Below are 123,696 nucleotides of genomic sequence, written 5' to 3'. Positions count from 1 at the left end.
ACCTGGGATTTTCCCAGTTCTAATTGTAATAGGTTTACATCAGTTTTAGAATGGCTTATTCTGAAATAACTTTACTGGTTTAAATTACATAAGTCTAGAACTTGTTTGAGAATACTGGCTTTTGGGAAATGTGAGTTCTTTTTAAGCAGGTGCAAACTGAATTCTCTTGGTGCTCTTTCTGGTACAAAGAGCTGGCTGCTCTTTCATTTCTACATTTTCAGAGTAACCAGATGATTATGTTCTGATCAAGAGTGCATTCCACGTTATTTATTTGAACCAGCTCATGGTTCATGAACGTCAGACAGTGACAAACTGCCATTTTCCTGGTTTGTGTTGATCCCTAGTTGAAATGTCAGTTACGGAATCTGGTTTTTTTTCACATCCAAAGCCTTATTATTTTTAGCATCTGATCTTCTGAACCTTTTATCTTACATGAAGGGGTTTGTTGGACTGAAAAGAGGTTCCAAAGTAGATAAAATATATAGTTTTGTGAAAGAACTGTAACTATTACTGAGGAATGTTGCATTCTACACATCAGTAACATATGGATACAGTTTATTATATATTATTTATTTCAGACATCTTGAAGCTGAATTTTCTGCCAAAGTGGCACTCAAAGTAGTGTTACATTAAAAGCAAAAGAAGAACGAGGGGACATATCAAAAACAAAAAGCAAAGCCAACAAGTTGGAGTTGTTGCCAGTTTGGTGTAGTGGTTAAATGTGCAGACTCTTATCTGGGAGAACCAGGTTTGATTCCCCCACTCCTACACTTACAGCTGCTGGAATGGCCTTGGGACAGCCATAGCTCTCGCAGAGCTGTCCTTGAAAGGGCAGCTTCTTTGAGAACTCTCTCAGCCCCACCTACCTCTGTTGTTGGGGAGGAAGGTAAAGGAGATTGTAAGCCACCCAGAGACTGAGATTCAGAGTGAAGGGCGGAGTATAAATCCAGTATATTCTTCTATCTAAACCTTTGGAAATACAGTTTCTCAATACTTGTCTTACTACAGGAATGCATAACATATGGCCCACAGGTCCCTCCAATACCTCTGGTGTTACCTGTAGTGCCCACTACTAATTTGTTTTTTTCAGCAGATACTCCATGCCCCTAACTAGTTATGAGTCTGAGGAGGGGCCAGCTCAGCAGTGTCAGGAATTGAGTGCCAATAAAACAGTGCCACAAGAGGTGGGTGGCAGACCTTAGAAAAACTGCTGATAGCCACCAACACCCAGGATATTTTTTTTCCCTTTAAATTTCTTTTTTTTCTTCCTTAAACGATTTTTTATTTCATCACCAAGTGAAGTTGATAAGTACATAAACGAAACATATTCAGAAATAAATACCTTTATATAACAAAAATAATAAAGTATCATCAAAAATTCGAAATCTCAAAATTGCTCCTAAGGGGAACTGAGTGTAGTATAAAGCAAAAATAAGATCACAGTCATCTAAACAAGCTTATATCCTGACTTTACATCATTACAGTCGGCAATACTTTAAGCTTTCCTGTATAAGTCATTCCTTTTTTAACCATTTATAAAATTTTCCCCATTTTTTAGTTGCTTCAAATTTTGATATCCCTTTCAGCATATTTGATAATATGTCCATTTCAGCGGCTTGAAATATTTTATCTAAGACTTCCTCTAATTCTGGGCATTCCTTTTGTTTCCAGTGCTTGGCGAATACCATTCTTGCCGCTGTGAGGATATAAACTGTCACATGCTCATCCTCTTGGGGAATTTCTTTTTTAACTAAAGATAGTAACATCATCTCGGGTTTGAAATGCAGATTTATGTTTAGTATCGCCTTCGAAGTGTCATAAATTTTTACCCAGAATCTTTTGGCTACTTCGCACGTCCACCATAAATGCTAGACCACGTTTCCAACAATTTGGGGAAATGGCAGGATTGATTTTGTTCAGCTGAAGTGGGGTAATATACCATCTGTGGAATAACTTAAAATTTTTTTCTCTAAAATTAATAGGCTTAATAATCTTATAGTTGGTCTTCCAGAAGAGTGACCACGTTTCTAGATCTATATTCTTCGCCAAATTTTTGGACCACTTTACCATTGATTCTTTCACGGATTCGTCCTCTAGTTTAATTTGAGTCAAATATTTATACACTTTTTAAATTACTTTATCCACTTTGTTTAACAGAATTTTGTCAAAATCAAAATTAACTTTGGTAAACCCGGATAATTTATCTCTATTAAATTTGGCCAATATCTGGGTCATTGTCCACCAATCCAATTTTATACCTCTCTTTTCCAGGTCTTCTTTACTTCTCATTTTGTCATTTTCGTCTAATAGATCCTGATATCTAGTCACTATGGCATAACTCCATAGTTGTGGTTGTATTGAAGCCTCTCTAGGTGATAACCACCTTGGTGCTTTGTTGTATATTTTCCTTTTTATTTTTAACCAAACATCATATATCCCTTTACGGATTAAAAGGTTTACAAAGTACTTTTGAGCCTTTTCTATATACCATAAATTGGCATGCCATCCATTTTGCAAATCAAAACCTTCTAAGGTTAATGTTCTTTTGTTTTCCAATACAATCCAGTCAAGCAACCAAACCACAACACAAGCTATATGATAATTTTCCCAGTCTGGAAGACCTAATCCACTGTTTTCTTTACTGTCTTTTAAGATCTTCCATCTAATCCTGGGTTTCTTATCTTGCCAGGTAAAAGTCCTAATCATATGGTCTATTCTAACAAAGAAAACTTTCCTAGTTGCAAAATTAACCATTTGAAATAAAAATAGTACTTTTGGAAGTATGTGCATTTTTACAACTGCGATTCTACCCATAAAGGAAAGTTGCAAGTTGCGCCATTTTTTTAGAACAGATTCAATTTCTTTTAAAAGAGGCTCATAATTGTTTTCATATATATTGCTACATTTATTAATCAGAATTATCCCCAGATATCTAACTTTCACTACCCTTTGAAATCCTGTTCTTCTCTCCACGGCCTGGATCTCATGTGAGGACATATATTTTGTTAGAATTTTCGATTTCTCTTGATTTACCTTTAACCCGGCCACTTGTCCATATTCATTTAATTCATCTAAAATTTCATCAATTGACTCTAGAGGGTCCTGTGTAATTAGGACCATGTCATCAGCATAAGCCAGTACCTTATATACTCCCTTTAAATTTCTAACAACGAAGAAGGGAGTCAGGTTTTATATAATGAAACAGTGGATGCTGAAGATTTAAACTCCCTGTCCCTGCCCTGAGCAATCCCAAGGCAAACGGAGGCTGGATGAGCCTGTAATTCGCAGTTTCTTTTGGGAAAGAAGTGATGCTTTTTATCTTGTCCATTTGAGCCCTAATAAGTGTTGCTTGAAATTCATAGGGCAGGGCCTGGTGATGTATTTTCACAATACACTCGTCACCAGTCAAGGTTGATTATGTAACTGTTTGCGTTGTTAGATTCAGATGGGTAGCCACAAAGCAAAAGAACAAAGTTTGAGTCCAGTGGCACTTTTACCCACAAAGTTTTATTCATGCACACGAAAGCTTATACCCAAAATAGAACTTTGTTCATCTTAAAGGTGTCACTGGACTAAAACTTTGTTCTGTTAGAGTTGTGTACCTGTTCAAGAAGGAGATGTAGATGTAAAATTATAGAATAAATTTTCTTGCTGAAGAACAGTAAGGCATATCAGGAATTTTTTATTAAATAATCACTGCAGCTTATTGGCTTGCCTTTTGTAATTTTCCCCCACCTTAAAATAAGGTACCACTATCAGAACATTAATTGGCATTAATTTTCATCACTACTGATTAAAATGTATTCTAATCAATGGAACAACTAAAGCTTTAGGCCCAACATTTAGGCCCAAACAGCCATACTTGGCTGTTTGCATTTGCTTATAAAACTGTATTGAACTATTTTTCTGTTTGGGCTATCCTATAGGTTTTCTGAGCTGTTGCTATGAGGAAACCTCGCAGGAGATCCCGGCAGGCTCTAGAAGGAAGACGGTCTCCTTCACCATACAGTTTGAAATGCTCACCTACTCGGGAGACTTTGACATATGCCCAGGCCCAGCGAATAGTGGAGGTTGATATTGATGGACGTCTCCATCGCATCAGCATTTATGATCCACTAAAAATAATCACAGAGGATGAGCTGACTGCCCAGGATATTACAGAATGCAACAGCAATAAAGAGAACAGTGAGCAGCCACTGTTTCCTTCTAAATCCAAGAAAACTCAATCTAAAGGCAAAAAGAAGGAGTCAGGCACCAAACATGCTCCTGGGACATCTTTCCATCTACCCCAGCCCAGTTTTCGGATAATTGATTCCCTCAGCCAGCCAGATGCTCCAGCCCTGCCTACAACATATTATCAGTACACTGAGAGACCACTTGAGGACACAGATGCTGAAGTGGAGTATGATATGGATGAGGAGGATCTGGCTTGGCTTGATATGGTTAATGAGAAAAGGAAGAATGATGGCTATGGTTCAGTTTCTGCTGAGACTTTTGAATTACTGGTAGATCGACTGGAGAAGGAATCATACCTGGAGAGCCGTAACAATGGGCCCCAGCAGACTCTGATAGACGAGGATGCAGTCTGTTGTGTTTGCATGGATGATGAGTGTCATAACAGCAATGTCATTTTGTTTTGTGACATTTGCAACTTGGCTGTCCACCAGGAATGCTATGGAGTGCCCTATATCCCTGAGGGACAGTGGCTTTGCCGCTGCTGTCTACAATCTCCTTCCCGCCCTGTTGATTGTGTTTTGTGCCCAAACAAAGGTGGAGCCTTCAAACAGACCAGTGATGGTCACTGGGCCCATGTTGTTTGTGCCATCTGGATCCCTGAAGTCTGTTTTGCAAACACTGTGTTTTTGGAACCCATTGAGGGAATAGACAATATTCCACCAGCTCGCTGGAAGCTGACTTGCTACATCTGCAAGCAGAAGGGCATGGGAGCTGCTATCCAGTGTCACAAGGTGAATTGCTACACTGCGTTCCATGTTACCTGTGCCCAGAAGGCTGGTCTCTTCATGAAGATTGAGCCCATGAGGGAGACCAGCCTCAATGGCACAACATTCACTGTACGCAAAACTGCTTATTGTGAAGTACATTCCCCTCCTGGCACAGTGAAGAAAGGGCGTACAGCTACTGTTCGTGAAGGGGAGGAGGAGATTGCAAAGAATGAAAAAGAGGATGAGGGCACTCTCAAGAACAAGAGTAAAGTGAAGTTGAAGCAGAAGGTAAAGAAGGAAATCTGTGCTTCTGCACCTTTGCTGATGGTCACACAAATCCCTTCTTACCGGTGAGTGCTGCAATTACTCTAAGGGCAAAATAGCATGATCATAGCGTCTGTGTTGTTCCCTCAACTAGTCCAATATTTGTCTTCTATGTCTATTTAAGTGAAACCTTTTCTGCCCTGTGCCCACTTCAGCAAGTGCGTTGGTTAATTTAAGTCTGCCAGAGCCAGACTTATTAGCTATGTTAATATTGTATTCTTTCATTCATTCAGCTTGATGAATTGCCCTATCCTGGCTAGTGCTTGGCTCCGGGCAATGTACAACAGGAAATAATAAATACATATAATTAAAATCAATAAAACCAGTTAGCTAAAACAGCATTGTAACTACTATCTCTTGAAAGGGTAGGGACATTTAAAAAACGCTCTGTGGAGAAATTATCCTGTAAGGAAGAATCTACCTCAGTGTGACACATAATCTCTTGAATGAGTGAGAAAATGATGTGCAAACACCGTGGTAACTTGCTAATTATGGGCTGAGTTCAGACTCATTCTATTGATTTCAGTAGGCTCTATCACATAAGCAGCATAACTGCTTGCAGAATTGCCTATAGCTGAGTTTTCTCATATTAATGATGAATTTAAATGGCTCTGTGAACATCATCCTGTGAAGTAATTTGGTCAACTGGAATGTAGCTGATTGCTCCCTATCTTGCTGTTGATGCTGCTTAATTGGAGCCATAGAGCTGTTTCTAATGGAATAGCTGAAAAGCCTCTGATGAAATTGTAACACATGTATAGTTCTCAGTATGCTTTCATATTAAATTACAAATCTGGGCATCACATTGTTGAAGTGGGAGGGTACCTGTGTGCCACTGTGTTCTTACAGAATATGAAAATAGGTTTGACATGTGTGATGGTTCTGTTGTCTTTCTTAGGTTGAATAAAATATGCAGTGGACTCTCCTTTCAGAGAAAGAATCAATTTATGCAGAGGCTTCATAACTACTGGCTGTTAAAGCGTCAGTCAAGAAATGGAGTCCCATTGATACGACGGCTGCATTCTCACTTACAGTCCCAGAGAAATGCAGAACAGGTAGGACAACCTCTTTTTTTACTGTATGAAATTCCTACTGCCAGTTAGAGGAAGTAGGTAGATAATTAATTGTAGACATTTGTGATGAGTAGTACAAGTGGAACTTCCACACCCTCCTTTAATAGAGTCTTAATTTGTTTCCTTCTAATCATAATAAAAGATTTTGCAATGCGTATTTTTGTTATGTAATTACAGCAAAGCAGACACATCAGTGGCTTATATGTCTCTCATGAAAAATGTTCATATCTCATAGGACAGCTTTTGCTTTCTTAGTTTAGTTTATTTGATTTATATCTCACCCTCCCCACCGAAGCAGGCTCAGGGTGGCTCACACACAATAAAACAATTAAATTGAACATTAAATTAAAACAGTTAAACAATTTAAACAATTTGGTGCTAATTTCCATTAGTTACAGATGGCATTCAGTGTTCTTAAACATCCATTTAGATCTAATATCTCAGTGGTTTCATTTAAAAGCTAACTAAAATAATATCATCTTGCAGGCCTTGTGGAACTGGGCAAAGTCCCACAAGGTTCTGACCTCAGGCAGCTGGTTCCACCAATGGGGTGCAGCGACTGAGAAGGCTCTTTCTCTGGTTGTTTTCAGTCTTGCCTCCCTCAGCCCGGGGATTGATAGTAAGTTTTGCATTCCAGATCTAAGTACCCTCTGGGAAACATGTGGGGAGAGACGGTCCCTAAGGTAGACAGGTCCTTGGCCATATAGGGCTTTAATAACCAGCAACTTGTAGTGAATCCAGTATACCACCGGCAGCCAGTGCAGTTTCTGTAGCCCTGGCTGTATGTGCTCCTGGTAGCAGCCTGGCTGCCGCATTCTGCACTAGCTGTAGTTTCCAGATTAAGGATGGGGCAACCCTATGTAGAGGGCATTACAGTAGTCCAATCTCGAGGTGATCGTAGCATGGATCGCAGTTGTCAGGTTGCTCGAGGAAGGGAACCAGCTGTCTTACCCGCCTGAGATGGTAGAAGACAGATTTGGCAGTGTCTACTATCTGGGCCTCCATTGTCAAGGAAGACTCCAGTAGCACCCCCAAGCTTCTGACCCTGGGTGCCATTGTAAGTGGCGCACCATCAAAAGCCGGTAGGGGGATTTCCCTGCCAGGACTGCTGTGACTCAGGTAAAGGACCTCTGTCTTCATTGGATTCAGCTTCAGTTGACTCATCCTGAGCCATCCTGCCACAGCTTGCAACACGAGGTGCAGATTTTCTGGGACACAGTCAGACTGACCATCCATCAGTAGAGCTGGGTGTCATCCGCATACCGATGGCAACCCAGCCCATATCTCCAGGCAATCTGGGCAAAGGGGCACATGTAGATGTTAAACAACATCAGGGAAAGCACCACTCCCTGAGGCAACACCGCAGTTAAGTGGGTATCTCTGGGATGATTGTCCCCCAATCACCACCCATTGTCCCTGATCTTGAAGGAAAGAGCAGAGCCATTGTAAGGCCAACCCCTGAATCCCTGCGTCGGCAAGACGGTGAGCCAGTAGCTGATGATCAACTGTGTCAAATGCAGTCGACAGGTCTAACAACATTAACACCGCCAAACCACCTTGGTCCAGATGCCACTGGAGATCATCCACAAGGACGACTAGTACTGTCTCCGTCCCATGACCTGGGCAGAAGCTGGACTGATGGGGATCTAGGATGGAAGCGTCCTCCAGAAAATTCTGCAACCGTAGTGCTATTGCCCTCTCCATGATCTTACCCAGAAAGGGTAAGTTCGACACCAGCCGGTAGTTGGCTGGTGTGTTAGGTGGACGGTACACCAGCCAGATAGCCAAACCCTCCCCAACATCCCACGTCAGACCAGCACATTCAATGCCGTCAATCTCTGGAGATGGGAGAGGCAGGAAGGAGTAAGCCTCCCATATGAATAGGGCCACCCTCCCCGCTGCCTGATAGTCTGTGATTGGTGAAAGACTGAGTACCCTGGGGGAGCTTCTTGGGAGAAGCTACTGTCTCCCTGTCTTGCACCCAAGTCTCAGTCCCGCAGGCCAGGTCCATATCCTGCTCAATCAGGAAGTCCCAAAGGACTGAGGTCTTATTATTTATGGATCTGGCATTGCATAACACCAATGACAGAGGCAAGTAATTGAACCTGTCCCCACTAAGTGCTACCATTGGGATGGGATGCAGGCTGGAAGGGGGCTGAGCACCTTCATGTCTTAGCCGCCTTCCCTTAAATCTTTGTCTGTTCCCACCATCATACCTTCTCCTCCCCAGGAGTACTGGGATCCCCTGGCTGGTCATCACCCTGTTGGTCTCCACAACAGCCTCAGGATGTGCAGCTCACAACCCTGTATTGCTCTGTAGTTCTTCCCTATCTACCCTCGCCAGGCAAAAATTGCCCACCCTACAATATCCCAAAATTGATCCCACTACCAAGCTAATCTATCCTAAATAGCTGATTAATTTTAAAAATCCCACTCGTCCCCTAGTTACTACCTGATTAATTAGCCAGCAATACAATCAATTAAACCAACAGCCAATTCTAAAAAATCTCATCCTCCCCAATTAATACTACCCAATTAATTTGCCAATAATACAATTAATTAAATCAGAATAGCCAATTAATTCAAAACCAGTCAATTAACACCCCAAATTATCCACCCAGTTAATTAACAACCAACAAAAATTTAGCAGCTGAATGGTCTCAATTTCAAAGCAGTGTTACATAGACATAAATTTAAATCTTTATAAAAGTTGGCAATGGAAGACAGTTTTTGTTGGTGGACAGTCACTAAAGTGCAAAGCTGAAAGTGAAAGTGCTGAGGTATTAAGTGCTAAGAATATTAAAGTGCAGTCAAAGTTCAGGAGCCTTCTCTGTCCCAATTCATCCTGGAGATTACCAGCCTCCTTTTTAGCTCTAGTCTCTGGGGTCTTTGAAGGTGGCAAGTTGAATCTTTACTGCAGCCCAGCTTAGTCTTGTTCTCCACTTGCCAGCATCCGCTCCTCCAGGCAAGCTCAGCAGACTTGGAGGGGATAGAGGCCCTCCCCGAGTCTCCTGGCTGTGCCACCGGGATTTTCAAAAGCAGCAAGCTGGTCAGCGGCGCGGGAGGCAGCAGCAACTGACCAGACGACAATCCAAACAACCGCCAAGATAGTATTTGCGGCTGGAGATATTGAGCAGCAAGACCCTCCTCGGGGGCAAAAGCGTCCCGTAGCAGATGTTGTCACTGCCGCTGCTCCTCACTCACAGCTCAGGTCGCTCCGCTTCCCACTCCACAGCCTGTCCTCTGCAGCACAACCAGGCCACCACTGTCGTCGTTGCCGCCACTCTCCATTCACAGTCTGGGCAGCCACACACTCCACCCCACGGTTTCTAGTTTCATTAATCACTAGCTTCTGCTCACATTTCCTGTTTTATATTTGTTTTTATTTCCTGTGTAGAATTTATATTTATATTTATATTAGAAACAATCACCACTTTTCCTTAGTTTTCAAAACTATGAGGCCATACCTAGCAATTTGTTACGTCATAAGTACTGCTACTACAATATTCATGTATCATGAAAAATGAATTAAGCAGAAATAGTATTCAATATCTGTTATTCCCCATAATTTTTTGCAGTTGGATAATTACTGGTGGAAGAATATAACAATGGAGCATTTTTCCTGTTAAATATAGATATGAAACCATGGTGTATCTGGAAAATTACAGAAAGATCAGTGAATACTAATTGAGACTATTTTCCAAAACATACTTACAACTTGTGCTGGATTTCTTTAGATAGTCACTACCAAATATATCCTTAGGCTTCTTGAACTGGATGACAGTCCTTGCAGAGTAGATTTTGTGGTATATCACATGGTGGTGATATTACATATCACAAGACAAGATGAAAGAGCTGAGTTGGGAGAGATGTGAAGTGAGAACATCAATACAAAAAAACTTATCTCCATTTCACAGAAAGAGCAGGATGAAAAGAACAGTGCAGTAAAGGAAGAACTGAAATATTGGCAGAAATTGCGACATGACTTGGAAAGGGCACGGTTACTCATTGAACTGATCCGTAAGCGGGAGAAACTGAAACGTGAGCAGGTAAGTAGAAGCATAATGGTGGACTGTTGGTATTGTTCCTCAAGCCTAGATGTATTACAGTTTGCAGCAAGATAATTTTGCTGCCCAAGCAAATTCACCCACAGCTTTTTGGATGTTGTACTCTTGAACTGCACATCTGAAATGGGGAAGACCTTTCTAGTTCCTGAAAGCTTGCATCCTTAATCACTGGAGCCGATATAAGGGTTTCTGAACTTATTACTGTTGTTTCCCCCTTGTTTCCTGGATTTTTGTTATTGTAGACTTTTCTTTAATTAAAAAGTTACACTAACTATAACACATGGCTTTTGTAAATGGCATTCTTGTCAGGTCAGTTCTTTTCACTTCTGAGCTATTTTTATGACATATAATCAAATAAATGTCTAAAAATGTATATATTTTTTCCATTAGTTTATCTAGTCCATTGTCATTTAGTACATTTTGGTGAAAAGTGCAAAAAAAGGGTCATGGAGAAAGAATAAATAACATTATAGATAATATATTATCACTGGCAGGTGTTGATAATTTCATGGTGATACACATCACTGTTTTGATATTTGCTATGTTGTTGCATATTCTGCTATTATTTTAGAATATATTAGTTGGTTCAACAGATTGCCACCTTAAGTTTCTGCAATTTAAATCTTATCAGTTTTAAATGTGCTATTTTATATTTTGAACAAGGATTCTCAAACATTTACCAGTTCAGTTTGTTTCTTGTCCACCCAAAGCCAGCAGGGGGTTGACCCCTTGGTGGGTTGTTTGTCTGTCCACAAGAGACCTGACTCTTATTTCTTGAATATAGTGCACTGCACTGTACCATGCTATATGTAAGAAGAACAAGATCAGGTTCATCAGCAGACTCCTTTTACCTCTTCCTCCCCTTCACACTGTGGGGAAAAGGGGAGGAGCAGAGGAGCCTACTCAGCTGCAGTGACAAAGAGGTGTGAGGTCGTCTTCTGAACAGAGGAGACAGGAGATACTTGGCAGCCTCTCCTCTTCCCATCCCCAACACAGCTTGGCAGGCTCCCTGCATCTTGCACTTGCTGTATCCAGCAAGCCTCCAGTGGCTCCTCACTGCTGCAGATCAGTGGGCTCCCCATGCCCTCCTCACTGCCCTCCCCACTGCCACAGCTGCTCAAGACTCACAGCAGTGAGGTGGAGAGACAAAAGTCTTGTCCCATGGGAAAGCACAGTATGTTCATCTACTAAATCTGCTCACCACAGAGTTCTCAGCATTCCTAATTTTGAGTGACCACTTCCTTGTTCTTATTTAATGAAATAAGTCAAATGGTTGAGTCACAAAAGCATGTTTTAGTTTTTATGCCACCATTCATCAGAAGGCAAGAAAGTTTTTGCAAACGTGTGTAGTATACAGTTCTCATACATTCAGGGCCAGCTTGCCCACTAGGCAAACTAAGCAGTTGCCTAGGGCGCTAGGAGGTAGGTGCGCCAAATTTGGCTCCCCCCCTCCAGGTGCCCATGGCAAATGCCTAGTTTGCCTGCATCCCTCTCCCCCGCTACTGCCCTGCCGCCCTCCTTCCTCCCTCCCTTTGTGGTGCTGGAAGCCAGCGCCGTGCTCCGCTCCACCACGCCACTCAGCCAAGCCAAGGCTGGTCCTTACCAGCTTCAATGTGGCTGGCGCGGCTTTGAATCCTTTGAAGGGTCCGCTAGAAGAGAGTTCGCTCCCCCTCACTTCCAGTTCCAGGAAGGAAGGGGAGATAACTGTCCTCCTGCGGGCCCTTCAAAGGATTAGAAGCTGCGTCAGCCACATTGAAGCTGGTAAAGACCAGCCATGGCGGGGGGTGGTGGTGGTGGTGGTGACGGAGCATGGCGCTGTCTTGCCTTGCAGTGCTGTGAACGGAAGGAGGGTGGCTGCAGCGGGGGAGGGCCCCCTTTTCTCCCTGCAGCTCCTGTTAGGCAGGACTTTGGAGTGCAACTTTGGTACAGCCACCACCACCTCCAGTTATTTCATGTCCCCCCTCCCTTGCTGGAGGATCGCCCCTGCTATCCAGCAACTGCCCAGGGTACAGTTCCTCAGGAATGCGCAGTAGTGTTAGGCAAGAAGTCTTGGACATGGGTGAGAAATCCATGCAGTGCTTCATAGCTAAACGGCTTTATTTTTTCGAGGCACAGCTCAAAGAGTAGCATACTGGACAGTACTATGCAGGTTACGAAAGTAACAGAACATGGAAAATGTTACTAGCTAAGGGAGACTTACAGTCCTAGAACATCTGGCCCAGTCTTAGTGGGAGACTGGTTGCATGACATGCATACACACACTCACCTGAGCAACAAGCAACATTCCACCACTTTTACATTCCACACTGCACCTTCTCTATCAGGTGAACCACTGTCTCTCCCAACTGCACTCCTCACTCACAAAGGGACAGCTCCTTTTCACTCACACTCCCCAACATGTTGTCGGAGCTCAACATGTTGTTTCTGGAGCCCAAGCCTGCCAGAACCAGGTCCCTCAAATTCAAAGGTATTAACACATCAAAGAGATTATGTGTTTTCTCTCTGGGTTATAAAATCAATACTGTCAGGTGAGATGGAGCCCAGGATTTGCCAGGTTTTGGGGCTCCAGCTTACAAGTCCATCCTCATAACAGTCAACCTCTACCTGCCTCTCTTATGGATAATAATAAGATGTATGGAGGAGGGGGAAATCCCTGCTATCCTCTGCTTTGCTTGCTTGCCTGCTGTGACTCAGGTTCCTATTACTCCCCACAGACAAACTCACTGGGAGGGAAAAATCTTGCTCACCCATCCCCTTGCCCAGACAGCCTGTTGGCCCCACGCTGCTCTACCCCCCACTGCTCTACCCACCCATCTGTCCTCCATTCTGTGGGGAGGTGGCAGAGGCAGCTCCTGATCCTCCTCCCCCACTCAATTGCTGCATCCCTGCATTGATGATGGGGGTGCAGCAGCAGCTCCTGCTCCTCTCACTCACCCACCTACAGGGGAGAGTGGTGGCAGCAGCCAGTGGTGTCTGAGCCAGCACCCAAACTGTCACGGCATGCAGGCTTGGCTGGCTCCTCCTGCCTCCCTTTCGTGTTTTGTGTTTGTTGTCTATGCAAACACAGACAATGCCCCTCTATTTGGGGAAGGGATTTAACCCCCTTCATCTTTTAAAGTTTTCAGATTTTTCTGCAAACTAAGGTCTACCAAATTTGTTGAAAAATCTCCTTTCTTTCTACGTGACCCTAATCCACAGATGTAAATATGGAGCCATGCTGATTATTAAATATATTAATGGAGACATTGCTAGTCTGATAAACTTTGTGGGGTATTTCTTTCCTGATTTCTTTAGGTAAAGGTTCAGCAAGCTGCTATGGAGTTACAGCTCACACCTTTCAGTGTGCTGCTTCGCACAACACTGGATCTGCTACAGGAAAAGGATCCGGCCGAGATCTTTGCAGAGCCTGTAAACCTGAGTGAGGCAAGTACTGTATCTAAAACTATAGTTCATGTTGACCTGAACACCTGTGCTGATGAAGTTGGAACCCCTACATGCTATAGCTGGCAAGAAGGAGGCACTATTTTGACTGCTTCTGCTATGTTTGCCCTGCTGTTGCGTAAATGAAGAAAATTTTCAAGTGTTCTTGTGCAGAGGGCATCCCAACTGGCCACTTTTTTTTTCTTTTGAGGAAGTGTGCTGTTACTTCTCAGCAAGGACATTTTATAGCTGGTGGGTGTGATGAGGCTGAGATTGCTGTGCATTTGTACACTACCCCAGTGCCACTTAAGAGGGCATTTTAGAGTGTTTGTGGTGGAAATGCCCTGGTTGGCTAGTAAATGATTTTTGTAATTGTACAGGTTTTATATGTTTAGGTTCCAGATTACCTGGAATTCATTTCCAAGCCAATGGATTTTTCTACCATGAGGCGGAAGCTGGAGTCCCACCAATACCGAACACTGGATGAGTTTGAGGAAGACTTTAACCTTATTGTTACCAACTGCATGAGGTATAATTCTAAAGACACAATTTTCCATCGAGCAGCTGTCCGATTGAGAGACCTTGGAGGGGCAATATTGCGCCATGCACGGCGGCAAGCTGACAATATTGGTTTTGACCCCGAAGTGGGGATTCACTTGCCTGAATCACCGAAGACAGATGATTTTTATCGTTTTTCTTGGGAGGATGGTGAGTTTCCATAGGGGTTTCTGTCCTAAGAATGCAAGATCATTAAAGAAATCTAAAGACTAAAATGCCATGTGTGTGTAACAGTAGACAGTAATTCGTAAAGCTCTTTGAAGGCTTTGCTTTTTACAGCGATATTTAATGTTGCTAACCCTGATCTGGGCCTCAGGTTCTCATCTCATGGAGCACATTTTTTCTCACTTCTTTGTTGTCTCTAGGATGCATGTTCTAAACATTCTTGGAATCTCATCCTGGAAATTCTTACAGCTTTCCTGCATATGGTCAGAACTTGCATAGCTATGACTTTTTATTGCTTTATTCTCAGAATGGACCAGTTAGCCCAGGGGTGTCAAACTCATGAGGACTGGATATGACATAAATGTGATCTTGTTAGGCCAGGTGCGTCATAAAATGTAATGCCAGGTAGTGGAGATATGAACTTTATAAGAGACACAGACAAACACAATTAAAGATTTTAAAAACTTAAAATAAAACATGCTTAAAACATTATCACTCATCGGTCTTACAGGTGCCTTCTTTGTACCTCTCCTGTGTGATCCAGGGAACTGGGCAAAGGAAGCTCTGGCTCTTTGCTTCCTTCCCCAGGGGACCAGGAATGGGGGGGACCTCAGCCAATAGAAGGGAGGCTTGGCTTAGTAGGTCTGCTGTAGAATTGTGAGAGCCTGGCAAAGCAAGCTCTCTCCCTCCTCCTCCCCAAGGGAGGAGCTTCTGCCAATGGAGAAAATAGAGACTTTGCTCTATAGCTCTTGTGCTATTGAGCAAGCCTGACAAAGCAAGCTGTGATGCAGAAGGAAGCAAGAGAAAGGGAGAAGGAAACAGACGAAAGCTGCTTGCTCGGGGGCCTGATAGGAGCCCTCCAGGAGCCTTATTTGGCCCCTGGGTTGCATGTTTAACACATCAGAGTTAACCTGTCTCTTAGTGGATGCAAAATCTCAGTGGCTGGCTACTTATACCACTGCTTTTCTCATTGTAGTAGATAACATTCTACTCCCTGAAAATCGGGCTCACCTTTCTTTGGAGGTACAACTGAAGGAGCTATTGGAAAAGCTGGACATGGTAAGCACCATGCGGTCAAGCGGTGCTCGTACCCGTCGCATTCGCCTCTTGAGACGTGAAATCAACTCCATCCGGCAGAAGCTAGCCCAGCAGCAGAACAAAATCATGCCAAATGGAGACCCAGCTGCTTGGGAGGAGGGATTGGACAAGATGCTACAAGAAGACTGGGATGAGGATGGGGAGAAAGGTAAGAGGTTTTAGCAGATCTCTGAGAGAAACAGTCCAGGCTGTACAGGAAAGGAAGTTCTCGGGGACTGACTAGGTAAATGAATTCATCTCCTATAATCTATACATCTGTTACAAAGAGATTACAGTGTAGTAACTTCTTTTAACTATACCTTAAAAAATTATATTCATCTTGGGCTAAATGGTTCAGGATGAAGGCATCAGATAATAAGTAGTGCAGCCAGTCTGGAATTTTTATGGAAGTCTTTGAAAGTCAGTTTATTCAACATATATGCAGATCTCTGGAGTGTGCTGGATTAGAATTTCCCTGAAGATGCCAGTATCAGAGTTTGGAGACACAGAGAATGTGTGATGATCTTATTTCAGTTTCTAGCGGTGATTTGCCAATACAGTCTTAAGCAGTTAGCCCTGTCTAAGGCATTGAAGTCAGTAAATTTAGAATGGTATAACTCTTCCTAACTTTTCAATGTGCATCTTAAAGGCACATGTGACAGAATCATTCATTGACCTTCACAATCTAAGCAGAAAGAGGTTGTTGGTTGAGAAGGCTGTCAATGTCATGTCCCTCATATGTCTGTCAGCAACAATTGGCTGTGAATGGCATCATGAAATTCTGAAGGGACTGTGAGACAGACTGCTCCAAAATCTTACTCAGTTGATTAGAGGAAGGGCTGTTGGGGTTGTTTCCCTATGGCCAATGGTGGTTCAAAAATGGCACACAGAATACTGCACAAATAAATTGCAGCCAGCCTGGAGTTTAGTTTGCTTTTGGGCAGAGGCTGCTTTGTGCTATGTCTTTGTATTTTTTGAAAATGACATATTTTGGTACAGAACAGCCTTTTGATCTTTCCCCAAGCTGAGAAACCACTGGCCTTACCTTGGGATGTAAGAAGTACAAAATCTAGGGCAACACAACAAGAAAAACTATCAGGGTTGGCTTTTGCTGAGGTCAGCACTTTACCCAGAATGTAATTAAGAATATAACATGAGCCCTGTAGGATCAGACCAATGGTCCATTTAGTGCAGCACCCTATTCCACACAGTGGCCAACGAGTTCCTCTGGATGGCCAACAACAGGGCATAGAGGCCAAGGCCTTCCTCTGATGTTATCTCCTAGCTCTGAGATTCAGAGGTTTAGTGCCTCTAAATGTGGAGGTTCCCCTCAGTCATCATGGGTAGTAGCCATTGTTAGATGGAAAGCATGTGGTCCCTCCTGTTCAAATAATTGGGTCAGACCTTCCATGAATCTATCTAATCCCTCTTTAGCTGTTTATTCCTGTGACTGTCACTACATCCTCTGGCAGTAAGTTCCACATTTTAATCATTCTTTGTGTAAAGTAATATTTCCTTTAGTCTGTCCTGAATCTATTGCCCATGAGCTTCATTGGATGCCCTCAAGTTCTAGCATTTTGGGAGAGGGAGACACATTACTCTTTGTTAACTCTCTCCACCTCATGCATCATTTTATAAACTATCATATCCCCCCTTACTTGTCTCTTTTTTAAATGGAAAAATCTCAGACTCTTCAGCCTTTCCTCACAGGGAAGGTGCGCAAATCCCCATATTATATAATATCAACCATTTTATTCTCAATTGTAATCCTAATAATCTGTAACATTGAGTTTGCCTTTTTCACCACTGTGGTTGACACTTTCGTTGAGCTAGCTGCTACAACCCCAAGATCTTTGTCTTTCTCAGTCTCAGCAAGTTCAGACCCCATTAGCTTATACTTGAAGTTGGAATTTTTTGTCCCATTGTGCATCTTCTTACACTTACCAACAATGAATTTCATTTGCCACATTGTTGCTGAGAGCCAGTTTGGTGTATTGGTTAAGTGTGCGGACTCTTATCTGGGAGTACCGGGTTTGATTCCCCACTCCTCCACTTGCACCTGCTGGAATGGCCTTGGGTCAGCCATAGCTCTGGCAGTGGTTGTCCTTGAAAGGGCAGCTGCTGTGAGAGTCCTCTCAGCCCCACCCACCTCACAGGGTGTCTGCTGTGGGGGAGGAAGATAAAGGAGATTGTGAGCCGCTCTGAGACTCTGAGCGGAGGGTGGAATATAAATCCAATGTCGTTGTCGTCTTCTTATCTCAGTTTGTGAAGTTCCTCTTGGAGCTCTTCACAATTAGCCTTGGTTTTCACCATCCTGAATAAATTTGTCATCTGCAAACTTGTCCACTACACTACTCACCCCTAGTTCTAGATAATTTATGAATACATTAAATAGAACTTGCCCTAATCCCTGTGGGATTCCACTTCTTATTTACCTCCAATGTGAGAACTATCCATGGATTCCTACTCTTTGCTTCCTGTCATTTAACCAGTTTTTAATTATTAGTTTAGTTTATTTATATTCCACCCATTCCCCCATGGAGGCTCAGGGTAGAGTACATCAAATATACAATAATAAAACAAACAATAAAAACAGCTAAAATGATAATAAAATCAGTTACAGCATTAAGCTCAGAATCTAATCAGCACTTTACATAACATATATCAGGGTTTCCCAAATGTCCCCCCCCCCCCCCCCCCGTGGCCTGGTTATTTTTACATTTCTCCTTCGTGGCCCACTAAAATTTGGTGGTAGAGCCAGGAGACTTTGGGGGTGGAGCCGGGAGACAGGAAATGATGTACAAACAAGGCAAAAACTCTTGCAATATTTTGTTTAGGAAAGGTAGGAGAATAGTGGAATTTTGCAATGCAATTTTTAAAATAAAACATTAAGAAAAAGCACAAGGACCACACAGCAGAAAACTAAAAATATAAAATGCTCTCAGCCTGGGAAAACATGAAATGGCGGGGCATTTCAAGCTTCTCCCCCCCCCCCCCCCCAGGTCTACTCAGATTAGCAGTGGCAAGGAAGGAAGGAAGGAGGGAGATGGGAAAAGACTGACAGAAAGAGAGAGAGGGAAGGAAGAAGATAGGGGAAAAGAAAGGAAGAAAGAAAGGGAGAGATGAGGAGAGAGTTGGAAACAAATATAGGAAATAGGAAGGAAGGGAAAGGGAGGAAAGCAGTGAAAGAAAGGACAAAAGGAAGAAAGAGAAAAGAAAGGAAAGGAAAAGAAAAGAAAAATGGAAAGAAACAGGATGTGAGCAACTCACCTTTAAAACTGCTCACTCTTGCCGCGCAGCTGACTCTCCCACTACCGCCTCCCTCCCTTCCCCACTGCAGGCCAATTTCAGGCTGTAAAGCCTCTCCCCCCCGCCCCGCCTGTTCGGTGGGAAATCGGACCACAGAGGTCTCAATGCTGGGCCGCGGGGCCTCCCCTCCTCTGGCCTCCCCCCGCCTCCTGCATCCCCCCGCCTCCTCCCCCCCCCGCATGGCATTGCACCCCTCTGTGCCTCCTTCTCCCTCCCTTCCCCACCGCAGGCAGGTCAATTTCATGCTGCGTATCCCCCCACCCTGACTGATGGCTCAATTGCCGGAAAATCGGTGCAGAGCTCACTTCACGCTGGGCCAAGCCCGTGGCTGCTCAAAGAGACCATGGCTGAAAAGGGCACATGGCTCCTCCCTCGCCAGCACACAGTACTCATGTGGGGAAGGGAGGGAGAAGGAGGCGTGGAGGGGCACGATGCCATGCAGGCGGGAGGCGCCATGCAGTGGGAGGCAGGGGCAGCCAGGGGACGGGAGGCCCTGCGGCCCAGTGTTGAGGGCTCCATGGCCGGGTTGCGACCCTGCTATTGGGAAATGCCGCCATAAATTATGATGTTACGTAAACCACTGGCCCTCATCAGTAACAAACAGTCCAAATTTATTTATTTATTGCTTTGCATTTATATCCCGCCCTCTCCGCAAGCGGACTCAGGGCGGCTTACAGTATCATAAAAACAATCAATTCCATAAAACATATAAAACCATAATACATTTATCAGTTTAAAACTATTACGCTATCTCAATCCAGTCTGGCGGTATTGGGTTCTGACTATGACCACCAGCTTCTGTAGGATGTCCGGTGGCAGCCCATTTTCAGTCAACCAGAAAAGCCCGTCTAAACAGTTCGGTCTTACAGGCCCTGCGGAACATCGACAAATCCCGCAGGACCCTTATAGCTTCTGGGAGGGTGTTCCAGAGTTCTGGTGCTGCCACCGAGAAGGCCCTAGATCTTGTTGCGCATAGCCTGGCTTCTTTTGGGCCAGGGGCAGACAGCAGATTTTTCATCTATTATGCTATTGCAGATTTCATCAAATAATGATGAAATAGCAATAGCATAATTTTTTCGGTACTGATGATGGTACGATATGATGGTACAGCAGAAGATCTTGAGAGGCCAAACGAAGTGACCCCCCGGGGCATATATAGGGAGAGACAGTCTCTCAGGTCCCAGGCCGTGCTAGGCTTTAAAAGTCAAAACTAAGACCTTGAAATGGACCCAGTACTCTATAGTGCGTTTGCAATAAAAAAGGCCAATGCCATGCTGGGAATTATTAGGAAGGGAATTGAAAACAAATCAGCCAGTATCATAATGCCCCTATAGTCAGCCAGTGCAGACTGTGGAGCGTCAGCCGTATGCTCACCTGTACAGGTGATGCAGTCAGCAGGTGAGCTGCTGCACTCTGCACCCGCTGCAGTTGCCTCAAGGGCAAGCCAGCATAGAGCGAGTTGCAGTAGTCCAGCCTGGAAGTAACCATTGCATGGATTGCTGTAGCTAAGTTTTGGGGGGATAGTATGTTGCTAGTTGCCAGATCTGCATTACTTTGCACTTGGCCACATTGAACCGCATCTGTCATGTTGACGCCCACGTTGACAATGCGGAGAGGGCGGGATATAAATGCAAAGTAATAAATAAATAAATAAACCATCATGACCTGGGCCTCCATAGAAAGGGAAGCATCCAGAATCACTCCCAAACTCTTCACCTGTTGGGCCGGCACCAAAACAGCACCATCCTAGGCTGGTACCAAAACAGCACCATCCACGAACACTCCCCCCCCTTGACTCAGGCACAGGACCTCCGTCTTAGCTGGATTTAACTTCAGTCGGCTCTGCTGTAACCATCCGGCCACAGCTCCTAACACCTCGCACAGATGATCAGGGGCGGAGGACGGTCTACCACCCATCAACAGGTAGAGCTGGGTGTCATCAGCATACTGGTGAAACCCAGCCCAAAACCTCAGGCAATCTGGACAAGGGGTGCATATAGATGTTAAATAATATTGGCAAGAGGATAGCTCCCTGTAGTGCTCCACATATAAGTGGGTGCCACAAGGAAGTCTGCTCACCAAGCATCACCCTTAGTCCCTGTCCCCAGAGAAAACAGGAAAACCATTGTAAGGCTACCCCCTGTACTCTGGCAATGGTGAGGCGGTGGGTCAAAAGATCGTAATCAACTATGTCAAACGTTCCTGACAAATCAAGAAGAATCAGCAGTGCTGACCCACCTTGGTGCAGGTGCCTTCTTAGGTCGTCTGTGAGGGCGACTAATACCGTCTCCATCCCATGGCCCAGGCAGAAACCGGACTGGAATGGGTCCAGGGCAGATGTTTCATCCAGGAAGACCTACAACTGCTCCACCATCGCTTTCTCAACTACCTTTCCCAGGAACGGTAAATTCGAAACTGGGTGGTAGTTGACTAATACCCTAGGGTCTAGAGATGGTTTTTTTAAAAGCAAACGAATCACTGCTTCCTTTAGCTTCTCTGGGAATGTCCCTGTTGCCAGGGACAAGTTGACAATGTCACCTAGAGAGTCCCTGATAACGTCCTGGCAAACTTTCACAAGCCAAGATGGGCAGGGATCCAGGGAGCAAGTGGTGGGCTTCACTGCAGCCAGGATCTTGTCCACATCCTCCAATAATACTGTATAATCTATAAGAGAACCCTTTGTTTTATCCTATGACCACTTACTCAGGAGTCTTTGGTGAGGTACCTTGTTAAAAGCCTTTTGAAAGTTCAAGTATATAATTTCTACTGAGTTACCACTGCCTACATGCTTGTTCACTTCCTCTCAAAGAACTCCAAAAGTTGGTGAGGCAGGACTCCCTTTGCAGAAGCCATGCTGACTTTCCCTCAGCAGACTTTGTCCCTCTATCTACCTAACAATTCTATCTTTGAGTATAGTTTCAACCGATTTGCCTGGGACAGACGTTAGGTCGTCTGGCCTGTAATTTCCTGCTTCTTTGGATACCTTTTTTTAAATTGGTGTAACATTTGCTACTCTCCAGTTTTCTGGTACAGTGGCTGAATTTAGTGATCAGTTGCATCTATGGGGAAGTATTTATTAATTTATTAATTATTGGATTTATAACCCACTCTCTCAAAACCAGCCCAGCAGATCAGCTATCTCACATCTGAGTTCCTTAAGAACTCTTAGGTGTATGCTATCAGAACCTGGAGACTGTTGGTTTTTAAGTTCCCCAATAAGTCTAGAACTTCATGTCTGGTCTAGGAGAGCCAGTTTGGTGTAGAGCCAGTGCGTGGACTCTTATCTGGGATTGTAACCTGCTCTTAGACTCCTTTGAGTAGTAAAGGGTGGGATATAAATTCAGTCTCTTCTTCACCTCCTTTTGGTTCAGTTCTTCAGTCTCTGAAAATGGGCTGTGGCATGGGTACAGTGAACACAGACACAAAAAAAAGTTCTTGAACTTCTCTGCCATCTCCCCATTGTCAACGTGGGCGTCAACGTGGGCATCAACATGACAGATGCGGTTCAATGTGGCCAAGTGCAAAGTAATGCACATTGGGGCCAAGAATCCCAGCTACAAATACAAGTTGATGGGGTGTGAACTGGCAGAGACTGACCAAGAGAGAGATCTTGGGGTCATGGTAGATAACTCACTGAAAATGTCAAGACAGTGTGCGTTTGCAATAAAAAAGGCCAACGCCATGCTGGGAATTATTAGGAAGGGAATTGAAAACAAATCAGCCAGTATCATAATGCCCCTGTATAAATCGATGGTGCGGTCTCATTTGGAGTACTGTGTGCAGTTCTGGTCGCCGCACCTCAAAAAGGATATTATAGCATTGGAGAAAGTCCAGAGAAGGGCAACTAGAATGATTAAAGGGCTGGAGCACTTTCTCTATGAAGAAAGGTTGAAACGCTTAGGACTCTTTAGCTTGGAGAAACGTCGACTGCGGGGTGACATGATAGAGGTTTACAAGATAATGCATGGGATGGAGAAAGCAGAGAAAGAAGTACTTTTCCCCCTTTCTCACAATACAAGAACTCGTGGGCGTTGGATGAAATTGCTGAGCAGACAGGTTAAAACGGATAAAAGGAAGTACTTCTTCACCCAAAGGGTGATTAACATGTGGAATTCATTGCCACAGGAGGTGGTGGCGGCCACAAGTATAGCCACCTTCGAGAGGGGTTTAGATAAAAATATGGAGCACAGGTCCATCAGTGGCTATTAGCCACAGTGTATGTGTGTATATAAAATTTTTTGCCACTGTGTGACACAGAGTGTTGGACTGGATGCGCCGTTGGCCTGATCCAACATGGCTTCTCTTATGTTCTTATTGTACTTTAGCAATCCCTTTATTCCTTTTCCATCCAAAGACCCAACTGCTTCTCTGGCTGGTTTCCTGCTTTGGATGTATTTTTAAAATCTCTTTTTCATGCCTAATTATTGACTTACCTTTCTTTTGCCAAAGCCTGTGGTCCTCCTGTTCAATACATTGGATCAAACCTTCCATTTTTTAAAAGAAGCCACTTTTTATAGCTTCCTTGACTTGCATTGTTAACCACACAGGCCTTCTTTTAGGTATGGCAATCCCTTTCCTAACCTGTGAAATGCATTCTATTTGGGCTTCAGTTAATGTGGTTTTAAATAGTTTCCAAGCATTCTCTTGGGATTTGACTCTCGTTTCCTCTTCAGCTTTCTTTTATACACACACACACACACACACACACATATATATACACATACTGTGGCTAATAGCCACTGATGGGCCTCTGCTCCATATTTTTATCTAACCCCCTCTTGAAGCTGTCTATGCTTGTAGCCACCACCACCTCCTGTGGCAGTGAATTCCACATGTTAATCACCCTTTGGGCGAAGAAGTACTTCCTTTTATCTGTTTTAACCTGACTGCTCAGCAATTTCATCGAATGCCCACGAGTTCTTGTATTGTGAGAAAGGGAGAAAAGTACTTCTTTCTCTACTTTCTCCATCCCATGCATTATCTTGTAAACCTCTATCATGTCACCCCACAGTCGACGTTTTTCCAAGCTAAAGAGCCCCAAGCGTTTTAACCTTTCTTCATAGGGAAAGTGTTCCAACCCTTTGATCATTCTCATTGCCCTTTTCTGGACTTTTTCCAATGCTATAATATCCTTTTTGAAGTGCGGTGACCAGAACTGCACACAGTATTCCAAATGAGATCGCACCATCGATTTATACAGGGGCATTATGATACTGGCTGATTTGTTTTCAATTCCCTTCCTAATAATTCCCAGCATGGCGTTGGCCTTTTTTATTGCCATCGCACACTGTCTTGACATTTTCAGTGAGTTATCTACCATGACCCCAAGATCTCTCTCTTGGTCAGTCTCTGCCAGTTCACACCCCATCAACTTGTATTTGTAGCTGGAATTCTTGGCCCCAATGTGCATTACTTTGCACTTGTCCACATTGAACCTCATCTGCCACGTTGACGCCCACTCACCCAGCCTCACCCTTTGGAGTTCCTCACCACCCTGAACAATTTAGTGTCATCTGCAAACTTGGCCACTTCACTGGTCACTCCCAACTCCAAATCATTTATGAACAAGTTAAAGAGCATGGGACCCAGTACCGAGCCCTGCGGCACCCCACTGCTTACCGTCCTCCACTGCGAAGACTGCCTATTTATACTCACTCTCTGCTTCCTATTAATTAGCCAGTTTTTGATCCACAAGAGGACCTGTCCTTTTACTCCATGACTCTTGAGCTTTCTAAGGAGCTTTTGATGAGGAACTTTATCAAAAGCTTCCTGGAAGTAAAGGTAAACAACATCTTTTGGGTCTACTTTGTCCACATGTTTGTTCACCCCCTCAAAGAAATGCAACAGGTTAGTGAGGCAAGATCTTCCCTTACAGAACCCATGCTGAGTCTTCCTCAATAACCCGTGTTCATCAATGTGCCTACACATTCTGTCCTTGATAATGGTTTCTACCAACTTTCCCAGTATTGAAGTCAGAGTGACTGGCCTGTAATTTCCCGGATCTCCTTTTGAACCCTTTTTAAAGATGGGGGTGACATTTGCTACCTTCCAGTCCTCAGGAACGGAGGCAGATTTCAATGAAAGATTGAACAGCATTTTTTGTCAGAAGATCCACAAGTTCAACTTTGAGTCCTTTCAGAACTCTTAGATGTATGCCATCCAGACCCGGTGACTTATTAGTTTTTAATTCGTTTATCAGTTGTAGGACCTCCTCTCTTGTCACCTCAATCTGACTCAGGTCTTTCAACACCCCTTCCAAAATTAGTGGTTTTGGAGCGGGCAAACACTTCTCGTCTTCCACAGTGAAGACGGAGGCAAAAAATGCATTCAGCTTCTCAGCCATTTCCCTATCGTCCTTCAGTAATCCTTTTTACCCCTTGGTCATCCAAGGGCCCCACTGCCTCCCTGGCTGGTTTCCTGCTTCTAATATATTTGAAGAAATTTTTATTGTTGGTCTTTATGTTTTTTGCAATATGCTCCTCATAGTCCCTTTTTGCCTGCCTGATCACAGTCTTGCATTTGATTTGCCACAGCCTGTGTTCTCTTTTATTAATCTCACTTGGACTAGCTTTCCACCGCTTAAAGGAGTCCTTCTTACCTTTTACAGCTTCCATTACTTTGTTTGTTAACCATGTAAGCCTTTTCTTATACCTGTTTGTACCTTTCCTAACTTGTGGTATATATTTTATCTGAGCTTCTAGGACTGTAGTTTTAAATAGCCTCCAAGCTTCCCCAAGGGTTTTGACTGTCCTCTTATAAGGACTTATTTTATAAGTTCCCAAATAGCTACAGTTCCCATTGTAATTGGTGCCAACATGCACCATGACTGCTGACTCCTCCTCAGCATTATCTTTCAGCCTATCTAGACCGGCAGGGAAGTCACCATGTAGTCAAAATGCCTGTTGCAGATCCCACTCTGTATATTCCTAATGATGAGAGCACACACTACCAGAAGCCCAACTTCCCACAATCCTCCAGGGTTATCTATGTACAAGAGGATATTGGTCCATTGCTCAAGGAAGGGGTTCCTTCACATCCTTCCTCCTCAAATGGACACCCTCTGACCTCAATCTTCAAAACAGCAGAAGAGCTGTCAGCAGAGAAATGGCACAGTTCTGTTAAGTCCCTGAGGGTCTCTTTCCAAACCTCTCTCTCTGCCTCAGCTTCTCCAGGTCAGCAGCATTAGGTTGAAGGGAATAAACTTGCTCCCTGAGAGCCATAATCACCATGCAGCAAGCACACACACACGATTTCCATCCAGTGGGTAGATAGTCATACACGTGGCACTCTGCAAAACATTTGATAGCCCCTGCTTGCTTGCTGGTTTTCTACTTTCATAACCAGTTAGTGGCTTTAAGGTACCTAGAATGATTCAGGGTACCTAGGCCCAATTCCACAGGCTAAGAGTCCCAAAGGCTCATACCTCTGATAAGGAGGAGCCTTACAGTTAAGAGGCCTACAGCCCCAGCCTCCCAGCAGCAACAGCAGAGGGTGGGGCCTGCAATGAGCTCCAGGCATACTGTCCTTGCTCAATGAGTAACAGACCAGACAAAAGACCCAAACAGATCCAGACAAAAACTCCAGCAGGCTACAATCTCCCACTCACCCTCAAACTCTGCCTGTCTCAAAGCAACCTCAGTTTATGCTCCCCAGTAGCTTAACCATTTAGAAAAGGCAAAAAACCACTCACCAACCCAGGAGCTCTCTGATGTGTTTTTTCTCCCAGCCCAGTTGGCTCAATTCTCAATTCGTCTCCCCATGACAGGCACCTTCATTCATTCTCACAGCCTCGGTGCAGGAGAAAACTGTCAGTGTTTGCCTTCACTTCCTACTGAAGTTAAAAAAAAATAGACTGGCTAAAATGTGCATATATATTTGAACATTTAATATCATGAAAGACAACACCATAACTGCAGTTGAGAAACTGATTTAGTTTAGGCTGGCCAGCCCTCATATCATGAGGGAAATTGTCTGCATACGTGCCACTGTTGTTCACCTCTGCCCACTCCAAATTCATAGAAATTGTTAAGAGTAATTCTGATTTGATTGTTTGTAGAGGTTTGCAGCCACAGTTCAGCAAAGGTGTTCATTTTCCTTAGCATCAGAGTTGCCTACTGCAAATGCAGTATGTCAGACAAATTAGTGGCCCCTGAAGCGCAGGTGCTTTCTTATATGTTTATAGTTTATCATAAACATTACCAAATCCTGAAACTGCAATTTCAGCCATGAACATTTTTTTTTCCTAACTGGTAGAAAATACATGTTTACAAATACTCAAAACCCAAAATCATATTAGCGACTGACCAAATATAATTCATTTCAGGTGGGCAGCTGTGTTAGTCTGCAATAGAAGAGGAAGATTAGCGCCTTAAAAACCAGCAATATTTCCAGATTTAAGCCTATAGCCAGAAATCTTGCTGGTTTTTAAAATGCTACTGGACTTAGATCTTGTAGATATAATTAGGGGAGGCTGTACAGAATTTTCCTGTACCCAAAAAGTGAAAAAATATATACTTATATGCAACAAATGCAGTAGAGTGAGCATCAACAAGTTGTGGGGTTGCCGGGTCTAGAGAAATACCTGGATATTTGTGGGGTGGAGCCTGAAGAGTGTGGGGTTTTGGGAGGAGAGGGACTTCAGTGAGGGACAATGCCATAGTATGCCTTCTAGAGCAGTCATTTTCTCTAGGAACTGATCTCTGTCACCTGGAGATCATTTGTAATCCCAGGAGATCTCCAGCCTCCATCTGGAAATGGACGATCCTAGGGTGTAATTTCGTTGAAACTGACATTTTAAAAATCCTGTCCTATTACGTATTCTAAAATGGCATTTCCTTAAATGGCAATAAGGAATTAATGAATACTGAATATTCAACATTAGTCACTTCCTTTGAAGGAAGGAAGGAATGCAAGACTGGTATATAAGACTACATTTCTGAGTCCAGTTTTTTTGGAAACAAGTTCTATTCACCTCAAACAAATACAGGAATGAGATGCTAGCAGTTTATGGGAGAGAAGTGACCTTAACAAAGTAAGTCTGAGATCTGTACAAACAGCTAAATCATGGCAGAAATAAAATTTCAACTCCATTCAACAACTCTGATGACACAATAAAGTAATCTATTACACCAGCACTGCAGTGATTAATATATATGTAGTCCCCTTCTCTGTCAAACCAAAGGCAGCCATTTACTATAGTGAAACCATTGTTAACAATAATGCTCCTGTTCATGATAGTGGTTGAAGAGACCGTAACTGGATTGGATTGATAAGATTGGGGGTTGGACTAGATGACCCTGGAGGTCCCTTCCAACTCTATAATTCTATGAAATAATAATTTAAGACATAAAATTTTGTTACTGGTTCATATAAATCACCATGCTGCAACAGTTTCATGATGCTTTAAATGTCCAAAGCATCCAAATAGTCCTCATAAATCTGCAGTTAGCTTTCCAGACTATATCAACATCCATTATGTATGGATGTATCATATGAATTTTATACTGAGAACTGAGTTTCTTGATTTTTTGTGATATTACCCTTTGATATGATATGCAGTTCTCAGTAGTATACTGTTCTCAAAAATAAGTCACTACATTTTCAAAATAGCCCTAATATGAAAAGGAAGCACTGTGAGCTAAAAGAGTAAAAAGGATTTGTGATTTGTTTGGTTCAGATTTAAGGTGTCAAGTGGTAGTTTGCAAATTGGGTTTGGTATGCAAGTGCAAGTCAGGGAGAGAGGGGAAAGAGGGTGCATGCAAGCACAAGGCTTGCTCAGGTACTTCTAAATTGTAGTGTGTCTTTATGTCTGAACCAGACCATTGAGAACATGGTAAAATATGCTTTCAACCACCTCTACTGAAGGAAATTTGAAAAACCAATTTGCTTGGTGGGTTGTGTTTTTTTTTGTAGAAATATTGCAACTGTGGATTGTAAGTGGCAGATGCAGAAGGGCATTCAGATACCCACCAGCATGCATTATAGTGCCTGTCCATAGCTATATTTCTTGTTTCAGTTCATACCAGCATGTCTGGCCTTTTAAATCTGAACCTGACCTGAAGTACGAGCATCTCATCCTTCCTAGTTAGATTTAAGGAACTGTTCCTTCATTTCCCAAGTGGTTACAAGTGCTCTCTGGTATCTCTGTTGTCCATCAGCATTTTGCCAGCTCTGGAAATCAGTATCAGCATCTGCTTCCATGCTGCTAGAATAAATTCTGCCCCTTCTTAATTCTTTCCATTGTCACTGTGAGAGTGAAGGAGGAAATGCATGCATGTTCTTTTAAGACTAGTTAAGCAAGAAGACGCTCTAGCTAGGGATGGCAGTACTTCTGTCCACTACTGCTAAGATAGATTAATTTTGGGTGAAATCTTGGTATTCAGTAGCTCTAATAAGAGTGCAGGTATCATGCTGGGAGGGAGGAGGCAAAGGGCTAGTGCTTGCTCTAGCAGTCAGCAGTGGGGAAAGCTGATCAGATGGGGCAAATAGTAGCATTCCTACCCTGTCCATCTCCTGAATATGCATCTCCTGTTTATGAATATTTTTTTAAAAAACAAACCCTTGCAGGTCCTTTCATTAGCATTCTTGTTTCTGACCTTTTGGCACATTGGACTGAATCCAAGGCTTCTGTGAATGGACCAAATATGCAGCTGTGACTGCATTTTTACCTCCTTTCTCTTTCCTTTCCTCTGGCCCCCATAATCTACTACTTAGGGGGTCAGAGGAACCTCCACAGAAATATGCCAGGTGGCATGGAGGGGTTGCTGCTAGAAGGGAGAATATATTGAATCACTCATTGACTTCCGTGCAAGCAGATCAGATTTTGTGAACTTAAAATCTACTTATGCAAGACTGAGGGAGGAGAGATTTTGATCAGTTCACCCTTCTAGCTGCAGCTATATATGTCTTGTGGCGTATGGTTTGGAAGGTCCCTTAACCCTCAAAAGACTCCTTTCTCTTTCCTTTCCTCTGGCCCCCATAATCTACTACTTAGGGGGTCAGAGGAACCTCCACAGAAATATGCCAGGTGGCATGGAGGGGTTGCTGCTAGAAGGGAGAATATATTGAATCACTCATTGACTTCCGTGCAAGCAGATCAGATTTTGTGAACTTAAAATCTACTTATGCAAGACTGAGGGAGGAGAGATTTTGATCAGTTCACCCTTCTAGCTGCAGCTATATATGTCTTGTGGCGTATGGTTTGGAAGGTCCCTTAACCCTCAAAAGAGACTTGGAGAAAGTGTAAAAATTGTTACCACAGACTCACTCCATTTTTGGAAGGCTCAGATCCAATCTATATCCTGAGTTTTTCCTGGGAGACTTGAGCTAAACAGTTTCATTATTGAAAATTATTATTGAGAGCAAGGATTATGCAATCCAGTTGTAAGCTTTGTAGCAACAGAAAATGCTCAATGGCTACTCTGTGACCTGGGCCAATTTAAGGTCAGTGACTCCTAGAACTTTAGTGAACAGCTTTCCATAGGTGAACAGCTTTTGCCATAGAGGGGCTTTGAAGAATTTATTTATTTATTTAAAACATTTATTAGCCAACTTTTGCCATAGAGGGGCTTTGAAGAATTTATTTATTTATTTAAAGCTGAGGTGACAAAAGAGGAGGTCCTACAACTGATAGACAAATTAAAAACTAACAAGTCACTGGGTCCGGATGGCATACATCCGAGAGTTCTGAAAGAACTCAAAGTTGAACTTGTGGATCTTCTAACAAAAATCTGTAATCTTTCATTGAAATCTGCCTCCGTTCTTGAGGACTGGAAGGTAGCAAATGTCACCCCCATCTTTAAAAAGGGTTCCAGAGGAGATCCGGGAAATTACAGGCCAGTCAGTCTGACTTCAATACCAGGAAAGTTGGTAGAAAGCATTATCAAGGACCGAATGAGTAGGCACATTGATGGACACGGGTTATTGAGGAAGACTCAGCATGGGTTCTGTAAGGGAAGATCCTCCCTAACTAACTTGTTACATTTCTTTGAGGGGGTGAACAAACATGTGGACAAAGGAGACCCGATAGATGTTGTTTACTTTGACTTCCAGAAAGCTTTTGATAAAGTTCCTCATCAAAGGCTCCTTAGAAAGCTCAAGAGTTATGGAGTAAAAGGACAGGTCCTCTTGTGGATCAAAAACTGGCTAATTAATAGGAAGCAGAGAGTGAGTATAAATAGACAGTCTTCGCAGTGGAGGACGGTAAGCAGTGTTTACCTTGACTTCCAGAAAGCTTTTGATAAAGTTCCTCATCAAAGGCTCCTCAGAAAGCTTGAGAGTCATGGAGTAAAAGGACAGGTCCTCTTGTGGATCAAAAACTGGCTGAGTAATAGGAAGCAGAGAGTGAGTATAAATGAGCAGTCTTCGCAGTGGAGGACGGTAAGCAGTGGGGTGCCGCAGGGGTCGGTACTGGGTCCCATGCTCTTTAACTTGTTCATAAATGATTTAGAGGTGGGAGTGAGCAGTGAAGTGGCCAAGTTTGCGGATGACACTAAATTGTTCAGGGTGGTGAGAACCAGAGAGGATTGTGAGGAACTCCAAAGCGATCTGTTGAGGCTGGGTGAGTGGGCGTCAACGTGGCAGATGCGGTTCAATGTGGCCAAGTGCAAAGTAATGCACATTGGGGCCAAGAATCCCAGCTACAAATACAAGTTTTTGGGGGTGTGAACTGGCAGAGACTGACCAAGAGAGAGATCTTGGGGTCGTGGTAGATAACTCACTTAAAATGTCAAGACAGCGTGCGTTTGCAATAAAAAAGGCCAACGCCATGCTGGGAATTATTAGGAAGGGAATTGAAAACAAATCAGCCAGTATCATAATGCCCCTGTATAAATCGATGGTGCGGTCTCATTTGGAGCACTGTGTGCAGTTCTGGTCACCGCACCTCAAAAAGGATATTATAGCATTGGAGAAAGTCCAGAAAAGGGCAACTAGAATGATTAAAGGGCTGGAACACTTTCCCTATGAAGAAAGGTTGAAACGCTTGGGACTCTTTAGCTTGGAGAAATGTTGACTGCGGGGTGACATGATAGAGGTTTACAAGATAATGCATGGGGTGGAGAAAGTAGAGAAAGAAGTACTTTTCTCCCTTTCTCACAATACAAGAACTCGTGGGCATTCGATGAAATTGCTGAGCAGACAGGTTAAAACGGATAAAAGGAAGTACTTCTACACCCAAAGGGTGATTAACATGTGGAATTCACTGCCACAGGAGGTGGCAGCCACAAGCGCATATATATATATATATTGCCACTGTGTGACACAGAGTGTTGGACTGGATGGGCCATTGGCCTGATCTAACATGGCTTCTCTTATGTTCTTAACTTTCTTCCTTATGGAGCTCAAGGTGGCTTACAACATAGATAAATACATAAAATAAAGTACATTAAAACATAAAAACCAAAATTAAAAATCACAATTCAGGATTGCCAAGAAAATTTAAGCAAATGTGGTCTTAAATAAAACCACCTGCCTCCTAAAGATTAAAAGTGAGGGGGCCAGGTGCACCTCCCTGGGGAAGGCCTCTCTCATGTACCCACCAAACAAGCTTCTTTGATTGATGCACAGTCAGGAGGCCTCTCACTGTGATCTGAATTCCCAGGCAGGAAAATATGTGAGAAGTTGCTTCAGATACCCTAGTCCCAAGCTATGTAGTGTTTTAAAGGTCAAAATTAACACTTTGATTTGGGCTTGTGACTTCACCAGTAGGTTTTAAATTGCTGTAATATTGGTGTCCATGCTCCTGACAGCTGTCCCTGAACAGCAGTGTACTCATCATGTTCTGCTCTAGTTGCAGCATCTGAATCTAGTTGTAGCATAGGGTAGCCCCGAGTAGAGTGCATTGCAGTAGTCCAGTCTGGATGTAACTAAGGCATGGATCACTGTGGCTAGATCTGACTGAGCCAGGAACAAACACAGCTGATGCACCTGCCAAAGCTGGGTGAAAGCATTCCAAACCACTGCAGCCACCTGGGTTTCTAAGGTGACCCCGGCATGTTGAGTAGCATTCCCAAGCTGTGAACCAGGCTTTTCAAAGGGAATATAACTCCATTCAAGACAGGAGAAATCTGAAGTCCCAAGTCTGCCTTTCTAGTAATCTAGAGAACATTTGTCTTTTCAAGACTAAGTTTCAACTTATTCACCCTCATCCAGCCCATTACTGACTCCAGGCACTGGTTCAGAACGTCAAAAGTATCCTCAGAATTTTTGGAATGGATAGATAGAACTGGGTTTCATCTACTTATTGGTGTAAGGCAGCCCCAACCTCCTTATGACCTCTTCCAGTGGCTTCACACAGATATTAAATAGTATGGGAGATGATCTAACCCTGCGGAACCCTGGGGCCAAAGTCTGTGGGACAGAGCAAAATCTTCCACTATCAGCTTCTGAGAACAACCCTTCAGATTGGACTTGAACCACAATAACATGGTGCTGCTTAATCCCAGTGCCAGGAGGCAGCTCAGTAGGATACTGTGTTCAATAGTATTGAAGGCAGCTGAGATATCCAGCAGAACTAGCATGGTCACATTCCTTCTGTTTAGTGCTTGGTAGAGGTCATTGACCAATAACTTGGGGGGGGGGAGCACTTTGAAGAGTTCTTGGCATTATTTTTCTGCAAGGTACACCTATAATCAGTTGCAACCTGGGAAGGGCAAACAAAAAACCCTGAAGATTATTACCTATGAGTGAAAGTTTGGGAAGAGTTTCAGTATTGAATAATTGCCTTATTTTAATATTTTAGTTCATTCATAATTGTTGTCGGTTTCAAGATTCTTGTTTTGGATCTGTTCTGAGTGGGATTATAAAATGTTTGTTGGTGATTACTTTGCAGACAGGAACCTTCTTTATTATTTTGTTAGGAAATTCCTAAGTGGTGACATCTGTAATTCAGGGAATATAGCCCACTTAGCTGCCATGATTCCCTGTTGTGTTGGCAATCCATGTTGTTCAGTCACTTGGGAAATTACTTGCTTCCCTAGCACTGGCAGAGCACTGCACAGATGGCACTTGAACAGGAGCAGAACCTTAAAAGGGAAGAATTCAAGTTAATCTCTCATCTCATTCCATTATGAACTGGAATTAAATATTTGGACACAGACTAGAGAAAGGAAGGCTCATTGTGGAGAAACACAGGCCTGGGATTCTTCAGACCTCGATTTGCTCCTTTGATGAGCCCTGGTATCTTTGGTGACTTTAGTGCAAGAGACAGAGGCAGATTTTTAAAAACAAAGTGATTTGCACTCATTGACTTGCAGTGGGATCTAGGCCCTTTTTTTGCCCTTGAATCTGCCATTTCTGCTTCTTCAGTAGCTTCTAATTCTTCTGTGCTGTTAGGGGATGTGTAGAGGTTAAATTAACAGAAAGGTTTGATGATCTGAAAAACTGTTAAAATGGTGGGGCAATAATTGTTGTGCAGCCCAGACTCAAGTCTGTTTATGTGGAAGCAAGTCCCTCTGAATTCAGTGTGATTTATTCCCAAGTAGGTGTGCATAGGATTGTAGCCTTGGATAACCATATTGGTAAAACAATAGGCATGTCAGGCAACTCTGGGGAGGATAAAAGTATTTTCTTTCTGTTGTGTGTCATAGTTACAGTTTTTTCCCCTTTAAATGTCTTCCTTAAGTGTGTATGACAAAGTTTTGTTGTTATACTGACCCACGACTGACCTTTGACCCATAGAAAAGGGCAGAGAGCTGTGATCCATGCTTTCTAAAATGTTCAAGCAGATTCTTTTTCTCTTTAGCAGATGACACCAAGCCCCCACTTCCCCCCACCCTGGAGCCCACAGGACCTGCACCCTCCATATCGGAGCTGGACTCTCTGCAGGACCCTCCAACTCTCAAACCCATTAGCGAAAGCAAGTCCTTGAAAAGACTACATAAACGGCTGAAGTCCGAGGGCAAGTTCTTTGATAAGAAGACACTGCAGAGGGAGAGCCACGCCATCCAGCGCTTGCTCAGCGACAACGGCCTGAACGGATTGGCCCTTCAGGCCACGGGCTCTTCTGTCAGCCCTCCATTTAGTGGAGTGGGCAGGCGGACATCTGTCCTTTTTAAAAAAGCCAAGAACGGGGTGAAACTGCAAAGAGGTCTGGACTGCCCCCTTGAGAATGGAGAGGACCACAACCAGAGTGGGCAGCTCTCCCACTCCAGCATAGGGGGTGAGCGGCCATCCCGGAAACGGCCACAGAGTGGGAGCTGCAGCAAGAGCGATGGCGAGAAATCCCCCAGGCAGGCAGGAGTGACAGGTGACTCCCTGAGCTTTCATTCCTCTGATGTCTTAGGAAGTCAGAGATCCCCAGGGCTGGAGTGTCTAAATAGTTGCAAGAAGTGCTCAATAGCAGCAACCATTTCCCTGAATGCTTTGGTGATTGAGTTCTGTCACATGAATCCCAACACCAATGTCTAGTTTTACTGTTGAGGGAAAGTTAGAGGATTTAGAAGTGAAAGAGGGCTTAAAAGTGAAAGAAGTGTTAAGAACAAAAAAAGTTAGTAGTTGTGTTGGTCCACAATAAAATCCAAGGCCAAAATCCATGCAGTGCCTTTTATTAAAACCAGTCGTGATTAAGACAAAACGATTTGTTCTGTTATTTGTTTGGTCTTAGTAAAAGGCATTACATAGATTTTGGTTTCCATGTTGGGGAGGAAGTCAGATGAATTATCTTTATGTGTGCAACTAATCTAGGATTCCCCCCCCCCCCCCCCGATGACTGCTTGGAGCTTAATGTAACACTTGATAGATTGAGTTGCAGGAGGTGAGTGCAGTTTTTCTTTATCTACCTAAATGTTTCAATCCTTCATCAACCTTCTGCTCAGTTTTATACAGTATAAATGTTTTTTCACAATTTTATGCTGTGGTTTGTGAACTATTTATTATAACTATTTTACATGGATTGACTTCTGGCACCATTCTTGATATTGCTTGGGTGCAGTAAGTCATTTGACATGTTTAAATCAGGCTGTCCTCTACTACTTGTTCATGGATCTTGTGATGTTATGTTAACAGAATAAAACAAATTCAGGTGCAGAAAGATAATATTGGTTTGATGGTGGCTGACAAGTCCAAAGAATATCGAATCAGGTAGTCAGTATTAGGGGGCTTCACCTATTTGTAACGAGCAATATAACATTGAACTGATTGTGAGCTGTTATTTCAGGCTGGTTCACACATTCCTGTATATTAATATTCATCACTTGTTGATTCACAAGTAAATGTGAGAACTGACTCCAGTAATAACGATAATAGTAATTGTTACTGAAATGCAATCAGTATAAAGCATGCTGCTTTATAGAGTAACAAGTGTAGTATTTGAGGAGACAGTGAAAGCTCTGTGTCATGTTTGATCTGTGTTGGCCCACTAATGCATGCAGGTTGACACTTGATAATGAAGTCATCAGGTGCTGAACATGTATCTGTGAACCAATTCTAAGACATTACTTAAGGAGATAATTCAAAAAGTGGAGGCAGTGAAGAAGGTTTACTGCTTTCTAAATTTGCCATTGTACTTATTTTCCCTTTCAAAATGAACCACTGAACATTCTGATGTATTTTTCCCCAGGAGCACATTTTGAACTGATATGGCATGGTAAAGTTTATGGATCCACAGAGCAGGCACAAAGAATGAAACTATCATTTAGCTAAAATAAACTCTTAATTCTATACAAAGGGTGCACACTTGCAAAATTAGTGTTGTAATTCCATATTGGATAGTTGGGAAGGGAATTATTGTTTTCATTATCATTTCGGAAGATTGTTCTAGATATATTGAAACAATACTCCCAAAATCTCCCTTCCCAGTTTTCTCATAAGAATTTTGCAAGTACCCCCCTTCTGAAGCAGCAATAGTGGGGACATAGAGTGGGGGAGAGAGAGCTAGGGTCCCTGACCCCTCTCTTGGTCCATGGTGCATTTGTCCTTTAAACTCTGAAGGCCAGGTCTACCACTAAAGTTTAAAAGGCCAGATGTGCCACTGAACATTAGAGAGAACTCTAAATAACTGGTGGTAGACCTGACCTCCAGAGGCTAGTTGTACCTTCTGTTGAAAACAGTGGCCATTTCAACTTTAAAGGGCATTATCTTAAATGACTGGGGCAACAGCCAATCAATCTGTAAGCTTCCCTCTCAGGGGTGGAGGGAGATTAAAGGTCCATTTTTTTCACTGTGGGGTGATGTTGAACCCCACAGCAGGCAGCAGGAGGAGCAAAGGAGAAGGGAGAGCCACCCCAACCACTGAAAGTGGCACCTCTTTAAAGTTTATTGGGTGATAGACCTGACAGTCCAAGTCTGGAGACTAGGTCTACAAACCATTATTTAGAGTGCTCCCCAGCTGTTCAGTGGTGCTATAAATCAAAAATAATAAATAAAATAAATAAAGGGCCATTATTTTTAATGGTGGTAGGCTTGGTCTTCTAATTGAAAATAATGGCCCTTTGAAGTTTAAAAGGCCAGTATTGCAAGGACCTGCTGTTAACAATGAACAGCTTCCCAGTCTGATGTGGTGGTTATATGTGCAGACTCTAATCTGGGAGAACTGGGTTTGATTCCCCACTCCTCCACATGCACCTGCTGGTGTGACCTTGGGTCAACCACAAGTTCTCAGCATAGCTGTTCTCTCAGGAGCAGTTCTCAGAGCTCTGTCAGTCCCACCTACCTCACAGGGTGTCTGTTGTGGGGAGAGGAGGGGAAAGGAGATTGTAAGTCGCTCTGAGACTCCAAGTGAAGGGCAGGGTATAAATCCAATCTCTGCTTCATCTCTTCTTCTTCCCACTCTGATACTGGATATTTCCAATATATGTTGAGTGGGAAATAATTAGAAGTGGGAAATAGTGAGAAAGCCTTTCATGGTATCAGATGTTGCCAATGTGCAATCCAAGAATATCAAAGTCTTAGGCTGGCAATATCCGATCACACCCCTGCTGTATTCAACATAATCATGACTATATATTCATAAGCGTACAATGCGTAGCACATTGTTGGCACTAGTTATGTCAATTTGTAAGTAAAATCTTCCATTTAGGAATGTGTGCTGGTGCGCACTTCTATCTTAAGGTATCTTATGATATATGTGTATGTGTTCATTTTATCATATAACAGAAGCTGATATAGTGGGTTTCTTTATTTTAAAATTAAAAGTATAAAATCCAGGATACAACCTATAAAGCATCAAGATACAAATCTAAGTAAAATACAAATCTCCCCGCAGTAGAATCCAAACACGGAAGAATAAACTCGGTACTTCTGGAAGAATTCCATGGTCAGCCACAAGTTCAAGAATTTCCCAGTTGTAAGACCACAACTGATTACTCTTATCTTCTGCCTTTGTTGCACTTAGAGGACATTTATAGGAAGGCATTCTTTAACGGATATTTTGATGGGATATAGAAGAGGAGACAGTCTCTTACTGTCTAGTGTTCTAGGTCAAACAACCTGAAGTGGACTTCAGTGCTAATTCTCAGTAACAAGATGGTACAGCAAATATAAGGGCCTGCACATCTCCTGATAATGGCTGGTTTTCTGGTAGCTGAAATGCCTTGAAGAGACTATAGGGGCAAGTTAACTCCTCTTTGTGTTCTTCAATGCAGTGTTGTAGCTTTGTGTGATGTAGCTTCATTTTGTCCACTGATGTCATCTGTTGCAGAAGTGCTAACTCATTCTGTTAAGCTGATGTTATATTCCAGGTCTGCTTGTTTTTCTTGTGATAGTACAGCAAATGTAACAGAAGTTTAATATGGCAGAAATAGTTGAAATAAAGGAAGGAATTTAATAGAAGAGTCAGTGCTTAGAAGAATGAGAATCTGTTGAACTATTTTTAACCTGCAGTTTTGACCATGTTAAATGTCTTTGGCCATATTAAATGTGCCATCATTCCAGCTATGTTTAACATTGCTGGAGATAGCTGTATTGGTAACATTTGCCTGTGTCCAGAAGAATCTTACTTTAAGCCAGTTTAATTAATATTTGCTTGACAATCCACAAATTTTGACTGGTCATGTTCAATAGCCATTGTTTACAGTTGCCCTTAATCCCTCCTCTCTCCTGAGTTATCTAGCATTCACAGAGGGCTCAGGGGCGGGGGTTAGCTTTTCACTTTGTGCCTAGTATTGTAGGCAAAAGAAGAAAGAATCTCTTGCTGCTTCTAAGTGCTGCAAAACCTGGTGCAAAGTGAGTAACCAACCCTTCTCCAAGTACATGCCAAAGGACTCAGGGGAGGGAGGAAGAAAGAGACACCATCCTTCCTCTAAGTTCTCTTTAATGTGAGGGTAACTCAGTGGGGGGGGGGGGGCTCAGGTAGTGCTGAGATTGCCATTTGGATTTCTAGGAAGACATATGGACCATCATGTTCATGGAATATCATGTATGCTGCAAGGAAAACAGGGACAACTGTAATTCTGTGATCTGTTTCTTCTCCAACACTGCACATTGCTGCCTTTATTCTCACAGCAGTGCAATCCACTTTCCTTACTTGTAAAACACACCAGTACTTAATTAATTAATAATTATCATATGACAGCATGTGTAGTATAGCCAAGAGATCTAAGTTTGTCTGGCTGCCAGAGGTTCCAGCTCTTTTAGCATTATGCACCACTAGGTGGCAAGCTAGACTTGTTTCTAAGACAAGAGATGTTTCCGAGGTGGTTTGCCATTGCCTGCCTCTGTGTCATGCCCCTGGTGTTCTTTGGAGGTCATCCATCCAAATACTAACCAGGGCCAACCCTGCTTAGCTTCCAAGGCCTGATGATAGGATTGGTCTAGCTGGGGCTATCCAGGTCAGGGCACATCACTCAGTGAGAAAGCTGCTATCAGAATATGATTTCTCTTACAATTTTGCTTCCCAGGTTCAGTCCATATTCACTCTGTCAGAGATTGCACTGACGTTATTATGATTGTAAGGCTCACAATCCATCCATTCCTCCTACCCTGGAAGGTTGCCTTTGCAAATCTCATTGCAATGAATGTTAGCCATAATAGAGTGTTGTGAAGGCAGTCTATGCCAAAACCCAGCTTGTGGAAATGCAGTTCTGTTGTGTGTGTGTGTTTTTAAAGAGTATATCTGCATTTCATTGTTTCATTTCTTTCTGTCTTCATTGTGTGTTACACTTTTGTCCTGCCCATCTACCAAGGAGCTCAAGGCATCCTTTCTCCTTTCCCTTTACTTAATCCTCTCAGCTGTCCCACAAAATGGGTTAGTCTGAGTGACAGTCACTGGAGCAACGTCATTTAGTGCTTTCCATGGCTTCAACACGATTTAAACTTGGGTTGTTTTGGCCCTCATCTGACATGCCTCAGTGGCTGGCCTTATCATTTCCTTTGGCTCCTCACTCTTGTCATATATTGATGTTGTTCTTCATATGTTTCATATCTCTGTGCATAAGTATATATACACAAACTCTCTCTCCCCTCAAGATTGACAGTGATTCTTTGAATTAAGCAAAACAAGTTTTGTTGAACCAGGCACAAGACAACCCTGTAGTTGAACTTATTTGTTTAAAACCAAAGGGGATTGTGGGTGAGCAAAGCAGTTGAGATTTTATACAAGGGCAGAAGGAAACATACACAAATATCCCCAACAAGAAACTGGTGAAGTACCCAGGGGATTGATTGCTGTACAAATATATACAGAGAAGAGAATTAGTTTCACTTATATTCATTAAAAATAATGGAAGGAAAAAACTAATCAAATCACTATCAGGATTTGGTTGGAGGGTGCTTGATATATCCTTGCCAACCTAAATACATCAGTGTCTAGATAAGAGACCTCAAAAGGATCTTATATATACTGCCTTGTATTCTATTATGATGATGATGAAACAAAGGCAGGATATAAAAGTAAAACATAAATAATCAGAACAAAACATAAATAATCATAGGAGATTAAGGTTGGACTTCACAATATGTTTAGATAATTAGCACCCGAACTTATTCAGACACGCTCACAATCTCAGACTTCCTTCCCATCCATTATTCCGACAGCATGTTTGGAATGAGGTTATTGCTGATATGTAAACTTAAATCCATAGATATGAATTGGATTTGTTGTGAATCAATTGTTTATGTTATCATGGCTCTGTATTCCATAGAAATTGTACAGATGCTCTGTATTTCATAGAAATCTACAACAACACACTTAAGATGGCTTCTTTCTATTTTAGTTTATCTGTTTACATCATATACTCTAATTTCCAAAAAGTCTGATAAAGTTTATTATACTTTCCCAAGATTGCTCACTTGAAAATTAAGGGTGTATTCTTCAACATACCCTCTATTACTTCACATACTGGACCGCTACTTGTCCTCAGTGTAAGTGGGTGTGCTTGCAGGGTAGCATAGATCATGTAGTCTACGTAACAAGAAAAATGTTATTTGCTCGCAAAAAGTACCTTATTTTTTGAGGTACCCGCTTTGTTTCTTGTGTAGCACACAAGAAGAAAATAAGAGCACCATGGGTTCCGTTAAATTCATTTTGTGTTGAGAAACTGAAGTTGCCATTGCTTTTTTAGTTGGAGAAGTGAGTTTATGTTATAGTCTACAGTTCTGAGTATGATTCAGACAGTAATGGTACTGCTTTCTGTGATGAATTTTTGAAGTCCTTATGCACACAATACGCATAATGGCTTACTGTTTTAAAACAAACATTCTAAAATTGTTTTGAAGTAAGGAAGAAAATGAAATGCTATATGCATTTGTAAAACAGCTCAGGGTGATTACCCCTGTTACCTCACTGGCATTGAATGAAGTTGATGGGCAATAGATTCAGGGTGGACCAAAGGATGTACAACTTCATTCAAATAGTGATTGGCTTCTGAAATTCACTTTTGTGGGATATGGCGATGGCCACTAATTTAGTTGACTTTATTGTAGACAAATTCATGAAGGACAGGTCCATCAGTGGCTGTTATCATTATAGTATAACACTGTGCTATTACTCCAGTTTATACCAGGTGAAAACAATAGGCCCAGAGTGGAGTAACTCTGCACCGGAACTAAAGCTTCCCCCAGTTTCTGTCCAGCAATGGTATTCAGAGGATTACTGCTTATGAGTATAAAGGATGCATTTAGTAATCCATACTCAGTCTTATGGTTAGTTGATGACTAAGTGGAACCTCCATGTTCAGAAACAGTAATCCCCTGAATATCATTGCCAGGGAAAACAATAGGGAGAGCTTTGGCTTGCATACTTTGCTTTAGCCCTTTTATGGCATCTGATCAGCCTTTGTGTGAAACAGGATGCTGGACTAGATAGACTATTGGTCTGATCCAGCACTTGTGTTATTTCAGGAAAAAGTGCCATGAGTAAAAACAAGCAGGAATTTGGTATTCTGCTCACAGTGCTGTCCCCAGAAAAGTTAATTATTTGTATATATATTCTGATAGAGACATAAGCATAAATCCTAAACGTTACATTAAGATCAGTCGGAGTCAGAAGTCTACAGATTAATTCCCTGGTCTACTGTGTATAACTTAATTGATCTTCTGCATGTGTTTGATTTCCTTCTTTCACCTCACTGTACTCTGTCAAACAAATGCTTACTACTTTGCAGAGCTTTTAAATGCTATAGAAATTCAGGACAGACATACCTAAGTAAAACAGGTGAATTCACTAGAATGTTGACCAAGGGTGTCAAACATGTGGCTTGAGGGCTGTATCATGCCCCAGAAGGCTCTTATCAATGAGCACTCACTGTCATCTGCTTCCTTCTCCCTTTCTTGCTTCCTTCTACATCACAGCTCGCTTTGCCAGGCTTGCTTAATTCTACAGGAGCTTTAGAGCAAAGTTTCTATTTTCTCCATTGACTGATCAGCACATGAAGCAACTTATGTACAAAAGCTCATAATGCCCAGCCATTTCATGTTTTCCCTAGGTCTTAGGCTCAAAGCATTGACCATGAGATTTCTATAACAAATGTCAATCAAACAAAAGTAAGTTTGCAACATACCTGAACAACACCTGAGCAGCGTACTCAAAATTGCTACAGCACTCCAGATTTTGGTGCAATAAATCAGAGCAAGAGGTGTCAGTTATCAGAGATGGTTAAATAAGAGATGGTTAAATAAAATATGGTTAAATAAGAGATGGTTAAATAAAATATTGCAAGTGTGCTAATCTTTTAGGCATATTATATTTTAAGTTTTGTTAAAAATATTTAATTGTGTTTGTCTGCATCCCTTTTAAGGTTTATATCTCCGCTACCTGACATTACATTTTATGACACAAATAGCCCAGCCTGATAAGGTCTCATTTATGTCAGATCCAGCCCGCATAACAAATGAGTTCGACACTGATAAACGTTCATATTAAAGAACAGGAAGGCTTCAGGAATATTGTGGCCTGTATTTTGCATGTAGATAGGCCTCTCATGCTGACAGCGTGTGATGTCATTGCACCACATTGGCAGTATAAACCCATGGTATGATGATTTACAGCATCCTTGAAACCTTACCTGGCTGGATTCAATAAGCTGTGGGGAGCAATCAGGTCTCCAGAATAAGAAATGGGTTTCATAGTGTGAAGTGGAAGCCCAGCACAAATTCAAATGCTTAAAAGATTTCTGAAGCAGAACTTATTTCCAGAACCCATTTAGGTCAAGTTGTTAGATTTGCAAACAGGGCAGCCTTTAGTTCATTAAGATCAATGGATTTTAAGAGGATCTAGATGGTGGGAAGGCATTTCTTTATTAGGTGCACAATAGAATTGTGGTGTTCTCTCTGTTTACCTCCATAAATATGTAATATCCTTGTAAGAGCAGTCCATTCAGCTAGACTCATTCTCATGTCCATATGTCCATTCTTCTCTACAGCAGTGACCAATGGCTTCAGGAAGCATAGAGAGAGTGGGTCTGATTCAGAGTGCAGTTCTGGCCTTGGCAGTGGTCTCCCATGTGATGTTTTGAGGTAAGCTTTTGCAAGGTGTTTTGCAAGGTGTTACTCAGAATAATTATTATTCCCCTAGTAATGTTCTAGTCCTTTTTTCAGCAGAAACTTTTATGTGATAGCTGGGCTTTCTTGATATTGTTTGGCAGTGTGATCAGCTGCATGTCTGATGTTACTTCTGCAGGTGGGGATGGGGGTAAGTTCTTTCATGCATTTATTTTGAGTAAAATGCAGCAGATTAATTGTAACTTTGATGTCTATGTTCCAGTTTTGTCCTTGTCATCTTTATTTGCTGCATCTTCCTTCATTTTGTATTTTTTTCCATTTCTTCAAATAATCCATCTTCTCATCCATGGTAACCAGGGCATTGAGAGAAGGCCTTGGACCCATTTTTCTGTTTAAAGCTAGTCGGTCATTAAAACACATTCCCTACCTAATCAGAATTTTAATTAAAATGTTTATAATGTTTAAATGTAATTTTATTTACTTCTGTACAACTATGACTTGAATGATGCTGTTAGCCGCCCTGAGCCTGCTCCGGCGGGGAGGGCGGGATACAAATAAAATTTTGTTGTTGTTGTTGTTGTTACCATTAGTCTACCAGCCTGGGTAAACATCCATGTTAGGGTTGCCAGGTCCCCTCATCACCCCAGTGGAGGAATTTGGGGGGCATTTTGGGACATCCATGACATGAAGACATCACTGTATGATAAAACCACTCTGATAAAACCATAGAGTTTTGCCCTCAAACCTGAGCACCACCATGTGACATCCCTGGTGTGATGACATCATTTCCAGGTGACATTACACAGTGATGTGGCTGCTTGGTGAGAAGAAACCCTGAAAATTGGGGAAACTCTCACTGGGACCTGGGGACTGACCACCCTAATCTGTGCTATTTGCATCTTCCTTTAATGTGACAGTAAATTCTTGACACCAGAACTGCTCACACAGAGACAGGATTGCTCAAAATTGGCTTTCTTCCATCCTATCACACCTTGCCTCCTGGATTGACATTTCTTCTCCTTGTTTGCCACTCTAGGAAGCTGCTGATTACTCCCCCCTCTATTTTATAAGACTACCCATGACATACAGCAGTTGTTTTTTAAAAAAATATTTGCTTGTTATTTATATGCTTTTAGTTGTCACACATGCTACCCACAAGGCATGGTGTTTGCAACAGAATGCTGCTAACATCCTTACAGAATTTACGGGATTAAGCCTGCTCTTAAGTAATAATGGTAGAATTGTTACCATCACTTCCAAATAACCAAATGCTATTCTGTGGTTTGGTTCCACATCTTCCTTCACTCCAAAGCACAACGTGAAGTGAACTCAGACTACATGCTGGAGCTAACACTTGGCTTGATTTCCTGACTTTCTGTTCATATTGCTTTATCACAGTGGTCTGATTCCTCACAAACGGAGCCGAGGAAAGCCTGCTCTTGCACGGGTCCCATTCTTGGATAGTGTAAATGGAGATTTGGAATACAATAGCTCAGGTGAGAAGACAACAGTGTAAGTGTGTCTTAGGTAAGGTATGAGCATGGGGCTCTCTCTTTTATGGGTGCTGTTTTTCCTATTGACTGTGCCAAAGGAAAGTAAGTCTGCAAATCCTAAGGAATTTGTTTAAGCAAATATGTATAAGCATCTAGCAGTAAGCAGAGTGTCTATCAGAAGGCTCATGCTCAGAGGGCTGCCTAGTAATGCAGACAAATAGCAATTTTAAAAATGTGGAAGACTTTTAACTGCACATGACTGAGCATGTTTATTGCTCTTGGGATATTGAAAGAAGGTGAGAGTAAAATTGAGAGACGCAAAATAGAAAGGCATGTGAAAAGTTGGCCTGCTTAGCCCATAAGACCTTATAGAATGTTGGGGGGAGAGATTTGGGTTGGGAGGTGGAAATTCCGACTTGTATGTCTTTCCCTCATGATTGCTTGTGAATCCCTATTTTGTTCATTCTTTGTTGAAATTCAAAGCAGAAGTGATAACTTGGATAGGATGATCATCACTTTCATACTCATAATGCTCAAACCTTAGATTTGTGGTTCTTTTCAAGGATAATTCTAAGTCAGTTTGTACTGTAACTTTTTAGGTAGAAATCTACTGATGCCTTTCGAGGAACAAACTGAACTAGAACCACTGGAGCTTGTGTGGGCAAAGTGTCGTGGCTATCCTTCTTATCCAGCATTGGTATGTATGCTTGATTTGCTTGCTTCCTTCTTTTCATGGAGGGCATGCTGATGGCCTAGTATGTTGTGTTTATGTTTCAGTTCAATTAGTTGGGAAGAAAGAAGACATTCTTGGAAGAAATAGTGCATAATCATGCCCCTCCACAACTAATCAAGCAGGATTCTTCTTATGATCTTATAACACTCATTAAGATTATTACTCAATACCACTAGGGAGTCTCAGCAAGAAAGGCAAACTAAAACTAAGTAAAATTAAAGAGGATCCAGAATGAAATCCAGAATAAGTGACATTATACATTTTAACCTAAACATTACAATATTGCAAGATTTTAAGTGATTGTGACTGGATCTGTTATGCTGAGAACAAAGAACAGGAAGGCAAAGTCTATATGGGTTGGATCCAGACTAAATTTTTCATTTGCAGAATAGACCTTTCCTGACTCTCTCCTCCAGCCCACTGATCTCCATGAAATGCTTCTCCTAGGGAGATAAGGGATCTGGAGGTGTGATGAGAGGGGTCTGCAGCGGAAGGGGAATCAGTAGAAATTACCAGTTTAGTCAGGATATGTGATATAATGTGTTCTGCATTTTCATCCTTGATTTCAAAAGCAGCAGACCTATACAAGTGGTCATAAGATATGTAATAGACTGCTCTGACCATCTATACAACAACAGACAAAATTCAGTATAATACAGTACAAACAAACAGGTAGTAGCATGTTCAAAGCAATAAGCAATGAAACCAGTAAAATAATATTGTTAACCCATTTCATGGAGAGGGGAGGTGACAATGGAGAGAAATGTCAAACAAAACTGCTAGTTCAAAGTCAGATACCTAGGAGAATAAAAACAATTTAATCTGGCATCTGAAACCAACAGAACTGTGTACCAGGAAGAGAACAGAAAGGAGGGAGTTCCGTAAAGGAAGAGTCTGCAGAAAAGTTCCTATCTTTAGTAGTACCAACCACATATTCAAAAAGGGGAGACACAAAGGTCTCCTCAGGGGACCTCAGCAGGTAATCTTAGTTTTCAGGCTGGATCATAGGGGGGTAGATACTCTTATCTAAGTCTGTTCTAAAGATAATAGCCAGCACTACAGCCAGGTAATACTGGAGAAATAATTTAAAACTGTGAGCAATCTAGCATTTGCATACTGTACCAACTGAAGCTGCCAAAGGCAGCCCTATATGTAGCACATTGCAAGAGTCCAGTCTAGAGAGTGTTCAGAGGGTGGATAACCATGGGCAGTGCCTGTTGATCAAGGAAAGGCTGCATCCATAGCTGGGCAGTGGTGCTATGCATCGCAAAGATCTGAGCCCCTATCTGCATGGTTCTGAGGGCCAAAACAGATGTGATGCTGGAAGTCCCATGGAAGAACTAAAATAAAAGCCATGTTTTATGCTGATGCATTGTCCTAGTAAATGACTGGTCAGTGCCTTTAGTGATCACGTGATTCTGTTTTTTCTGAGTATTCTTTATACAACAGTAAATGAGGCTGAATCCTAAGTCATCTTCTATGGGTGGAAGAGCACATGTGGTTGGGGGGAAGAATTTTTCCCTGTCCCCTCTTTCCACTGCAGAACCCTTGTTGTAGTGCATACTATTCCTGAGGGTTCACCAGCGTCAGTGGGAATGGTGAGATAAAAAGATCCATTCCACAAGTGGAGTGACACTTATAGCCATTGCAATGCAATCTTATGCAGAGTTACTTCAGTTTAAGTCCACTGAAATCAGTGCATTTCAACTGGAGCAACTCTGCATGGATTTACACTGTAAGTATAAGTGTTTCTGCTGCCAAAAATACCAAATTGTTAGATTTGTGGTTTGGATCTAACAACTGAACGATTTATTAAATATTTTTGTGTACATTACTTTTGTATTTCCCTATGGCTTAGCAGTTTTGCTTACACCCAGTTTATTGCATGAACATTGGATGATGTAAGCAATGTAAGTATTATTACATGTGGTGAAATCCTCTATATACTTTAATAAAAATGCAGCTTCTTGGTGGTATGTTTGCAGTATGCACTGTATATATGGGAAGTAGGCTTGAATGGAGCTTGGAAGTGATTACTGAATGGAGTTTTTTCATGGACATGTGACAGTTCAGATTAGCCATTCCACAAGCCCATCAATTACTTAGGGCCAATATCAAGAAATTTAAAAAATATGATCAAAAGTCACATTAAAAGTGAGTCTCTTAATGTGTTGATGTTTAGCAGATTGTTTGTATAAACTGTTCCTTACTGTTGTAATTATGGCCTAGATACTTTGCAGTGCTTGCACAATAGTACTTCTGCTTACAAATCTTTTCTGCCCCCCCCCCTCCAGCAACTCCTTAGTAGCCATGAAAAGCTGATTCTGCAGATCAGGGTTGTGGGGCTGCAGCAAGGAGGCGGGGGGGGGTGGGATTGGGTGAAATCAGCCCCACCTTGAAGGTGTAAGGTTCAGTCAGATGAAGGAGAGGTGATTGGCCTTATTTTCCCTTCTTCCCTTTTTTCCTATGAGGCTCTGCCAACTCCCAGCACCAGTTTTTCAAGCATTTTCAAGCTCTAGGGGGAAATATCTGCGACAGCAAGCACCTTCTGTCCATGGTTTGTGGGATGTCTTCTGAATAACTTCTGAATCTTGTTCTGTAATTTAGTGCTTGTCCATGAAAAGCATGAATGTAGGAACAGTTTCTTCTCAGGCACAAATGTATGCAGGTTGTGTCTTTGGTGATAGTGGGGGCTTCATTATCTTAGATAAGAGTTCCTGCCTGTAATTTTCTTATATAGAGTTGACAAATTCTGTGCCAGCCTTTCTTCAGGCATTTCTTTTCAAAATAATCACAGGGAACAATTCTAATTAAGTCTACTTAGAAACTAGTCTCATTTTATTCTATGAGGCTTACTCCTAGGAGCATGTGCTCAGGATTGCAGCCATAATGAAGTAAAACTATGTTACAGTTATGAGTTTATCCTTTTTTGTTTGGAAATGTGGATACTAGTAGTTGTTCAAGTAATACCATCTCATGTACACTGTCTATTTGTTTCTTTTTGAAAATGATTGATTGCTTATCTGTTTGATGGCAAAATGGTTATGGCCCATTATGTCTGCCAAAACTGACTATTTATCTTTTGTGCCACAAAATTGGCACTAGTCTGACAGCATTTCTAAAATGCCAAGTCTAATTTTGATCTAGTAAATACAAATTGGGAATTGGTAACTTGCACTTGCATAAATATTTAGCATGATGAAATGGGTCAGCTGGATGGTACTGTTCCTACACTTGGACATGGGGTGGTGTCACTTGCATAAAATATTAGTTGGATTAAATTCTGATTTGACAAAAATAACACACATTTTCCTCACATTTGACCTATTATGAGATCAGTACTGGAAAATAGAGAAAGGGATATAAGATTTTCTTTGTGCAGGTACAGATTTGAAAGAGGTGGCAGGGGGGCATATTGTAAATACCTATGCCTCGTGAGAAAGGCTATTAGTCATCATCCTTACATGTTATTTTAAATTACTAGCTTGGACAAATTGAAATGTAGTGTACTAATAAGCTGTGATCACTGCACAGTTGCTCAAAGCTTTTCCTAAAGCTTTTTGCTTAAAAGGCTTCTAGTTTTAACAACTCTGGGCTTTGCCTTGCTGTGCATATTAAATAATTAGTAATGTTTTCCTTTGCTCCCACTAACTCATTCCTTTTCACAATTCTCTTGGCTCTGTACTACATTCAGTGTAGATGCTTGGATGCTCTGTGTAAATGCTCAGACATGTTAGTTTTAATTGCATTTTAAATCAAGAAATCCCATTTCACCACCATAGATTAAATACTTACCCCCACACACATGCCCCAATGTCCTCAGGCACTACAAAATAGGGCTGTGTTCTTGACTGAATTTTTAAGCTCTGTGGTTACTTGTGAGTCTCCAGAATCTTACTGCTATTGCTTGTCTGCATTTACAGATAATTGATCCTGAGATGCCCCGAGAGGGTCTCCTTCACAACGGAGTCCCTATCCCTGTTCCGCCTCTGGAGGTATTGAAGCTAGGAGAGCAGAAACAAGCAGAAGCTGGAGAAAAGCTTTTCCTTGTCCTTTTCTTTGATAACAAGAGGACATGGTGAGTGAATACGAACAGATGAAAGGGAAAAACATTTATAATCATAGAGTGTCAGGAAGTTGTGTGTTCATATGTGTGTTCATAAGTTATTTTGATTTACTGATGGGAAGTGTAGGCTTGAATCCTGCCTAGAAATCCAGCTGGTGCAAGAGGAGGGTGATTTTTGCCAGGTCCTCTCTCCCACAGGATATCTCTGATTCACTCCGCAACTATTTCTGAGCTGGCTTTTGTGCTGTCTTCTGCAGTCCCTTTAAGCTTTAAAGGGACTGCAGAAGACAGCCCAAAACAGCTGCATGGTGGGAACACTACCCTGCCATGCAGCTGTTTTTCCTGCTATTTTGTAGTCCTTCAAAAAGCTTTAAAGGGACTGCACAAGATAGCCCAAATCAGCAGAAGCGCAACTGTTTTTCAGTCTGTCTTCTGCAGATGTTTTAGGGTTTAAAGGAACTGCACAAGACAGCCTGAAACAGCTGAGCGATGGGGAGCACCTCTCTGCTGCTCAGCTGTTTTTACAGCTTCCACGGGGAACAGAGAGCAGGGGTTTAAAGGGACCTGAAGTGTCTTTCAACCCCTTGCTTTCTGTTCCATCTATGAACCACCACAAATTGCACAAGTTGTTTTAGAAGTTTGTGGTAGAGCCATCACAAACTTCTGTTCCTGAACCAGAAACAGGACAAAGTCAGTAACAAATTTTGCTTCATGGTTTGGTTCATGCCCATCCCTAGCAATCACCTCTTGTAGCTTCCTGGCCATAGAAACTGTGGAATTTGGAGGATGTCCTCCTGTCCAAGACAGAAGACCAAAGGAAATAAAAAAGCAGGTAAACCATGATTTGCCACTTACATCTGGTAGACACAATCAGAGTTAGTTAATCAGACTGTTTTCTGTGGTGCATAGGTATGTCTGAATCCAGTCTTAGGCTTAGTGTAATGGGAAAAAGCATTCCTTAAACACTCAGTAATATATTTGTTCTTAAATTGCAGGCAGTGGCTTCCACGAGACAAAGTTGTCCCCCTTGGAGTAGATGACACAGTGGATAAACTGAAGATGATGGAAGGACGAAAAACCAGCATCCGCAAATCTGTCCAGGTGGCTTTTGACCGGGCCATGATCCATATGAGTAGAGTCCGGGGAGACCATCCTTTTGTCACGCCAAATTATCTGTAGGGACTACAAGAATCTGCTCTGCCATCCCTTTTCACCCCAATAATATTATCTACGTCCATAGGAACTGTGGCGGATGTGCACTGATTGATAGGATCAGTAGGATTCTTCCGTGCTGTGGATTTTTGGAGGGGTGTTCATAGGAGAGAGGCACTATTCCTAGCTGTAGGGAAAGCTCCTGTAAAGTCCCTGATATGTGCCAAATGTCTGTCTGGTTTCTTTTTGAATACGTCTTAATGAAGAACCAGCAGGAGAGGAAGTGAAGGAACAGTCTGACCAGCAAGAGGATGTCAGGAACAGCTGCACTGTAATGCCTTGACCCTGGCAGAATCTTAGATCAGGTTATATGAGAAGGGAAAGCTGAACTCATTTGCTGGCTGGAACTGAAGCCCTCCCAGGCCTCTTGGGTTTTCAGTCCTGAAGCGAGTCCTGAAGAATTTTCGGGAGTCTGCCAGCAGTGTGAACAGCCCCAACGTGGAAGACATATGAGTGCCAAATTTACAGTAATATGCATCATACTTTTCACGTCATTTTTAAAGCGCTCATTTGCCTCACTGAATCTATACATGCATAGCCTAGTCTTTCAAATCTTATGCCTAAAAGAAATACAAAGAAAACATTTTGGTTGAGTTCCCCCTTTCTCTCATGCACATTTAAATGTGGAGAAGAAATCTCTATTAGAATGTTTTGTGTGATTAAGTTTATGAAGTTGGGTTTTTTTACATTTCAGTTCAGTAATTCAGGAGCTTCAACTTCTGATAAATAGATTATTAAAACTGGGCAAAACAGTGTTTTAAAACATCCCTCACATAGCATCTAATTTCTTGCAACAACTTTGTTGTATAGTTAGCAGTTGAGGAAAAGATAGATTGTATCCATAGCCCAAGCTCAAAGGTGCTACTTATAGATCTCTTGAGTAGTGGCTGCCCCATGCACATAACTGTCTCTCGGATGCATAAATCTTGATGGTTGCTGGGTGCATGTTCAGCCTCTTGTCCATGCAGAGATGATAATACATTTCTCATAGAGGGATTGGGGGTCTATTGCACACCTCGCTGCATGTGCAAAACTTTCTCTAGATCTGAATGATGCAGTCCCTGCTTGCCATGAGTGCCATATGTACAGTGAAGTGTGCAACTTTGGGTAGAGGTATCTGTATCAAACCACAATTCCTCTTTCCCCCAAAAAATCTCTGCCATCTTGTTTTGTGATAATCAGGGTGTTCTCTGTCTCCTTGCTCACATGAATATGTTACAGTTTCCTACTTCACTTTCCCATAAGTGCTTCACTTTCCACTTCCCTGCTCTTTGAGCCTCCATTATAGAGATTCGTTAGAAGCAGAGCACAGCTCCTCAAAGAATACTATTTTTAAAAAACAGGGAGTGCAGAAGACTGCAAACTGACAAAGTATTTCATGTTTGAATTCTGATGTACCTTAGATTTTTTTTCATTTTAAGCATTATGAACCAAAGGTGCAGAGCAAGATTGTCATTTGAATAAATCATCATTTTTCTTTTAAATTCATTTTTAAAAATTTATGTTTCATACTAAAAAGATTGTGGAACAAAAGATTAATAATAGGGGGCGGGGAATCACTGCCAGTTCTATGTGGTCAGCTTTTTAAAAAAAGTACCACATCTTATATATTGGGATACATCTTATATACAACCACACTTTATGGAAAATATCTGTAACATATAAAGATGGGGAATAGGAATCTTTTTTTAAAAGTCAATAATGCCTAAAGAGTGTGGCTGCAGAAGGAACTTATGTACATAGTTGTAAAATACAGTTCTAAATTATTCCGGCCGATTGTTACCATTCTTAAAGTTCTCAGTTATGTTGCTGGGTCTTTTGTATGCACACAGTGTAATTAATTTAAAGCAACATACACTTTTCCCAGGTTGTAGCTCAGCTGTGGACTTGTGACCTGTGTATAACTGTTTTAAGATTTTGCATTTGACTTTTATTTCATGTTTTTAAAACTGCATTTTAAGGATTTGAATTGGCTAATTATCCTGCTGTTGCTATGGGACCTAAACATGACTTGTCAATCTGCTGTAAAGCACAGATGGCTCTATTTATTGTAGAAAGTGAATTTATTTGCTTTCTAGAACTGTTTATATCAGATGGTATAAGAGGTAATAAAATTCTATGCTTGTAAAGAAAAAAATGCTAATTTTACCTACTATAATCTGACTGTCTGAAACTATATTTTCTCTCTGAGAAATAAATGTTCTAATGTAAAACACTGAACTGGTCTTAACCTGGGAAGATCCTCTGTTTGATATTTGGACTGTGAAACATAAGTTAAACATTTTTAAAAATCCCACGGTGATTTAGCAGTTTTCATAAATCTCCTTTCCTGGATTCCTGTCTGAACTGGAAGTTGTTCTTTAATCTTATTTGAATTTCAGACATGGCAAAGTGGAGAAAGTTTGGCAGGAAGAAAAAAGTGGGACTTCTCAGAACTTATGAACAGGATGGGAAAATTTAAAGATGATGGACCCTAGAAAAACCTTCAAGCTGAAACTGACTTCTCAATGTTTGTTGTATTTTTAAAGACTGTTCAGGTTTCATGTGATACAGCTGAACATGAACATCCAAGAGACCACTCTAGATGTTGAACTTTAGATAAGGGTAAGCATATTATATAGATAGATAGATGAGAGAGAGAGAGAGATTCTGCGTAATAGTTCCTAGAAGTCTTTTTCCAGCACATTGAGAATTCTTTTAATTGAATTACAAATTGGCAGTCGTGTGACTGTTCTCACCCATGTTCAATGTAGCAAGGTTCCACTCAAGACTCATACTCAGCATACCATATGGGGGTCTGTTCCACTTAAGACTTATGCTCAACATAACATATAAATTGTATGAACTGATGTGCCAAGCTAGGTTTAGGACATTTTATTTTCCTCTTCCAGAATGGAATGATACTAGTATTGTGATAGTTACACTCATCAAGGGTAGCCAAACTGCCCTCCTTGTCAACTTTTCTTGGGATGCTGCTGAATTTGAAAAGAGCCATGGCAGCTAAAATCTTGGTCAACTGTGGATCCTAGCCAAGCCCAACACCATCACAGTGTACCTTCCCGGGTCAGATTCTTGAGCCTCATCAACAGACCCTGAGGTATGAATTGCCTGTTCTTTTATTGGGAGGCAAGCATCATACTGACATAGGCAGAACACCATCTGTTCATCAGGGTGGAACATCTAATAGTATCTGTTAATGAAATTGCAGATCGACTCACTTAGGCTTCGGTTCTAGAGCTGATGTACTTTTAGATTTTTCCAACAACTGATTCTTCCTGCTTTGAGCACTGCTGAAGGATTTTATTTACAGCTCCTGAAACTACTAAGACAGGCTGAGAAGCAATGAGTCAGGCTATGGCTCAGTTGTAGAGCACCTGTTTTGCATGCAGAAGGACCTAGGCGCAGTCACCTAGCACCTCCAGTTAAAAGAATCAGGAAGCAGGTGATGTGAACACTCTCTGCCTGAAAGCCTGGATACCTGATGTCAGTCAGAGCAGACAGTATTGACTTTGATAGATGATGTACTTACCACCTCAACGGTTGCCTAAAAAAATTCATATCACAGTAACTAGTTAATTCTCCTTGATGCAGAAATCTTTTTGTCTTTTATGCTATAGACTAACTTGGCAGTTTTTCATGTTGGCAGTATCTTGGATGCCTAGTGAGAATGGACCCTTTCTACTGATGGAGCCACATCAATTCTTCCCCAGACTACTTTATTAGTTTATTTGCCCCATTCTGCTTGAAATAATTTAATTATCTCTTGAATTCTGCAAAGATTCAACACTCAGACAATCTGGATTCAGCAACAGTGGTGTTGCCAATAGAGCCAAAGACAAAACTACTGAGGCTAGAATCAGTTTCACTGACAGCTGTTATCTCCATGCCCTCACTTAGCTGGAGTTTGTAGATGACCTTCAAGCTCTGGATCTGCACTTTTTCCTCGGGGTGAATGATAAGGGAGAGAAGGCGGTCAGATAGACGGGAGTCTTCTCCAAAGAGAACCTCATGAAGGGACAGTTCATTGTATTGCCAGTTCACTGACTGGTAGTGAGGAGTCAGATGTCCCTCACTTAGCCGTTCCACTAACACCAGCATCGCGACAAGGAGGTTTCCAGGCTGGGAAGGTTGGAAGAAGTTCATAAATTCAGCACACACCTTAGAAAGGGACAGCATCAGGGTCAGCATCACAAGTCAACATCTTCATGCAGCTGCCAAAGTCCCCATAGCCATTGCTGAGCCCTGAAAGGCTTCAGGACAGAAGGAGTCACTACTGCCTGCACTGTTTCTCTGAGTGTTTGTAGCAGGATTTAGCCCCCTTGGGAGGACTGGGCACTATTTGACCTGCCCTGTCCACAATGCTGTTTGGCTCAATAGCAATCCCTCTTCCCCAGCACTAATCACATGGAGACTTTTCCCTTCTGAGGATTGCAATTCGCCTTGCTGCTCACTTGCAGGAGGAGGCCTGATCCTCCTGAGGAGATCTGCAACTACTAATGTTCTGCATACAGGGGTAAGTGGTGGCAGCTGCTTCTTGTTGCCTCAGGAATTATTCTGCTCTCTCCAGAGCACAGTGCTATGTCACTGCTGCAAGCAACTCCCCTCTCCCTTCTCTTTAAACAGGCAGAATGTAAAGTAGGCATTGCCAGTCGCTTGTTTACCAGTGTTCCTTTACAGGCAAATGGACCAGCAAGCAGCACCTGTCACTACCCAAAGGAATGGGGTAGAGAGCACCCTTGCTCCACCCCCCGTGCCGACTCTCATTGGCCTGCTACTCTTTCATACTTAGGCTGGTGGCTGCTGCTGCTGCTAGCAGCCATGCCCACTCTTCCATCAGGCAAGCTCTCAGGGGATATAAGGATCTGCTGGTACCCTGATTTGCCTGAATAAAGGAGGAGCCAAAGAACATTCATCAGGGAAAGAGCATCAGGCAGCACATTACCCAGCTCTTAAGAACATAAGAGAAACCATGTTGGATCAGGCCAATGGCACATCCAGTCCAACACTGTGTCACACAGTGGCCAAAAAACCCAGGTGCCATCAGAAGGTCCATCAGTGGGGCCAGGACACTAGTAGCCCTCCCACTGTTGCCCCCACCACACAAAGCACCAAGAATACAGAGCATCACTGCTCCAGACAAAGAGTTCCATCAATACTGATGGACCTCTGCTCCATATGTTTATCCAATCCCCTCTTGAAGCTGTCTATGCTTGTAGTCACCGCCACCTCCTGTGGCAGTTAATTCCATGTGTTAATCACCCTTTGGTGTAGTAGATAAAATACTTTTATTCGTTCTAGCCCAACTGCTCAGCAATTTCATTGAGTGTCCATGAGTTCTTGTATTGTGAGAAAGGGAGAAAATCACTTCTTTCTCTACCTTCTCTATCCCATGCATAATCTTGTAAACCTCTATCATGTCACCCCGCAGTCGACATTTCTCCAAGCTAAAGAGCCCCAAGCGTTTTAACCTTTCTTCATAGGGAAAGTGTTCCAACCCTTTAATCATTCTAGTTGCCCTTTTCTGCACTTTTTCCAATGCTTTTTTAAAGTGTGGTAACCAGAACTGTACCCAGTACTCCAAATGAGGCCGCACCATCAATTTATAAAGGGGCATTATGATACTGGCTGATTTTTTAATTCCCTTCCTAATCATTCCCAGCATAGCGTTGGCCTTTTCTATTGCAGTCACACACTGTCTCAACATTTCCAGTGAGTTATCTGCCATGACCCCAAGATCTCTCTCTTGGTCAGTCTCTGCCAGTTCACACCCCATAAACCTGTAATTATAGTTAGGATTTTTGGCTCCAATGCGTATTACTTTGCACTTGGCCATCTTGAACCGCATTTGCCATGTTGATGCCCACTCGCCCAGCCTTGACAGATCCTTTTGAAGTGCCTCACAATCCTCTCTGCTTCTTACCACCCTGAACAATTTAGTGTCATCCATAAACTTAGCCACTTCACTGCTTACGCCCAACTCCAAATCATTAATGAACAAGTGAAAAAGCATTAGACCCGGTACAGAGCCCTGCGGTACTGAGCTCCTCGCTCAACAGGGAGTCAGTCTGTGGCAGAATAAATGAGGTAGTCCATTGTCTGGCCAACAGAGAGTGACTGTACCTCAGTGGTAAAACATCTGCTTTGAATGCAGAAGGTCTCAGGTTCAGTTATTAGCATCACTAGTTTAAAAAAAGTGTCATATTTCAGGTTATGTGAAAGACATCTGCCTGAGTCACAAGATTACACTGATCTTGATAGACCAATGTGGCCTGTCTTGGTATAAAGCAGTTTCATATGTATGTGTTTGTTTTAGTGCAACTAGCCAGAGATCCCTGTCACTGGCAAGGACATACATTTGTATTTGTTGTTATTACTAAGCTTCCTTTGCTGCAGTGGATTTCTAAAATCTAGTCACCCTACTTCTTTGCCAGTTGCTGCTCTCCTGCCTATAGGTTTCCAATAGAGGCAGGATGGTAGTTCTTACCTGGCAGTTCATGATGTCATATAATAGATCTTCCTTCTGGGCTAGCATGCTAAGAAACCTTAGAACCTGCACCTAAAAAAGATAGCAGAAGATGAGAATATTCAGCACAACTGAATGTCTGTGCATGTGCTGTGGTTTCCAATAATGACCTCAAAGGCTGATAGTGCAGGAGATCTTGGCTGAGTGCAAGACAAAAGCCTTAATACCTGGGCCACAGGGCTCCCCAACTGTAGAATTTCCATCAAGGAAGGCATAAGCTTTTTCAGTAGCGGATGAGTTTCAGCTGGCAACTGCAGCCCATTCAGCAGCCTCAACCCAGCAATGTGCACATCATTATCCCAGAGGTTGGTAATTATTTCAAGAATTTGGGGGACTAATTCCTGCAAAACAAAGATGTATTTAACCATTACAAACCCAGTTCCTGAGTGGTGTGAATCACAGATGTCACTGCACACAGCAATCAAACTGGCACAGAATTTTGCTTCCTGAGAACCTCGATTGTCACATTTTCTCTTTGCTGGTTTCCAAGGCCAAATGCTCACATTACTTATTTTTACCCTTCAGTTTGGCACAGTGAGCATTTCTACTCGTAGCTTCATGCACATGTGAACTCTGATATGTATCACAGTTTTGAAAAAAGACAAGAATCTGAACACTCACCAAATAGGATAAATCTCAAACCTCACAATGTATGGGATACATTTAGAGAAGTTGTGCAAAAAAGAAAATGATCTCAATGAAGAGAAATTGTCCTCAGAGTCTGGCCTGGTTAACTGGGGTAGTGTCTTAAACAGATGCACAGTCTAAACCTAGTGCACAGGAGAAAATGGCTATGCAGGAGCTTCCCAGGGGACAGGTTTGGGATAACAAATAGATCAGTTCTCTCAAGAGGCAGCACTGAAATTTTTCTAAAATAAGTAAGAATAGGGAAAGAGAGGAAATCAATGAACAGCAGGTTTTAAACTGCAGCCATGGTTCCAAAGTTGGAAAAGTAGTGCAGTCAAAAGATGGATACAAGTGGTGAGAGTGGATCTCCCTGCTTTCTCTCTTTTCTTAAAAAAAAAAAAAATAGTAAACCTGCAGTAAGTAGGCAATGTTTCCATTGGGCTGTTTCTCTGGACCTGCCTCAAACTGCCCCTAACGGCTTCCTTGACTCAGCCCCAAACTGCAGGCTGCCACTCCCTGGCTCCACTTGCAACCTGCTCTGTGTTCCTCTTCCCAGATTCCACCCAGCTGCTCATTTATTTATTTACTGCATCCCTAGTTAAAATCAAGGTCTAGGATGGGCTTGTCCCTCTCATGTATATAAAACAGATGCTTTGGGTTACACTACTAGTGGTCAAGTAGCATGGATTTTGCAGTCATAAAGCAAACTTCCTCATAGCTTCTAGGATCTGTCTCTGTACCTCCCTCACACAGCTTTTCTACCTTAGATTTGACCCCTAACCAAAATAGTCTAAATCTTACGGAAACTCCCAAGCTGTGAACAGAATGTACTATAGAGATTGAGCAACACATGGCAATTTTCTACCGTTTATCCCATATGGGCTTCCCTTCTCAGATAACAGAAATGGTTTTGTTCCATGAGATAACCAGACACCTACACCAACTGCAACTTGGTATATCTCATTTGTTTATTCCTTGTGTTATTAAAATACCTCCAAACTGGGCTCAAGATGTAATTATGTAAACCTTTGTAAAGGTTTTTCTATAGCAACCTTTTTTCCCTTTTGCATAATGAATATTTATTTTCTAATTGCTCAGCATGACCTGTATATATCCTCCCACATAGTAGTACTTTTGTTCTGGGAATGTTTTATTTTCTAGGAGCTCAGAGTGCAGTCTTTCACACCTGGGAAAAGGAAGTACTTCCCACATTTATTACTGATTTGAAATGCAATTTTGACCGAAAGAACATCCTAGGTTGATGTTGGCTATTTAGGACATAAGTAGTAGCACCCCCGTGGTGCAGAGTGGTAAAGCTGCAATACTGTAGTCCGAACTCTCTGCTTACGACCTGAATTCGATCCCGGTGGAAGCTGGGTTCAGGTAGCCGGCTCAAGGTGGACTCAGCCTTCCATCCTTCCGAGGTCGGTAACATGAGTACCCAGCTTGCTGGGGGTAAAGTGTCGATGACTGGGGAAGGCAATGGCAAACTACCCCGTAAAAAGTCTGCCGTGAAAATGTTGTGAAAGCAACGTCACCCCAGAGTCGGAAACAACTGGTGCTTGCACAGGGGACTTCCTTTTTTTTAGTGACCTTGCCTAACCCATGATGGTGCCATTTTGTGAACATTTTGTTTTGTGGGGGGTTTAAAAGAGATTATGTGGCAGCTACACATTCCCCCATTGTACAATACAGGTGTAGATTTTAACAAGAACAACTGCACTGAACTGTAGCAAGCATGACTTCTCTCTGCCCTGCCCCAATCTGAGCAAGCCTTTCCCCTCATCTAGTATGCATGGGCAGGAGACAGTGCTTTTGTCATAGAAGAGGCACTTGTGCGGCAGTGTGCATGTTTGCAAATGCACCTGTGACTTTTTTTTCTGTGAATGAACTCTGCCCTCTAGAGACGACAAATCCATTGTTTAGGATTGTACCCGCAACCGGGTGATTCTTTTTATTGTATTTTCTCTTTGATATGGCTGTTAACTGCCTCGTGAGCCTGGAAGGGGCGAGAAAAGAAATTTTCATGTTTTTTCCTTATGGACCAGCGGGGCAGGAGCCACACTATTGTGAGATATCATAGCAACTGCAATCAAATGTGCTGCCTCTCCTAACACTCCAAACAGATTTGATGTGAAAGATACCGTGACTAGGACCTTCAACTTCTATAAAAACTAATTAGCAGTGCCAGGAGGCAGACTGGGGAAGAGTCACTGGATGAAAGGGTGTAACGCTTAATCATTTCTTCCCATGTGTCTTCCAAATCCACCCCCCAAAACTTCAAATTAGTTCAGATGGGGAAAAAGACAGGCACGAGCACATTAATTCGTATCCCCACTCAGAGCAAATGATGACTGTAGAGAGGCACTTTAAACCAGACAGAAAGCATTGGAGGAAAGGGTTTGAAATAACTACATGCTACTATGAATCAGCTTTTTAAAAAAACCACCCTGGAGGATCCTAGTCAGGGATCCTTCATATCACATCTGTTTTGGCACCAAGGTTGAGTTCACACAAGCATTTTATCACTCAGTGCCTGCATGGTTTTCTGGAAAAACAATCACAAATCAAATCCCTTGTGTGAAGTATTCACACCCATTTACTATCACCTTAGCCCCAAACTTTTCAACAGAGTCAGTTCACACATTCAGGTGAAAGATGCCTTGTCCAATGGTAAAGAACCCAATCTAGAAGAAAGAATCACCTGAATACTGATTTTGAACTTCCTGATGCCAGAAAAGGCCTTGAGGGCATTTAGTGCCTGACTCTTGATACCCATGTCTTGATCATCCAGGAAAGAGGCCACAAGTGTGATGTCTTCGTAAGTACAGGCTATTGCCTGGAGAAGCAGAACACAGAAAGTTAGAAAGTGATGTGGCTGTAGTGAAACACCAGGTACAACCCCCCCCCCCACTTCATTTCCAAATAATACTTCAACATCTATCAGATCCGTCTTGATTCCACTAGTTTCAATGGTTCAATCACTTACTTCAGGGGTGGCCAACGGTAGCTCTCCAGATGTTTTTTGCCTACAACTCCCTTCAGCCCCAGCCAGCATGGCCAATGGCTGGGGCTGATGGGAGTTGTAAGCAAAAAAACATCTGGAGAGCTCCCGTTGGTTACCTCTGACTTACTTAATCTATAAAGTGGCTAACTTTGGTTGGACCAATCTTTATGTTTCTAGATTTCTTGAATTTAGGAGAGAGTCTGAAAATAATTTTAAATTAAAGTTCAGAAACCAATTTCATTATGAGAAAACTCTATATCATGATTTTATTCTAATTACTTTCTGTGGACTGACCTGGATAGCCCAGGCTAGCCTGATCTCATCAGATCTCAGAAGTTAAGCAAGGTTGGCCCTGGTTAATACTTGGATGGGAGACCACCAGGGAGGACATCCTGGGTCACTATACAGAGCCAGGTAATGGCAAACCAGCTGTGAATGTCTCCTGCCTTGAAAATCCTATGGCAGACTGTAGCCACGGGTGGGGGGGTGGGCTGTGGGGCCCTGCCCCTGACTTCCTGTCAGGGTGCCCCTACTCAGGGCCCCCAACCTTTCCTCCCTCCCACCCTGCCACCTCCTCCAGAGGGGCTATGGGGGCAAAAGCTAAGAAGGTGTGGGCTGCCCCCTCCCTCCTGGATGATTTAAATCATGTGGGAAAGCACCAGGAGCAGGCACCAGCCTCCTGAACAGTTTAAAGTCCCACCAATCAGCTGGTCAATGGGTCCTTTCAATGGCACAGGAAAGGCAACGGCTGCTCCTGGGTGCCCTCCCACACCATTTAAATCCCCCTTGAGGATGGGGTGGCTCCCACCCCCTTAGCTTTCACTCCCCTGGCTCCTCAGGAGGAGGAGGCAGTGGGAGAGGGAGGACTGTTTAAATTGTGCAGGAGGGTGCTAAGGAGCAGCTGGCAGCCTCCCATGGTGGGGCGGGATCGCTAAGTGCCTACAACTTTTGTTCATGCCCCCTGAGGTCAGAAATTCTGTCTACGAAGCTGTTCTATGGGGTTGCCAATTGTCAACTGTGACTTCATGGGATTTTCCTTGTCCACAAGGAGTGGACAAGAAAATTACCAATTAAACAATATCTTCTAGCTGTTCAGACATTAATCTATATATTTTTTCCTTTATTATAAACAGTTACACATTTGCTTCAGTGGTGTTCACATTTCACTTTGCAGCAATTTTCTGCAATGCATCACTCATGCTAGCAGTCCCATGCTTTTGAAATATGAGCCTGCCAAATATGTGAAAAGCAGGCTGGAGGTGAGATTTAAAGCACAAAAGGAGCATGCAGTGAGAGGGTGCTGAATCCTTCCCATTCCCACCACAGCTCTCTGATTTCCATTCCCCAGGGGACATTCCTTCCCCCAGTGACTGCAACTGGAATAAAAGTTGCTGAGAACAGGGTTGTGAGAGGAATAGAAGCAAAAATTGGGAGGGTGCTGGAACAGCTGCCAATCACAGCAGACAATAGTGGCCTTGACTGATTAATGGTCTTAATCAATGTAAGATTGCTTCATGTGTTTATTGGCAGACTTGTATTTAAAGACACAGGCTTGATGTTATCCTGTGCATCTGGAACCTGTGGAACAAGCATTAAAGATCCAGGGGCTGACTCCAACTACCTTACCCATGCCTTTCTTGCTTTTCTAGTCTATGCCATGCATGCTGCAATTCTGAATTCTCACCTCTGTGTCCAGTAGGTAAACACACCGTGTGATGCCATGGAGAATCATTTTCTTGGCAAACACATCTAGTCTTGGATTGAGGGAAAGCAGGAGTCCCCTGAGCTCTCCAGAGTCCCTCACAGGCATATTTGGAGTCTGGTGCTCTACAGCAAGTCCTGGCAACAAAAGCAAGAAGGAAAGGAAAGGAAAGGAAAGGAGCATTGAAAGTGGCAGGAGGTAAAAAGAGAGATGGCTGTGGACTTTAAACTGGCAATGAATAGAACAGGTATTGGACTAAATAAAATGCCCAGTGTGTTCTGATAAGACAGTAATTTAACATATTCTCCTCTTTCAACAAATTGTTCTCTTGGCATTGTGGCTCTTAAAAGAAATACAAAGTCAGCTGCAAGATCATCCACTTGGGGATATCTGATATTTAACTCATAGCCATTCACCATTCACATTTCATTAAGCAGATTGCCTCTCTGCAGAGATATATACAAAACTAAGGCAGCCTTTGAACACCGAGTAGGAATTGGAAGACAATAATGCAGACCCTGAAAGAAGTCACTTGACAAGCCTAGGGGCAGAGACAGATTCAGCATTTCATTAACGCAAATATTACGAGGAAGAACAAGGGCATCCCTTGGTTGCATTTTCAGAGTTCCATAGAACTGAGAATGTGAGAAACTCGAACAAATTGTGTTGGAAAAAGGTGTAGCCCCTCCAGCCTGAGCAGAATCAATTTTTGTAAGCTGTTGGGAAGCCTATCTTATGGCAGATTCACAGAACATAGCTTCATGCAGCACACAACACAGCTTCATGTCAGAGGCACATAATATATATATATTATTCCTATGTGGTCATTTAGGGGCATATCCAGGTCAGATGTTGGTGCTGAAAAGCCAAACTGATACAGCTTGAAATCTGCCACATGGATGCACTTCCTTCTGAATAGGTTCTTGCACAGACACAACCAATTATAGAATATAGGAAAATGTTGTGAAAATGCTTCACCATCTTACTGTATCCCTTCTTACTCACTGGCTAAGGGAAGTGGCTCTGGGTTGTAGGGTGGGCTCTTGATCCCTGCCATGACTGTTTTAGCCACTAGGTAGACAGCGCCAGCTGCTGTAGCCACAGTTACCACATTTTTTGTGGTTATCACGTCTGAAACCTTCATCTGCTTGCCTTAAACTTCAAGGGATCCAGATCAAGAAGTCCCATGGGTGGAAACACTGGACTGGTCACTACATGGTTTGTGACATCACCAGATTCCATCATGACATCTGAAGCACACAATGACAGACCTCTGCTATTTTTTTCTCTGTGAGGCAGATTTTCCTGCCAAAATTCTTTTTAGTTCCCTGCTGTAACGGAGCAGCTCCCAGTAGCATGTCTGGATTCCACTAGTTTCAATGGTTCAATCACTTACTTCAGGGGTGGCCAACGGTAGCTCTTCAGATTCTTTTTGCTTACAACTCCTATCAGCCCCAGCCATTGGCCATGCTGGCTGGGGCTGAAGGGAGTTGTAGGCAAAAAACATCTGGAGAGCTACCGTTGGCCACCCCTGAAGTAAGTGATTGAACCATTGAAACTGTTGAAAAGCTTGGGGCTAAGGTGATAGTGAATGGGTGTGAATACTTCACACAAGGGATTTGATTTGTGATTGTTTTTCCAGAAAACCATGCAGGCACTGAGTGATAAAATGCTTGTGTGAACTCAACCTTGGTGCCAAAACAGATGTGATATGAAGGATCCCTGACTAGGATCCTCCAGGGTGGTTTTTTTAAAAAGCTGATTCATAGTAGCATGTAGTTATTTCAAACCCTTTCCTCCAATGCTTTCTGTCTGGTTTAAAGTGCCTCTCTACAGTCATCATTTGCTCTGAGTGGGGATACGAATTAATGTGCTCGTGCCTGTCTTTTTCCCCATCTGAACTAATTTGAAGTTTTGGGGGGTGGATTTGGAAGACACATGGGAAGAAATAATTAAGCGTTACACCCTTTCATCCAGTGACTCTTCCCCAGTCTGCCTCCTGGCACTGCTAATTAGTTTTTATAGAAGTTGAAGGTCCTAGTCACGGTATCTTTCACATCAAATCTGTTTGGAGTGTTAGGAGAGGCACCACATTTGATTGCAGTTGCTATGATATCTCACAATAGTGTGGCTCCTGCCCCGCTGGTCCATAAGGAAAAAACATGAAAATTTCTTTTCTCGCCCCTTCCAGGCTCACGAGGCAGTTAACAGCCATATCAAAGAGAAAATACAATTAAAAGAATCACCCGGTTGCGGGTACAATCCTAAACAATGGATTTGTCGTCTCTAGAGGGCAGAGTTCATTCACAGAAAAAAAAGTCACAGGTGCATTTGCAAACATGCACACTGCCGCACAAGTGCCTCTTCTATGACAAAAGCACTGTCTCCTGCCCATGCATACTAGATGAGGGGAAAGGCTTGCTCAGATTGGGGCAGGGCAGAGAGAAGTCATGCTTGCTACAGTTCAGTGCAGTTGTTCTTGTTAAAATCTACACCTGTATTGTACAATGGGGGAATGTGCAGCTGCCACATAATCTCTTTTAAACCCCCCACAAAACAAAATGTTCACAAAATGGCACCATCATGGGTTAGGCAAGGTCACTAAAAAAAAGGAAGTCCCCTGTGCAAGCACCAGTTGTTTCCGACTCTGGGGTGACGTTGCTTTCACAACATTTTCACGGCAGACTTTTTACGGGGTAGTTTGCCATTGCCTTCCCCAGTCATCGACACTTTACCCCCAGCAAGCTGGGTACTCATGTTACCGACCTCGGAAGGATGGAAGGCTGAGTCCACCTTGAGCCGGCTACCTGAACCCAGCTTCCACCGGGATCGAATTCAGGTCGTAAGCAGAGAGTTCGGACTACAGTATTGCAGCTTTACCACTCTGCACCACGGGGGTGCTACTACTTATGTCCTAAATAGCCAACATCAACCTAGGATGTTCTTTCGGTCAAAATTGCATTTCAAATCAGTAATAAATGTGGGAAGTACTTCCTTTTCCCAGGTGTGAAAGACTGCACTCTGAGCTCCTAGAAAATAAAACATTCCCAGAACAAAAGTACTACTATGTGGGAGGATATATACAGGTCATGCTGAGCAATTAGAAAATAAATATTCATTATGCAAAAGGGAAAAAAGGTTGCTATAGAAAAACCTTTACAAAGGTTTACATAATTACATCTTGAGCCCAGTTTGGAGGTATTTTAATAACACAAGGAATAAACAAATGAGATATACCAAGTTGCAGTTGGTGTAGGTGTCTGGTTATCTCATGGAACAAAACCATTTCTGTTATCTGAGAAGGGAAGCCCATATGGGATAAACGGTAGAAAATTGCCATGTGTTGCTCAATCTCTATAGTACATTCTGTTCACAGCTTGGGAGTTTCCGTAAGATTTAGACTATTTTGGTTAGGGGTCAAATCTAAGGTAGAAAAGCTGTGTGAGGGAGGTACAGAGACAGATCCTAGAAGCTATGAGGAAGTTTGCTTTATGACTGCAAAATCCATGCTACTTGACCACTAGTAGTGTAACCCAAAGCATCTGTTTTATATACATGAGAGGGACAAGCCCATCCTAGACCTTGATTTTAACTAGGGATGCAGTAAATAAATAAATGAGCAGCTGGGTGGAATCTGGGAAGAGGAACACAGAGCAGGTTGCAAGTGGAGCCAGGGAGTGGCAGCCTGCAGTTTGGGGCTGAGTCAAGGAAGCCGTTAGGGGCAGTTTGAGGCAGGTCCAGAGAAACAGCCCAATGGAAACATTGCCTACTTACTGCAGGTTTACTATTTTTTTTTTTTTTTAAGAAAAGAGAGAAAGCAGGGAGATCCACTCTCACCACTTGTATCCATCTTTTGACTGCACTACTTTTCCAACTTTGGAACCATGGCTGCAGTTTAAAACCTGCTGTTCATTGATTTCCTCTCTTTCCCTATTCTTACTTATTTTAGAAAAATTTCAGTGCTGCCTCTTGAGAGAACTGATCTATTTGTTATCCCAAACCTGTCCCCTGGGAAGCTCCTGCATAGCCGTTTTCCCCTGTGCACTAGGTTTAGACTGTGCATCTGTTTAAGACACTACCCCAGTTAACCAGGCCAGACTCTGAGGACAATTTCTCTTCATTGAGATCATTTTCTTTTTTGCACAGCTTCTCTAAATGTATCCCATACATTGTGAGGTTTGAGATTTATCCTATTTGGTGAGTGTTCAGATTCTTGTCTTTTTTCAAAACTGTGATACATATCAGAGTTCACATGTGCATGAAGCTACGAGTAGAAATGCTCACTGTGCCAAACTGAAGGGTAAAAATAAGTAATGTGAGCATTTGGCCTTGGAAACCAGCAAAGAGAAAATGTGACAATCTAGGTTCTCAGGAAGCAAAATTCCGTGCCAGTTTGATTGCTGTGTGCAGTGACATCTGTGATTCACACCACTCAGGAACTGGGTTTGCAATGGTTAAATACATCTTTGTTTTGCAGGAATTAGTCCCCCAAATTCTTGAAATAATTACCAACCTCTGGGATAATGATGTGCACATTGCTGGGTTGAGGCTGCTGAATGGGCTGCAGTTGCCAGCTGAAACTCATCCGCTACTGAAAAAGCTTATGCCTTCCTTGATGGAAATTCTACAGTTGGGGAGCCCTGTGGCCCAGGTATTAAGGCTTTTGTCTTGCACTCAGCCAAGATCTCCTGCACTATCAGCCTTTGAGGTCATTATTGGAAACCACAACACATGCACAGACATTCAGTTGTGCTGAATATTCTCATCTTCTGCTATCTTTTTTAGGTGCAGGTTCTAAGGTTTCTTAGCATGCTTGTCAAGTCTGCTGTAATGCTTAGTTTAGTCACAAACTCTGGTTCAGGAAAAGGATCCTGGGTAAAAACCATTCTGTATTCAGATGCTGCTAGCTTAAACTCTCCTTCCTCCCCTCCCTTCCTTTGTTATGTAGCAATGCTTGGAAATGGGAATATGGGAACAAGATTATGGTGCCTTCTCAGAGATAGCCGGTGCTAAGGAAGCGCCCAAGGCCAGCCAAAACTTGAGAACGATAAAGCAACAATAATGTGTGAATGTGCCCTGCATAGAGTGCCCCCCCCAAGGAATCCTTTTGATGTATACCTTAAATGTTTGCTCTTTGTGCATGCTCGCCAGTCTCTCAATCTGCTTCTACAGTCTTGCAACATGTTACAATAAACTAGAAACTTTTTATCAAGAAGGTCTCGTTATTGAAACATCAGACTTGATATTTTGAGAGACTCCCTTTTTGGAGTTCAACCTTTCCGGCAACTTGAAAAGCTTGATGGCCGACCAGATTCCTTACAACGGAGAACTCCCCTCCGATATGGGACTGGAGGGAGCGGCCCCGTGGCACGTCTTGGACCCGAGACGAGCCGCGGAATCTCCCCCCGAGTTCCAGCTGGTGTTGTCACTCTGGCAGTATCAACCGAGGACCTCAACCACCATCATGGATCAGGCCCCTCTATGCCGGGAAGCCATCCTGAACCGCCACACCAGGTCGATCCAGGGGGCAACGACAGAAACTATGAACCCGGGCTCGGGGGAGACGGGTGAGGCGGACAGCATCATCGTCGTGTGAGTTGGGGAGGCCGAGGATGATGGAGCAGGACGCCGGGGGACCGACAGCGGGGAGCTGAATCCCAAAGACCAGTACAAGGAGGACTACCAGATGTTCCGCTCGATGTTTCGTAAAGAAATTGATGGGGCCCTCGGAGGACTGAGGGACGAGGTCCGCGACCTAACAGTCCAGCTGGGGAGGGCTCTGGGGGGAGCAACCTCCCGGAGACCAACCGCCACTCAAGCGGGGGCCAGGAGCCAGCCGAGTCAACCAGTGGCGGCCCCGGCCCCTGCCAGGGCAGGCGCCATGCCGGTGCCTGCCCCCCAGCCACCGGCCCCGCCAGCGGGACCGCGCCATGTGGGGAGAGAGCTGGACGCCACTTTTGACGGGGACCCGGAGGAAGTGAACTATTTCGGGATCCAGGGGAACAGCTACATGCACTATTGGGGCCACTCCTTCCCCGACGAGTTCAGCCGGGTCGACTACCTGGGTTCGAAGCTGAGGGGAGCAGCAAAAAGGTGGTACGTGAGCCTGTGCAAGACCAGGAGCCCGATCCTGGACGACGTGCACACCTTACTTCAAGCCCTGCTGACCCAGTATGAAGACCCACTGCAGGAGTCGCGAGCGCTGGCGGCCCTGCGCGACATGCAGCAAGGGGCCCGGTCCATACGCGAGTATGTGGCCGACTTCCAGGCCAACGTGGCCCGGGTGCGAGGGTGGAACGAGGTGATGAAGATAGATAAGTTCACTAATGGACTAAACGCGAGCATCCTGGATCGGGCCCTCACCCAAGCTCGACCCACTACCTTGGTGGGGTGGATCCAGCTAGCGGGGGAGGTGGAGAACAACCTCAAGCGAGTAGCCATGCTGCGCCAACACCAATGCGGGAAGACCCAGGCCAATGGGAGCCCCGTGAAGGCCGAGCCCCCTAGGGGGAAGAAACCAGCTACCACAGTACCGGTGGGGCCCCACCGGTGTTTCAGATGCGGGGACCCGAACCACCTGGCCTCCACCTGCCCGCACCCCCCACCGCCACGGGCCCTGCCGGCCCCACCTAAGCCGATCGCCCCTACTCCGAAGAAAGCCCCGGGCCGCCCTAAGGATGCGGCAAAGAGCAGCGCGGTAGCGGTGCAGGAGGAGCTGATGGAGGAGGAAGTGCTCCTGTCTGCGGAGCTGGCCGACCTGGCGTGGGTAGAAGAGCCGGCGGGAAACGAGCCCGACCTGCTGCTCTGAAGGGTGCCCACCAGCAGGTCGATCGTGACGAGGCGCCGTTGATGGTGAGAGTGACGGGGAGATTGTATTTTGTGACTGTGAAACTGTTGAACCCTAAGCTACGGAGGTTCCTACAGATACGAGCCCTTATAGACTCGGGGTGCAACAGAGAACTGATCTCCCCCAAAGTGGTGGAGGCTTTGGGATTAGAGAGCTCGCAGCTACCCCACCCCATGCTGTTTGAGCAGATGGATGGGTCCGTAATGTGCGGAGAACCTTGCACACGAGAGACACAGCCATGCCCCATGGGGATCGAGGAGCATTGGGATCAGGAGGTTTTTGTAATTGCCCCTTCGTGCTCGTATCCGGTAGTGCTGGGAGTGGGGTGGTTAGAAAAGCACGAGCCCTTAATCCGGTGGCGGGCGCAGACCCTCAGGTTCCTGGACCCTGGGTGCAAAAACCACCTCTGGAACACGGTGTGGGGCCCCGAAAGCCCCTGCCGCGAAAGAGAGGGCGTGTATGACGGTGAAAGAAATGCACTCGGTCCCCGAGGTTTACCGCGACCTGATGGAGGTGTTTAGCGAGAAGGAAGCCAACCAATTACCCCCTCACTGGAGCATGGACTGTGCTATAGAGCTAATCCCCGGGGAAACCCTACCCCAAGCCAAATTGTACCAAATGGGGTGGGCGGAAAAGAAGGAACTCCGCAAGTTCCTAGACCAGAACCTGGCGAGGGGGTTCATCCGGCCGGCCACAGCTCCCCACGCCGCACCCGTCCTGTTTAGGAAGAAAAAGGACAACTCGCTTAGACTTTGCACTGACTTTCGCGGGATTAACGCGATCTCCATGTCAAACACCTACCCCATCCCCCTCATCCGGGACTTGCTGAGCACTGTAGCGGGGGGGGGGGGATTTTCACCAAACTGGATTTACGAGATGCGTACTTCCGGGTGCGCATCAAGGAAGGGGACGAGTGGAAAATGGCTTTCAACACACCGATGGGACAGTTTGAATATTTGGTGATGCCGTTTGGGCTGCAGGGAGCCCCGGGGGTGTTTATGAACTTTATCAATGATGTGTTGAGAAAATACCTGTATAAGGGGGTGGTGGTATACCTGGATGACATCATTATTTACTCCCAGGATGAGGAGTCCCATGTGAAACTGGTGAGGGAGGTGCTCAGTACATTGCTGGAGCACCAACTGTATGCCAAACTGTCCAAGTGTGAGTTCCACCGAATGGAGCTAGACTACCTAGGCTTTCGGGTATCTGAACGCGGCCTGGCCATGGACCCCGCAAAGGTCCAAGCAGTACTAGAGTGGGCTCCCCCGAGGACACATAGACAGCTCCAATCTTTCCTCGGGTTCGCAAATTTCTACAGGCAATTCATAGAGGGGTTCGCCTGGATTGCCCTACCCTTGACCGATCTCCTAAAGACCAAAAGCAAGGGTCTGGAAGCCAAATGGCTGGGGGCCAGGCTAAAATGGACGACTGAGTGCCAGGAGGCGTTCGATCACCTGAAGCGCCTGTTCACTAGCGAACCTGTCCTAAGCCACCCGGACGAGCAAAGGGCCTTCGTGGTTCAATGCGACGCTTCCGACGTGGCCGTAGGAGCCATACTCATGCAACGGGATGGGGAGGGGAAACTGCGACCCTGCGCCTTCATCTCCCGGAAGTTTTCAGATGAACAGCGCAACTGGTCGGTTTGGGACAAGGAGGCATTCGCTGTCATGTTCACTCTGAAAACCTGGAGATCCTGGCTGGAGGGGGCGAAGCTTCCCTTCGAAGTGTGGACCGACCACAAGAACCTAGAAGCGTTAACAAGGAGACGAAAACCGAGTGAAAAGCAAATTAGGTGGGCTGGGTTCTTCTCCAAATTTGACTTTACCCTGAGGTACATCCCAGGGGCAAGGAACTTCTTGGCTGATGCGCTCTCGTGGCTTCCGCAGCACGAGAGCCAGAGGGAGGAGGTGGTGGACTCGTTAATCCCACCGTCCCAAGTGGCGGCCATGGTCACCACCCGCTCCCAAAAGAAAAGGGAATTGGACGGGGTCAGTAGGGAGCGCATCGCCTTAGAAACCGAGAGGGAGGGGAAGGAACGACCCGATGGGGTGCAGAAAGGGAAAGATGGGCTGTGGTATAGAGGAGACAAACTTTACATCCCAAACTGTCTCAGGAGGGAAATACTGCAGCTCTGTCACTCCTCCAAACTGGCAGGGCACTTCGGCTACGTAAAGACGCTGCATTTAGTGAATCGACAATTCTGGTGGCCCTCTCTGCGCAAGGATGTGTCCGGGTTTGTCACAAGCTGCCCCGTGTGCGTAATGGCCAAACGGCGAGGGGGGAAGCCGCCCGGACTCTTGCAGCTGCTCGAGACCGCTAACCAGCCATGGGCCATAGTGTCCATGGACTTCATAGTAGAGCTCCCCCCTTCCCGAGGGAAAACGGTCATCCTGGTAGTAGTAGATACTTTTTCCAAGCAAGCCCATTTTATCCCTTGCGCCCAACTGCCCACAGCAAAGAAACTAGCAGCCCTTTTCTTTGATCACGTGATAAAATGACACTCATTCCCGGACAAGGTCATTAGCCACCGCGGGCCACAGTTCGTTGCCACCTTCTGGCGGGAGTTTTGCAAATTGGTGGGGATGGAGCAAGGCTTGAGCTCGGCCTACCACCCCCAGATGGACGGTCAGACGGAGAGGGTAAACGCGGTACTGGAGCAGTATTTAAGATGTTTTATAAACCAACAACAATCTGACTGGGTAGACTTGCTCCCCTTTGCTGAATACTGCTATAATAACAGCATGCAAAGCTCCACCAAAGCTTCCCCCTTTTCCACCGTGTTCGGCTATGAGGGGAAGCCCCTCCCTTTACTTCCCGGAGGGGACAGCAAAGACGCTCCCACTGCCTTTGAACAATGGTGGAAAGGACCGAGCAGTAACTGTCCGGTCATAAAAGAGAACCTCGAGGCAGCCAAAGAGACCTACAAAAGGCAGTATGACAAGTCCCATGTCCCGGCGGGAGAATACAAAGTGGGGGATTCGGTATTCCTGTCAACCAAGAATCTCCCCCTAAGCCAACCCTCTTGAAAACTAGCTTACAAATTCTTGGGGCCGTTCCAGATCAAAAGAGTGATCAATCCTGTGACTGTGGAGCTAGATCTGCCAGCCGCTGTGGGTAAAATCCACCCTGTGTTTCATTGCAGTTTGATCCGTCGGGACCCCGGGCCGTCCAGTTGGCACCCTCCACCTGCGGGGCCCGCCCTTGCCTCGATCGACCGCTACCTCACCATTCAAGACGCCCCAGAACGTAAACCAACCAAGCTCCTTCCTCCTGTGGTGGAGGGGGCTTAGGGGGGCAGTATGTCAAGTCTGCTGTAATGCTTAGTTAGTTTAGTCACAAACTCTGGTTCAGGAAAAGGATCCTGGGTAAAAACCATTCTGTATTCAGATGCTGCTAGCTTAAACTCTCCTTCCTCCCCTCCCTTCCTTTGTTATGTAGCAATGCTTGGAAATGGGAATATGGGAACAAGATTATGGTGACTTCTCAGAGATAGCCGGTGCTAAGGAAGCGCCCAAGGCCAGCCAAAGCTTGAGAACGATAAAGCAACAATAATGTGTGAATGTGCCCTGCATAGAGTGCCCCCCCAAGGAATCCTTTTGATGTATACCTTAAATGTTTGCTCTTTGTGTATGCTTGCCAGTCTCTCAATCTGCTTCTACAGTCTTGCAACATGTTACAATAAACTAGAAACTTTTTTTATCAAGAAGGTCTTGTTATTGAAACATCAGACTTGACAATGCTAGCCCAGAAGGAAGATCTATTATATGACATCATGAACTGCCAGGTAAGAACTACCATCCTGCCTCTATTGGAAACCTATAGGCAGGAGAGCAGCAACTGGCAAAGAAGGAGGGTGACTAGATTTTAGAAATCCACTGCAGCAAAGGAAGCTTAGTAATAACAACAAATACAAATGTATGTCCTTGCCAGTGACAGGGATCTCTGGCTAGTTGCACTAAAACAAACACATACATATGAAACTGCTTTATACCAAGACAGACCACATTGGTCTATCAAGATCAGTGTAATCTTGTGACTCAGGCAGATGTCTTTCACATAACCTGAAATATTACACTTTTTTAAAACTAGTGATGCTGATAACTGAACCCGAGACCTTCTGCATTCAAAGCAGATGTTTTACCACTGAGCTACAGTCACTCTCTGTTGGCCAGACAATAGACTACCTCATTTATTCTGCCACAGACTGACTCCCTGTTGAGCGAGGAGCTCAGTACCGCAGGGCTCTGTACTGGGTCTAATGCTTTTTCACTTGTTCATTAATGATTTGGAGTTGGGCGTAAGCAGCGAAGTGGCTAAGTTTATGGATGACACTAAATTGTTCAGGGTGGTGAGAACCAGAGAGGATTGTGAGGCACTCCAAAAGGATCTGTCAAGGCTGGGTGAGTGGGCATCAACATGGCAAATGAGGTTCAACATGGCCAAGTGCAAAGTAATACTGGGTACAGTTCTGGTTACCACACTTTAAAAAAGCATTGGAAAAAGTGCAGAAAAGGGCAACTAGAATGATTAAAGGGTTGGAACACTTTCCCTATGAAGAAAGGTTAAAATGCTTGGGGCTCTTTAGCTTGGAGAAATGTCGATTGAGGGGTGACACGATAGAGGTTTACAAGATTATGCATGGGATAGAGAAGGTAGAGAAAGAAGTGCTTTTCTCCCTTTCTCACAATACAAGAACTCATGGACACTCAATGAAATTGCTGAGCAGTTGGGCTACAACGGATAAAAGTACTTTATCTACTACACCAGAGGGTGATTAACACATGGAATTAACTGCGACAAGAGGTGGCGGTGACTACAAGCATAGACAGCTTCAAGAGGGGATTGGATAAACATATGGAGCAGAGGTCCATCAGTATTGATGGAACTCTTTGTCTGGAGCAGTGATGCTCTGTATTCTTGGTGCTTTGTGGGTGGGGGGCAACAGGAGTGCTGTGGCAGGGCAGGTGCTGGCTTATGGCTTCCAAAGCCCTATCCCTGGGCCTGCCCAAATCCTGGGCACAAAAAAACAAACAGTTTCACAGTCAAAAATTACTGGGAACAACTTAATAATCAATTAGAAAATGTAATAATGAACAATTCCAAAAAAGTGCAATGTATACATAAAACCAATTCCATATGTTTGTTCATACAACTTCCGCTTTGAGCTGATAAACTGCCAGTGTGACCGGGAGACAACAAATCAGCAGTTCAAAATGCAATAAACCCCACTGCAGTCATTTCATAAATTGAGGGAAAAACCAGTGCCATTCTTCAGACACTGTCAGTGGCATTGAAGCTGAACCCCAATTCAATAAATTGATCATGGGGCCACCAGCTGATGCCGGCCGTTTCACACGGAGGCTTCATCAGATGCTTGTATTGGGTTTATGTGAATCTTCATATCTTTCAGTTTCCTTTCCTTCCTTCCCTGCTCTGCAAAGGAAGGCAGCCTCTGAGTGGTGGAGAGGTGCCCCACCGCTCCCTTCACCTGCCGGGGTTCTGGACATGCAAAAGAAGTGGTGCACGGCAGCAATGTACACACTGCTGTGAGAGGCAGGAGTCCTTGACTGGGGTGGCAGGATCCATGGCCAGCACATGGGAGTAGGCAAGATAGGCGGCAGTCTGGGGCGCCACCTCACCTATGGGGTACCCCCTCCCTACCACTTTTGACTGAGAACAGCTGGACGGCGCATTGGCAGTGCTCTCCACTGAGCCCAGCTTCCTTTCAAGGGAAGCTGGGCTCAGAGGAGAATGCACTTCACCTGGCTGCTCTCACCTTGAAGGAGGAGAAGAGTGCACCTGGCCCTACCTGGATGCTCTCACCTGAAGGCGACCGGGCCCCTTCTCATATGAGCTTGGCTTCCCTTGCAAGGAGAAAGAGGCTATGTGTGGCAGCAATATGTGCAGTGCCGCAGACAAGCAGTGGTCCTTGCCTGAGGCAGCATCTCTCCCCTGCTCCAGGCTGTTGGCGGCTCTGCCCACTTCTCCACCCTCCTGGAATAAAATCCCAGTTCCAACCAGACCCAAAGCAAAGGGTGTTTTGGGTGATTGGGGGTGCGTGTGCAAAAGTAGCACCTTGACTGGGGTTTCAACCCCCCCCTACACCTATGACCAGGAAATCTCGAGAGACAGCTGAATTGAACCTCCAGGAGAGGTGAGGGCCTGCAGACTTTCTTCCTTCTTTTGCAAAAATAGATGTAAAACTATATACGACTCATTTGCATATGCCACAGAGCCCTGACATCACCAGAAAGTGTGCTAAATTATATCACTTCAACATCTACCTTAAAATGCTTCTTGAATTATAATTGTCATAATAAAACTTTACTCCCATCATATTTTTTAAACCACTTTCTCCTGTGACATTGGCATGATGAAGATTTCCGTCTGTCTGCTTTATCTGTTTTGGTTATTTTCCCATTTTTTGTGGGGGAAATATTAGAAAGTTTGTCAAATCTTAAGAGTTCAGCAAAATTCTCACATGGGGTTTGAACAACGGAGCCCAGAAGCAAGTATTTGGGGGTGGGGGTAAGAAAGAAAGAGCACAGTAAAATTTAAAGGTTCCAGAGCTCAGCTTCTCTGAGCTCCTGCCCAAAATGAGGTCTGCTGCAAACCTTATAAACCTGCTTGACTCTGAAGTACATAAGGCAAAAAACAACAGCAACGCTCTTTCCAGAAATTCTAGGCACAGCCGTCCTCTATGTGTGTGGAATAAACCCTATGTCTGTAGCATTATGAAGTCACTTTGGGCATTTGTTTATTCTTCAGCACTCAAGCAAATGTTAAAACAGGGTATGTAAAATCTGCAGCCTGATATATTGACAGATAAAATGGCACAACCAGCTTGAAAAGCTGTGTTGCAGGAACTGCAAGTTGATTCCAGTGTGTCCAAGAGATAAACAACAGCCCCCTGGTGGTGCTGTGAAAACAAGGCTCTTTTTATTTCAGCAATGTCACTCAAACATATTACCTTCATGACTTATTTGGTTAACTGCCCCCTCCCCCCAAAGGATTTGCACCAGCCACTTTCTAGGATGTTTGGCCATCTGTTAGCTTGAACTCTCCCAAAAATGTTTTCACTTTACCCCCAAATTAAGTGTAGTTTTGCTTCTCATACTTTACTTTTACCTATTATTCACCAGGAAGGTATTAGGCATCTGATTTTTTTCTTGCTTTCAGTGGAGTAATTTACCTGAACTCAGGACTTTTTTTGTAGCAGGAACTCCTTTGCATATTAGGCCACACACCCCTGATGTAGCCAATCCTCCTGGAACTTAAGACCCCTGTAAGTTCTTGGAGGACTGGCTACATCAGGGGTGTGTGGCCTAATATGCAAAGGAGTTCCTGCTACAAAAAAAGTCCTGTTGAACTTAAGATCTACATCTGGAACTGCTATAAAGAAGAGAATCTGGAGTTACACTTTTTTTGTTCAGCAAACAATAAAGACCTCCTACCAGCAGATGGCAGCAGCAATCCAACAACATGCTGTTTGTTCTCTGTAAAAGGAACTTGCCCCAGTTGTGCAGGCCTCTCCTTGCCTGTGTGGCACTGAACAGGTGGACAGATCCATGGAAGGTTCATGTTCTTTGTTCCTGAACATATATGCTTTAGAAATCCATTTAATTTTGGGAAGCCTATTAGGATTTAATACTTTCAGATTTAAAAAATAGTGTATTGTGATTGCATAGAGAGTAGTGGTTGTTTTTTTGCAGCACATTAAAAAGATGATGCCAAGTGTGTCCCCTCCCCCATCAATAAAAGACAACATGTGACTATTTTGAAGAGCTGCACAAATTAAGGAATGGCAGATTGTGAGTAGATTCTCATAGAAATCTGTTTATTTGTACAAATAGCCTTGCCCTGGCACCATTACTAAGTCACAGGGTGGTAGCCAGATATTACACAACAGAAATATAACATGTCCAGTTGATGTACTATTAGAACAGCTAAAGCTTAATAGTGGCTTAAAAATAAAACAGTCTCTCAGAACTGTTTACTGGCTTGGTTCCCAAAAGCCAGACATGCTGAAAGTCTGGCAGGTCTCCAGGGAGTTCCACTGAAAAATGTTTCTCTGCATGCCCTAATTATTCTTATTTGATGCACGGGCAAAAGCCTCAAGAGGGCACTCTCGTTTAGGCTTAGAAATAGCAGTACGGCATAACAGACCAGCGATTCTGTCTGAAGAAGTGCATGCACAGGAGATCTCACACCCTGAATGAAACTTTGTGCGTCTTAAAGGTGCCACTGGACCCTAATTTTGTTCTATTGCTTCAGACCAACACACCTACCCACCTAGAGACAGGCATTCACTTTCCAACTCTGACAATGAGAATCTCTAAATTATGTTGGAATAGAGTGTTTGGAGTTTATTTGTCAAAAGTGGCATCTTTAATTGTTATAGAAGGATATAAGAAATAAAGTGGCTGTCATAGTTTGCCCCCATTCTGCTGAGGCAGACACTTTAAATGACAAGGAGTCCCTCTCAGTCCCTGAGATCTCTGAGGCACAGGCCCTCTGATAGAGTTTCTAATTCTGAGTTGGGAAATACCTGTCAGACCCCATGATCCTACCATGCAACCAGTTGTGGACCCTGCTTCCAGGGAACCGACAGACCAGGAACCACCTGAAAAGTCCTTTACTTAATTGGGAGTTTTCAATTACCTGGAATGGCTGAAGGAGTCCTGCCAAAGCCCTGCTCTTACAAAGCCCCCCCCCTTGGGATTAGAGCCAAAGGAGGACCAGAGCAGAATCAGGGATCCAATAAAAGAATGCCTGACAAGCAGCCCAAGGTCTGCCTCTCTAGTCTCTCCCAGGAAGGAGATAAAGTGTACTAGTTCTTGACAGGAGCCTGGACTTTAATCTGTTAGATCAGTGGTGGCTTAATGAAACTTGCTTAATGAAAGAGCCACACGATAAATGTCAGATGTTTGAGAGCCACAAGACATGAACATCAGATTTAGGAAGGAAAGAAGGAAAATAGGTGGGGAAGGAGAGGTGAAAATAAAGCAACTTTAACTTTAAATTCTCCAAGCCGTTGACTTGGCTTGGAGGGATGGGTTAAAGAATAGAATGCCTTCTCCAAGCCAGCTGATGAGGCAGTTTCAAAAGCCACACAGTATGTGTGAAAGAGCCACATGTGGCTCCTGAGTCACAATTTGGCCACCCCTGTGTTAGATATATATGCAAATATAATAGAGATAAAAGCAGCAAGGCAAATGTATTAGCTTTAAAAACAGAAACTTTACTTACTAATAAAGGGAGGGTTTACTGGGAGTTGAATAACAACAATACAGGAAAAACATCCTGTCTGTCTACTTTCTAACCTTCATATTTACCTTGAAGACTTCTAAACCTTGTGTGAGGGAAGACTAGAGAGATTTGAACAAAGGGCTAGAAATTGAAACTCAATCCTTACTCTCCAGTCCAACCCCAAGGTATTGATTACCCTATGGAAGTATCCCAATGCTGGCTAATTATGCATTTTCTCATCTAGCTCTAGTGGCAAATATGTACAGGCTATTATATTGGTTTGTAACCTTAAGCCAGCTAAGACATCAGCATGCATACACAAACTTAATTATTTCATGACTTCAGGGAGGAAACTCGCAAAACTCCAACATAACCAAGTCATCAGAAAGGGCAGGGATCTCAGCTTTTTATATAAGCCTGCAGAAGTTTGGAAGCTTTGCTGCTTCAGCAGTTTCCATAAGGCTTACTGTTGCCTCAGCTGGCTTCTGCATGCTTGCCTCCATGTCCTGCTTTGTGATTACTTTGCCTTATTCCTCTCTCTCTCTGCTTGCTCACCTTGACTCCTGCCTGCCTGTCTGCCTGCAGGCCTGTTGGCTGCAAAACAAGATAGCAGCCCAAATGCAATGTGCTCAGTGTAGTGATTTGCTTTGAGCCTCCCCCCCACCCCGACCCCAACCCCAACCGGGGCTTGTAACTTTCATTATAAAGGTGTCTACAAAGCAATTGTATACTCATGCATTTGACAGGGAGAGCCCATGGCTCAGTGGTAGAGCATCCACTTTGTATACAGCAAGTCTAAATTTCAATCCCTGGTCTGTGACCCTGGAAATCTACTGCTGCTCAAAACAGGCAATGCTGAGTTCGCTGGACCAGTGGTCTCTCAGCACAAGGTGGCTTTATGTGTTTGTGTGTGAAATGGGGTCTAATCCACAAACTAATGTTGAAATAAGAGACCCAGTTTGGTGTAGCGGTTAGGAGCGGCGGGCTCTAATTTGGAGAAATGAGTTTGATTCCCACTCTTCCACATGCAGCTGCTGAATGACCTTAGGCCAGTCACAGTTCTTGAAAGAGACTCTGAGTGAGGGCAGGTGGTTCTTCTTCTTCTCCTTCTCCTCCCAAACAGACACATGGTCTTGCCCAATATACCCTGCACAAAGGCACTAATATGCACCTTATTTTGAAACTGATCTCCGTGTGATAATACAGTGTTTGAACTGCCACAGGTACATTTTGTTCCAGTTACAGCTACAGCCCTTTATGAAGTACACAAGACCAAGCTTATGTTCTTTGAATGTTACAGTTCTGTAATGCAGTTATAAAACCTGAATTTGCTAAAATGTACACTTGTATTATCTCCTGTATTCTGTACAAATACCAAGAAGAAGAACAAATGCATTTTTAAGTGTCTCATGAAAAAAATTACATGTATAAACACTGAAATGACTGGAGCAGTGCAATATAATATCAGGATATGGCAAGATTTAAATTTCAGTCATTATAGGGTTAACATATTTGTTTTTATTCCAGTACAGACCTGACCTGGAAGGACAACCTGGCTCAGAGCCAATCCTGTGCTTTAATTGGTGTGCAATAAAGTATTTGGTTGGTTTTAACTTGTCAATGTTTCGGTTGGCTAGTGTTCATTTTCTTCCTGTCAGGAATATAGAAAGGAGGCTAATTGCCTATTAGCCTCACCTGCTTATCCTAGTTACCTTGCTATCTACTTGTACTCGTTACCTGTTGCAACAGCCACTGCCACATGTTTTATCTGTAAGTTTACCTTGTGGAGTAAATATGTAGTTTTAACTTTTGTTATTTTCTTAGAATCATCCCAATATTCCCTCTTCCTAATAAACAGCTTTCATTTATAATAACAATTCATCACCTCTGTGTATTATTTGCCCAAAACATAAGTGATGTCCCACCAGATTAGACCAGCTGTCCATCTAGTCCAGTATCCTATTTCATATAATGGCTAACCAGTTTTACTGAAGTCCCAACAAACAGTCAAGACCCACTGCCTTCTAGCATTGGAATTCAGAGGTTTACTGCTTTTGGACATGTAAGTTTCTCTTTAGTCATTGCTTGTAGTCACTGATTAACATATTTTCCATGAATCTGAATACTCTTCTTCAAAAAGTATCAATCTATGGCAATCAGAACTGCAGACAGTGTTTCAAATGTGACCACACCATTGATATGTACAAGACATTAAAATATTGGCGATTTTATTATCAGTCACTTTCCTAATGAGCCCCAGCATGGCATTCATTTTTTGTTTGTTTACCCCTGCCATGCCACACACTGATATTTTCACTGAGCTATCCACTGCATTTCCAAGATCTCTTTCAATCACACTTTCAGTCAGCTCAGACCCCACCAGCATATATTTTAAAATTAAGATTTTTTTTTTTGCTTTAATGTGCATCATCTTGCACCCACTTGCATTGGGTTGGATCCCATTGAGGATTTCCATTAATAGAAGGGGAGGGGGTTCCTGATTCTTCCCCTTCTATGGCAGGCTTCCTCCTCCCTCATGGTGTGTCTGGGTGCCCCCAGCCATTCAAGAGCTGTATTTCAGGGGCATTTTGGGCTGCAGCTGGAGTGGGGAGCAAGAAAGTAACATATTATAGAGGGAAATTCCTTCTGTCCACTGAAGATCCAAGCCCTGGGTCTTCATTTTCATGCTTATACTCACTCACCCAATTTGGAGAGATCCTCTTAGAGCTCTTTAGAATCTGTTTTGGTTTTAATTATTCTGAATAAATATCATATGCTAACTTGGCCACTACACTGCTCACCCCCTAATCCAGATGAGCTATAAACAAATAATTGGACTGGTCCCAATACCAAACATTCAGAGAAACCACTGTGAAAAGTGCCCAATTATCTTTGCTTCCTGTTTTTAACTAATCCCTAAGAGGAGCTGTCCTCTTGTCCCATGACTGCTAAGATTACCTGGGCATCTTTGGGGAGGGATCTTGCCTAAAGCTTTTTAGAAAATGGGTAACCAAGTACAGGACGGTAGCCAGAAAATTTTGGGTAGGGGGTCCCAGGGGATAAAATTGTTTGGGGTGTGTGTGTGAGGCTTGGATGCTTCTTCCCTCCAGTGGCCAGCCTGCCCCAGCAGCAGGAGCCACCAAACAGAGAAAGGGCTTTCCTTTCTCCCTCCCCCACCTCAACTGTTAAGCTGACAGGACTTGGGTTTTTCTTTTTTCAGAGGGTGAATATTTGCACTGAACTAACCACCAGAAGAATTTCAGGTGAGGGAGAGAACAATGAAGCCAGATGCCCAAGACTGGGGTTGGGGTGGAGGGGGTTGTCTAGTTCCCACCTAGGCTGGGAGGACAGATTGCTCTCTCTCTCGCTGTCACTCTCTTGTGCTCTCTCTCTCTCTCTCTCTCTCTCACGTCACTCTTGTGCTCTCTCTCCCACTTTCAAGTGCTCTCTCTCTCTTGCTGTTGCTCTCTCATGCTCTCTCTCTCACTCTCACTCTCCCTCCCTTTTCCTTGGGTCCTATTGCTGGCCGCATGAATTAGAACATATTGGAGGCCCTCCAATGGGAGCCCTACAGAGGGAAGAAGGGTTAGATAGAATGGCCTGACCCAACTGAGCCCCACCGTAGCTGACCAAGTAACAAACATGTGCTTGTTAACCGTCTCAAAGAACTCTATATGGTTGCAGCAGGACTTCGCTTTGTAGAAGTCATGCTGATTTCCCCACAGCAAGCCTTGTTCTTCTGTGTGCATAATAATATTATCTGTCAAAACTGTTTCTACTAATTTTCCTGAAACAGATGTTATGCTAAACAGCCTATAATTTCCTGGATATTATCTGGAACCCTTTTTAAAAATTGGTGCTACAATTGCTACTTTTCATTGGTAAAAGGTAAAGGTAGTCTCCTTGCAAGCACCAGTTGTTTCTGACTCTGGGGTGATGTCGCATCACAATATTTTCACGGCAGACTTTTTACGGGGTGGTTTGCCATTGCCTTCCCCAGTCATCTACACTTTACCCCCAGCAAGCTGGGTATTCATTTTACAGACCTCTGAAGGATGGAAGGCTGAGTCAACCTTGAGCTGGCTACCTAAACCCAGCTTCCACCAGAATCGAACTCAGGTTGTGAGCAGAGGGTTCAGATTGCAGTACCACTCTGCATCATGGGGGCTTTCTGGCGGTAGGGAGCCCTGTAATAGGGAGGCTGATGTTAGTGACAGTTTATATATACAGGATAAAAGGTCAAAAATTTCATATTTGGGTATACTATTCAGATGCAGAGGCTCCCCCATGGGATTTTCCAGTTCTTTTAAGACCACTTTTACTCTAATGTTTTTCTGGAAGTTGATTTTGTCTCAGCTTTTTCCTTGTGCATAACGTTTTTGTCAGTTTTCTTTGTTCTATCTGCTCACAACCACCTCTGGCCCACTTTTCAATGACTGGACTATCATGGTCAAACCACTCCCCCTTCATTCCCCACCCTGAAGACAAATGATTTCTTTTTTTTTTTAATGACACTAATATATTGATACATCACTGAAGAGTTGTAACAATAGACTTAGCAGGTTCTCTGAATTCCCAGCTTTCCTTAAACAAAAAGTAAGTATCTAGTGCTTTCCCTTGTGGAAATATAAGGGAAAAGGCATATATCTGCAAGGAAAGGAGATACAAACTTACTTTTTTTTTTTAAAAAAAGGTGGGAATTCAGAAAACCTGTTTAACCTGAATTGTTACAATGGTCCAGAGATATATAGATATTTTAGTGTCATTTTTTTCAACAAGGAGAGGTGCTGTGATGTCACCAGTGACATCACCAATGATGACAGCACCACCCCCTTAAAAATCTTCATTATTTAAGGCACCCGAGGAAGAAAATAAATGGATTCCACAACTGTGAAAATACAGAGGGTAGATACTAGGCAGTCATGTGGAGGAACCTGCCCAAACTGATTCCAGTACTTGTGGGTCAGCTGCCAAGAAAATCAGGACTAAGTTAAGCATGTGGAAAAGTTTTTAATTAGCCCAGTGTCTTAGAACTTCATTTGACTAGTTCTTTAGATGCTATTCCTGAAAAAAGAGTCTCTGGTGTGGGAATCTCCCAGGGGTGGTATCAGTCTACCCTAGCTGCCCAAGACCCCTGAAGGAAGGCCTTCAACCAGCCAGCAGCTGCAGCACCACTGAAGCTGGCCTCTCTGCTGTCTCTGGAGCAGCAGCGGGTGGCAGTGGCTTCAGGGCAGTATCTGGGACAATCAGCTATATGACAATACAACCAACAACCCCACAGCTGATTCCCTCTGGCCCCAACCTTGAAGAAGCCTCACCCCTGCACCCTCTGACTGGGGCAGACTGAGAGGTTAAAAATGCCCCCAGTCTGCTCCCAGCCTTGCCAGGCTGATGGAGGGGGAAAGAAAACAGGCACCTGCAGGGCTGGAGTAGAATTGCTTGTCCCTGCCCACCTGCTTGCTGCAATGGTGGAAGTGAGCAGCGACCATCATGGGGCTCAGACGGTCAGTTTGTGGTGGCAGCAGAGGGGAATAGTGATTCTGGGGCCCAATCTTAGATTTTTGGCCAGGACCCACAGAATCACTAAGGCCATCCTGGCATTTGCTTTTCATTTTTCACAGTGAAAATGGATGTAGAGAATTCCTTCAGTTCCCTGACATCTTCCCATCCTCCTTAAGTAATCCTTTCACTCCTTTCAGTGCAGTCTTAATCAGAGTTATCCCCTTCTAAACCCAGTGACTTCAATGGACTTAGAAGAGTGTTTGAGATTGCACTTTTTGCTATTTCACAGCCCAGCTGCCTCCCTGGCTGTTTTTCTGATTCTTCTGATATATTTGAGAAAATACTGATTGCTTAACATTTTTGACAATCTGCTCCTCAAATTTCTGCTTGCCTTATTCTCAATTTATATATTTTACCAGAACCAATTTATATATTTTACCAGAATGTTTATCTCATTCATTCAAGGTTTCCATTTTGTTAAAGGAAGCTTTCTTGCTCTTTATGGATTCCTTGACTTGGATCTTTAGTCACCTCGGCACTTAGGCTTGGTGATACCTTTCCTGGCCTGGTTTGCATTGTATCTCAGAATCAGTTGATGTGGATTTAAATGACTTTTGAGCATCTAGGAGAGATTTATTCTTTTGAATCTCACTTTCAGCTTCTTTCTGCTGAGGCACCTCATTTTTGTGGAGATCCCCTCTTTTGAAATCAAATGTAAATATTTTGTGCTTTGGGGGCAGTTTTCTGTTTTGCTGAGTTTAATAGCATTATGTTCACTGTTCCAAACTGGTACAACAGCTACATCTCATATCAGGTCTTGAGTTCTGCTCAGAGCCAACTCTAGTTGATTCCAGAACCAATGGTACTAATGCACAGTTATTTGTAATATCCCAAACCCTTGTCTTTTTGGCATGATGTGAATACATATTTACTCTGTCAGCATGATGGTAGCTGAACTCACCTATTCATACAATGCTTTATGCTTTAGAGGCCATCTCCATCTTGAGATCACCCTCACAAAACTGCTGCAGCTTCACACATTTGTGCAATGAACAACAAATGGAAGGAAGTGGAATCCAAACTGAGCTGAAAATGGTCTTTCCTGCATATATATATTGTTTTGTTGGGGAGGCAGAATGAACAAAAGTAGCAGGGAAAAAGATATAAGGACAAATCCATTTGGCTGTCACATTGCTCTTGGAAGCGTACAGTTCTAACTTGGGGCCTTGGTCATATGTATTTGTAAAACATTTATCATGTTACATATCAGTGGGAATCTTAGCACATCTTCAGGACTGTGCCACTTGAGCAATTTTACCTACTCAAGTCCTGAGTTGCAAGGCGGAATTTAGCTGTGAGCTAAGTTATCTTTAGCTCCTCATTGTCCTGTGCTAAACTGCATGAGAAGCAAAATTTACATTGGAAATTATGAAAAATAAATTGTATTCATGAAGATGGATGTAAAGCATCACTCACCGATTACTGTCAGACCATCAATTCTTGTAGTAAAGTGAGCAGATATGTCTTCACTGATCACACCTGGGATCCCTTAAGAGTGCTGATATCTGGGGCACCCAAATGTGCTGTGAGAGGAGCAGGTGTACCATGCCAGTGTCAGCCACCACATTGGAGGTGCTACTCAATGACAGTCAGAGTGGGGAGGCCCTTCTATAGCACTGATTCCATTGAGGAAACATCTCTATTGCAGTACCCAGAAGCATCATCCTTACTAAAATTCATGGTCTTGTCTTTGAGCTCTGAGTGGGCAAAAGGGGAAGTGAGAAGCCAGGAACTGGCCTAGTAGTGGTCCATAGGTTTCCACCTGGTAGATGTCTCCTTGCTTATGGTAGTCTGCCCAGCATCAGTTAGATCCTGTGCCTTTTCTATTTCACCTCCCAGTCTGTGCAATTAACTCCCTGCAGAGGAGTGGTGTGCATGTGTGTGTGTGATGTCTCTAGGAATGTTTAAGAAGTATCACAAGACCATTGATTTGCCAGGGCTTTTAATAAGCTGCAGGTATGTGTTAGGGGGAGGGGGTTTTAATTGTTTTATTTTGTAATTGTAATTATTCTGTATGTATGTATGATCTGTAAGATGACTTGAGTCATAAGAAAAGGTGAGGTAAATATTTAAATAAATATGCTGCCACTGCAAGGAGAGTCATGCTAAGGACCTTGAAAACTGATAAATAATCTGTTTCTTTTTATAATATAGTGGGTTCAACGCATAGAAGAGATGAGGTTGCCATGATCACAGCTCTTTATTGAGTTGCATTATGGTAACTAGTGGCTAAGAAGACTGGCTAAACTGGGCCAGCGGGGCCAACGATATAAAGTCCTGGGTTCCCACACAAGGACGTCATTGGATCGTTTGAACCAGCAGGGGCCTTCTGGTTGAACCAGGGTAGCAAGGATTTGGATCCTACTGCCCATTGTTCTAGCGTCCCCACGCTCAGACCTTAAGGCTCCAATGAGCCACGCAGGAACACTGGTAAAGAACACTCACATGGATCCACATACACAACACTTTTTGAGTATGAAGTTATTGTATGCTTTTACCACAAAAAATATTATGGCCAATGCAAAAGCATGGAGAGGTGAAGTTCCAGGGTCACACATGAGCCTAATACATAAAACTTGGCCACAATTAAGCTGTGTCCCCTCTAGTCAGGCAGATAGTGCTCTTGGTCACCCTGGGAGGTGCTACTCAAATATTGCTTCTGAGCTCCTAACTCTGAAATAGCTCTTTTTGTTGTTGTTATCAGTTATCAGTTATTTCCAGATTTCCAGAACAAGTGTCTTTACTTGGCTTCTTGACAGTTGTCAGTCTGATTCATGAAAAGGCCCACTTTCTGGCAGTCTTCCTTCCTTGATGACCCTTCTGCTGTGTGTCTCTTAATTCTGAACTCACACTGCTAATCAAATAACCTGTAATTAAATTCCTGCTCCCTCTAATAGGCTTGTCCATTTTGGATGGTGCAGCATCTCATTTGAAGCATCTGCAGGTGGCTTTGATTTCAGCATGAAGGTAGGGACTGCCTGTTGCAAGAATTGATTCTGTTCTCATTGATGAGAGCTCTTTGTCAAAAGGATATATTGCTCTTTCATTTCACCTTTGGAAGGAGGGAAGGAATGCTGTGTTGTGAAGAGTTTCTCTTCGTGTGGCACTTGATTAATGCCAAAGCTGGAGTGGTTGTTTTTTCTTCTTCACCAGAATGGAAAATCACCCTTTCTAACACAGGTCTTTCACTTCAGAACTGCCTCACTCTTGAAATAATATTTATTTATTTATTTATTTATTTATTTATTTATTTATTTATTTATTTCTGTAAATTTATAGTCCGCCCTTTCCCATAGTGGACTCAGGGTGGATTCCAACATGGTAAAACAATTAAAACTAACAATAGACAATCTAACAGATAAATAGCAAAACAGTCAAACAGTTAAAACAGATTAAAAATCAAGACAGTTAAGCCACAGCTCAAAATTAGTTGAAGACAGCATGGATGGTGTGGACACATCAATTAAGGCATACTTGTCCCAGCCTAGGTGTCCAAAAGATGTCAACTGTATCGGCCCATCTAAATCAGTGCAGGGAGGCCAATTTAGATGGTTTAATAGGATAAGGACATCCACCTGACTCAGCCATAGGCCTGGCGGAACAGCTCTGTTTTACAGGCCCTCCGGAATGGCAACAAATCCGGTAGGGCCCGAACCTCCATAGGAAGCTGATTCCACCAGGTTGGGGCCAGGGCCAAAAAAGCCTTGGCCCTGGTTGAGGCAAGCTGGATGTCCCTTGGGCCAGGGATGGTCAGGAGATGTTGACTGGCTGATTGTAATGACCTCCGGGGCTCATATGGGGAGAGATGGTCCCACAGGTATGCCGATCCTAGGCCGCACAAGGCTTTAAATGTCAATACTAAAACCTTGAAGTGGATCTGGTACTCGATTGGTAGCCAGTGCAAACTGCGCAGCATCAGCCTACTGCTCGCCTGTACAGGTGATTCAGTCAGCAATCATGCTGCTGCATTCTGCACCAGCTGGAGCTTCCGGATCAGTCTCAAGGGCAAGGCTGCATAGAGCGAGTTACAATAGTCCAGCCTGGAAGTGACTGTTGCATGGATCACTGTAGCTAAGTCCCAAGAGGCCAGATAGGGCGTTAATTGTTTGGCCTGCCGAAGATGGTAAAAGGCAGATTGTGCAACAGCTATGACCTGGGCCTCCATAGAAAGGGTGGCATCCAGTATCACACCCAAGCTCCTCACCTTCTGAGCTGGCACAAGAGATGCGTCATCCAGAGTGGGGAGCCGAATGCCCAATCTTAGCCCCCGACGACTCTAATACAGGACTTCCATCTTGGTTGGGTTAAGCTTCAGCTGGCTCAGTTGCAGCCAACCAGACACTGCTTCCAGGGCCCTGGTTAGATGGTTTGAGGTAGAATCTGGGTGGCCGTCCATCAACAGATAGAGTTGGGTGTCATCTGCATACTGGTGACAATCCAGCCCAAAACCTCTGGCAATCTGGGCAAGGGGGTGGATGTAGATGTTAAACATCATTGGCGAGAGAATAGCTCCCTGCGGTATACCACATTCTAGTGAACGAAGTAGGGAGGTCTGTTCACTGATCGCCACCCTTTGTCCCTGACCACAGAGGAAGGAGGAAAACCACTGTAAGGCAGCCCCCTGGACTCCAGTATCGGCAAGGCAGTGGGTCATTAGAGCGTAGTTGACCGTGTCGAACACTGCTGAGAGATCTGGAAGTAATAGCAGTGCTGACCCGTCTTGATCCAGATGCCTTCTAAGGTCATCTGTGAGGGCGACCAGAGCAGTCTCCATCCTGTAACCAGGATGGAAGCCAGACTGGAAGGGATCAAGGACAGATGTATCTTTCAGGAAAACTTGAAACTTCTCTGCCACCGTTTTCTCAATTATCTTGCCCAGAAATGGTAAATTTGACTCTGCCACACATGCCAGGTCTATCTGTTGCTCTACAAAGTAATCACGTAGGGTATAGGTCTTATTATTGATAGACCTGGCATTAATCAACACCAATGTCAGAGCTGGGTAAATCTTCCTAGCCCCACAAACTACATACCTTGGGATGGGATGTAGGAGGGAAGAGGTCCGAGCCTTCCCATATCTCTGACCTCTTCCTAATCTCTGAGACCTAGTCCCACTGCCATATCTCCCCTGCCCCCAAATGACCAAAATCCCTGACTCAGTCATGGCCTCCCTTACACAGTGCTATCGGGCTGAGTTGGTCCACCTAGCCTGTGTCCACCACATAATAGCTGATATAAACATACTAGTGCTTAAATCATTCACTCTTTCTCCCAAAGCAGGGCTTTCACTGGACATTGAGTGTGATAAGGCCTTACAATCTAACAGGCATGAAATGGGTGATAGGACAATTTGCAACCTGCCCCTTTGCATAAAATTGTACTTGTTATATGCACCAGCCTGGGGAGAATGTTTAAGTATTTGAATAGTGTTTCTAGCTCTGCCAGATGTCCACCAATTTCCAGGTTGCTTGGTTACTGTAAGGTAATACACACTGGAACAAAACATTCCAGGTTCAAATATAGGCTAATGGGGTTTGAACCTGCTCAGACTGAGAGGGAAAGATATTTTCAGACCATAGTAGATAGCTCAATGGAAGTGTCAATTTAGTATGCTGCACTGGTGAAAAGGACAACTTCTATGTAAGGGATTAGTAGGAAAGGAAAAGTGAATAAAATGGCCAATATTATTTATTTATTTATTATATTAAACATTTATAATGCCCTCCCCACAAGCAGACTCAGGGATGTGTATAGCAGTTATCCATAAAAATATACCTAAATCCAATATGTAATTTAAAATACAATCCTGTAAATACCTAGTACCTATATGGCACTTAACCACTACACCAAACTGGCTCTATAGCAGCTTAACCCAATAAAAGTAGAATTCCATTACATACAATTATGTAAGTGGGTACATATTTCTTATCTATATAATTTATTCTTCTGCTAATCATGGGGAAATGTCAAGTGATATGGAGCATGCTGTGCCTTGTCTAGTTAAACCCCCTCCACCACCCTCAAGCTTTCTTGCTAGGAGATGACACACATTGAAGCTCATCTTTTACCTTTAGAATTTACAAAATTGATCTGGAGGTTCTCAGCATATTGACTGGTCTCTAACCTACCCTCCCTCAGCAAGCCAACAAAAAAAGCTGTGGCAAAACAACTCCAGGTTTTACTGGGTGACTCATCTGCTATAGACCCCTTTCAGTCTGGCATCAGGCCAGGCTATGGGAAAGAGACAGAGCTTGTTGCTTTTGTTGATGATCTCTATTTGAATATGAACAACGGTCACGCCCCTCTGTTCCTCTTACTGGATCTATAGTAGCATTTGACACTGTGGACCATGGCATGTGTGTATGCCTCTGTGTGTGTAAATTTGAGAGATTTATATCAAGAAAACAGCACAAGGAAAAAAGGTTCTATAATGTGACCCCAATCTGGATTCCTCTCCTTGGCTGCTGTTAGAATTTAAAAACAACAGTTGAGAAGTCCTTATAATAGATCTCCCATATTGTGTAGTGTAACCCTGAGAAATGACCAGAGAGTGTTTTAGTGGGAAGACCAGGTCTAGAAATAGAAGAAGCTGTGTTTTACTTCACATCCAGCCAGCTGGCTTGTTTGCGTTCCTTTGCCTCCCTTCCCGAGTGCCCTCCCCGTCCTACTTTGCCGTGCGGGTAGTGTGGTGTGGCGCTGCATGGTGCTGCCATAGAGGAGGGCAGTGGGCGGGCAATGGCAGTGGGCCTGCCTAGGGTGCCATGCACCTTAGTGCCACCCCTGGCTCTAATACCCATTGCTCTAATATCCATTCAATATGTCCTCAAAATGTCTCTGTAATTGGTCAGATTTCAAAATTTCCACAGGGGCTTGCAGCACCCAAACCACCAGCTATATGGGTTCACTGAGCTCGCCAAAATCTATTAATAGCCTACATTTTTGCAGCTGGGTTCTTGAATCCTTTGTTGGCGCACAACTTAATAGTTCTATAGCTCTGCCCTTAGCCTAGAGCCAATCAAAACCATAAACAGACATCTGAACTCAATTCAAGCTGCACTAGTCTTGCTTTTGCATTTTCACACCAAAAATTAGCTTTTTACCTCTTTATCCTAACGGGCCCCCTCTGATGACCTTCTACCTCTCTAGTAGAGAATGAACCAATACTTTCTTCAGTGTATTGATGTTGGGTGGTATGATTTTAGGTCCTCCAATTTTTCTTTTTCTTCATTTTTTGTAAGAATATAACAGCAGTTACCTAGACCTCGTTGCTGGTGGGGAGGGACTCACTGTATGTACCATTTTCAGCAGCTTCACCCCACCACCCCATTCTTTGCCATTTTGGCCTCGAGGTCCTTGCAAGGGCAGCAAAGCCCTTTGGACCTTGTTGGATGTTGCCCTATTGTTGCTGGTTGAGAAGGGGGCCCCATAACAGTTCAAGTTTCAGGGCCCCAAAAATGTAGGTCTGCCACTGATTGGGAGGCCTCCAAGAAAGTCCAGGGTTACCATGCAGAGGCAAGGAATGGCAAACAACCTCTGAATGTCTCTTGCCTTGAAAAACCCTACAGGGTCACCGTGAGTTGGCTGCAGCTTGCATTTTCCATCACCATATTACATCCAAACTAAATTTTATTTTGATTTGATTTGATTTATATCCCGCCCTCCCCGCCGAAGAAGGCTCAGGGATGGAGAACTCATGGCTGTCGTGAGTTAACTGTTGCCATTTCAAAGTGCTTTTAAAATGAAACAATGGCCTGACCTGATAGCCAAAAGAGCAGTGGGGGCCCTGCATCCCCTCATGACTGTTTTGGTGCTTGAAAAAACATCAGTTGGGGAGAAAAGTCCCTTGCTTCAGGCTTCAGCAGAATTGAACTTTGCAGCATTTTAAAATCACGTTTAAATGGTGACAGCAAACATGAGTTCTCCATCATGATGAGCTTGGCCCGGTAACTATGAAGTTGAGGCCCCACCATCAAAATTGATAAGCTTTGTTCAAGTTTCATCAGTTTTCCATCTGCCCACCCTGTAACAGAGTAGTATATCATTTCTTCCTTTTGGGCAACAGGATCAATGATATCCTTGTTGACATGTCTTTTGTTGAAGTAGATGAGTGATTATATTTCATCAGTTACTTGAGTATAGCAGGCAGGGAAGCAGTGTGGCAGTGCTCTGAGGGATATACTAGTGAATTTGAGGCTGCAACCATGCTTGGCCATTAAAGCCAGGCATTTGCTTTGCCAGTTTGATCCACCATACAAGAACTATGTCATTATCTAGGCAGCTCTTTAGATAACCTGCACGGTGCATGTCAGTGAATTTGCAGCTCACCAAGCTAAACTTTCTAAAGATTTAATTACCTTTTAATTACTTGTTACAACCTGTTTTCTGTGTTAAATGTCTTGGATATTCTCAGCAGACTTTCCACATCACTTTCTCCTAGGGTTGCCAAGTCCAATTAAAGAAAAATCTGGGGACTTTGGGGGCGGAGCCAGGAAACTTTGGGGGTGGAGCCAGGAGACATTGGGGGTGGAACCAGGAATAAGGATGTGACAAGCATAATTGAACTCCAAGGGAGTTCTGGCCATCACATTTAAAGGGACAGCTCACCTTTTTAAATGCCTTTCTTCCATAGGAAATAATTAAGGATAGGGGCACCATCTTTTGGGGCTCATAGAATTGGACCCTCTGGTCCAATCGTTTTGAAACTTGGGGGGTATTTTGGGGAGAGGCACTAGATGCTATACTAAAAAATTGGTGCCTCTACCTCAAAAAATAGCCCCCCCCAGAGCCCCCAATACCCATGGATCAATTCCTTATTATTCCCTATGGGAATTGTTCTCCATAGGGAATAATAGAGTGCCTAGTAGACATTTCCCTCCCCCACACACACACGCTTTCTAAAGGGGGGGGGAGGGCCTCCATACCAGGAAATCCCCCCCTCCCTGCCCCCTCCCTCTCTCTCTCTCACACACACACACAAATACTTACCAGATCTTCTTCCGGAGAACTCTTGCTTTGAAAATGAAAGCAAAGAAAGGGAGGGGCCGTTCTCCGAAGCCCTTCCTGTTTCCTCCTTCCTGCCCAGCCTTAAAGGGGCAGCCGTTTTACAAACTGCTCAGGAGCTCAATACCCTACAGGTATGTTCTCCCCCCCTCCCCCCCCGCTTCCCGATTTCTGGAGACCGGGGGATGAAGCTGCAAAACCAGAAGTCTCCCGCCAAAGCGGGGTGGTTGGGAAGCCTACTTTCTCCAGACTTCACATCATGGCAAAATTATACTGCAAAGGCAAGATATACAAACAGACACTCCAAGGAAGCTGGAGAAAGCAGAAGTGGGAGAACAAAAACTGATTTCACATAGAAATGTTTTCTCTTGTGATTTCTTCCGCAATGGAATGTAAAGTCTTGCTTTTTTGCTTTTTCCTTTTCTGTGGTTTGAACAGGACTGATGCATAACTCTGACAAGGTGAATTGCATGTACCCTACATGTACAAGCTTATCTTTGATGACCCCCCATCCCCGCATGGCTGCGCTTTGGGTTTTACATTTGTTTTTAAGTTCCTGTTACAGAATGCCCTGCTAACCCATGGATGCCATTTCTCTTTGGCCCTCCAAGAGGTGATGATTCTCATCAGCCATCCCAGGTCCCTATCCAGTAGTGCACAACTCTCTTGAGACCAACCAATTCTGGAAGGGGTTCCTCACTTCTTTCTGGGTATCTACACTGCCACCAGCTTGTCAATTAGAGTATTTCCTATTAACAGGGCCAACACTCCTAGCACTCTATTTGCATTACAATTTACAGGCTCTGCATAATGCCTGCATCCAGGGGTCATTTTTGTAGCAAAAGAGGAGCCAGAGCTTATTAGCACAACTCATTTACATAACTTATTTGCATATGCCACACACTCCTAACATCACTGGAAGGTGGACTAAGTTTATATCAGCTCAGCATCTACCTTCAAAGGCTTCTTGGATTCTAATTATCACCAGAAAACGTTACTCTCATCATACTTTTAAAATGACTTTTTCCTATGTAGCCACAGTGGCATGAGGAAGATTTTCATCTGTCTGCTTTATATGTTTTGGTTATTTCCCCATTTTTTATGGGGAACAATATTAGAAAGTTTGTCAAATCTTGGAGTTCAGCAAAATTCTCACAGGGTATGAACATTGGAGCTCAGAAGCAAGTATTTGGGGGAGGGGGGGTTAAGAAAGAAAGAGCACAATAAAAATTCAGAGGTTCCAGAGAGCTGCTCGTGTGAGCTCCTGCCCAAAATGAGGTTTGCCTGCATCACCTGTTTTCTCTCTGACTAGCCTTCACAGGTATGCCTTGCCACACTTGCTCAGTCCCAGGGATTTAGTGATCTAAGGACCAACAACCTCCCTTTCTCTGGTACCCTTTTAGTAATGTGTTTGAGTGAAGCTTATCATAGTTACAGAGAAAAAACATTCAGTGTTTAAAGCAGGGGTGGCCAATGGTAGCTCTCCAGATGTTTTTTGCCCACGACTCCCATCAGCCCCAGCCAGCATGGCCAATGACTGGGGCTGATGGGAGTTGTAGGCAAAAACATCTGGAGAGCTACCATTGGCCACCCCTGACTTAAAGTAATAAGAAATTAATTAAAAATAAAATATCACACACATACTCTGAACAGCAGTGTATTGAGCAATGTTACAATGTAAAAGTGTATACCTGCAGTCCCTTGTTCTTTGGCCAAACATACCCTGACTTTTTTTTTTGTAAAACAAATTTTTATTAATATGCAACATATTGTTACTGTACTCTAAAGAAACAATAAAGATATTACATTATAAGAACAATATATTGCACTTTCACCCCCCTCCCCCTTTTCTTGACCCCCGCCGGTGTTACTTAAACTTAAAAAAAAATACAAGGTTATTTTATCAAATCAAGAATCTTCGTTTTAAAGTTCTTTAAAAAACAAAGAGAAACATAAAAAAGAAATTTTAGTCCATTATTCTATCACAGTTCAGCTGTTATCAAAAATCACTAAGTATCCCTTTACCTTCCAGTATTTTTCAACATATTTTTGAAATTTCTCCCATTCTTTTCTAAATTTCTCCATATCATAGTCTTTTAAAATTCTTGTAAGTTTATCCATTTCACTCCAAGAAATAGTTTTTAAAATCCAATCCCGTTTCTCTGGTATTTTATCTTGCTTCCATAACTGCGCATGTAATGTCCTTGCTGCTGAAAGCAGATACCACACCAACGTTCTGTCTTGTTTCGGAAAACTTTCCATTTGTAATCCCAACAAAAACGGGTTTGGAGACCTCTTAATGTCATAGCTTAAAATTTTTGACATTTCTTGCTGGATCATTTGCCAAAATTGCTTTGCCTTTTCACAAGTCCACCACATATGGTAGAAAGATCCTTCATGTTTTTTACATTTCCAACACCTGTCTGACACCTGATTGTTCATTTTTGCCAGTTTCTTAGGTGCCATGTAGCATCTATATAGCATTTTGAAACAGTTTTCTTTAATATTATAACATGTCGATAGTTTCATAGAGTTATTTCACAAATACTCCCATGATTCCATTTGTATTTCTTTGTTGAAATCAATTGCCCATTTAATCATTTGAGATTTAACTACTTCATCTTCTGTAGGCCATTTCAATAATAATTTATAAATTCTTGAAATCAGTTTTTCATTATCTCCCAACAGCATTTTTTCCAATTCTGTTTGCTCTTGTCTAATACCTTCGTTTTTAATATCCTGTTCTACCAAACTCTTAATTTGTTGCAGTTGAAACCAATTATATTTATACTGTAATTCTTCAACTGATTTGAGTTCCACCTTTCCTCCCTGTATCTTTAATAGTTGATTGTACATTAACCACATCCCTGCATCCGTTTCTGAAGATAATTTTATTACTTCCGTTGGCACAATCCATAACAGCTTTCTCTCATCACCATACTTTTTATATTTTACCCAAGTACTTAGCAAGTTTCCTCTTATGTAATGAGGCGAGAAAAAGCCATCCATCTTATTTTTCCCATATAACATATATGCATGCCAACCAAAAATATTTCCATGACCTTCTAAAAACCAGCAGTTTCTTATTTAATAACATCATCGAATCTTTAATCCATACCAAACATACTGCATCATGGTACAATTTTAAATCCGGTAATTGGAAACCTCCTCTTTCTTTTGCATCGATTAAAATTTTCATTTTAATTGTTGGTTTCTTGTCTGCCCATACAAATTCTGAGACTTTTCTTTGCCATTTACTAAATTGTTTATTGTCTTTCACAATTGGAATTGTTTGAAATAGAAACATAATTCTTGGTAGAACATTCATTTTAATTGCAGCAATTCTGCCCAGCATAGACACGTTCAATTTATTCCATTTAATCAAATCTTCGTCAATTTTCCGCCAAAGCTTTTCATAATTATTTTTATACAAATCTATATTTTTCATAGTGATTTCCACACCTAAATATCTTACTTTCAAAGCAACTTCACACTCTGTTATCCTTTGCAATTCTTCCTGTTGACTCTGTCATTTTTTTATACAAAATTTTCAATTTTTCTTTATTTATATAAAAGCCTGCCAATTCTCCATACTCTTGAATTTTACAAAGCAGCAGTGGTGTCACAAATAAGGGATTTTCATTGATAAACATTACATCATCAGCAAACACTCTGTATTTGTAAAAAAACCTTTTAGTTTCAGCCCCTCTATTTCTTTATTTTCTTGTATTTGTATAAGCAAAATTTCTAGTGTCATTATGAATATCAATGGAGATAGGGGGCAACCTTGCCTTGTACCTTTGCTGATTATCATTTTCTCCGTCAAATCCGCATTTATACAGAGTCTTGCTTGTTGCTCAGTATATATCGCCTTAACCATTCGTATAAAAGCTTCTCCAAGTCCTAATTTCTCCATCACTGCAAACATAAAGTCCCAATTCACATTGTCAAAGGCCTTCTCTGCATCTGCAAAGAATAATGCTACCTCTTTTTCAGGATGCTTCCCATAATATTCAACAATATCTTTAACAGTCCTAATGTTATCTCTAATTTGTCTCCTGGGGAGAAATCCTGCTTGTTCCTCTTTAATAAAATTATTCAAATGCTGCTTGAGTCGTTCTACTAGTATCCTAGCATATATTTTGTAATCATTATTAGGCAATGAAATTGGTTTGTAGTTTTTTTACATTTGTGATGTCTCTATCTTCTTTTGGTATCAACGAAATTATTGCTTCCTTCCATGTATTTGGTATTTTCCCATCAATCCTTATAATGTTCATCAATTTTTGAAGTTTTGGTACTAACACTTCTGCGAGGACTTTATAAAATTTGGCTGTAAAACCATCTGGGCCTGGTGCTTTCCCCATTTTTATTGAATTTATTGCTGCTTCAACTTCATTTTTTCCAATTGGTTCATTTAAGAACTTTTCCATATTTTCTGTTAAGGGACTTACTTGAATTTTCTGTAAATACGCATCTATTTTTCTTTTCTCCACCTTTTGACCTTGAAATAATATTTATAAAATTCCCTTTTAATTCTTGCTTGGTCAACAATTTCTTTACCATCCAATACAATTTTAGTAACAAATTTATTTCCCCTTTTTTTCATTTGCCAAGCCAGGTATTTTTCAGGTTTATTTGCTCCTTCAAAAGATTTCTGTTGTAATCTCTTAAGGTTCCATTCTACCTCTTTATTTAACAAATGTCTCAATTGGTTCTGCAATATAGTAATTTCCCTTATTATTTTCTTTTTTCCTGGTCTTTTTTTGAGTTCCTTTTCTTTTTTTCCAATCTCTTTTGAATGTGCAGCATTTGTTTTTCTTTGTCTCTTTTATCTTTATTGTTCATTATAATTAAAGTACCTCTAATTACAGCTTTATACGCATCCCACACCATTTGGAATTGAATGCCCTCATTTTCATTTGTTTGAAAGAAAGCTTTAGTTTCTTTTTCTAGAGACACCACCATCTCTGTTTTCCGTAGCAAGTCTTCATTTATTCTCCATCTCCTAGTCTTTTTCACATGTTTTGCCGACCACCTCAATGGATTGTGATCTGCCCCAACTTTAGAAAGAATCTCTATTTTTCTCGTCATAAGTCCAAGATCCTTTGTAGTCCATAACATATCAATTCTTGAGAAAGAGTTATGCCTTGCTGGAAAAAAAAGTATAGACACGTACTTTAGGATTAAATTTCCTCCATATATCTTCCAAACTTTCTTGTTTCACTAAATCAAAAAATGACTTTGGTAATTTCCCCTCCTTATTTCTTTTTCCTGATCTATCCAAATCATTTATAATTGTTCCATTAAAGTCTCCCATTATCATTATTTGTTTGTAGGTCACTTGGTCTAATTGTTGCGAAATATCTTTTAAAAAAGAGTCTTTTGCCCCATTAGGGGCATACAATCCCAACAACAACATCTTTTTGTCATTCATAATCACTTCCACAGCTAGATATCTGCCATCATTGTCCTTAAAAATCAATTTTGGATCTAATTCTTGTTTAACATAAAAAATCACACCCCTTTTTTTCTTTTTAGCCAAGGAGAAAAATTCTTTGCCCAATTGTTTATTCCATAAAAATTTGTAAAAATATCAATTGTTTGATATGTACTTTTTGTAAAGAAACTATGTGGCATTTTTGTTTCTTGATTCATTGAAATGTAGCCTTTCTTTTTTGCAGTGAATTTAGTCCATTTACGTTCCAAGATATTAATTTGTAATCCATAACAGTTCTTCTCTTTATTCTGTATCCTCAAATCCCCTATTTTCTTCAAAAACTTCCTCAGTTCTAGTATATTTGTAATTGTAATCCTTTTTCCTCCATGCTCGAAACTTAGACCTTCTGGCAGTATCCATCTGTATCTCACTTCCACATCCCGCAACTTGTCAGTTAACTTTTGTATAGTCTTCTATCACTTATGAACATAAGAACATAAGAGAAGCCATGTTGAATCAGGCCAATGGCCCATTCAGTCCAACACTCTGTGTCACACAGTGGCAAAAAAAAATTATACACACACACACACACACACACACATATACACACTGTGGCTAATAGCCACTGATGGACCTCTGCTCCCTATTTTTGTCTAACCCCCTTTTGAAGCCAGCTATGCTTGTAGCCACCACCACCTCCTGTGGCAGTGAATTCCACATGTTAATCACCCTTTGGGTGAAGAAGTACTTCCTTTTATCCATTTTAACCCAACTGCTCAGCAATTTCATCGAATGCCCACAAGTTCTTGTATTGTGAGAAAGGGAGAAAAGTACATCTTTCTCTGCTTTCTCCATCTCATGCATTATCTTATAAACCTCTATCATGTCACCCTGCAGTCGACGTTTCTCCAAGCTAAAGAGCCCCAAGCGTTTTAACCTTTCTTCATAGGGAAAGTGTTCCAACCCTTTAGTTGCCCTTTTCTGGACTTTTTCCAATGCTATAATATCCTTTTTGAGTTGCGGTGACTAGAATTGCACACAGTATTCCAAATGAGACCGCACCATCGATTTATACAGGGGCATTATGATACTGTGGCTGATTTGTTTTCAATTCCCTTCCTAATAATTCCCAGCATGGCGTTGGCATTTTTTTTTATTACAATCGCACACTGTCTTGACATTTTCAGTGAGTTATCTACTATGACCCCAAGATCTCTCTCTTGGTCAGTCTCTGCCAGTTCACATCCCATCAACTTGTATTTGTAGTTGGGATTCATGCCCCCAATGTTTATTACTTTGCAGTTGGCCAATTGAACCTCATCTGCCATGTTGACGCCCACTCACCCAGCCTCAACAGATCCCTTTGGAGTGCCTCACAATCCTCTCTGGTTCTCACCACCCTGAACAATTTAGTATCATCTGCAAACTTCGCCACTTCACTGCTTACTCCCAACTCCAAATCATTAATGAACAAGTTAAAGAGCATGGGACTTTATGACTTTTCTTGTCAACTCTTTCATAATTCTCACTCGACTTCCCTCAATTTCCCATGTTTTTTTCAAACTGCTTTTTAAAGATCTTTCTCACCATGTCTCTTGTGATGAATTTAACTACCACATCTCTTGGTAATTTGTTTTTCTTGGCATACAGGGAATTAACCCTATAAACTCAGCAATAGTAAAAATAAAATACCACACACATACTCTGAACAGCAGTGTATTGAGCAATGTTACAATGTAAAAGTGCATACCTGCAGTCCCTTTTTCTTTGGTCAAATATACCCTGACTTTTTGTTTGTTTATTTTATTCTATTTTTAGCTTGCCGTTCCTGTAGAACAGGCTCAGGGTGGGTTACATTGTAAAAACGATCAACAGTAAAAAAAACAATTTAAAATATATAGAATCTAAAATTACAGAGTAATAATAGGTACTAAAATGGCAAATTCTGCCTCACAGACATGGCCTATTGGCCAGGTCCAGCAGGTTTTATAGCAATGGGATGGAGTGAAGTGGGGAGGCCGGTAACAAGTGACGCCCACTGCCTCAGCTGAAAGCCTGGCGAAAAAGCTCTATTTTACAGGCCCTGCAGAATTGAAGCAGATCCCACAGGGCCCAGATCTCCAGGGGGAGCTCATTCCACCAGGCAGGGGCCAGGGCTGAAAAGGGCCCTTGTCGAGGCCAGATGGACATCTCTGGGACCAGGTATCACCAAAAGTTGTTGGGTTGCTGATCATAAAGACCTACAGGGCTCATACAGGGAGAGGTGGTCCTATAGGTATGCTAGCCCCTATAGATCTGGTACTCAATGGGTAGCCAGTGCAGTTCACGCAGCACAGGATGGATCCGTGCCCATATAGGCAACGATCTCAACATCCATGCAGCAGCGTTCTGCACCAGCTGGAGTTTCTGGAGGAGGGTCAAGGGCAGCCCCACGTAGAGAGAGTTACAATAATCTACCCTGGAAGTGACCATTGCATGGGTCACTGTGGCTAGGTCGTGAGGGGCGAGATATGGGACCAACTGTCTGACCTGCTTCAGATGGAGAAAGGCCAATCCGGCAGTGGTGGTAACCTGGGCCTCCTTAGTCAGAGAAGCATCCAGGAATACCCCCAATCTCTTCACCCTTGATGTGAAGAAGAAGAAAGAAGATATTGGATTTATATCCCGCCCTCCACTCCGAAGTCTCAGAGCGGCTCACAATCTCCTTTACCTTCCTCCCCCACAACAGACACCCTATGAAATGTGTGGGGCTGAGAGGGCTCTCACAGCAGCTGCCCTTTCAAGGACAACCTCTGCTAGAGCTATGGCTGACCCAAAGCCATGCTAGCAGGTACAAGTGGAGGAGTGGGCTTCAGTGGAGCCCCATCAAAGCATTGGAGCCTGATCTATGATCCCAGTCTGCTGTAACCTAGGCACAGGACCTCCGTCTTCAATGGATTCAATTTCAGCTGACTCTGTTGCAACCAACCAGCCACAGCTTGCAGTGCCCTATCCAGTTCCTCTGGGGCTGAATCTGGGTGGCCTTCCATCAGCAGATAGAGCTGGGTGTCATTTGCATATTGATGACACCCCAGCCCATACCTCCGGATAATCTGGGCAACGGGGCGCATGTAGATGCTAAATAACACCAGGAAAAGAATTGCTCCCTGCAGCACACCACATTGTAATGGGTGCTGCTGGGATAGTTCACTCCCAAGCACCACCCTCTTCCCCGACCTTGGAGAAAGGAGACCAGCTATTGCAGGGCCAGCCTGTGTATCCCTGTGTTGGCGATATGGTGGGTCAACACTTCATGGTCAACCATATTGAACACTGCTGACAGATCAAGAAGGATCAGCAGCACTGAACCACCTTGATCCAGATGCCTCTGGAGATCATCCACCAAGGTGATCAACACCGTCTCCATCCCATGGGCAGGGCAGAAGCCAGTCTGGAAGGGATCCAGAACATCAGCATCCTCCAAGAAAGCCTGAAGCTGCGTTGCCACCACCCTCTCCACTACCTTCCCCAAGAACAGCAAGTTCGAGACTGGGCGATAGTTTGCTAGGACCGTAGGGTCCAAAGATGGTTTCTTTAGGAAAGGACAGACTGCTGCCTCCTTCAAGGCCCTTGAGAATGCCTCTGTTGAGAGGGACAAGTTGATGATCTCCCTCAGGAGATTTTGTATGCCGTTACCACAGGTATTAACCAGCCATGATCGACAAGGATCAAGGAGGCAAATGGTGGATTTCACAGTAGCCAGGGTCTTATCAACTTCATCCTGAGAGAGCAGGCTGAAATGGTTCAAAACTGGACCTGAAGACAAGCAATGGGCTTCCAGTTCCATGATTGTATCAATTGTGCCTGGAAGGTCATGGTGGAGCAACTTTATCTGCAAAATAATCTGCGAAAGCCACGCACCCTATATCCAATTCCCTAACATTTGGCATGCCCTGAGGCAAAGATGTTAAGGACTGATGTTGTTATTCTAGGGTAGGCTCTTTACTCTTAACATTACAGCATTCTGTTGCGCATCTGTTATAGGCCTGTAACCAGAAAATTTCAGGTGGGGGGGTCCCACGGAATAAAATTTTAGGTGGAAGGCCCCCCCTGCTCTGGCAGCCCCCACTCTCTCCACTGCCATTGCTCTGGTGGCCCCCCATCTTCCCACTGTTCTGGCGGCCCCCCTCCGCTGCACCTCCCCCTCCCTCCCTCCAATCCACCTGGTGAAGTGCCGGCTCCTGGGGCTCTTTCAAGGTGCCCCCCTGCTGATCAGCTGTTTGGCAGGAAAAGTTGCACTGAGGCCAGCGGATCAGGGGAAAGTGGAGAGGAGGCAGTGAAGCCAACAGCCTCGGCGGAGAGAGATGGGGCCACGAGAGCAGTGGGGAGAGCGGGGCTGCCAGGAGGGGCCATTCAGGTCAAAGGGGGTTTGGGTGGAGAGGCTGCCCCCCCCCCCCCGGTGGCTACATGCCTGATCTGTTACCACAAGTTTTTGTCCATGCTGGTTGCCATTTGTTAGCCCCACATGGTAATAAGCAGCCGTCAAAATTGAGCCCAGTTGTATGAATTCCTTCCTCCTAGTTATCCCCATATAAAATCTCCCCAAACAGATCTTATTCCCCATGTGTCCAGGGAATTTATTACCTCTTTTTGCCCACCCCTCTGTGGATCAGTCCTCCTCTTCCTGTTCTTCCTGGGAAGATGTACAATCTTGTATTTGGCATCCCAGGACTGCCCCCTCCTAGGTGTCACATTCCTGCAAGGGCTTAAAATGGCACTATAACTGTTCTCTGCTGGCTAGAAATATACATATAACCCAGTCAAGTACTATGAGAGAGACATCAATGGAATGGGGTACTTAAGATCAATTAACCTCTCTCCTGTTCTGTCCTTGTACCAACAGAGAAATTAAAATGAATGTGCGGGTTTTGTAGCCACAAAGCTCAGTAGTGTGATGTAGGCCCCAAGTGGAGTGTATTTCTCCATAGTTCCATTCTCAGTTAGAAGCAGATTCAGAATTAGCTTATTCTCCTAGTGTAACCAGAAGCAAAAGTAAAAGGTGACAGAAATAGAATCAGAAGTCTAAATGCACTGTTCCAGCAACTGGCACATAGAGACAAAGAGAACTTATTATAATAACCAATATGAAGAAATAGAAGAAAGAGAGGGAAAAAGGAAGAATGAGAGATTCATCCACAAGATCCAAGGAACCAAGGGGAAATTTAAAGCATCGTTAGCTAAAAAGGACAAAATAAAGAAAAGATGGGAACAGTACACTGACAGACTATAGCAAAGAGATGAAAGGATGACAGATTTCTTCCAAGAAGAATCTTTTGCACAAGAACCTACAGTTTCAGAAAGTGAAGTGAAAGCTGCACTGAGAGCAATTGGGAGAAACAAATCACCAGGGGTAGGTGGGATATCAATGGAGTTACTTCAAACCACAGAAATAAAGCCCAGCAAAATCTTAACAAAAATACACCTTATCTTATCAAGAATACACCAACAAATATGGAAAACAAAAAAAAAAAAATGGCCCACAGACTGGAAACAATCAATCTATAAGTCAGAAAAAAGGAGATGTCAAAGACTGCAGCAACAATTGGATCATTGCATTAATTTCTTACCTGAGTGAAGTGATGCTCAAAATCTGACAACAAAGACTGTTACCAATATATGGAATGAGAAATACCAAGCTGGAATCAGAATTCAGACTGAAATAAAATAGATGTTTGAGAACACCTAGCCCTTATTGAGTGCCATTGTGCATTGAATGTGTTGGGAGGTTTATGTGCTCCATCTGATTTTTCTGCTGCTCAGTGGTCATTGCGTCACTATTGGATTTGTGCATCTCTTGAGAAAGGACCTCATCTGAAACGGCTCTATTACTGTATGAAGTACTGTTGGGAAATGTACAATTGCTCTTTACTTGGTGGATTATACATTGTAGTTCCTGCCAGATTGTTTATGAATTCCACTTCACTTGCTTATGAACTCTACCTATCAGTTTCTGCCTGCATTTGGAAAAGCATATGAAAGTTTGATTTTATCTGTTGAAAAAATGTAAGAGATTGTTATTTATTTGGTTGGCTGTACATGGTAGTTCCTGCTGGAACATTATTTATGAACTCTAACTTGTCTATGAACTCTACCTATCAGTTCTGTTTGCAATTGGAACAGTATATGATACATTAAGCTTTACCTGTTGACTTTTTAGAATCATAGAGTTGGAAGGAACTTTCAGGGTCATCTAGTCCAACCCCCTGCACAATTTCAGGGTCATCTAGTCCAACCCCCTGCAGGAAATTCACAAATACCTCCCCCACATACATACATCCCCAGTGACCCCTGCTCCATGCCCAGAAGATGGCAAAAACCTCCAAGATCCTTTGCCAATTTGGCCTGGAGAAAAATTTCTGGCTGACCCCAAAGGGTCAACCAGCATCTCTCTGGGTGTGTAAGAAGGGGCCGCAAGAACCAAGCACTAACGCAACCCCTCCCTACCTCTGTCCCATGATCTGCCCAATTCACAGAAGCAGCGTTGCTGTCAGATGGCCATATAGTGGCTGTTTAAAAACCTCCAAAGAAGGAGAGCCAACCACCTCCTGAGGAAGCCTGTTCCACTGAGGAACCACGCTGTCAGGAAGTTCTTCCTAATGTTTAGCTGGAAACTCATGAATTGCGTATTGCAGTTCCTGATGGAACATTGTTTATGAACTTTACCTGTTGGCTTTTGTCTTTACTATATATTCATGCTTAAAAGAGTTTGGATTTTTTCCTAGATGTAATTTATATATTGATGTTTACTGTGTTTTCATATGTATATAGATTAGTATTCTAATAATGTTTGTTCTTCATATAATGGTTGGAGTGGTTTTTTTTATTCTGTAAGGATTCAGAATTCAAACTGGATTCAGAAAAGGAAGAGACACTAGTGATCATATTGCAAATTTACATTGATTTCTGGAGCATACAAGAGAATTTCAGAAGAAAATCAGCTTGTATTTTATAGATTACAGCAAAGCTTTTGATCATGTGGATTATGAAAAGCTATGGTTGGTTTTAAAAGAAATGGGTGAACCACAAGAACTGATTGTTTTGAGGTGCAACCTATGCACTGGACTAGAGGCTGTTAGGACAGAATATGAAGAAAGAGAATGATTTCTAATTGGCAAACATGTGAGACAAATGTATACTTTATCTCCCTATCTCTTCCATCTATATGCAGAGCATATCATAAGGAAAAATTGCTTAGATTTAGAGGAAGGTGGAGTGAAAACTGGTGGAAGGAATGTTAACAATTTGAGATATGCAGATGACACCACATTATTGGAAGAAAATAGGGAAGACTTGAAACAACTGCTGATGAAAGTTAAAGCAAAAAAGCATTAAAGCAGGATTACAGTTGAATACCAAGAAGACAAAAGTAATAACTACTGAGGCATTACACAGCTTTATGGCTGATGATAAAGAGACTGAAATTGTTAAAGAATTTCTATTCCCTTGTCTCAGCCATAAGCCAAAAGGGATATTGCACCCAAGAAATCAGAAGATTGAAACTGGGGAGGGCAGTCATGGAGGAGATAGAAAAGATCCTGAAATGGAAGATAGTGTTGCTGGTGACCAAGATTAAACTAATGCATTCTGTAGTATTTGCCATGACTATGTATGGGTGTGGAAGTCGGACAGTGAAGAAAGCTGACAGGAAGAAAGATGATTCATTTGAATTATGGTGTTGAAGGAGTTTTATGGATACTGTGGACCACTAAAATGATAAATAAGTGGGTTCTAGATAAAATTAAGCCTGAACTTTCCCTAGAAGCTAAAATTCTCAAACTGAGGCTATCATACTTTGGTCACATTATGAGAAGACAAGAGTCACTGGAAAAGACAAAAATGCTGGGAAAAGTTGAAAGTAGCAGGAAAAGAGGAAGACTCAACATGAGACGGATTGACAATAAAAAAAGGCACAGCCCTCAATTTGCAAGACCTGAATAAGGCTGTTAACAATAGGATATTTGGGAGGTAATTAATTCATAGGGTTGCCACAAGTCAGAACATAAGAACATAAGAGAAGCCACGTTGGATCAGGTCAATGGCCCATCTAGTCTAACACTCTGAGTCACACAGTGGCCAAAAAACCCAAGTGCCATCAGGAGGTCCACCAGTGAAGCCAGGACTACTAGAAGCTCTCCCACAGTGCCCCCTTGACAGTGACTTAACAGCATTTAACACACATACAACCAGAGAACAACTGTAGATACTAATTCAAGATGTAACAATTACACCTATAGCAATTAGTAACTAAATAGAATCTTTATACTGCCTAGGAGTAATGGCTTTGTTGTCCTGGATCAATCGTGGAATCGCTAGCATAACAAGTAGTCTTGGAGGCATAGTTACAAGACATGCTTCTGTGCTATGCAAAGGGAAGCAATTACCTTCTTCTATATTTTTGTATCAAGGAATTGACTGAAGATGTTTGCTTAACAAGTGTTGATGGTCAGTTGATTTTTCCATAGCCAGGGATGCAGGACACTTGGGGTTTTAAAGCCAGCACTTTGAACTTGACCTGAAAACAGACAGGAAGCCCTTGTATCTGTTTTGGTATGGAGAGGAGAAACAATCCTGTCTACTCACACTAAAGAGAAGTCTGGCTGCAGGGTTTTGCACCAGCTAAAATTTACAAACCATGCTCAGTGGAAGACCCACACAGAATGAAGTAATCTAACTCTTACTGCTCTGGACAGTGGAGAGCATCAAATGCTGTAAGAAATGTTAGGCAAAGTTGAAAATATGTGGTTTATAATATGCTTCAATTCTGTTCAAGCTGGAAGTAATTCTTTGTTGTTTCCCAAAGAAAAACCCAATTCTGAAAACCAGAAGTCTGAAGGAACTGCTGTGCTCAGCTAATTTTGCCTGGGCTTTTCATGCTCATGCAGTCCCTCAAGGCCAGCTAGTTTGAAACCCATTGTTTAAAGCCATTCTTTCCTCTCTTGCTTTCCCTTGTCAGGTAACCCCATCTCTGGGAGCAGGACAGGAGTGTTCCTAGAACTACACTGCTGACTAGCAAGATGGATAATTATACACCCAGATGCAGCTAGATTTGGCTACAGATTGAGTGCTGATTACATGAATGCATATAAAACCAGATTTTACTGCAGTGAATCTAATTGTCCATAGACTCATGTCTGTATGCCTAATTAGGATTATATAAATAAATCAACATTGTATAATTATACAGCGTGTCAACTCTTGTTTTAGCAAGCATTACAGTTAACTGCACAATGTTGTGACTTCATTAATATGGTTTCTAAGATATATGTAAACAGCGATGTCCCAAAGACATGCAGTATCTTCTGGCTATTCCTGGACAGGAGTGCTGTTTACAGAAGGATAGGGATGGGCACAGACCTGAACCTGAGCCAAAGTCCAGGCTGGACTTTGCCCTGTTCACAAATCCCAAACCACACTTTGAAAAATTGCCTTCCCCTGAACATTCACCAAACTTCTGCTTGGTTCATGTGATCAGCCCCCTAACGTGCCTTCACCATCTCTGGATGATGTGCCCCATCCCTGATGCACCCACATAATCCGGAAGTGACAGGGGCAGTGCCCGATGCCACCCGGAAGTGATGCAAGTGCATCAGGGAGTGACACGCTTGTGCCATTTCCAGATTATGTGGGTGCCACTCAGAAATGACATGACTGCATCTCCAGAGGACCCGAACCAGTTCAGTTCAGGCAGGGTTTTTGGTTCAGGACTGCTCAGTTTGTGATCCCCAAATCAAACTGGGCTTTCCTGGTCTGTGCCCATCTCTAGGGAAAGATGGAGACAGAGCAGTCTCCCTGCCTCTCAGTCTCTTACACACACAATCCACACATTCTTCAGATCATGCAGTTACTTCATGAGGAGCACTTACATTTTTAGGCAATTCGTTTTTATTTACAAAAAGTGACTAAAGCTGCAAACCTAAGGACACTTTCTTGGGAGTATGTCCCATTAGATACTATGGGACTTACTTCTGAGTAGACCTGGTTATGACTCTTCTCTAACTATGCAGACCTGAGCAGAGTTGCACTTTTCTAACTCAGCTGAATTCAATGGGCTTAGCAGTGTGATAGTCTGTTTAGGACTGCACTATCATACTATAGTAACTGACAGTGTAATTGTAAAAATGTTTTCCTGGGAATAAACCCCATTTAATAGCCTGCTTGCCCTGAACTGGATGGCCTAGGCTACTCTGTTCTCAGAAGCTAAGCAGGGTCAGTATTTGGTTAGCATTTGGATAGTATTTGGATAGGCAGACTACCAAGGAATTCCAGGGATGCTATGCAGAGGAAGGCAATAGCAAACCACCTCTATTAGTGTTGGAATACAAGCTATGCACATTCCAGCCATTATAGAGTTAACTGTTTTTTACCTGAAAGAGGAAATGATGTATTGTAACCTAAGCCCAATTGTGAGCGGAATCTTCTTTACCCGCAAAAGATGTAAACACAACATTGGTCAGAAAGGATGTTAGGTGTGAAATGCTTTGATCTTGTATGCAAGCTGAATTGCTCTTCTTCCTGGTGAAATGCTCTTTGGGAAGAAGAACTGTTAGACAAAGGGTAGTTGTTATAATGTAGCCATGGAGAGGACAGACATAGTTAGACTAGCTGGTATGCTAAATTGTTTTTCTTTTTTATCCCAAGTACCCTATCCTGACGTTTTCTAGTAAACTTTATTTCTTTTGATAAGCTTAAGCCTCGACTCCAATTATTGCCACTCCAAGCCTCTGAATTTAACGTGTATTTCCCATCAGTCTCTGACTTGGAAAACCCTATGGAGTCACCATAAATCAACTGCAACTTGACACCACTTTACACACACACACTAGGCTTTGGATTATTTAGATACCAGTTTGTTGTAGTGGTTAGGTGTGGACTCTAATCTGAGAGAACCAGGTTTGATTCCCCTTTCCTACAAATGCAGCTGCTGGCGTGACCTTGGGTCAGCTGCAAGTTCTCAGTACAGCTGTTCTCTCAAGAGCAATGCTCCAAACAGCTCTCTCAACCTCACCTATCTCACAGGGTGTCTGTTGTGGGGAAGGGAAAGAAATTGTAAACCATCCTGAGACTCCAAGTGAAGGGCAGAGTATAATATACTGAATGTGATCATATTTGGGTCTTTGGATAGCTCGAGTACTGTAGTAGTCCTGTCCTCTTGGGTACTTGGAGTCATAAGAACTGAATACTGTTGTGATCATTTTTTTTTAAAAGAGCAGTTTGATCTGTGTCTATATATAGGAAGTTGCTTTATACCAAGCCAAGTCTTTGATTCACTTTGTTGAATGTTTTGTTCTTTCACCAGCAGCAGCTGTCCAGTGTCTATCCCAGCACTGGCTCCCTGAGTCTTATGGCTGTAGTTGCCAGAGAAGGCAGTTCATCAGTCTGGAGAGAGGTTTTGGAGTGTGGCAGGATCCTGTCCTGGGCATGCTACATTCTAACATTTTTATTAATTACTTGGATTAAGGGGTAGAGGGAATCCTTATCTACTTTGCAGATAACACAATTTTTGGCAGAGATAGCAAACACCTTAGAAGGCAGAAATAGAACCGCAACCTTTAAAGGCTGTCAAGCTGGGCTGAAACGAACTGTCATTTAACAAAGAAAAATGCTAACTTCTACATTTAGGCAGAAAGAGTCAAATGCACACATGTAGTTTGGAGAATACTTGGCTTGGCAGTTCTATGTGTGGGAAGGATCTCAGGATTTCAGTCAGTCACTGTGAGTCAGCAGTGTAAGTACACACACACACCTATGCTCAGGCTGAAATCCTACAGTGACTGACATTGGAATAAGTCCCACTGAATTTAGTGGGGCTTCTGGGCAAACGTGTAGAATCAGGCTTGGGTTTACTGATTTGTGCCTGCAAGGAAAAAGAAGGCTCACCCACTTCCTACTAGTTTCACAACCTTGCCCCTGGCTGTAACCCAGTAGTGTACTGAGGCAATTTGGGAAGAGCAGAACACAGATGTTTGTGCTTGTTCTCCAGAGACTGCCACAACTGCAGATCACTCATTGCTATTCCTGTAGCACTCAGCCTGTAAGAATGCTGCTACTCCTTTGACACACAGTGCTAATTTAATGTCCCAGATTCTTCAGGCTTTTATAACTTGAAGGTCCTTGTGGAACATCAGTCTCAGGGAATTCCACAGTCTGATCCCCAGCCATGGTCTGTGTGGATGGACTGACTTTGGGTCATTTGCCTGCAAAGAAAGAAGACAGCCAAGTGTAGAATGAGCTCCTTCAGGCAGATGGATGGCAGGTGACAAAACCTAATGATGCATCTGGGCTAAGGATTAATTCTCTCTGACTCCAGAAATAGCCTTACTTCTAAGGACATGCAGGTCTCTCAACACCAAAACAGTCTGGCTCTTTGTAGTTGCTGGACTAGGTTGGAGCAATTTGCTCAGATACGTTTGTCAAACAAGGCAAGGCCTTCCAAAGTAGAGAACAAATTTCCTCTCAATTCAAAATTTCAGTTTCTGTGGGGCATTCGCTACAGCTCCCCCCCCCAGTTGTGTGAGGAGTGAGGCTGTTTTGGCACTTGATAAGGTGCAGAGGGAAACAAGAGCACCTCATAAAGTCATTTTAAATCACTTTAAAATGGCAGTGGTGTCCTTGTGGTGGCCATGAGGACACTGTCACTTCTGGTTTGGCCCTAATAGCCACAGGAGTGAAGAGGATACAGTGGAGAGGGTAAAGGGGCAAAGTTGCTCCTTTCTTCCTCTTCCATCAATGGGCAAATTTGTTTCCTTCCCCCAGTGAACCATTCAGACCAAGGTGGTTCTGAATCTACATGGTTCCTGCAACCTAGGAGTTGAACAGGACACCTTAGGGGAGAGGAACACAAGAAAGATTTATTATGGAAGCTAGCATCTTCTGCTGGTGGATTGCCAGATCCAGTCTTTATTTAGTTTGTGTTGTTGCCTGCATTTGTGTTATGGATGGACACATATATACATTAATAAAACTCTGTAGTAAATCAGTGTCAATGTTCTGGTATATACAGTTGCATCAAGACTTCTTCATGCAGTGTTTATGATTGTGTTAGTGCACTCCTGGGCACTGGTAAAACATCAGACACCAAAAAATATTGACGTCATATATTCAGTTGTTTTAACAGTGTTTTATCAATGCACACGTGTATAACACTAGTGTAGAAAAAGAAATACAACTGATAACTGTGACAACCATGAATTTACACCACCCTATACAAAATTTGAAATTATATATATATATATATATATATATATATATATATATATATATATATATATATATATATATATATATATATATATTTAAAAAGGGTTTGTAACACATCAGTTCCCGCATTTGCACTGACTTAACTCTGAATGCATATTGGGGGCGGGGCAGTCACAAACATGACTGCTGCAGCTGCTGCATTAGTGGATGTCAGGAAGAAGAGGGCAGCTGCTGCATTGCCACCTGACTGATGCACTGTGCAGCCCCTTCTTCATAGCTGAGGAATGGACTATCAAAACCTTATACTTCAAAAATCTTCTTGGCCCCTAAGGTGCTACTGGACTCAAATCTAGCTCATCTACGGTAGACCAACATAGCTACTCTCCTGAACCTTCCTTTGTAGCTGGGAAGCATAACTATTGCTCTCTCAGCAACCAGGAGCTGCCACTCCTGCAAACTTTCATCCTGTTTCAAAAGCACCCCTTCCACTCTGTCTCAAACCTACATGTGATTACTCTTGAGAAAGTGCTGTGTTGTAATGCTTGTCATGACTTTCATCTGCCACTACGTGTCACTCGCAACACTATGGCAGTATCTAGTGACAAGATATAGCAAACCTAAATGAGACATCCCCTGAAAACTATCTGACCATTAGAGCTCTGAAGAACAGTGGAACCGTTTTTGCACACAGCTTACCTCGCAGTCACAATCCTGTTCCCTCCGCAGTGACTGTCGGATTTCCCACCATCTGCGTCAGAGTTACAGGAAGTGCCGCAGCTTTTGCATAGCAAACGTAAACTGGGTTTTAGCGGTTTACGTTTGCTACGCAAAAGTTGCGGCACTTCCTGTAACTTCGGCGCAGATGGTGGGAAATCCAACCAGACGCTGCGGAGGGAACAGGATTGTGACTGCGAGGTGAGCTGTGTGCGAAAACGGTATGGAACTAACTTTTCTGTTTCCATAGCGAGTGATTGCATTGCCTTGATGCATGCAAGCACTCATGATGGAAAACCAGAATAAAACATCTATGTGACAGGACACTCTTGGAAAGTCTACTCCAGAATATGGTAGGAGGGATTTTTAGCCATGAGCACTTTCATTCAAACTATAAAAAAGCTACAAAGCTTATGAACCAAGTGTATTTGGATCTTTGAACAGCTCATCTTGAGTACTGTAGTAGTTCTGTCCTCTGTGGTTCTTAAAAAACTGAATATTGTTGTGATCATTCCTGCAGGATGCAAAATTCTGGCAGTACCATCTAGTTAAGTACAGCTGTAACTTTAAATGTAAGATTAACAATTGTTGCCAAGGTTGTACATAGGTTGCATTGTTCCATTACAATGTAATACCACCCGCAGCTGCTGATATTAGCATAGGAGAATGCATGGCAGCGATGTGGTTCATCACTTCTTTCACACCACTATTATCTCTGGGTGTTTTCCCTCCCAGATCATCTAAAGAGCAAGAAAACACTGCTATTACTAAAGAGGAAAACAAAAATCCAGAGTAGCTCCATTTTGTCGAGTATAACTTAGTTTAATAAACTGGACTGGTGTGGTATATTAAAGGTTTTATGGGCACTTTCCCTCTCCTGAGTCCTGAAGGAGTGATGGTCTATTGGATACAGCCTGTAGTTCCTGACCATGTGGGGAGGGTGTTAATGATTAGCCTTTGGTTTTGGTTTGTGGCGGACCAGTCCTGCATCTGCTAGCTGGCCGTGGCCCTGCCCAGCCCTTCCCAGTATACTGACCTGAAAGGGCTGGTTCACTTTGCTGCCTCGGGGTATTCGCTGCCACCAATGTCCCTGTCTGAGGCTCTAGTTAGGTGGGACAGCCTCCTAACCTCCCTTCTCGGGGCTTCCAGGGATCTTTGGGGCTCCCCTGAAAAGTTGGCAACCAGTCGCTGCCACTTCTCTCCATCCTAGGGATTTCCCCCACTTCTAGCATTTCAAGCGATTGGGGGAACTATGTGGTACAGAGGGACTCCACTTTAAACAGACACAATATTTATTTACAGGATATAACTATGTACAGGCATTTTAAAATAGTGAACAGAAGAAACAAGGGGGAAAACGCTCCTTCTCTCCGTATTATAATACTTGCCCTAACTAGATGACATACAGGGACGGCACTTTACTTGGAGTGTTGCAGGTCTGACCATATCTTCTTCAAACTGTTTCTATTCTAACTGCCTGACTGCCAACTCTGAGACTAAACTGCCTGACTGACTGCCAATTCCCCACCCCACCCCGGGTTTCCCACCTCAAATCTCCAATATAAAATCCAGTTCCCGCCCAGGAACGGGTTTACCTCTCTTGCAGCATTTTGGGAGACAGGCCTGAAACTTCCTGTCTCTCTAGGAAGCTCCCGCCAGAATTGCTGGTTCCAGAGAGAGGGGAGGTGGAAGAGACTAGGCAGACTCAAAGTCTGCCTAGAGTTTAATAGACTCCTGCAGCCAACTCCCAGTGAAAGATCATCCAAAATGGTGTTTCTCCACATAGTTTTTACAGTTGTGCCACCAATCCCCAGTCTCTCTCCTACCACTGCTTACTCTGAGCAGGGTCTGTGTACAGCTGGAGCAATCCACCTACAGAGCTGCTGCTACCTGAAGTTGTTTCTTGGTAACCTCTACATGACTGCTGGGAGATATGAAATAGTCCTTTGAAGCACATAGCTCAGAATAGCGGTGACCTTATATAGAGCTGTGGCTCAGTGATAGAGCATCTGCTTGGTATGTAGAAGGTCCCAGGTTCAATCCCAAGTACCTCCAGTTTAAAGGATAAGGTAGTAGGTGATGTGAAAGATCTCTGCCTGAGGCCCTGGAGAGCTGCTGCCAGTCTGAGTAGACAATACTGACTATGATGGACCAGAGGTCTGATTCAGTATAAGACAATTTCATGTGATTTTTCATGTGATGTTACATTTTCCCTGGGACCATCCCAGGAAAGCAGGGGCCCAAATCAGATTAGGATTGTGGGAAACAAAGACAGAAGTCTTAGATCTTCACATGGTCTGGAAGGTTATTGGGGAGTGCTATTTTCCCCATTGTGGAAATGTAATGTATACATGTGCAACAACCAGTTTCAGTTTATTTCAATTTATATCCCGCCCTTCCCACCGAAGCGGCTCAGGGTGGCTCACAACATAAGATCTAACATTTTGGTTTTAAAAATACATCATATGAACATATGAAGAATGAAATCATATGAACATATGAAGCTGCCTTATACTGAATCAGACCTTTGGTCCATCAAAGTCAGTATTGTCTTCTCAGACTGGCAGCGGCTCTCCAGGGTCTCAAGCTGAGGTTTTTTCACACCTATTTGCCTGGACCCTTTTTTGGAGATGCCAGGGATTGAACCTGGGACCTTCTGCTTCCCAAGCAGATGCTCTACCACTGAGCCACTGTCCCTCCCCAACCAAGAGTTACATCGATTTACAACAATTAAAACAGTAAAATAATAAAACAAATAAAACAGCGATCTGTCAGAATACTACACTACAACCTTCTATAAAGTTTCCAATGCCAGTTAGTTATAGGCCAGCCGGAAGAAGACTGTCTTACAGGCCCTGCGGAACTGGCCAAGGTCCCGCAGGGCCCTCACCTCTTACGGCAGTTGGTTCCACCAGTAAGGAGCCATTACTGAAAAGGCCCTGTCCCTGGTGGATTTCAGACAGGCCTCCTTTGGCCCGGGGATAACAAGCAGATTTTGAGAGCCCGATCTCAGTACTCTCTGGGGAACATGTGGGGAGAGACGGTCCCTAAGGCAGGCAGGTCCTAGACCATATAGGTCTTTAAAGGTAATAACCAGCACCTTGTACCGGACTCGGTATATTATTGGCAGCCAGTGCAGATCCCGGAGCCCTGGCCGGATGTGCTCCCATCTTGGGAGCCCTAATAACAGCCGGGCAGCGGAGTTCTGCACTAGCTGCAACTTCCGGGTTCGGCACAGGGACAGCCCCATGTAGAGGGCATTACAGTAGTCCAACCTCGAGGTGACCATTGCATGAATCACCGTTGCTAGATCGTCATGCTCCAGGAAAGGGGCCAACTGCCTCGCCCGCCTAAGATGAAAAAATGCAGACTTAGCCGTAGCTGCTATTTGAGCCTCCATTGTTAGGGAAGGCTCCAATAGTACCCCCAAACTTTTGACCACTGTCAAAAACTGGTAGGGGGATTTCCCTTCCCGGACCACGACGACCCAAGCAAAGGACCTCTGTCTTCACCGGATTTAGTTTCAGCCCGCTCAGCCTGAGCCACCTAGCCACGGCCTGTAACGCCCGGTCCAAACTTTCTGGGGCACAGGCAGGCCGGCCGCCCATAAGCAGATAGAGCTGGGTGTCATCAGCATACTGATGACAACTCAACCCATACGTTTGGGCAATCTGGGCAAGGGGGCGCATGTAGATGTTAAACAACATTGGAGAGAGTACCGCCCCTTGAGGCACTCCGCAGTCAAGCGTGTGCCTCCGGGACAGTTCACCCCCGATCGCCACCCTTTGTCCCCGACCCTTGAGGAAAGCCACTGTAAGGCCAACCCCTGAATCCCCACGTCGGCAAGGCGGCAGGTCAGTAACCAATGGTCAACCATATCGAATGCTGCCGATAGGTCCAACAACATCAGTACCGCCGAGCTGCCTCGGTCCAGATGCCGTTGAAGGTCATCTACCAGGGCAACCAGCACCGCCTCCATCCTGTGGCCTGGGCAAAAGCTGGACTGATGGGGGTCAAGAATGGAAGCATCCTCCAGGAAACCCTGTAGCTTCATCACCACTGCCCTCTCGATAAGTTTGCCCAAAAAGGGCAAATTCGAGACCGGCCGATAATGCGCCAATTCGGCCGGGTCTAACGTTGTTTTTTTCAAGAGGGGATGGACCACCACCTCTTTAAGCAGTGTTGGAAAGTGCCCTTCCATCAGGGATCTATTTATGATATCCCGTACAGGATATCTAAGCTTCCTCTGGCAAGTTTTAATAAGCCAGGAGGGGCATGGGTCCAGATTGCAAGTTGTTGGGCATGCAGATAAGAGGATCCTGTCAACCTCCTCCAGGCTGAGAGCACTGAAACCATCCAGAACACGATCCAAAGACAGGCACGGAGCCTCGGGTTTGCAAACTGTCTCTAATATGGCAGGGAGGTCACGGAGGAGTGATGCAATCTTATCCGCAAAAAAATTCGCAAAAGCCTCACAGCCAAACTCCAATTCATTAAAATTTGGTCTGCCTTGTGGCAGCGTTGTGAGAGTCCGAATTATATTGAACAGTTGTGCCGGGAGCGAAATTGCAGACGCAATCTTAGCTGCAAAGTATGATTTCTTTGCGGTTTTGACTGCCATCTCATAGGACTTCATAAACTCTCTATAGGATGTTCGAGTCGCTTCGTCTCGAGTACGCCGCCATTGCCTCTCTAGTCGTCTGAGTTCCTGTTTTAATTGCCACAACTCTTGGTTGTACCAAGGTGTCGGCTTTAAATGAGGGCGCAAAGGACGCCTAGGTGCGATCTCATCGATGGTTCTGGAGAGCCTATCATTCCAAGACTCCACCAGATCATCTAAGGAATTGCCAGGGGGCCAGGGATTCCGTAGAGCCATCAGGAATCATTCCGGGTCCATCAGACTCCGCGGGCGAGCTAAAATACGCTCGCCATCTAAACAGGCTTGGGGTGGCACATCCACACAGGCCTTGAGGGCATAGTGATCCGACCATGGCACTGCTTTAGCAGTAATATCGTTCACTAAAACTCCCGCCACGAAGACTAAGTCTAACATGTGCCCCGCCTGGTGAGTGGGCATTGTGACAATTTGGGAGAGTCCTAGTGTCGCCATGGATGACACCAGGTCCATCGCCTGATTAGAGGTCGCGTCATCGGCATGAACATTGAAGTCACCCAGGATCAGAAACCTTGGGTGCTCCAATGCCCAGCCTGCTGTGGCCTCCAACAGGGATGGTAGGGCACCAGCTGGTGCATTAGGCGGTCAGTACACCAGACAGATCGCCAACCCCTCCCCAAGGTCCCACGTCAGACTGGCACATTCAATGCCCTTGATCTCCGGGGCTGGGAGAGCCCGAAAGGAGTAACCCTCTTGTATGAATAGTGCCACCCCTCCCCCCGCCCGTTAGTCCGCGACTGGGGAAAGGCCGAGTATCCTGGGGGGGGGGTGCATCTGGGAGAGAGCTATGATCTCCCCATCGCATGCCAGGTCCATGTCTTGCTCGAGCAGGAATTCCCGAAGGGTGGAGATTATTAATGGACCTGGCATTACATAACACCAGTGATGGAGGTGAGTAGTTTTGCCTGGCCCCACTACCTGTCACCGTTGGGATGGGACGCAGGCTGGAAGATGGTCGAGCACTATCATGTCTCAGCCTCCTTCCCTTACAATTCTGCCTGTTCCCACCGTAATACCTTCCCCTCCCCAGGAGTACAGGAATCCCCAGGCCAGTCATTTCCTGCTGGTGCCCACCAATGGACAAATAGTGCTCTAACAACCAACAGACAAATAGTGCTATTTCAGGTGGTCCAAAAAACACTTGTGAAGCGTGGAACTTCAGACTATGCCTCTTCACTTGAACTAGGAACATTCCAGAGGATGATATAGGCCCTAAGAGCACTGTAGGCTTATAGCAGGGCTTATAGGCTTTATTATTGTTCACATTTGTACCCCACCCTTGCTCAAATGACTTAATATACAAAGATGGGAACTCCCCATTTTAACTTCACAACAACCCTGTGAGGTAAATTAAGCTGAAAAATGGTGACTGGCCTGAGGTTTCCATTTCCCAATAAACTGCAGAGCTGAGCAAAGGTGTGAACCTTGACACATTAGCCCCTGCACCACAATGGCTTACAATTGATGTAGATCTCTGCAGGTCTCTATATAATAAAGCTTAATTGTTATGATAATATCCAGTCGTGTACATGTTATACAACCCATGAGAGAGGAGTCCTTGGACTGATCTGAAAGTGGTTATACATTGATTTATATTATTACTGCCAAGCTGCTGATTCTCCTGTTCACTGCTAGGTTTATTTTTAGTCTACTTGACTGGCCCTGTGTTGGTGGTTTTACTTCGTATTTGCTGTCTTGTTTTTTTTGGCTGTATGCTTAAATGTATTTTAAATTGGTCTTTTATTGTTATGTAAATCCCTTTGTGGGTCTTTTTGTCAGAAAAGGCAGAGAAAAGTATTTCAAATAAACAAGAACACATACAAAGTCAGCTGTAGATTGATAAAGTCATAAACCATCTGTTAAGTATGACATTCAGTTACTGTGAAACAGCAAGTATGGCTGTCTTGTACCAAGTCAAATCATTAGTCTATCAAGCTTAGTTTTTACTCTGACTGGCAGTGGATGTCAGAGGTCTCCATCAAATAAAGGGCTTTCCTGACATCAACAATCTGAGATCCTTTAACTGGAGTTGCCAGGATTTCTTTGCTTGTTTGGTTAATAATTTCCACTCTGTTCTTTTCACCAAAGGAACTTGAGGGATTGAGCCTGGGGCCTTGGGTACAGGCAGAGAAGACTGGGTAAAGACAGGGAAAGTGGCATAGTATAGTTTGATCTCTCCAGCTCTCAGAAGCTAAGCAAGATAGTTACTCAGATGGGAGACCACCCTTGCTGGGGTCTCTATAAGTCAGTTGCAACTTGACAGTACAGACATAAACAGATTGGCTAAAACCAAACAGTGGCTTACCAGTGCAACAGAAAAGATTTCTCCTTAATCTGAAGCTGTTGCTGTCTTTCCTCTTTGCATCTGGATAAACAGTGCAACTTTCTTATTCTTATCTCTGGACAAAAGAGACATCTGTGACACCATCCTGATACTGCTCTGATCCATTTGCAAAGCTGAAGTGCAGTATCACTTCAAATCCTATCAGATGGGAACTGATTGCAAGTGACAGGAACACTGCAAAAGAGATGTAGCTCCATATAAGTTTACTACTTGGGACTCAACCACTGCATAGCTGGCATTAGAAACACCCTACAAGAACAAGGAAGGGGTGAACTAGGAATCAGGATGGATCTCAGCTAACTGAGGCAAGGAACCATATACTCAAACTTCAGTTCAATGTATTAACTGTGTTCTAGACCAAACTGGTACCCTGATCAGGGGATGACACTCATTCTTTGTGGTACAAGAAGGTTCAAATCTCCTGGACCTAAGGGATAGTTCAAATCCAATTTTGTATCAAGGACACATGTCTGAACACATAACTCTGCCTTCCACTAAATCAGACCATTGGTCTATCAAGGCTGGTATTGTCTACTCTGAATGGCAGTGTGTCTCCAGAGTCTCAGGTCAGAGGTCTTTCAAATAACTCCCTACCTGTTGCTTTAACTAGACGCACTAAGGATTGAGCCTAGGACCTTCTGCATCCAAAACAGGTAGATGCTTTGCCACTGAGCCACATCAAGAAATGTTGATGCAGTTGCTTATGAGAACATATGGAAAACAAAATATTGTTTAGACCCAGTGGTATTGTGGTTAGAAAGTTGGACTAGGATCTGTGAGGTCAAGGTTGAAACCCTTACTCAGCAATGAAGCTTACTGGGTATCCTGGGTCAACTGTATTTTCTCTCTCTCTGTCTCTCTCTCTCTCTCATCCTAACCTTGACTCGGGTGAGTCTGACTGTTGTAGAACATTTTGAGAAAGCTTTGCAATGAAGGAGGGGGAGAAGGAGAAGTCATGTTTACCTTCTTGGCTTCATGAGCTGAGGGAACCCTGATGATTTTCTCCCTTTATGAGCATGGGCATTAAGGTACCCAATGGAAGAGGATGATGAGTCATAACAGCAGCACCACCACCTAAGAGCATAGGAGGAATTTGGGGCTCAAAGTGGAACCCGAGGACCAATGTGCCTAAACTGGCATCTGCTCTACACAAACCAACAAGAATGCCACTGACTCTAGGCCGGGAGTAATAGCTTTAAGTCAGTACCCTACAGAGCACCCCATATTACTGTGTCTTTAATCAGGATCAGCACTAGGGTGACTCTCCATCATGCAGGCAAGGGTGTACAATGAACTTCACTTCAGGGGATTTCCCTGTTGCCTGTCTTTTTTCTGCTTTGCTGTCTCTCTCTGTTGTGTCTTGCAATGAAATCCGGAAGTACTGCACAGCGACGCAGCAGAGGTGACCAGGGGACCAGGGGATGTAGCGCGCGAAAGTACTCCGCCAATTAAGGTCTGTGGCGGGAAGTTTGACTGGCCTGGATTGGACTGGGCCAGTTGGAGGGCTGTTCCGGGTATTGTATATAAAGCGGGACCTGGCCCGCGTTTCGCTCTCTTGTGATGTACCAGCTAATAAAGTATGTTGCCTTCAACATCTCATCTTCGAGTACATTGCACTGGCGACGAGGATGGGATCTAGCTAGGAGGACTCCCCAAGTGGGAAGTCGCTGACCTGGCTGGAGACGAGGAAGGCTCGGAGCCGCAAGAGACAGAAGAGCCTGCCGCCATGGCAAACCCGAGTGTAACAACGGGCCATCTTGCTGAGTTCGACCCCGCCAACCCCGAGAGGTGGGAGACCTACACGGAGCGGATCGAATGCTACCTACGTGCAAACATGATTACCAACGACAGCCGCTTGAGGGATGTACTCCTGAGCGTCTGCGGAGAGGCCACCTTTGAGATTGCCAAAGGTCTCTCAGCCCCCGCAAAGCTCACTGAGAGAACGTACGGGGAGATCGTCAGACTCCTCACCGGACATTTCTAGCCCCAGCCTTCCATCATTGCCCGCCGATTCCTCTTCCACAAGAGAGATCAAGGGCCCGGAGAAACGGCTGCCGTCTACCTGGCCACTCTCCGCCAGATCGCAGGGAACCGCGGCTTCGACAAGCAGGAGGAAGCCCTGAGAGACCGGTTCGTCTGGGGCCTCCGAGACGAAAGGCTGCAGCAAAAGCTCTTCGCAAAGGAGCAGCTCACCCTTCAACAAGCTTTCAACAAAGCAATCGCGTTCGAGAGAACCACCAAATCATACAACAACCCACGAGGAGAAGCGGTCCACCAGGAAGAGATGGCACCTGGCGACCCGGAGGATGAAGAGGCCTTCCAGCTCCACCGCCCACAAGGAATGGGCCCGAGAACCCCCATGCGGCAACGAGCAACAGAGACACCAGCCAACAGCAAGTGTGCCAGCTGCGGCGACCCCCATGAGAGGCGAGACTGTCCCTATCGCAACATGGACTGCAGGAACTGCAGAAAGGTGGGCCACATAGCGTGGGCTTGCCGAGCCAAGGCCAATCGCAGACGCCAGACCGCGCACCATGACTCAACCGATGCTCACATCGACTAGCCTGCAGGTAATGAACTTGCCCCTCTCTGCCCCCGACAAGGTCAAAATGTCGGTTCTCATCGAGGGCGCTCTGCGTCTAATGGAGGTGGACTCGGGCTCCTCCATCTCCATAATTTCAGAGGAGACCCTAAGAAAACTGTGCCCCTGCCGCCGGCTCCAACTGAGACCGGCTGATTTTATACTGCGGGACTTCCAGAAAACCCCCGTACACATCTTGGACTGGGCCAGGGTACAGGTAGAGAGAATGAACTTCAGGGGGCCACGTGACATTCTAGTGGTAAAGCGCCAGCTCACCACATTACTGGGACTGGCCTGGTTTCGACCGTTAGGTATTCAATTAGTGGGGGTGGAGCAGTTGCAAATGACCAACTTTGAGAACGTGTGCCAGGAATTCCCCGAAGTTTTTGATGGGTCCCTGGGGAGTTACAAGGGGCCGCCCATCACCTTACCTCTCGATCCCCTAGTTAGACCAATCAGACTAAAGGCCAGGCGAGTTCCGTTTGCTCTAAAACCCAAAATAGAAGCAGAGCTGGACCGACTCACGGCCCAGGGAGTATTAGAACCAGTATCCTATGCGGCCTGGGAAACTCTCATAGTCACACCAGTGAAGCTGAACGGGGATGTGCGAATATGCGCTGACTACAAGTGCACTATAAATAAAGTGCTCCAGGACAATCCCTACCCCGTTCCAGTGGTCAGCCACGTCCTGGCGGCCTTAGCAGGCTCTAAGATTTTTGGGAAACTGGACCTGGCCCAAGCGTACCAGCAACTCCTGGTAGATGCCAAGACAGCAGAAGCGCAAACCATTGTGACCCACAGGGGAGCTTTTAGGGTACGGCGGTTGCAATTTGGGGTTAGTGTAGCTCCGGGGATCTTTCAGAGCATAATGGA

General features: G+C 43.6%; 2 protein-coding genes across 6 annotated transcripts; one reads left to right on the top strand and one right to left on the bottom strand.

Annotated features, from left to right (window-relative positions):
• Nucleotides 1-3,930: 3,930 nt before the first annotated feature.
• BRPF3 (bromodomain and PHD finger containing 3) lies at nucleotides 3,931-53,528 on the top strand. Of its 5 annotated transcripts, none has more exons than XM_060231534.1 (12): nucleotides 3,931-5,293; nucleotides 6,166-6,322; nucleotides 10,258-10,389; nucleotides 13,702-13,830; nucleotides 14,223-14,535; nucleotides 15,527-15,796; nucleotides 34,682-35,182; nucleotides 43,731-43,824; nucleotides 45,208-45,305; nucleotides 45,902-45,999; nucleotides 49,959-50,113; nucleotides 51,097-53,528. In XM_060231534.1, exons 1-12 carry the CDS (start codon nucleotides 3,945-3,947, stop codon nucleotides 51,278-51,280), a joined length of 3,480 nt encoding a protein of 1,159 aa, XP_060087517.1. In that variant the 5' UTR covers nucleotides 3,931-3,944; the 3' UTR covers nucleotides 51,281-53,528. The 5 variants fall into 5 exon arrangements, with proteins under 5 accessions (XP_060087517.1, XP_060087518.1, XP_060087516.1 ...); XM_060231535.1 differs by having other exon boundaries at nucleotides 34,679-35,182; nucleotides 43,734-43,824; XM_060231533.1 differs by having other exon boundaries at nucleotides 34,679-35,182.
• A 1,531-nt stretch (nucleotides 53,529-55,059) lies between these two features.
• Nucleotides 55,060-64,326, bottom strand: LOC132567609 (armadillo repeat-containing protein 12-like). The gene is made up of 6 exons (XM_060233288.1): nucleotides 64,178-64,326; nucleotides 63,155-63,309; nucleotides 61,168-61,302; nucleotides 58,004-58,177; nucleotides 57,798-57,869; nucleotides 55,060-55,471 (listed from the first exon to the last, which is right to left on the bottom strand). Exons 1-6 carry the CDS (start codon nucleotides 64,314-64,316, stop codon nucleotides 55,094-55,096), a joined length of 1,053 nt encoding a protein of 350 aa, XP_060089271.1. The 5' UTR covers nucleotides 64,317-64,326; the 3' UTR covers nucleotides 55,060-55,093.
• Nucleotides 64,327-123,696: the final 59,370 nt, after the last annotated feature.

The sequence above is a fragment of the Heteronotia binoei genome, chromosome 2 (genome assembly GCF_032191835.1).
Source record: "Heteronotia binoei isolate CCM8104 ecotype False Entrance Well chromosome 2, APGP_CSIRO_Hbin_v1, whole genome shotgun sequence".
Lineage (NCBI taxonomy): Eukaryota > Metazoa > Chordata > Lepidosauria > Squamata > Gekkonidae > Heteronotia > Heteronotia binoei.
The sequence above is the reverse complement of the archived record's forward strand: the minus strand, read 5'-3'. Positions and strand labels throughout refer to the sequence as shown.

Excerpts from the sequence above, each read along its gene's own strand:
- BRPF3 (XM_060231533.1), top strand. The coding sequence starts at position 3,945 with ATGAGGAAACCTCGCAGGAGATCCCGGCAGGCTCTAGAAGGAAGACGG. Across the intron at positions 14,536-15,526 it reads TCGTTTTTCTTGGGAGGATG|TAGATAACATTCTACTCCCT; the intron begins GTGAGTTTCCAT and ends TTCTCATTGTAG. Across the intron at positions 15,797-34,678 it reads GGATGAGGATGGGGAGAAAG|CAGATGACACCAAGCCCCCA; the intron begins GTAAGAGGTTTT and ends TTTTCTCTTTAG.
- LOC132567609 (XM_060233288.1), bottom strand. The coding sequence starts at position 64,316 with ATGAAGGTTTCAGACGTGATAACCACAAAAAATGTGGTAACTGTGGCT. Across the intron at positions 61,303-63,154 it reads TTTACCTACTGGACACAGAG|GCAATAGCCTGTACTTACGA; the intron begins GTGAGAATTCAG and ends CTGCTTCTCCAG. Across the intron at positions 58,178-61,167 it reads AGTTCAAAATCAGTATTCAG|GAATTAGTCCCCCAAATTCT; the intron begins GTGATTCTTTCT and ends TTTGTTTTGCAG.